Source organism: Sturnus vulgaris, chromosome 31 (genome assembly GCF_052056855.1).
Source record: "Sturnus vulgaris isolate bStuVul1 chromosome 31, bStuVul1.hap1, whole genome shotgun sequence".
NCBI classification, from domain to species: domain Eukaryota; kingdom Metazoa; phylum Chordata; class Aves; order Passeriformes; family Sturnidae; genus Sturnus; species Sturnus vulgaris.
Genome location: NC_142273.1, coordinates 1,998,371 through 2,106,465, shown reverse-complemented (window position 1 = coordinate 2,106,465; position 108,095 = coordinate 1,998,371). Strand labels below are relative to the sequence as shown.

The window sequence follows — 108,095 nt, the reverse complement described above, 5'->3', positions numbered from 1 at the left end:
TCCTGTCCAACCTGGCCTTGGACACTTCCAGGGATCCAAGGGCAGCCACAGCTTCTCTGGGCACCCTGTGCCAGGGCCTGACCACCCTCACTGGGAACAATTTCTAACCTAACCCTGCTCTCTCTCAGTTTGAAGCCATTCCTCCTTGTCCTGCTGCTCCAGTTCCCGATGAACCCCGGTGGATCCTGTTGGGCTTGATGTGGGACAATGAAGGTCCCTGCTCCCACTGGTGGGTCCAGCTGGGCTCTGCAGGGCCTGCACAGGCATTGTTCTCCTTCCCAGGCTTTGCTGGCTTTCTGGGACCCCTGCTCCCTCCCAAAGTACTCAGGGGCTCTGCAGAACTTCCCATGGAATTGCACAGACCCCTGCTCCTTCCCAGTGGGATCTGATGGAGTTTCCACAGGACAGTGTGGACCCTGTTCCCTCCCAGGAGCACGATGGGTTCTGCTGGGCTTTGCCATGTCCACACAAGCCTCTGCTCAATTCTGAGCCAGCTGCAGATCTCTCCATGCTCTGCCCGGCCCACAGGAGCATCTGCTCCCCACAAAAGCCTCAATCAGCCTTTGGCAGATCTCTGGGGTCTCTGCTCCCTCCCATGGCTCTGCCAGCCTTTCTGCATGCCAGATGACCCCTTCTTCCTCCTGGGGCACTTCAGAGCTTCTCCCTTCCCTGGGAAGCCCACAGGTGACCCCACTGTGGGCTCTATCAGCCTTTTCCTGTTCTGCAGGTGCTCTGTTCCTTGCCAATGGGCACTGCCACACTTTGATAGAACCCAAAAGCTTTTGGGTTCCCACCTCATGCACACCCTGGAGGGAGCAGTGACCCCACAGTGCGTTGGGACCCCACCAGTCTCCCCCTTCTCCCCACCATGGTTCCAGTGCCAGTGGTTCCCTGGCACAGACACTCAGTGGGGACTCAACGTGCTCACTCCACACCAAACACCCTTTATTCACACCTGCAGGCCCGTGTTCAGGGACAGCAACAGTCCCAGGGTACTCCAGTCCCCGCAGGGATCCTCTGTCCCCTCGTGGCTGGTCCCTGGTCCTCAGGGTCCCTCAGCGGTCCTTCCTGCGCAGCGGTGGGGACGGGGGGTAGTGGCGGGCAGGTGGCACGTCATAGTGACAGGGGATGTGGCTGTTCTTGGGGAGTCGTAGTGGCTGGGGGGTTCTCTGTGGGGTGGGCTTTCAGGACTACTCTCTGTGGGGACAAGAGAAGGCTGCAAGGGGACACATTTCCCCCAGGGTCATGAAGCCCCCATCACCAATGTCCCCCTGTCACACCAGGGTCATGTCCCCCCCTGTCACCAAGGCTGTTTCCTCCCCACAGGGGTTGTGTCCCCACTGCCCAGGGCCACCAAGCCCAGGGGATCCCCAGCCCTACCCTCTTGTGGCGGCTCCTCAAGGAGCCCGATCTCAGCGTAGGACATCTCCCTCTGGACAGGGGATTTCATCTCCATGTAGCTGCCCTCGTGGGCCTTGGTGATGGCAGGGGGCAGCTCCTTGATGGTGGCGTAGGGGTTCTCGCTGGCCAGGGAGTTGGTGCTGGCCCCCAGCCCCTCCCAGGGGTGCTCTGGGAGAGAAGCAGTTGGGGATACCCCCATGGCAGGGAGCACAGGGAGAAGGAACAGCTGTGTCCAGATGTGTCTCCCAGCCCCATCACTTTCCTATCTCATCCCTGTCCCTTCTCCATCTCCATCCTAACCCAGTCCTGTTCCAACCCATCCCCAAACCACCCCTGCCTTTTCCCCATCCCAGCCCCGTCTCTTCCCCAGCCCAGGCCATTCCTGTCCCTTCCACATCCCAGCCAACTCTGTCACTTCCCCATCCCATCCCATCCCTAACTCAATCCCATCCCCAACCCTTTTCCCATACCTGCCCCAGACCCAGATTATCTCTTCCCCATCCCTATCCCTTCCCCACCCCATCTCCATCCTTTCCCCATCCTATCCCTGTCTCTTCCCTATCCATCCCACTCCTACCTTTGCTCTCACACTTCCTCAGGCCATGGCTGTAGGTGTAGCTCCGCTCCACTTGCCTGCCTGTTAAGAGAGCAGATTTGGGGTCCCCTCTGCTTCATCTTTCCTCTCAGCATGAAAGTTCTCCACACACCCCATCCCAGCCCCTTCCCAGGGGATCCTGAGCACTCTGGCCAAGATCCACACTGGTGCTGCCCACCCTCCTCCTTACCCCTGGGGCCCAGGGCTGATGCCCCGAGGTGTTTCCAGTCAGGAGGCAGCGTGGCATTGCCTTCAGAGCTGTAGGGTCTCTCCATGCTGGGGAAGAGCTGGGTGCCAGGCACCTGCAGCCCAAAAAGGGGAGAGGTTGGCCTCGAAGGTGATGGCAGCGGTGCCATGCTGCCCCATGCTGTCCTGTGCCACACCCTGCCATACCTTGAGGGAGCTGGCTCTGTCCTGGGGGCCGGGGGCTGGCAGTGGGCACTGGGACAGGGTGTGGTAGCTGGGGTTGGAGTAGTAGTGCGCATGGTGGCTTGGGGGTACATCTGCAGGGACAGCAGTCAGCCTGGTGTAAGAGGGCCACCGGGGCTGGGGCCACGTGTCCACCACGCCGGGCTGACCTGGCACCATGTAGTCAGAGGTGTCCGTCTGTCCTGCTCTGTAGGCCACAGCCAGGTGCCGCCGCTCCTTCCCCTTCTGCCAGTGATGGTAGCACAGGGCTGTGACCACCACAGCCAGCAGCAATACCACCCAGGGCCACCAGGCTCAGCACCATGCCCAGGGGGCTGTAGGCTGCAGGGGGGGCTGGCTCGATGGTGTAGGGCAGGTCAGGATTCCCTATGGGGTGAGGAGGAGTGTCAGTCCTTAGGGTGGGGGAGAGAACCCGGGGAGCCCCTGCTCTGCCCCCACTCACCAGCCTCACAGTGGGGCCCGGTCGTGCCCGGGGCACAGGGACACGTGCCATTGGTGGGGTCACAGGTGGCGTTGTGGGGACAGTGGCAGAGCTGCTCACACTGGAGCCCAAAGGTGCCGGGGGCACAGGCTGGGGACACAGTGGTACCATTTAGCTCCATACTGGTTCCATTCAGCCACAAGGACCATGGAGGTCCACAGGGGCCTCTATGGCTCCGTACTGCCCAGGCCAGGACTGCACAGGAGTCACCCAGGTGGCCACGGGCAGCTCTCTCTCTTGCTCCCTCCAGACCCCCCCATCTGAATCAGGGGCACCTTGCTGCCCACTCCTCGCTCCCCCCTGCTCCCCACTCACGCTGAGAGCAGCGGGGACCACGCCAGCCTGGGGAGCAGAGGCAGGAGCCATTGGTGGGGTGGCAGGAGGAGCCATTGTCGCAGGAGCAGCTCAGCGAGCAGCGTTTGCCATAGCGGCCAGCAGGACAGGCTGGGGGGACAGGAACGAGCCTGGGCTCAGCTCAGGGCTTAAGGATCAGGCTGGGAGCAACCCGGAGTTTTGGGGGGTGTTCACTCACGGCGCTGGCAGGTGGGGCCGCGGTACCCCGGGGTGCAGGTGCAGGATCCATCCTGGGGGGAGCAGGAGGCTCCGTTCCGGCAGGAGCAGGACATGAGGCAGTCCCGGCCCCAGGAGCCGTGCGGACAGCCCTGCTTGCACTGCGGCCCTGCAGGGACGGTGAGGGATGAAGGCCATGGCTGAGGGCACAGTGGGGTGCTCCCAACACCTGGAGTCGCCTTTACCTGTCCAGCCGGGCAGGCAGTGGCACTCTCCTGTCCCTGGGTCACAGCCATCAGCGTGGGCGCAGACACAGCGCTCGCCACAGCCTGCCCCAAATGTCCCGTTCTGGAGCATGGGGACAGGCTGGGCAGTCAGCGCAGGGTGGTGGCACCGAACCCCAGTGCCAGCAGCACCAGCACAGCCAGAAGGACTCACCGGGCAGGGCTGCAGGCAGCGAGGGCCCTGCCAGCCTGGGGGGCAGTGGCAAGTCCCACTCTGGGGGTCACAGGATGCCCCATGGGCACAGTCACAGCTCCGGTTGCAGCTGGGACCCCAAGTACCAGCAGGACATGGCATTGAGCAGTCAGGTCCGTGCCAGCCTGTGGGATGAGAGGACAGTGGGGTGGGTGCGGGGGTGGGGATAGGGACCCCCCAGACCCTGGTGTGCACCCACCTTCCTTGCAGAAGCAGGAGCCGTCGAGTGGGGAGCAGGCGAGGGCGTGCTGGCAGGAGCAGCGCCCTGAGCAGTTCATCCCAAAGGTGTTGGAGGGACACAGGGAGGAGCAGTGCTCATCCTGGGTGTGGGGACCAAGAATTCAGGACAGACGGGACCCCTGCCCAGGGCCGGGGAAAGGACCCACGTGTCTGGACACCACCCACCTTCTCTTGGTAACTGTAGGGAAAGGGGACAACCCCAAAACCCCACGGGAACCCCAAGATATCCGCAGGGTTGCCCTGATCCCCAAGTTGCCCCCTAAGGATGCCCACATACTCTGTCCCCCCAAAGGATGCCCAGATCTTCAGAGATAACCAGACCCCCATCCCATCCCTGAGGATGCCCAGACTCCCATGTTTCCCTCAGGGATGCCCAGGCCCCATGTTTGCCCAGCCACCAAACCATCCAGACACCTCCATTTCCCCCAGAACCATCCAGAGCCCCACGATCCCTCCAGCACCACCCAGACCTCCACTCTCCCCGCCATGCCCCTCACCGTGTAGCCAGGGGGGCAGTGGCAGTGGCCAGTGGTCCCATCACAGACCCCCCCATGGAGGCAGAGGCAGCTCTGCAGGCACCCGGGCCCAAAGTAGCCATGGGGGCAGCTCTCATTGCAGTAGAGCCCAGCCCAGCCAGGGAGGCAAACACATTCCCCAAGCATCGGGTGACAGCTGGGGGTGCATGCTCAGAACCCCAGTGCTCCCAGTGCAGGGCACTGGCTGTGCTGGGAAGGGGCTTTGCAAACAGAGGAGCACAAAGCACCTGCCCCAGGTGGGGATTAAATGTTCCTCGCCATGCAGCCAGTACCTGGCTGGCTGGGTGAGGGTGCAGGGGGACAGTGTGGTGGGGAAGGAATTAGGGGAGGGTGAGATTGGTGCAGAGGGAGATGAGGACGATGGGAGATGAATATGGTGGAGGAGGCAAGGATGGTGGGAGGAGCTGGGTGGGATGGGGGAGCTGGGGTGAAATTGGGGTGCCAGGATGGGATGGGGATGCTGAGGTGGAATTGGGGTGCCAGGATAAGATGGGGGTGTTGGGGTGGAATTGAGGTGCCAGGATGGGATGGGGATGCTGGGGTGGGATGGGGATGCTGGGGTGGGATAGGGGTGTTGGGATGGGGATGCTGGGGTGGGATGGGGATGTTGGGGTGGGATGGGGATGCTGGGGTGGGATGGGGATGCTGGGGTGGGATAGGGGTGTTGGGGTGGGATGGGGATGCTGGGGTGGGATGGGGATGCTGGGGTGGGATGGGGATGTTGGGGTGGGATGGGGGTGTTGGGATGGGATAGGGGTGCTGGGTGCTGGGATGGGATGGGGATGCTGGGATGGGATGGAGATGATGGGGTAGGATGGAGATGATGGGGTGGGATAGGGGTGTTGGGGTGGGATGGGGATGCTGGAGTAGGATGGAGATGATGGGGTGGGATAGGGGTGTTGGGGTGGGATAGGGGTGTTGGGGTGGGATGGGGATGCTGGGGTGGGATAGGGGTGTTGGGGTGGGATGGGGATGCTGGGGTGGGATAGGGGTGTTGGGGTGGGATGGGGATGCTGGGGTGGGATGAGGATGTTGGGATGGGATGGGGATGCTGGGGTGGGATAGGGGTGTTGGGATGGGATAGGGGTGTTGGGATGGGATGGGGATGTTGGGATGGGATGGGGATGTTGGGGTGGGATGGGGGTGTTGGGATGGGGATGTTGGGGTGGGATGGGGGTGTTGGGACGGGGATGCTGGGGTGGGATGGGGATGCTGGGGTGGGATAGGGGTGTTGGGGTGGGATGGGGCTCGTACCTCTGGCTGTGCTGGGGGTGGCAGAGGCAGCGGCTCTCGCAGTGGAGGCCGTAGAGGCCGGGCAGGCAGTGCCGCTCCTCGCAGCGGCTGCCCTGGAAGCCGGCCTCGCACAGGCAGCCCCCATCCACATGGAAGCACTGGCCCCCGTTGGCACAGTCACAGCTCTCCTGGCAGTCCTGCCCGTACCGCCCCACTGGGCACCGCTCCTGGCACCTGCACGGGGGGCAGAGGTGGTGACACAGCCCCACCAAGAGCTGAGGTGGCTCCTGGGATCCCCCCTAGCCCCAAGCTGAGGCCATCCAGCTCATTGCATGCCAGACTGGGGAAGCTGGGGGTGCCTGGCCTGGATGGAGCAGCAGTGGGTTGTGGTGGCCTTGTCCCCATGTGCCACATCCTCATGTATCCCCTATCATCCGTGGTACCCCTGTGCCCTGTCCCTGGATGCCCCCTCCCTGTCCACCTTCTACCAGACAATGGAACCCCACTCCAAAGTGCCTTGTCCCCAAGTGTCCCCTCCCATTGCCCTCATCCCCTTGGCCTTCCAATCCCCTGTATCCCCATTTCCCCGTGCCCCTCATACCCCTCCCCTCCACCCCTTCGTATCTCCAGTCCTCAGCCCCTCCCAGCCCCCAGTGCCCCCACATCCCTGCCCCCACGATCCAGGTGACACTCATCTCCTTCCCCTCCATCCCCCCAACACCTCAGACCCCCTCCCCACATTCCTTTTCCCCCACCCCGTGCCCAGTTCCCCCCTCACTTCTCTCCAGTGAAGCCAGGGGCACACTGGCACTGTCCCCCGTGGGGGTCACAGTGGCCCCCGTTGTGGCAGTGACACTCGCCCTGGCAGCCAGGGCCAAAGCGCCCGGGGGGGCACGGCACGGAGCAGATCTCCCCCTGCAAAGGAGCACCAGGGTCAGCAGGGGAAGCTGAGGCAGAGACCACGTTTGGAGGGGGGCACAGTTCACCTACCATCCATCCGTGAGGGCAGACGCAGGTGCTGGTGCTGGAGGGGTGGCAGATGCCCCCGTTCTGGCAGGGACAGGGGGTGGTACAGGACATCCCCTCAGGGCAGGGCACCTCGCAGCTGTGGGGGGTGAGGGGTGAGCAGGACCCTGCCTGGGGCTGGCAGAGGACGGGAGGGCACAGAGTGAGGGGTCCCTACTCACAGGGGGCCGCTCAGCCCCGGTGGGCAGAGGCAGGCACCAGTGGAGGCATCACAGGGGGCCTGGTGGTGGCAGGGGCAGGACAGGTGACAGCCCTGCCCGTAGGTGCCAGGTGGGCATGGCTGGCGGCACAGGGGGTCGGTGAAGCCAGGGGGACAGGAGCAGACCCCGGTCAGGGGGTCACAAGGGGCCCCATGGTGGCAGTGGCAGCGCTGTCCACAGTCCGGCCCCCACGACTGCTCATCACATTCTGCATAGGGGAGACCAGTGGTACTTCCCTTCCCATCCCATCCCATCCCATCCCATCCCATCCCATCCCATCCCATCCCATCCCGTCCCATCCCATCCCATCCTCATCCTATGTTCATTCCCATCATGTCCACTTCCTATCTTCATCCACATTCCAATCCCATCTCTATCCCCACCCCATTCCAATCCATCCATCCATCCCCTATCCCTGATCCCATCCCCTCTTCATCCCCATCTTACCTCTGTCCAAACCTCCATCCCCATTCTGACCCATCCCATTCTCCACCCCCATCCCACAGATATCCCGTTCTCTCCCCATCCAACGCCATTCCCAGCTCACCCCTATCTTCATCCCATCTCCATTCCCATTCCATGCATGGGAATGGCGAGATCCCAGCCCCATCTCCATCCCCAAACCCATTAATCTCTGGGGTGTCCCACCGTGGCTCTCCAGGGGAACCCATTGCCCCATCTGCCACCCCTGGCTGGGGGTCCCCAGCCCCAGCTCTGCCCAGCTCCCCCCATCTGCCACCCCTGGCTGGGGGTCCCCAGCCCCAGCTCTGCCCAGCTCCCCCCATCTGCCACCCCTGGCTGGGGGTCCCCAGCCCCAGCTCTGCCCAGCTCCCCCCATCCCTCACCGCTGGAGCAGCTGGGGCCGCGCCAGCCCGGCTCGCACTGGCACAGCTCGGGAGCGACGCAGCGGCCGTGGACACACTCCTGGCTGCAGTGAGCTGGGGGGACACGGCCAAGCAGAGAGTGTCCTCAGGGACCTCTGGGGACACCTGTGGTGGGACACAGCCCCCTGACCCCCGGCCCCACTCACGGACACAGGAGTCCCGGCTCTCGTAGTAGCCCTGGCAGCACTGGTAGCGCCGCCGGTAGTCGGTGCGGATGGCCTGGCGGTACTCGGTGCGGTACACGACCCTGGGCCATCAAAGCGGACAGTGACTGTCCTGTTCCCCTCGGCCCCTGCACCGGGACAGCCCTCCCAGTCCCCCTGGCCTTGGGCACAGCCCCCCTCCAGTCCTCCCAGGGCCTTGGGGACACCCTGTGCTGGGATAATCTCCCTTCAGCTCCCCATGGCCCCTTGGCACAACCCTGCTCCAGCCCCCCCGGCCTTGGGGCAACCCCCCTCCAGCCCCTCCCCAGCCCTGGGCACAGCCCCCTCCCGCCCCCTCACTGTCCTTGCCACATCCTGGGCTGGGACATTCCCCCTCCAGCCCCTCATAGCCTTGGGAACACCCTGCAGTGGGATATGTCCCTCCAGCCCCCCACGACCCTGAGGACACCCTGCGGTGTCCGAGGGGCTCTGGAGAGCTGGGGGTGCTCCCACCTCTGCTGTGGGCAGGGCAGGGAGAGGCCCAGCCCCCCTGGACAGGGCTCGCTGGAGGTCACGACGTGGGGTTTGGTGTACGATTCCTTCACTGGCGCCGTGAAGCTGAGGGTGGGGGGAATGTGGGGTGACTGCAGGTCCTGGGAGACCCCACCGCTGTCACCGTCCCCCTCCCCTGTCACCCCAGTCCTACCTCTCCCAGTAGCTGCAGACATTGGGGTCTCCGGGGCGGAGGGCAGCCAGGAGCCCGGCATGCACCGCCAGCACCGCGGCCCGCAGCAGCATCCTGCACGGAGAGACCACAGCTTCACTCCGTGCCTCCGCACATTCCCGCTCCCCACCCACCGCCCCCGGCCCCAGCTCCAGCTCCGACCTCCCTGCAGGGCTGGCTTTGCATTCCTCTATCCAGAGAAACAGCCCCGGCCCCGGCCCCGCTGCTCCCCAAGCGCTGACCTGTGCCAAGGGGAAACTGAGGCACGGCCGCTCAGCAGCCTGGGTGGCCCCACGGAGCCTCATCCCAGCACCCTGAAACACCCCGGGGCATCACCCCGACCTGTCCTGCCAGACCCCATCCTAAGGGGGGGAGCTGCCTGAGGTGGGAACGCGGGGTGCCAGGGTGCCGGGGTGGGGCTGGGCACGGCGCCTCCAGCCCCTGGCACGGCGCCGCGTGGCCCCACTTCAACCCGCTCTGTGTTTATTCCCAGTTGTGTTTCCTGGATCCAGCAGCTTCTTGCTCAACCCAGAGAGGGTCCGGCTCTGCCGGGGCGGCTCTGGGAGAGCTGCCAGCCGGAGGCCAGGGTGGGAGGGCTGGAGACCCCCGAGCCCCTCGTGCCGGGCGTGCTGTTTACCGGGATGAGTGTTTCAGGGCAGCACTGCCGAGTGCCAAGGAGGAAACAGAGGTTTCCTGGTCAGCACAGCTGGATTTACCGGGGCTTCCTTGCTGCTCCAGCCATAGGACACCCCAAAGGTGCTGCCCCAGCAGCTCCCTGGGTTCATCCTCCCCCTCACCAGAGCCTGCGCTGCGTTTTGGGGCCAGAGCATCCGGTTTTGGGTGGAAAAACTGTTAGTGGGAAAGTTTCCCCCCATTTCCCTTCAACTCCCGGCAGTGAGGAATTAATTGCTTATCCGCTGCCAAAATTCCCTCCCGTGGACCCTGCTGAGGGGGAGAGAGCCAAGGGAACCCCAAGCTCTCCCCTGTGCCCCACTTATCCACAGCCTCATCCCCTGTTCCAGCAATGTGGAGGGACCGGGGGGTCCCAGCATTGCCGGGAAAAACAGGAACCACGGGGAGATACTGACAGGAAAAGCAAGGAGCCATCAAAACGTGCCGGCATGTCCCATCTGCTCGTCACTGTGAGGCTCAGCGGCGGGAAAGGCCCCCCTCAAGGCTGCAATAATGTCAAGAGAAACCCCAAGACCCGGCGCTCCTCTCCCCACTGGTGTCCCTAAGAGCTCCCTGGGTGGGATGAGAAGCATCCCACTGGTGATGGGGCTGAAAGGAGTTTGTGGGGTGAGTGTAGGAGACCAGGGCGCAGTCCTGCCCTGTCCCTGCGGGGGACACGGTGCTGGGGCCGCCCCACAGCCGCTATCTCTGCCCCGGCGCTTCCTCTGCCACAGCCCGGGGTCTGACGCGTTTCCTCTGCGGACCCACAAGGATGGGGCTGGGTGAGGGCGATGGGGGCACGGGTACAAGTCAGGGACAGGGGAAGAGTCCGGGTCAGCACTGGGGTCACCGCGGGGTGTCGCAGCACCGTCCCTCGCCCCATCCGCTGTCCCCTCACCTTGGAACCTGCCCCATCCCCTGTCCCCCACGGCGCTGGGGACCGTCCCCTCCGATAGCACCCAGCAGGGGACGGTGCAGCCCGTCCGACCCAGCCCTCGCCCCAGGGTGGCCCGGGCGGGGGACAGTGGCACTCACCTGGCCGGGGGCCGCGGTGGCCGGCAGGGTCAGGGCGCAGCGGCCCCGACACGGGGCTGGCCTGGCCGGCCGGGATGGCGCAGCACGGCCGTCGGAAGCGGAGGGAGGGCTGGAGCTGCTCTCAGGAAGTTTGGACGTGGAGTCAACTACGGAAAAGGGAAAAAAATAAAAAAAAGTAATTATTTTTTTTCTTTTTTTTTTTTTTTTTTTTTTCTCTTCTGTCCAGAAACCAGAGGGTTTTGGCACAGCAGCACTGCCGGGGCTGCTCACACAGAGCACTGAATGGGGAGGGGTCTTTGGGGACATCCTGGTGCAGCCTCTCAGCAGGGTCCTGGTGCTGCAGGGTGTCCCCTCCCCGAGAGCTCTGTGGCACCCGTGGGTGCAAGGCCTGACCCGAGTTGTCCCACAGGGGTGGGGCAAGCAAAGGGATCTCCTGACCAAGGGACAGCTGCTCTGTGGTGAGGGGATGTGGGGACCAGGGAAATGTGGGGACAGGCAGGGGCCACCCCAAAGAGCCACCGAGCCTTTTCTTTGCTGGGGTCACACTGGAGGGGACAGGGATGGGATGGGATGAGATGGAATGGGATTCGGATGGTGTGGAGATGGAGATGATGGAGATGGGAATGAGAATGGCAGGGGGATGAGGACAGGGAGGAGGATGGTGATGGGATTCAGATAGGAATGAGAATGGGATGAAGATCAAGATGAGGATAGGAGTGGGATGGAGATGGGGACGGGGACAGGGACTAGGATGGTGACAACATGGAGATGAGGATGGGATGAAGATGGGGTTGGTTACAGTGATGGGGTTGGGGTGATCCCCACTCACCCACAGTGTACATGCCTGATGAGTGGGAGGGGTCCCGGGAGAAGATCACAGTGATCCGGGAGCTGGGACAGGGCTCTTTGGGATGGTGTATGAGGGGGTGGTCACGGAGCAGCAGCTGCTGGCAGCAGAGCAGAGCCCAGGGGTGGTGCCCAACATCCCAGGCACGGCATTGTTCCTGCATCCTGGGCACACATTATCCCTGCATCCCAGGGACTCATCATTCCTGCGTCCCCAAATCTCAGGTAGCCATTCCCCCCCCCCATCCTGGGCACACAGGATCCTCACATCTCGGGATCCTGGGCACATCCCAGGCATGAGTGACCCTCGCATCCCAGACAGCCCAGCCCTACACTGCAGGATCCCTGGCCATGTGTGCCCCTGCATCCCAGGGTCTCTGGCCATACATCACCCCCATATCCTGGGATCCCTGGCCTTGCATCACCCCCATATCCCTGGATTCTCATCTGCATCCCTGGATCCAGACTATATATCACAATTATATCCCGGACTCTTGACCATATCCTCGCATCCCGAGATTCCAATGTCACCACGTGTTCTCCCGAACCCGGGACCCCCGGCCAGGCAGCTCAGCACCACGGACCCCCCTTGCCCAGCTGCCCCCCACCCCCAGCACACATTAGCGGCCTCCGCGGCTCCCGAGGCGCCGTTAATTGCTCTGCTCGTTACAGGAACAGCTCTAATCACTCACAACGATTTTCACATCCCAGGGAGACTCAGCTGCCCGCCCCCTCCCCGTTCCTCTACCCGGGTCTCCATTAGGATCAAGCCCACCCGCAGCTGGGGCTCCGCTGTGGCCACCAAAAACGGCGCTTCCCGGAGCAGGGGTGGGCATCGGGAACGTGGGGGCTGCGGCGTCCCGGTGTAGGAAAGGATATTGGAGATGGGACAGGTTGGGGACATCCGGAGCTGAGGATCCGGTGGGGAAGTGACCCCTCCCTCCAATGCTTTTTAAGGTGTCCCCAGGGCGGTGGGGAAATATTGCTCGGGGACACTCCAGTGGTACTTCAGTGCTGAGATGCCTTTGCAGCCCCCTCGGGACCCTTAGGGAGGATGGAGACCCCCAAGTGCACTTTGGTGTGGTTGGGGCTGTGCGGGGCTGTTCTCTCTCAGTGCCAGGATCCAGCTGTATTCCCCTAAACATCCACCCCATCAGGAGGGGAAACCCCGAACACGACTGATCCTCTTAGAGGGGATCTAGGGAGCTTCTGGGAGGGAGTGGGACCCTCTAAAGAGCAGACCCAGCCCTGCCATGGCGTGAACAGGTGGCACAGCCGGGATGGGCAGGATGTGGCTGGGGACCACCAGCAGCTGTGTTGGCTGCACGAGGCAGAATCGGGCCCGGGACCCCCCAGCCCTGGTGAAGCCGGGTTAGCGGGGCCAGGCCCCGGTGCCGCTGGGGCGGCAGCTCCGCCAGGGAGCGGAGCCGTTAATTACCTCATTGCCAGAGTCCATTACCGCTCCCCCCGGAGCACTGAAATGGAGAAACTTCGGCAGCAGCCAGGGGGGCAGAAAATCGATCGCGGGGTGAACCTTAACTCTTCCCTGACCACTCTAAGGGGGGAAACTGAGGCATTGCCACCCCACGAAGGAATCTGAGGCACAGACGCAGGAAAGCTCACCCTGTTTGGAGAGGGGGTGTCACCACTGCACACGGTCCCTTTTGGGGCATTGGTCTGCGGCAATCTCCAGCATGGGGCTGGAAAAGCTCAAGGTTGTAATCTAGTTCCTTCCTCAAATTAGATAAGAGGGAAAAAGGCCATAAATCAGCGTGGGCAGCGATTAGAGACCCCAAGGAAGCAGGTGGGGGGCTCTGCCAGCCAGGCTGAGCTCCAACAGAGCCGGACCTTGCCCATGCCAGCTCCCCATTTCCTGGGGCAGGACCCTCTGCAAAGATCCAGGGCCAGCCAGAGGGGCTTGACCCCTCTGCAGGGTTTTGGGATGCATTACAGGCTGGGAGCTGCGGGGTGCTGGTGATGGTTCCCATTTCCTCCAGTTGTTGTGCCACATGAAGCCACTGGGCACAGCCAGGTGCTGTGCCAGCCCCTGGCCCCTCAGCACCTGCCACAGACCCCCCTGACTACTCCCACCTTGGGCTATGCCTCAGTTTCCCCCGTGACCCCGCTTTCCTCCTGCTTATCTTGGGTCACAGGGGGTAACAAAGGAGCTGCCAGGGCTCTGCCTGTGCTGCCTAATTATCCAGATGAAATCAATTCAGCTCCATTATGGTCAAATCCAGGTCTCAACCATTACCAAGGCGGCTGGAGAGCCTGAGGAAGGATGATGGAGTGGATGCTACAGGGCATGTGATAACCCCGTGGTTCCGATGAGAGGACACAGGCAAGGAGGGATGTCGCTCTTTTAGGGGGGATGGGTGTTGGCTTTGTGCTGCAAAGTCCTATCCTCCGCCTGGAGCCCTTGGAGGAGAATCAGGCTCCCCAGGCCAGGGTGTGGCACAAGAACCCCTGGAGTGCTGCCCACGGTGGTCCTCATGGCACAGCCAAAACCATCCCTTTCTGGGCTGGGGATGAGGACCCCACCCCTGCTCTGGTTCCTGGGTACAAAGCACAGGCTCCTGGGCATGTGTGACAGGACAGGGTCTTGGGCACACAGCATTGTCCCCATATCCTGGGGTCCCTGGGACAGCACCTTCCCTCCAGCTCCTCACTCCCAGACAGGGCAGCTTCCCTGATGGGAAAAGCCCCTCTTTCTCCCCAAAACCCCCCCATCCCACCTGCCCAGCTGACACCCTGGAGCACGCAGGGGCCAGTGCGGGGGAGACACAGTTTATTATCGACTGGTTTTGCTGTAGAATGGGAGAGCATGGGGCATCCCAACTTCTCCAGGAGAGCTGAGCCCCCCAGCTCCTGCACTGGCACGGACCCCATGCTGGGGTATCCCAGTTCTGCCCCCCTGAGCCAACCCACATCAGCCAAGAGCCTCCATCCTGGCACTGTGGGAATGCCAAGGAGCCAGACAGCAGGGCCACGACCCGGGGGCCACAGCCCTGGGAGTCCTCCAGCCCAGCCCTCCAGCCCCCCCCCCCGGGAGCGGGCTGGCATTTTGCACTATAAATAAGGTTTCAGGCTTCTGCTGCCTTGGGGCATCAGTCCAGGGCTGTGTGGGGTAAAGCCGTGGCCCTGGGCAGCAGGGCAGGCAGGGGAACTGCAGGGAGCAGAGGGTGGGTGGGGGTCCCCACTCAGCCCAGGATGTCCAGGTAGACAGGGGGTGTCTTGACGAGGGCCTGGAGGCGGCTGTGGATCTCCTTGATGGGCTGGCGCTGCTGGGGCTCCCGGTGCCAGCAGCTCTGCATGATGGCATAGACCTCGGAGGGACACGTGCGGGGCCGCTCCAGCTCCCGGCCCTGAGTGATGCACTCGATGGCCTGCAGGAACAGGGATGGAGATGGGGTCCCCCACTCTGGGCACCCCTGGGGGGGCTGTTACCATCCTCCTTCCCTCCCTTGCTCACCTCGGTGTTGGAGAGCTGGTACCAGGGCTGCTTCCCGTAGGTGAAGATCTCCCAGAGCACCACGCCGAAGCTCCAGATATCGCTCTCGGTGGTGAATTTACGATACAGGATGCTCTCGGGAGGCATCCAGCGGATGGGCAGCATGGTCCTGCCCCCCACCTACCCACAGCAGGGCTGTCAGCAAAGCAGGGACCCTCCTGTTCCCCTTCCCCCATCCCTGGCCCCACTAATGAGTCCCCAGGTTAGATGTAAGGAAGATATTTTTACTCTGAGGGTGAGTGGTGATGCCCTGGCACAGGTTGCCCAGAGAAGCTGTGGCTGCCCCATCCCTGGAGATATTCAAGGTCAGGATTTGGAGCAAGCAACCTGTTCTATTGGAAAGCGTCCCTGCAGGTTGAGCTGGATGGTTTCCAAACATCCTTTCCAACCCAACTCATTCTGCGGTTAAATATGGATGGAGAAGGGGTGGGAGGCAGCAACCATGAGGGAAAATTGAGTGTGGCCTCCCAGCCCATCACAGAGCAGAGAGGAGAGAGGGAACAGCTCACCCGGTAGTAGTCAGTGCTGTAGATGTCCCGGGACATGCCAAAATCCCCGATCTTCACCACCAGGTCATTGCCCACCAGGCAGTTGCGGGTGGCCAAGTCCCGGTGGACGAAGTGGAGGGAGGCGAGGTAGACCATGCCCGAGGCGATCTGCGTGGCGATGTGCAGCATGTGGCCCAGGGCCAGCGGCCCCCGGGGCTGGCCCGGACCCTGCTCCAGGATCTTGGCATCCGGGCCATGGGACCTGCGGGTAGGAGGGGCTGCTTGGAATGCAGGACGTGTGTGGGAGAGGCAGGGGAAAGGGGTAAATCTAGAGAAGGGTTTACACGTGGGGAAAGGTGCTCAGATACCAGGCACAGGCAAGAACTTGTGTTCACACACACCAGAGAAGGGCGTGCATGTGTGTGTGCATGCACATGGGGCAAAAATATGCACACACACACACGTGTGCATCCTGCCCTGCCACACAAAGAAAAGGCATGGACATGTGTGCCAGAGAAGGGAGTGCACACACACACACACACCTGCACAGATGTGCTCACATACACGTGTGTGCACAGGAGAAGAGCTGTGTGCATGTGAGGAAGGGTTACACACAGGGGAGAGGTGTGCATGTGCTCACCTGTGCGTGCACACAGGGAGGGCACACACGCAGGTGCACGCACATGGGCTGTCCCCCTGTGGAAGGGAGGGTGTCGGGGTGGAAGGGAGGGTGTCGGGGCGGGTGTGAAAGCAGCAGCCTGTGTGAAGTGGGGCGTGCGAGCCCGGCCCGGGGCCAGCGCGGCTCCGGCCGCCTGCAGCCTCTCGGTGCCTTTGATGCCGAGCACGGCTGACAGCCCGGCCAGGGCGGCCGCGGCCGGGGGCTGGGGGAGCTCTGCTCGGCAGAACCATTAATGCCAACTCCCATAACAATAATCATAAAAGCCACGTCTCAGAGCTCCTCGCGCGGCCACTAAAGCGATGCCTCTGGCAGCCCCCCCCGTCTAGCAGCAATACCTGGGGGGGCAATCGAAAAGTCTCTGCTTATTCCAGCTGATGGCCAATCTCTCTCTATTTAAGCCTCTCAGACAGCTAATCTAATCAATATTGCAAGGAGGGCTGCATTAGCAGGGAGCAGGCTGGCTGCGCTGATGGAGCAGCAGATGGGGGGCTCCTGTCCCCCCCGTCCCACCTGAGGAAGCGGTTGAGGTCTCCATGTTTCATGTACTCGAAGACCATGATGAGGGGCTCGCCCTCCGTGCAGACACCGTAGAACTTGACGATGTGCTCGTGCTGCAGCACCGTCAGCAGCTCGGCTTCCCGTTGGAAATCCAAGCGGGCGCTTTCCGTCACCTCCTTCAGCGCCTGCAGGGACACGGCATCAGTGCCACCCCCACAGACCCCCGCATCCCCCATGGTATCCCCTCCTCACCTTCACAGCCACCAGCATCTTCTCCTGCTCTGGGAGGAGGTTGTAGCACTCGGCCAAGAAAACCTTCCCGAAGGCGCCCTCGCCCAGCTCCCACTTCAGCACAATGTCCCGTCGCTGCACGTGGTGCACGCCTGGAGGGACCCCCACCCGTCAGTGCCCCCCGGCTCGGGTATGAGCATGGGGAGATGCTCGGGGACCGCAGTCCCCAACACAACCCTTACAGGCGTTGCAGAAATACTGGGGGTTCTCGATGAAGTTGCTCTTCAGCCCCTCCAGTTTGCTCTCAGCCGAGGAAAGGGGGCTGCTGCCCAGATTCATGAAGTGCAGGGACATGGCCAGGTCATCCTCTTGGGCCAGCACCGCTGAGCCTTGTGAGGACAAGGACAAGGCCATCAGGGGGTCCCCCAGCCCCCCCAGCCTGTGCAGCCAGTGCCAGGCTCTGCCGAGCAACCCCCTGCTCGTCCGGCCCCTGGGGGCCAGGCAGCCTGATCAAAACCATTTAGAGGCTGAATCCATTCCAGGAGTGAATTAGCAGCTGCTGCCCACGCTCCCGGGGGAGCCAGCACCCCTCCACGGGTGTCCCCCCCACCCACAGTCCCTCTTCCCACACCTGTGACCCAGCCCAGGTGCCCAGAGCCCCGCCTGCCCCAGGGAGGTGGGGACCGGGCTGTCCCCATGTCACAGCCAGAATATTGAGTCACCAGGCTGGGGGGACTCACGGTTAATGCCAAACTTGGACCGGCGCCCACACTTGTTGAGCAGGATGAGCATGACAGAGAGGGAGAGGCAGGCGAACACAGCCAGCGCCACGGCCACTGAGACCTGGTGGCAGCAAGGACAGGGCTCAGGTCGAGGTCCCACCAGGTGCCTTTTCTCAGCCCATGGGATCGGAACAAACCCATGAGATGGTTACAAGCCCCAAGAGATGCCACAGGGAAAACCGAGGCACTGAGACGCTGTCCTTCATCCCCATCGTACACCCCCATCCCACTTGGTGCTGGTTTGGCTGTGCCCTAGGGATTTGTCCCATCCTCTTGTAGGTGTCCTGGCCCTCCCATCCCAGACTGCAGAGCATTTCCTCACCCCAAACGTGTGCTCATCTGTTGTTTCCACAGGCCCCTCCAGCGAGCTGTTCCTGGTGCCTGGGGCAGGGAGAAGGTGTAGGGTGAGTGTGGGGTCCCCATCCCCTGAAGTGGCCCTGGACAAGGACCTGGACATCCCAGAATCAGCCCTAGGGGGTGGGCGGAATGCCCAGTTTAGAGGGGCTGGGGCAGCAATCCTGGCCACTCACCCAGTGGGGACAGAGACACTAGAGCAGCCCAAAGGGAGAGAAAACAAAAACACTTATTATTCCTCAGGTGGGAGTACCCCATCCTTCCCCCTCTCTGGGGAAACTGAGGCACACCAGGGCTTGAGCAAACAGGCGGAGCCCAGTACAGCCCATTCTGCACACCAGGTGTGACACAGCTCCTCTGTAAGACAGGGGAGACCCCAGGCAGCCCCCATCTGGCACCTACCGGGGATGGGCTCCTCGGGGCTGAAGCTGAAGGGATTGTCCATGAACCGGCCCTGGACGCTGCGGGAGGCCGAGCCCAGGGGGTTGCGGACCACGAGGGTGTAGTTGCCGTTGTTGACGTGGGTGGGACGGTTGAGCTGGAGGCAGCCATGGAGGATGGTGGAGTTGTGCTCGTACTCCATGATGAGGGTGTGGATGTAGAGCCCCTCAACCAGGGTCGTGCCGTTGAAGAGCCACTGGATACTGGGGACGGGGTTGCCATCCACGGAGAAGGGGATGCACCAGGAATGCTGGGGGATGGCTTGGTCCAGGAGGATGATCATGGGGGGAACTGGGAGAGAGAGAGAGAGCTGGGTGGGTTCCTGAGCCAGACCCCCTACCCAGCCCCCATCCCAGCCCCTTCTGGACTGCTCACAGGTAACGTTCAGTATCACACTGTCCTCTGCCAGCCCTGCCACGTTCTCTGCCCGGCACGTCAAGTCCTTGTGGTTGAGGTTGGAGGAGATGTTTTTGATCTCCAGGATGATCTCCCAGTCTGAGAGCTGCAGGGAGTACCGGGCCAGGATGACCAGATGACACCCACCAAGCCTGGCCAGCTCCTGCATCCCCCCGTGCCCACCCCACCAGTGAGAGGATGCTGGGGGGGGGGGGTCAGTGCCGCTGGGAGGGTTCCTGGCCATACCCCTGGAAGGCTGAGCTTGCCTTGGTGACGATGAACAGCTCGGGTCCCACCCTGGGGAGCACCCAGTCTGCGGTGGCCGGTGGGTCGGCACTGATGTGGCAGGTGAGGTTGACGCTGTCCCCTTGGCGCAGCACCACCTCGGGGGGCTCGATGTGCACGGTCGGGGGGTCTGCAGGGGCAGGAAGGATGAGCCACACGTATCCCTGTGTCCCACGCTATCCTCAGCCAAATGGCTCAGGACAGGGGACAAACCTAGGAGCCAAACACATCGGGGTCCCCAGCCACGTACCACAGGTGTGGAGAACCTGGTTGCCCAGGGGCACCAGCACGTTGCCCTCCCAGCACTCCAGAGATTGGTTCCCCAGCTGGGCCCGGCTGCTGTTCTGCCACAGCTGCAGCCAGCGGAGGCCACAGGAGCAGTTGAAGGGATTTCCCACCAAGATGCTGAGATGGAGCAGGGAAGAGAGCACGGGCTCAGAAGGGCTCCAGGCCCCACGCATTCGTGTGTCCCAGCAGTCAGCCAAGGCTGCACCTGGGTGCCCCCAGCTTTGTGTCACACATGCCCCATGTGCCACCCCTGTCCCTGTCCCCACACCCATGGATTTGAGGGCCACCATCTCCCTGCATCCTCAGCTCTGCCCCTGCCTCTGTGTCACTTGATGGGGGACATCCCCAGTGGGAGATACTGTGCACCCACCTCCCCCGTCTCCCCCATCACTCACAGCTCTTGCAGCGGCAGATGTTGGAAGGTTTTCCAGGAAAGGCTTTGCAGTGCATTGGAGGAGAGATTCCTATTGGGACAAACCCTATCAGTCACCCCTTCCCACTCGAACTCCCATCCAACATGGCCCTGCTCCACAGAGGGTCTGGCACGGGGCAGCACCGGGGCCACTGCTGTCACACCGTGACCAAGCAAAACCAGCTCTGCCAGGCGTGCCACCACCCTGCAGGCACCTCCCTGCAAGGGGGGGAGCCTCGTGCACCCCAGGACAGGGTCCCCCCCGCTGTCAGGGGCAGCACGGGGCTCTCGGGGGGGCTAGCAGCTGCTCACACTCCCCCCAGATCGATGGTTTCCCACTCAGCAGCAGAGCCCCGCGTGGCCCCCCCGGCCAGGCTGATGTGCCCGTGGGCAGCAGGACACCATCGATCCTGCCCGGGTGTGGGGACCGGCCACCCTGCACCGCGGCCAGCGCCCGCGGGGACGGGGGGGCTGATCCCCAAACAGGGGGAGGGGAGTGGGGAAGGGGAGACTCACACGTGGCTCAGCCTGGGGGTGTCCAGGAAGGCATCGGCAGAGATGTGCTGCAGCCCCGACCTGGAGATGGTGCTGAAAGGAGGGAAGAGCTGAGCACCTGCACCGTGCATCCTGAATCTCCATTCTGGGAGCATCTCCCGTGCCTCCTTGCAGTGGCATTAAGCTCTGTGCGGATTCCCCCTCCACCAACCCTTCCCTTTCCCCGTTTCCCTGGGCAGGGACCCCTCCCCGGGGTGCTCACAGGTTCCTGAGGTCCCGCAGCATCCTGGTGTCAGCTCGGGTCAAGGTCGTCAGCGCCTGCTGGTTCTCAATGATGCTGGAAGGCAAAGAAGGGGGGTCAGGGTAGCAACCCAGGACCCCTCATGGGGCGAAGGGAGTGACAGGGACACAGTTCTCCCACTCCCCAGGCTGTGCCCGCAGTACAGTCCACAGCCGGGAACTGGGACAAGGATGAGTCTGAGCTGACCCACTGTGCCTCAGTTTCCCCGGAGATGAGCTGGGAAGACGGGGGGATGGCAGCAGGTGATCCTGATGGTGCTGAGCCCCCGGTCAGTGCGAACTGTGTGGGGTCAGGGCAGAGCCACGGCTCGGAGTCCGTGGTCTCACCCACAGAACGAGTTTGCTGGGTCTCAGTCCCATTCACCCTTTGGGTCCCCACCTTTCATCGCAGCCCATGGTGACAGGGGCACCACTGTCAGGTGGTGCCCCCACCCTTTTCTCCAGGCAGGAGATGAAGAAAAGCCCCTCTGGGAGCAGGTGCAGGGTTTTTCCCTGCCCCACCCCACAGGCTGCTCCTGTGAACCCCAAATCACAGGGGTTGGGTAATTGGGGTTCAGATCCACACCAAGGGGTTTTGGTCCCACTGACCCCCATGAGGATGGGACGAGAGAGCAGCTGGGGCAGTGAGATGTCTGGGGGGGTCTCGGGGACCACCATCCCCACACCACCCACCCCACCCCACCAGCCAGCGAACAAAGAGCTGGCAGCGCCTGTGGCGCAGCATCCCCGGGCACGTGGGGAAACTGAGGCACGGAGACACCAGAGCCAGTCCCCAGCAATGCGGCACAGGCAGGGCTGTGGTGGGGAAACCCCAGGAACTGGGGCACTTCGGTATCCTGCAGCATCCCGTCCCCCTGTCCCCCCAGCACCCTCCTCATCTCTGCTCGCTTCAGCCCTTGTCTCCCCACCACACATCCTGGAGCAGGGGAAGCAGTGGGAACACAGTAGATGCCCCAAACCAGCAAATTTGGGGTGTGTCTCGCCACCCCACAGGCCCCAGGGCACAGTGACAGCCCCAACAGGATGGGGACAAGCGGCTCCCCACACCCCTGCCCTGCCCGGCTCGGTATGGGTGCTCCCTGCCCAGGGTGCCCGCTGCACCCTCAGCGTTGCCGTGGTTGGCATCGCCGCAGGAGGGGGTGAGGAGCTGTCCCCAGCCCCTCGCTTGCTCCCTGGGGGGATGCTGCAGCCCCCCCACCCCATCTTCGCAGCCCCCGATGCCTCCCACCAAGCAGGCGCTCTCCCCACAGCCGTCCCAGCCCATCCAGTGATCCCTGCTCCATCCTAGCTCGCCATCCTGTTCCCGAGCTAACCACCTCCATCCCCATCACCCCACTGCCCAGTCCCTCAGCTCTGCTGCCCCAGCCTCCTCATCTTATCCCTCAGCCGCAATCAGCATCAGCCCCATCACTCCCAGCCTCTCTGCCTGGTCCCCAAAACCCGTCACTCCCAATCCCATTATCTCCATCTCCGAGCTCTGTCACCGCCAACTCCATCCCTGCCCCAGCCCCACCACTGCCTCCCTCAATCCCGCCACCCCCAGCTCCTCTGCCTGGTCCCTGAGCTCTGTCACCCCCATCGCTCCCAGCCCCTCTGCTCGATGTCTGAGCTCCATCACCCGACCCTCGGCCCCATCGCCCCCGGCCCCACTCACACGTCGGTGAAGCTGCCGGTTCCCAGCAGCGGAGCCAGGCTGCCCACGGTGTCGGGCTCCCGGCAGAGCAGGATCCCGGCCCGGGGGCAGCGGCAGGACCGGGGGCAGGGACCGGCAGCGCCCGGGGCTGGCAGGGACAGGAGCAAGAGCAGCGCGACCAGGCAGAGCCAGGCGGGCAGCGGCGGCATCGCGGGGCCGGTCCCGGGGCCGGTGCCAGTCCTGGACCCGGTGCCGGTGCCGCTGCTGCCGGTGCCGCCCTCCCTCGCACTTGCCCGGCAGCCCGAGCACGGGGCCGTGCGGGGCTTAAAAGCAACGCAGGGACCGGCCTCCCGGGAGGGGCCGGCGGCTCCCCCCGCCCCGGCACCGCCCCCGGCCCGGCCCGAGACACCCCCGGCCGTGATTCACCGGCACCGGGATGACTCCGACCCGGGAGAGGGGGATTCGGCACAAGGACACCGACCGCGGAGCCCGCCTGTGCCCTGCCTGTGCCCTGCCCGGACCCCTGTGCCCTGCCTGTGCCCTGCCTGTGCCCTGCCTGTGCCCTGCCGCCACCCTACCTGCACGCTGGCACCCTACACCTGCACCCCCAGTCCCACCAAGTGGATTCTTCCCACCGCTGGAACCCCCAAAATTCCTGGGGCACACCCATGCACACGCATGTACACACAGACACACACTCGCTTCAGAACCCGGCTCAGAGCAAGCTGCAGAATAAAGGGACAGGGCTTATCACCATCCTGGGGACCACCTACAGCCCCCCCAAGCTGTCACAGCCCCCCGACAGCGCCTCGAAATCTCGAGGCGTGATGGGCTCTCCCGGCTCAGGCTCTTCCCCAGCACCCCGTTATGTTGGACTGCAGAGACGCTGCAGACAAGGGGACGTTTGGTGTCACAGTGGCCCTGTCCCTAACTGTCACCTCCGACCAGGACCCACCTCGTCCTCCTCCCCGAGGTGGGGAAGGACAGGACTGGTTTGCCCCCAGCGCCCTCCGCACAGGGTTCCCCATCCCCACCCGGATGCTGTTTGTCCCCGAGCCTGCTCGGAATCACGTCGGGGGTGGCTCATCTGTGCCCTGAGTTCAGCACGTCCTCAGCCCGCACCCTTCCCCCATGGCTTAGCCCTCGGCTCATCTTCACCGCCAGTCCCCAGTGGCACCCATGGGGCCACGGTTCCTTTGGGGTAACCTTCCCTGGGGCCTCACTGGACACCCCAGCAGGCCCCCCCGGCAGAGCGGGCCAGTGGCAGCCGCCACATCCTCTCGAATTCCACTGCTTTGACGTTTTTCTCAAGAAACGCCCCCGGTTTGGGCACCGCAGGGCAAAGCCACAGGACGCAGATAGGGCTGGCGGGGTGGGGAGTGGAAGGCCCCGTGTGCCGCCCTCCCTGCCCCTCGACCCCCCAAAGCCAGGCACTGCCACAGCTGAGCTCCATCCCCTTTATTCGCGCTCGGATTAGACGGTGACACCCCTTCCGTGGACCAGCACGGCCTCGGCACTGGTGCCAGAGGAGGGGACTGGGGAGAGACATCAGGACAACCCCAGCTTCTCCTGCTGCAGGGCTGCCCCGTGGCTCAGTTTCCTCACCTGTGAAAGGCGTGGGGATCACAGGGGAGCCGAGGGGCCGTGACAGAGGCAGCTTGATGGGGCACCCCGAATGCCAAACCCTGCTGCCCATTCCCATACCCACATTATCCCACCCTCCCGCCCCCCCCCCAAAAAATAAGGAAACACTGGGGTGTTCTCCTCCCAGCCAGCAGCCCCCCCACTCCCTCCCCCCGATTTGGAGCACCTCCAATTTATTTTCAGCGAAAATGCATCCCATGGAACATCCTTGCCTTGCTGCCACCCTCTTCCCAAAGCACCCACTCCTTGGCTGAGCCCTTGGAAGCAATAAATAATGCAAGGGGGTCCCAGCAGTGGGGGGTGGCCGGAGAAGGGCGTGGGGTGCAGAGTCCAGCGGGGGTCCGAGGACAGCCCAGGGTCAGAGTGAGGCGGTCCCATTGGGGAGCTGGCCCGGGCTGTGGTCCTTGCGTGTGGGCAGGGGGGATGCGGGGGGCTCATCCTCCTCGGAGGATGGATCCGTCTCGGTGTTGGAGGGCTCTCCTGAGCCGTGATGGCCGTTCTCGGGGCTGTAGAAGAAGGAGAGGGTGCGGAAAGCAGGCGCCATGTGGTCCTTGATGCGCTCCAGCAGCTGGACGAAGGAGGGACGCTGGCGTGGGTTCTGCTGCCAGCACAGGCACATCAGCTCGTGGCTGCAGAGAGAGGGTACCTGCTGGGTTTGGGGGACTCCAGTCCTCAAGAACCCTCCCAGCACCGTAGAGACCAGGATTTCCCCTGCCAGCCTTTCCCACAACAGGGTGGGGGTGTGACGTGGTGTCCCCCCAGCACTCACAGTTTGTCAGGGCAGTTCTCGGGCCGCTCCAGGACGCCGTTGTCCATGACAAAGCGCAGGACCTGCTCGTTGGACATGCCCTGGTAGGGCTGCTCGGCCAGCGTGGCGATCTCCCACAGCACCACGCCGAAGGACCTGCCGGAGCAGCGCTGCTCAGCCCGAGGTCCCCAAATCCCCCCGGCTCCACCCACCTCAGCACCTACCAGACGTCAGACTGCGTGTTGAAGATGCCATCCTTGAGCGCCTCGGGGGACATCCAGCGCACCGGCAGCAGCCCCTTGCCCCCTTTCCGGTAATAATCCGTCTCATAGATATCCCGGGTCATGCCAAAATCTGGCGGAGGAGGAAGGTGTGAGCAGACAGAGACACAGGGCTGGCACAGCCTGGGGCTGCCCACCCACCTCCAATCTTGACGGTGAAATCCTCGGACACCATGCAGTTGCGGGCAGCCAGGTCCCGGTGCACAAACTTGTTGGCGCTGAGGTAAGCCATGCCATCGGCGATCTCCCCCGCCATCTGGATCATGTCCTTGAGGGACGGCGGTGGCAGCCCAGGGTTGTTCTGCACCGTGCACAGAGTCAGGGCTGGGGTAAGGGCACACCAGGATAACCCCTGGAACAGGGTGGGTGTTCCTTTTCCTGGCACCTGACCAGCCCCTCACCTCAGCTTCAGGCCTGAGTGAACGCAGGTAGCTCTTCAGGTCCCCACGTGTCATCAGCTCCATGATGACCAAAGCTGGCTGGCCCTGGGATACAACGCCGAGCAGACGGACCTGCAGGGACAAAGAGGGCTGGCATGTGAGTGGCCAGCCCCCCCGTGTCCCCTCCCTCCCCCACCGCTGCCCACCTACCACGTGGTGGCACTTGAAGGCTTTCATGACAGAGGCCTCGTTGAGGAACTCGATGCGCTCCCGCATGGTGGCCAACTCGTTGACTGTCTTCAGGGCCACCTTGGTCTCCTCTCCCTCCGTGACCAGCCCCAGGGCCACCCCCTCATACACCATCCCAAAGGAGCCCTGTCCCAGCTCCCGGATCACTGTGATCTTCTCCCGGGACACCTCCCACTCATCAGGCATGTACACTGTGGGTGAGTGGGGATCACCCCAACCCCATCACTGTAACCAACCCCATCTTCATCCCATCCTCATCTCCATGTTGTCACCATCCTAGTCCCTGTCCCCGTCCCCATCTCCATCCCACTCCCATAGTCATCTTGATCATCCCATTCTCATTCCTATCTGAATCCCATCACCATCCTCCTCCCTGTCCTCATCCCCCTGCCATTCCCATTCCCATTCCCATTCCCATTCCCATTCCCATTCCCATTCCCATTCCCATTCCCATTCCCATTCATCTCCATCTCCATCCCCATAGTCATCTCCATCTCCATCCCCATAGTCATCTCCATCCCATCCCATCCCATCCCATCCCATCCCATCCCATCCCATCCCATCCCATCCCATCCCATCCCATCCCATCCCATCCCATCCCATCCCATCCCATCCCATCCCTGTCCCCTCCAGTGTGACCCCAGCAAAGAGAGGGCTCGGTGGCCCTTTGGGGTGGCCCCTGTCTGTCCCCATGTCCCCACGTACTGTCCGAGGCGCTGAAGTACTCGGGGTTGACGGAGGCGTAGAGAGTCCCGCTGGGGTACCCGTCATTGTTCCTGTCAGGGGTGGGCAGTGCTCGGAGCTGCTGCCTCCCCCCAGCCCTTCCCAGCCCTGCTTCGGCCAGACCCGGTCCCAGTCCAGCCCTGGGGGTGCAGGGGGGTCGTTACCTCTTCTTGTTGTAGAAGAAGACAAAGACGGCCAGGCAGGAGATGAGCACCATGAGCACCACAGGTGTGACAGTGAGCAGGACGTAGAAGCTGCTGGACTCTTCCTCGGCTGCCAGGAGCAGGTGGCCGTGGGTCAGGTTCCAGGCACTCATCCCACCTCACATGGGGCACCTGTCCCACCACTGGGGACCACTCCAGCTCCCCAGACCAGCAGCACATTCTGATCCCTGTGTGCCCCTGTCCCAGAGCGTCCCTCAGTCCTCCAGATCCCCCAGTCTATCAGCAGACACTTTAGTCCCAGTGACCAACTCCAGCAGCACCCCCCAACCCCCCAAGTCCTCAATCCAGCAGTATCCTTGGATGAAGGATGGGAAGAAGGCTGGCCTGGCTGAACAGAGGTCTTTGGCTGGAGCTCAGGGAGAAAGGAGAGGTTCTGACCTTTGAGAGAGGGGACAGGAATTTCAGGAGGATCTGAAGGAGCTCAGGACAAGAATGACTAGAACTGAATCTGCCATAAGAGACAATAAAAAGTGTTTCTATAAATCCATCACTACCCAAGGGAGAGCTAAGAAGAAAGTGAGTGCTGGGCACCACTGAGGGTCTTCAAATCCTGGGGTCAGTTTTGGACCCCTCATGACAAGAAAGACATTGAAGGGCTGGAATGTGAACAGACAAGGGAACAGAGCTGGGAAGAGCTCTGGAGCACCAGAGGCGCCTGAGGGAGGTGGGAGGGCTCATCCTTGAGAAAAGGAGGCTCAGGGGGAACCTCTGGCTCTGCACAACTCCCTGACAGGAGGGGGGAGCCAGGTGTGGGTCGGGCTCTGCTCCCAGGGAACAGGGACAAGACCAGAGGAAGTGGCCTCACGTTGCACCAGGGGAGGTTTAGATTGGATACTGGGGAAAACTGGAAAGCATTGGAGCAGGCTGCCCAGGGCACTGGTGAAGTCTCCATCCCTGGGGGGGATTTAACAGATATGTGGATGTGGCATTTGGGGACATCAGTTAGTGATAGCCTCGGCAGTGCTGAGAGAACAGTTGGACTCATTGGTCCTGGAGGCCTTTTCCAACCCAAATGATTCTGTGATGCTCCAATGTCTGAGGCCAAGATCATCCCTCAACCTCTCAGCTTCCCAGTCCAGCAACAACTCCCATCTTCAACAGCCTGGCCCAGCATCATCCCCTGACCCCAATGTCCCATCCCAGCAGCACAGCCCAATTCCCCAGTGCCCTGATCCAGCAGCACCCTCTGAGCCCCAGCTCCCCAACCCTCCCTGCCCACCAAGATCCCTGTTGATGTTCCCCTGCCTCCCTGCAGGTACCTGGCCCTAGGATGTAAAACTTGATGAGCCCTGTCCATGAGCCGTTGCCAGCCAGTGAGGTGGCCCGGACCTTGGCTGAGTAGTTCCCTGGCTGGAGCAGAGCCAGGTGGACACCCCCCATACTTGGAGTAGCGGTGGCGTGAAACACAGACAACGGTGGTGACCTCCTGGAGGGGACAATGTGGCAGTGGCAAAGGGGCTTCATGACCACATGTAAGCCACGTGTAAGCCTTGGGAGAGGGATGGGATGAGATGGGATGGGATGGGATGGGATGGGATGGGATGGGATGGGATGGGATGGGATGGGATGGGATGGGATGGGATGGGATGGGATGGGATGGGATGGGATGGATGCTGTGCCCCTGTAACCAGACCTGGCCGGGCTGAGCAGGGCATGCCACTGGGGGTTCTCACCTCACTCTCTCGGTTGTACTTAATCTCATACTTGAGGATGAGCCCGTTGGGGTTCCTGGGCTCTTCCCAGCGCAGCAGGACACTGTTCTTGCCAGCCGGCTCCCAGGTGACATTGCCAGGAATGTTGTCAGCTTGCACTGGAGAGGGGCACAGAGGGAATTATCTCCTGGGGGCATCACCCGGACCCCAACCCACTGCCAATCACCCATCTCAACAACATCCCAGCGCCTCCCAGTATGGCCAGGGTGGGGTTTGGAGGGGAGGAGGCTGGGGACGCACGCTCGGGCATGGTCCTGGCGAAGACGAAGGTGGCGGCGCTGCAGCCCACGGTGTGCGCGGCGTGGTTGCAGGCGTGGATGTCGATGCGGTACTCGGTGAAGTGGCGCAGCCGCGACAGCACCGCCCGGTCACGCACCACCTTGTCCTCGAAGATCTGGAAGTCAGGCTTGGGCTCGCCTCCGGGGCGGCTCGGGGCCAGCGGCTCCGCTGAGGAGGCGTTGGCCGCGGATGTGACGGCCAGCACGTCCCTGCGCTGCTTTTGGGACCTGCAGGACACGGGGACGTCAAGACCCCCAAAACTGATCAAGGTGGGGGAGATCACCCAGGCTGGTGTGGTCCCAGCTCACCTCTGTGGGTTCTTATTAATGGATGTCACCTTCCAGGGTGGCCTGAGACAGCGGGAAATCAGTTAAAGGGTCTGCCAGGAGGAGCCACTGGACCCCCCACCCAGGCAGACCCACGCACCCAGCTTGAGGGAGCCCCCCAAAGCAGGGACCCCCCCAGATGGCACCTGGGGATGGTGATGGAATTGTGGAGGAAGTTCTCAAACTTCTTCTGGAAGGATTCGCCCTCCATGCGGAGCTGCCCGTCAGTGGGGCGGCAGGGGCAGCACCTCTCCTCCGCATCCTGCTCCCCCTCGGGACCATCCCCAAACCCAAAGCGCGTGTCTGCGCTGCTGGTGGGCAGCTTCAGGCCTGTGGGCAGCAACGGGCAGGGCTGGCAGAGCCTGGCTCAGTGGCACAATCCTCGTTCCCCTGCCGTCCTCGGCCGCTGTGCTGCCCCTGCCCTGCCTGGCCTCACCTTTGTGGCAGTAGTCGTTGATGTAGAGCTCCATGTCCTCGGCCAGCTGCTGCCACAGCACCAGGTAGTAGATGATGTTGCCATTGCGTTGCGTGGGCGGCTTCCAACGCACCACAATGTGGGAGGAAGAATTGGACATGGAGATGACGTCCCGGGGCACCGTGGGGGCTGGGATGACACAGGGGTGGTCAGTTTTATCTGGGGGGTTCACCAAGGGCATCCCCGGCCCCCCAGCAGCCCCTTACCCGCCGGCATGGTGCGGATGTAAACCACCTCGCTCTGTGCCCCGTAGTTGCGTCCTTCCTCGGCCGTGGTGAGGGTGATGGCACGCACGAAGATGGCGTATTGGGTCCAGGGACGGAGGTTGAGCAGCGTCACCCCTGGCTCCTGCTCGCTGCTCAGGGGCAGATCCACATCCAGCACGTTCCAGCTCTGAGCCCCACAGGCATCCTGCCCCACATACTCTGACACATTCTGGAAGGGTCTGTCCCACACCAGGCATCAGGGAGGGAGACCCCCGGGTGTCCAGCAGGAACAAAGGACCTCACGGGCTAGGATTCCCATGCCCTCCACAATGGGGACAAGAGGGTGACAGGGACCACTTACGACTCCTTGTAGTAGACAATGAAGCTGAGGAGGTCCCGGTACTCGGGGGGCCGGTACCGCTCCCACTTGAGGAAGATGCGATCGGACTCGGTGACGTTGGAGATGAAGCGCAGGGTCTGGGTCTTACCTGTGGGGAGGAAGCAGGGCTCAGGCAGAGGCTCATGGCACTGCTGCTTGTCCCCATCCCTGTACTCACAGGATGCCCGGTCCCCGTTGGTGCGGGGGTTGATCTCTGCCTTGTTCTGCCGCCCCTTGGTGCCTGTCACCTCCTCCATGCGATAGATCTCGGCCAGGCACAGCTTGGGATTGAATGCAAAGTACATCTTGCCCACGGGGATGGAGAGGATGTGGTGGCTCCAGTCCCAGAGCTGCTGCAGGTTCTGGTTGTCTAGGACATATAGGGTGTAATTCCTGGGGAGGAGATGTGGATAGAGGCAGTGGGCATGGGTACTTTCAGAGCCACATGCTCCCCCAAACCCACACCATCCTCACCCGTCCACCATGGAGTCACCACGGATCAGTTTGAGGTTCTTGAAGAACGACAAGGAGACGAGGGCGAAGGAGTGTTTGATCTTCAGGAAGCCTGTGATGGTCTCAATGAGCCCCAGGCTGCTCTGCAGCTCCGAGGCCAGGTTATCTGGGAATGACACACTGCATGAGGTCAGGGAGAGGGGCACCTCCCCATTAATTCACTCTGCAAGGGAAAAGACCCCCTTCCTCCACCCCCTGCCCTCCACAGCAGCTCTCCCACCCGGGGTGGGTTTGGCAGGGCCAGGTCTGGCACTCACAGCCCCGGCGGATGTTGAGAATGAGGTTCCCCTCGATGAGGGTGCAGCCCCCCAGCTCCTGTGCTGCCTGCATCGAATCAATGGTCTTGGTGCCCACCTTGCACTCCTTGGGACACAGCCCCTCACATTTGTGGCAGAACATGCTGTGGGCAGGGAGACGGGGACAGGATGTGAGCTGGCCAGTGTGCCACCACCGCGCGTGTGCCGGGGCTCTGGGGACACCCCCACCTGCTCTCACTCCGGGTGTACCCCGAGGGACACTCGGACAGGCACTGCCGCTGGTGGATGACGAACTTGGAGGCGTCGCGGGGGTTGTCGGAGACCTTGCGGAGGCTGGCGCAGTACTCGGCGGTGACACAGCGCCAGCCCTCGTACTCGTAGGTGCGGGGCGGGCACGAGGGCAGGCAGTGCCCGTTGAAGTGGAAGTGGCGGCAGGCGACACAGGCCCGTCGGTCGTGGGGGCGGCCGCAGCCCCCCAGGCACTCGGCGTGGCAGCACTCGCCCGCTGCCGTGCACGCCGAGCCCGCGCCGCACGGGCACACTGAGAGGGGAGACACAGCAAGTGGGAGGGAGCGACAGGCACAGACCCCAGCCTCGGGCAGCACAGCTGGGATTGGGGTCAGGTGTACACAGAGAGAGGAGAGAGAAGGGAAGGGGTCGGGGGGCTGCTGACATCCCCCAGGGCTGGGGGAAAACAGGAGTGAAGGGTGGGATAGAGAGACAGCTCGAGTGATGCAGGGATGGAGGATGGATGAACGAAGGGATGCAGGGAGGGAGGAACATGGGGATGGATGCGGTGATGGAGGAATGCAGGGATGGAGGGAGGGATGGATGGTGGGATGGAGGGAGGAATGTGATGCAGGGATAGAAGGAGGGATGCTGGGATGTGGGGATACAAGAATGGCAGGAGAAAGGGAAGGATACAGGTTTGCAGGGAGGGATACAAGGAGGTAGGGATGGACTGATGGAGGAGTGGATGGAGGCATGGCAGCACTGATGGAGGGGTGCACAGAGGGATGGAGGAACGCATGGATGGCTGTGTGATGAGTGGCTGGCCAGGAAGGTGGATTGATGGGTGGCTGGGTGAGCAGCTGCATTGGTGGATGAGGGGCTGCATGGAGGGACAGCAGGACAGATGCATGGACAAGGTGGGGTTCAGCCCATACTGAACCCCATCTGCCCAGTGCAGCCAGGCCAGGGCCACAGCGAGGTTGCAGCCCTGATAAGGATCTGTGTTTATAGTACATATTTCATTACCAGGTCTCCTGTTTACAGCAAACGAGCTCAGGAGGGGCCTGTATTTACCTCGCCACTGGGAAAACACAGCAGCTGGGAGCTGGCCTCTCCTCGGAGAATGATACAGCACAGATCTGGTTACCCCACCGTGCTGCCAGAACAGCACACTCCCAGCAGCAGGGGAGCCGCTGCCACCCGCTGGGGCCACCATTCCCAGCTGGCTCCACCAGCCTCCTCCAGTGCCCTCCCAGTTTGCCCCACGGTGCAAACCAGCACCATCCCAGAAAAGCAGCCAGCACGACTGGGCCCTGTGCCACCGGCACCCACCTTTCTGGCAGTAGCTGGAGGTCCAGCAGCGATAATCCAGCTGTCCATTGACGCTGGTCTGCACACACGGCTTCTCCACATCCAGGATGCCCGGGCAGACGTCGGCACACTCTTCAGCCAGCTTATTGCCAACGATGTAGGTGCTGTCGCCGCTGTCGGGCAGCAGCAGCCCCCAGTCGATGGTGGAGAGGTGGCAGAGCTCCTGGTTGCGCTCGATGCGCACCGAACCGCGGAGGATGTGGCCCAGGCTGTGCAGCCCCACGTCCCGCAGGTGCGGCATCTCGAAGATGACCAAGGCGTAGCTGAAGAAGAGGTTGGTGCCGCGGATGACGGAGAGGTTGGGGAAGAGATCCCGCAGGCTCTCCAGCCCGTAGACACGGAAAAGGAGCAGGTACTCCGTGATCATAAGCAGGCGAGGGAAGCTGAGCCCCCGAAAGTCCTCGGCGCCCGTGGTGAACATCAGCAGGATCTGCAGGTTGCCTTCGATGATGGAGCAGTTTTCCAGCTTCCGGAGCTGGGAGACGTCATTGCGGATGTCCATGCTGCCGCAGACTGGGGTGGCGAGAGGGGGACCCCGTGGGCAGCAGGGACGGGGCAGCTGACCCCCACCCCCACCCAGGGATCCCCCAGGTGATGCTCGCAGGGGTTCAATATCCTGGTGCTGCCTGTCAAGCGTGGCTGGAATTGGTTTGGGCAGCCAGGGAGACGCGAGCGGCTCTGACAGCAGCCGGCACGCTGCGGCTCTCCGGGGCACGGCGCGTCCGTCAGCCCTGATGCTAATGAGGCCTGGCAGGCCGGGCGCCTGCCCTGCCCCATGTCAGCCCCACAACCACGTCCCAGCCCTGCTGTCCGCTCTAGGGGAAGCTGTCTGGGGTGGAGATGGTTTTTCCCTTTCCCTAAGTTGTGGGGCAGCTGTGGGGGCTCATGGATCTCCCCACTCATGGACACGCAGTTATCCAGTGAGTGGCAGCTCCAGCAAGGTCATCCCCCTTGTGCCCAGACAGGTAATGGGGCATGCAAGGCTACCACAGATGTCCATGTGGCACTGCCCCAGCCCCACATTGGCTGTCTTGGGGCTTTTCCACCCAGAAATTGGCAGCATGATCCCCAGCACCTCCTGCTTCCTGATCCCAGCAGGGATGCAAGAGCTAGAATAAGCAAAGAGCTTCCCACTGACAGCATCCCCAGCCAGAAACCAGGTCCAGGTCCTGGAGGGGATTGAGTGCATGGGTCACCCCTCATCTGTCCACTGCCAGCCTGGACCAGTGGCTCATGGCCATGTCCTTGTGACTTCATGCCCGGTGGCATTTTTCCCCTCTTGGTGTGACCCATGAACCGTGGGCACTGTGGCCCCATGGGCACTGCGGCTCTGGCAGCTGCCCGTAGCCCCTCACCCCCGCACTGCACCAGGTTCAGCCACTCACTGAGAGCCCTGTCCCCTCCCCGTGAGGACTGGAGGGTCCCTCTGTCCTCCTGCGGGACCGGCCATGAGTGCACACCCCGAGTGTTACAGCCCCCACTGCCACCATCACCTCCCTGACCATCACCATGAGCTCCCTGATCTTGCAGAGTCACTCTATAAGGGGCGAGGGTCCCCCGTGCCCCTGGGAGGACAGACAGAGCACAGAGGTCCCAGGTGGGAGCAGGCACAGTGACGTGTGTCCCTTGGGCAGCTCTCGGATGCTTCATCCTCTTCCTCCATTGCTCCCATCCCCCAGCACAACCCCTCGGTGACTGGGGCAGGGAGAGGGGAAGGCAGGACAAATGACAGACCCTCCTCGTACCCCTAGCTGTCCCCTGTTGTGGCCATGAGACCCAGGACCCACAGCTGCCCCCTCCCCACCATGGCACCCCCTCCCCAACCTTTCCCACCCCAGCAGCTGCGCAGAGAGCAGCGCTCCTGACTCCTGTGACAATTTCCCACCATCCCGGTGGGGCTGAGGGACCGACGCCCCCATCTCTGGCCAAGCCCCCCACTACACTCCCCTCATCCCAGCCCAGCAATGAGGGGGTCCCACGCTGTGCCCTTCCTGCCCGAAAGGATTGGGGGTATTTCCATGGGGGCAAACTGAGACAGGGAACACCCAAAGAGCTTTCCCTCAGGGTTTGTCTCTTGCAGACCCCCAAGCACAGGCATCACCAGACATCCCCCGCCCCACAACTGCCCTCCCCCCGCTCCCAAGCACTTACTTTCGGAGGGAGCCCACACTGGGGGCAGCGGGAGGTGGCCAAGGACCAGCAGCATCACCCCCAGCCGCGGGGCACGCAGCGCCCTCGGCCCCATCCTCGACAGGGACCCCCAGGGCCCCGTCCCTGTCCCACCTCGGGCTCTGCTGCTCCGTGTCGGGTCCCGCTCGCCGTGGCCGGACGGAACGCCGGGATAAGGGGGGGCCCCCACGGACCCTGCCCGGACCCTGCGGCCCCTTCACTTCTGTTTTCGGCTGCCGCACACAAAATATTTAGCCTGACAACTGTCAGGGCCAGGACCAGGGCATGTTTGGGAAATAGAGAGGGGGAAAACACGGCGGCCCCCCCGCGCCGGAGTGGGTGGGAAGGAAGTGCTGCCTCCTGCCTCAGTTTCCCCAGCCAGAGCAGGACGATCCAAGTTGCTCCGGCAGGGGGATGCCAGGAAAGCAGCCAGCAACCCATGGACACCCCCTGGAGCAGCACGGAAGGGACAACTAAAGAGTCACTCGGCCTCCCAGGGTGAAATCTGGGGTGTCAGGAGCCCCAGATTTGGGGTTCCCACAGATCAGCAGCCCCAGTGAGGGAGGAAGCTGCGGGCACTCAGCACCTGCCTGGCTGTGACGAGCCGTCCTTAAGGGGAAGGAGTAGCAGGAGAAGAGGATAGAGGAGGAGGTGACATTTATTTTTCTCATTAGGACAAAGCAGAGAGGAGGGTCCCAGCCCTGGGGCAGCACGAGCTCCACTGCAGCAAAACCTGGGGGCAGGAGTGGGGTGCTGATGCCCCAGTGACCCTCCAACACCATGGACTGGGAGCTCTGGGGCTGGACAGCGTCCCTGCCCCCTTGGATGGGGCGATGGGGGGACCCCAAAGGCTCCCCTTGCAGGGGTCCTGTCTTTTTTTGGAGGAGCTCAGGAGCAGCTGCTTCTCCGCCGGCGCAGCAGAGCGATGTGGGGGCTCCTCTCCTCCTCCTGGTCGCTCTCACAGCAGCGCTGGGGGCACAGGGGGGCTGCAGGGCAGGGACAGAACTTCCCCCGCAGAGGAAAGGGCCGTGGACACAACCCTCACTGCACAGCACCCTACCCTATTCGATGCCCCTATCTCTGGCCAAGACCCCCACCAAACTTCCCTCATCTCATCCCAGCAATGGGGGGGGGGTCCCACGTTCTGCCCCTCCTGCCCAAAACAGGGCATAGAGGGGGCGTGCAGCATAGAGCGTACTGCCATGGGGAGAAACTGAGACAGACGCCCCCCAAATCCCTTCTCCCCGCTTCCCAGCCCATGCTGGGTGGGATCTGGGGGGCTCACCAGCTCCTCATCCTCCTTGCCGAGGTGGCAGAGCAGCCGCGTGCGGCACAGCCGGTTGCAGGCGGACACGGCGTTGTAGGAAAGCTGGGGGACAAGAAGGGAAAGGGTCTGAGCTGGGGGTCCCTCCCACAGCACTACAGCCAGCTCTGAGATGGAGCCAGCCTTGGCTGGAGCCCAGCCCGAGCTCCCCGGGGGACTCAGGGGTGATGGGACCCCACAGCCAGGCACTCGTTCACCTTCCACTTCCTCAGAGCGTTGAACTTGCGGAAGTTTCTCATGTTGATGGAGGAACGGCTCCGGCTCAGTGCCTGCTTCCTGCTCAGGGGCTGCAGGGACAAGGACATGGCACTGTCACCGTGTCCCCACCCTGCTCCCAGGGGGTCTGGCAGCCACCCCCTGCCAGCCCCTCTCACCTTGATCCAGGGGTGCACCAGGCACTCGGCTGCTGTCATGCGGTGCCTGCGGCACAAAGGGACACGGTGGGGTTGGGGGTCCCGGCCCCACACATCCACCGTGGGGACGGGGAGATGGGGATGGTGGGGACAGAGAAGGGAACCAGATGGAAGTGAGGATGATGGGGATGGAGATGTGGATGAGATGAAGATGGAAATAGAGATGGGATGGAGATAAGGATGGGTTGGAGATGGGGATGGGATGGGGATGGAGACAGGGATGGAGATGGGGATGGGATGGGGATGGAGATGAGGATGGGATGGGGATGGAGATAGGGATGGAGATGGGGATGGGGATGTTGGAGGTGGAGATAACGGAGGTGGAGGTGGGGCACAGATTGGAAGGGATGGGGATGGGGCCTCACTGTGGCTCCTTCACCAGCAGCTGGCGGATGAAGTCCTTGGCCAGCTCGGAGGTCTGGCTGAAGCAGCGCTCCTCGAACTCGTAGGCACCAGCCACGACATTGGAGAGGGTCTCAGCATCCGTCTCACCCTGGAAGGGGGACAGGCCACTGAGCCTGTGGGGACACAACAGAGCTACTGAATGCCAGGAAAACACTGGCTTGGCCACCCACAGTGTCCTTGTGCCTCAGTTTCCCCCAGCTACAGGGAGCATTGCCCCATACTCACAGAATGTAGGTGATGACTCCAATGCTCCTGAAGGGAGGAGATGGGGGTCAGGCACTGCCCTCCCTGGGGCCCCCCCGTGCCCTGTGGCACCCAGGGGTGTCCCTCCCCACCCACCAGCTCAGCCTGCTGCCCCCAGATCTTGACTCCTCACCACATGTCGGTCGCGGGGCTCAGTGGCTCATAATTGATCACTTCAGGAGCTGGGGGCAAACACAGAGCCAGGATGGGACATTAGAGGGGCAGCACCCTCCTGCCACCTCCCTCTCTGCATGCCTGGGGGTGCCATCCCCACCCCTTGCTGTGGCCCCCCAGAGCAGAGCAGTGCAGGGACCCCCAGCCCTGTACCGATGTACTGCGGGGTCCCACAGAGGCTCTTGAAGGTGATGCCATCCTCCAGCTGCTGGGCCAGCCCAAAGTCGATGATCTTGATCCAGGGCTTGGGGACATCCTTCTGCTGCAGCATGATGTTCTCAGGCTGTGGGAACAAGGCCAGGCACAGTGGGGTGATGAAGGGGTGATAGGGGTTACAGCAGCAGCCTGGGAAGCTGAGAAAAATGGGACCAGGGCTCTGGAGGTGCCTGGCAGTCCTTGGATCCTCAGGGAGTGAGGATGGGGGGTCCCCATGGGCACCTTGAGGTCGAAGTGAGCGATGAGGCGAGAATGCAGATATTCCACCCCACTCAGGATCTGCTCCAGGAACTCGATGGCCTCCTCCTCTGACAGCATCTCCTTCTCCGCAATGAAGTCGAAGAGTTCTCCACCACTGATCCTGAACAGGGTGGGGACAGCAGAGCTCGGCCACCTCCAACACGTGGCACAAAAGGGGGGGTTCCCCCCCACCCCAAGACCCCACTCACAGCTCCAGGACGAGCACCACTTCAGCTCTGCTGGTGAAGAGGTCGTGGAGCTGCATGATGTTGGGATGGTCGAGCTGGCGGAGGATGGCGACCTCCCGCTCCACCTGTGCCCGCTCCAGCCCCAGGCGGCTGCCCCAGCACCGCTGGGTCTTCACAAATTTGGCAGCGTAGAAGGTGCCGGTGCTGCGCTCACGGCAGAGCCTCACCACGCCAAAGTGGCCACTGCAGCAAGAGTTGGGATGGGGAGTGGCTGGGCTGACCCCACCCTGGGGAAACCCCAGAAATCCGGGCACTCCTGGGGCTCTGGGATCCCCCACTGAACCTGCCTGGATCCCTGCCTGCCCTGTGTTCACCTGCCTGCAACCTGCTCACCTGTGGGGGGTCCCACTCACCTGCCCAGATCCCACTCACCTGCCCAGATCCTACTCACCTGCCTGGATTCCAGATCCCACTCACCTGCCCAAGATCCCACTCACCTGCCTGGATTCCTGCTCACCTGCCCAGCTTCTCCAGTAGCTCATACACGTCCTCCACATTGCCTGGGCTTGGACTGGCTGCCAGGCCCTCACTCCCCACATCCTCCCTGGGCTCAGCCACATCCTGTAGGGCAGCACCAGGACCTGGCTCAGCCCCTGCTCAGGGCTGTGCCAGACTTGGAAGTGCAGGGACCCCCATCCCCTGGAGCACCAGAACCCCTCAGCACACTTGGGGGTGCAGGGACCCCCATCCCCTGGAGCATCAGGGCCACCCAGCACATTAGAAGGGAATTCCCCAGTGCCCAGTACTGCATCTGAGCTCAGGCCCTGCCCAGTTCCTCCAGTTCACACTAAACTCTTCAGCACATGGAAACTTGGAGAGTTTGACCCCTTGAAAGGACCTGCAGGAGATGCTCAGGGGGCTTGGTAATGGGGAAGGGGCAGGAAGAGGAGTGACAGCAGCCTCCTTCACCTTCACTGTGCTAGGGGTGTAAAAGGCAGAGAAAGCACAACCTTTGGGGTTTGATTTTTTTTTTTTTTAAAGCAGATTAGTAGCAGATGAAACCAGCACTGTGAGCTCAGCCACGAGAACCCTGCCCAGTCACACCCAGCCCCCTGGCAGTGCGCCCCACACACCCCCACAGCCGTGGCTCACCTGGGTGCTGTCAGGGGCACCCCTCAGCCCCCCCTCAGCTGGGACCCCTGCCTGGCTGCCCTCAGACATCCCTGCAAAAACAAACAGCCCAGGGTGAGGGGGTGAGGGGCTGCACTGGGTCTGCCAGCAGGTCCTGGTAGTGGGGGGAGCAGGGGGGGGCTTTTGTGAGAAGCTGCCAGGAGCCTCCCCCATGTCCGAGAGAGCCAATGGCACTGGCTCTGGGATGGACCTGCTGCTGGCCAAGGGCAGCGGTGACAGTGGCAGTGACTTGGGATAACAGAGTTAAAAAGGGAAAAGGTGATTGTGCAGAATCAGTTGTGGTAGGAGAGGAGAGGAGAGGAGAGGAGAGGAGAGGAGAGGAGAGGAGAGGAGAGGAGAGGAGAGGAGAGGAGAGGAGAGGAGAGGAGAGGAGAGGAGAAGAGAAGAGAAGAGAAGAGAAGAGAAGAGAAGAGAAGAGAAGAGAAGAGAAGAGAAGAGAAGAGAAGAGAAGAGAAGAGAAGAGAAGAGAAGAGAAGAGAAGAGAAGAGAAGAGAAGAGAAGAGAAGAGAAGAGAAGAGAAGAGAAGAGAAGAGAAGAGAAGAGAAGAGAGAAGAGAAGAGAAGAGAAAGAAGAGAAGAGGAAGAGAAGAGAAATGTGTGAGAGCAACAGCCCTATAGAGACCAAGGTCAGGGAGGAAGGAGAGGCATGAGGGGCTCTGGGCACCAGAGGGGAGATTCTCTGGCAGCCCACGGGGTCCTTGGGGAGCAGACACCCCCTGCAGCCCTGCAGGAGCCCCCAGGAGAGCAGGGGGTGCCCGAAGGGGCTGTGAGCCCGTGGGAAGCCCCTGCTGGAGCACTTGGGACAGAGCTGCAGCCTGGGGAAAGGACTCCCGCTGGAGAAGTCCCTGGAGAAGGGTCTCCCGTGGAAGGCAGGGACCCCACCTTGGCTGAGCAGCAGCTGAAACAACCTGAAATAACTGCCCGGGGCCCATTGCCATCTCTTGTGCCGCTGGGGGGAGGAGGGAGAGCCTGAAGAGGGAGGGATGGTGAGGAAGATGTTTCTAAGATTTTACTTTTCATTATCCTGCTCTGATTTGATTAGTAATAAATGCAATTAATTTCCCCAAGCAGAGTGTGTTTTGCTCATGACATTAATGGGTGAATGATCCCTTCCTGCCCTTACCCTCACCCAGGAGCCCTTTGTTCTATCCCCGTGCCCTGTCCAGGTGAGGAGGGCAGTGACAGAATGGCACCTGGCAGAGGGGAGAGGGGTTTTGGAGGGGACAGGCACCTGCTTACATCTGGCAGAGTCCTCCAGCTCGTTGCACTGAGGTGAGGACGTGTCTCATACTTGACAACTACAAACCACAAACCTGCCTCTCTCAGCTCACACAGAGCAGGCCAACACCAGGACCCAACCCCCCCCGTGCCTCAGTTTCCCCAGCTGCACAATGGGGTGATGCTCCAGAGCAGGGGCAGTGGGACCAGCAGCCCTGCAGGGATGCAGAGAACTGCAGGGAATTTTGCTCTGAGCCCCAGTGTTGGGGCCACCTCAATGTCCCCAGTTCTGTGTCCCCAGGAGTAGAAGGTGTCCTGGGCTGGGATGGGCTGCGGGGTCTAAGGCCACCAGAAAAGAGATGGGGATGGCAAAACTGGCCCCTCCCCAGGAAAAGCCAGGGGCATTCTGGAGGGATTGGAGCCCCTCAGGGACAGCCCTGAGGACACATCGTGCTGGCTGGACACAGTTCCCAGCCCCACGGGGCCGTGCTGCAGCACTGCCTGCACCAAACAGGGGCTGGGGCCCTTTCCATCCCCCCACCAGGACCCTAAAGGACAATCAGTGGTCCCCAAGCCCAATTCCCCTTCAGTCCCTCCCACTCCCAACCCAGTTGTGCCCCCTTACCCTCCCCGAGCCTTCCTCCACATCCAGCAGTGCTTCTTCCTCACTCCCCAGCTGGCCAGCACAGGGAACAGTCACTGGCCACTCTGACTGTCCCCTGGCCCCCGGGCTGGCACTGCTGGCCCCTGGCACAGCGTGGAGCTGGGTACGTGCACGGGGGCGGCTGCAGCTGAAGCTGGGCCAACATCCCCGGGCATGTGACACGTCCGTGGGGGGACAGTGAGTCTGTTTGTCCCCTGGGGATGGACACAAGCAGCTGATTCCCCCATGCCTTGCCAGACACCCCCTAGCACCTTTTGAAAGGAAGGAAACTGAGGCAAGGGTGACCCCAGGTCCTGGCAGAAACCGCTGGACTCCTGTGCAGAACTGGACCCACAGGGGCTGTGCAGGGCAGTGTCCTGTCCCACCATGTCCTGCATCCCCTCACCAGGAAAACCAGCCCGGCCTCGGCACTGGCTGCCAGAAAATGAGCTCCCAGGTGAGCATCCAACTTCCAAAAAGCCCCCAAAACCCCCCAGCCGAGACAGCCCCTGAGCCTGGCATGTCATGGGGACCTGGGACCCCTCACCTCCAGCTCCAGCGTTCCTCCAGCACCCCTGGCAGTGCCAGGCTCTGCCTCACAGTCGCAGCATTCCCGGGGAGCTGGGGCAGGATCCGGCCACAGCAGCTCAGGACAAGAAAAGCTCTTTGCGTTCCTCCTCCCGCGGGCTCTTGATAACACCCCCAGCTGTGAAGAGGAGACAAAAAAAGCCTTTTGGGAACAGTGGAACCACAGCTGGTGGTTCCAGCCTCAGCTCCTTGAGGAGGGGCTGAGACCCAGCGGGATGAGATGTTCCTCTCACCGACCTTCCCCTTTCCGTGGTGCCGGTGAGGATCGCAAACAGGAAGCCTGGCGGACACGGCGAGGGGAAACGTCTGAGGCTGTGCAGGTTTTGGGGAGGGACGGGTTTCTTTAGGTGGAGGGAGCCGGGGCTGGCACCGCTCCACGTGCCGGGGGCTGCTGGGGGGCACCGGGCACTGTCACCACCCCACAGCATCCAGCCCTGCTGCCGGTGCCGTGGATGAGCCGGACCCCGCCCTAATCCCTGTCCTAATTCCCAATCCATGCAAACCCGGGGTTGGCACCGCTCTCGCCCTGGGTCCAACTGGAGCCTGGCACCACCCGGAGCAAGAGTGGCAGGGGACACTTGGCAGAGCTGCAGCGTTGGCAGCTCGGCTGCTGCTCCCCACAGCAGCGTTTGAGGCGCTCATGGCCCTGGAACAGCCCAGGAATGTGCCTGGCTCTGGCACCCAGAGCCTGAGGAAGGGGAATGGCTCTGGATTTCACCATGCCAGGACTGAATCCTGGCTCAGGGTGTGAGCCTGGGCCCACCGAGCTTTGCTGTCCCCACCGAGCCCTGCTGAGTGCCAGGTCCTGGTATGCAGACAGGAGGGACAAAGACACAAAGACAGGAGGGACAAAGACACCTTTGCAGGCTTGGATGTGCTGGTGCAGGTGGGCAGAGTCCTCTCCTCACCACAGCCCAGCCTGTCCCGAGGTTGCCGGTGTCACCTGGATGTCACCCCACGGCCACCATGCTACCTTCCTGTGACGTCTCCCCATCACATGAAGGTTCTTGCAGCTTTGGTTGCAGCTTCCTGCCTGTGGCACGCAGCAGAGGCAGAGCACAGGCAGGACAGTCGTGCTGCCACACCCTGCGTGTCCCCCTGCCCACGGCCACTGACACCCAGGGCCCTGCGTGGCCGAGCAGAGGTAGGAGCTGGGATCGGGGCTTGGGGCTGGAGCCTGGGGTTGGATTTGCAGCAAGGCCAAGGAGTGACCCCTGAGCAGGGGTCACGGACAGAGCAGCACCAGGAGGTGCAGGGATGTTCCCCCTGCCCAAAGGCAGGACAAAGTGCAAAGGATGAAAGGGGTGAAGAGAGAGGGATTGGGATCCCGTGCTCACACAGCCCTTCCAGCCAGATTTTACCCTCTCCAAAGGGGGAAGTTCATCCCGGAAATGTCTCACAGAGCAACGCTTTCAGCTCGTTTCAAAACTTTCGTTCCCACCTCAGGGGGGCAGGGTTTCAGAGGCACATCCTGCCCCAGGGAGCAAATCCCCCCGAGCTGCCCCACCGAGGCCAAGGTGCTGGGATGGGGGAGTAGGGATGAGCCCACCACCCCTGCCCAGCACCCCACCCAGCTGGGGGATGCACGGTGAGCTCGGGGCTTTGTCCCCAGCAGCCTGGCCATGCCTGGGCAGGACCTGACCCGAATTCTCCTCCCCAGCACTCCCCGAGTTAGGTTACTGCAGTTTGAGGTGTTTTGTTTCTCTTTGTCAACACCTTCCTCACCTTCTCCTGCCTTCCCCTGCCTGCTGGGGTGCAGGGCCAGGCTGGGCAGTGCCGTGGGTTAAAGGTGGAGCTGGGTGCCTTTCCTGGTGGCTGGATCCCCTTGCTCTCAGACAAGCCTCGACCAACTCCTGTGACTCAGCTTTGCCTCCCAGATCCAACCAGCCCCAGCATCTTCCACCCCCTCAAGCATCTGCTGGGGATTAACGTTGTTTTGCTGGGTGTTGGCAGCTCAGGGTCAAGCTCAAGGTCCCTCAGGAGCTGCTCAGCCTCTCCCTCCCCATGGCTGACCTGACACACTGGGGATTTCAGAGGGGCTGGAGGATTCCAATGCTTTCTCCTCAGCTCCCCCCCCACCTACATCACTGTCCCCAGGGCTTTTCTCCTCTGGGGTCCCAAGGTCACTGTCCCTTCTCATCATGCAGGTGCAGGGTGGTCTCCCTGGGGAGGGTCAGGGTGATGAGCCTGAGCTTGGGGAGCACAAGGTGAAGGTGATGCTCACCCAGGTTGTTGGTGGGCCTGTGGGTGATCTCTTGGAGCCCCCAGACTCCCCAGGGGCCCCAAAGGAGGCCTCCCTGCCCTGAGCCTTTTTCTCCTCATTCCCTGGGACAGGGGACCTCATGGATGACGACCGTCCCCTCTTCATCACCTTCAAGCCCCTTGGTGAGGACAACACAGCCAGAGCCAAGCCAGCACTCAACACAACCCCCATCCATCCCCAAGGGGCAGAGCAGCCGCCAGGACACCACAACAGACATGGCAGGGTAGGACACGGGGCCATGGGGGTGAGCCCAGCTCAGCATCCCAGCACTCACACGCTCTCAGGGGCTGTGTCCTCACGGGCTGCACTGGGAGCCTCGTGCAGGGAGCAGAACATCCTTGGTGCATGTCCCACCTGAGCTCCAGGTGCTGTCCCCTTCCCTCCAGGTCCCTCCAGACTCCTGGTCACCTCCCCCAGCCCGGAGCCTGCCTGAGGAGGACCAGTGGCCAGAGCGGGTGGCCCTGCGTGCCCAGACCAGGCTGTGGTTTGAGCAGACACAAGCCCAGAGGTTGGGGCCCAAGGGGGAGCTCCCAGTGTGGTTCCACGGCTTCATCAGCCGGAGGTGAGTGAGGGGGAGGCCGAGGCAGGGAACAGGGTCAGTGTGCCCACCCCTGGGCTCCTAAACAGGGAGCTGGATCCCTGGATCACGTGAAGGGCATGAGGTTGAATGGCTCAGTGTCCCTTCCCACAGGGAGGCAGAGGAGCTGCTGCAGGATCAGCCCCTGGGCTGCTTCCTGGTCCGCTTCAGCGAGAGCACCATCGGCTTTGTCCTCTCCTACAGGTGAGACAGGAGCCAGCCCCTCCCTGTCTGAGGGAGGGCCCAATGAGCTCGATCCCCTCCCAGCCACTACGCCCTGCCCATGCCATGCCACGCCCTGCCATTGATCCTATCCCACTGATCCCATCCCACGCCATCGATCCCATCCCATCCCATCCCATCCCATCCCATCCCATCCCATCCCATCCCATCCCATCCCATCCCATCCCATCCCATCCCATCCCATCCCATCCCATCCCATCCCATCCCATCCCATCCCATCCCATCCCATCCCATCCCATCCCATCCCATCGATCCCATCCCATCGATCCCATCCCCTCTCCTCTCTCTCCAGGGGCAGGGATCGCTGCCGTCACTTTGTCCTGGACCAGCAGCCGGACGGGCGCTATGTGATCCTGGGGGAGCGCAGCGCCCACGCCGAGCTGGCTCAGCTGCTGCAGCACCACAGCACGGCCCCGGTGACTCCGTACCTCGAGTTCCTGACCGTGCCCCTGCCCTGTGAGCGGGTGAGGATCCAGCCCCGACAGCCCCTGCAGCGGGATTGGAACCGCAGCCGATCTGGCTACCAGGAAAAAATCCGAGGGTGGGAAAAATCCAACTTAAAATGGCCAAAAAACCTCAAAAATCACATTAAAAATGGCCGCAAAAGTCCTCAAATCTGCACTAAAACACCCCAAAGCTGCCAAAATTCCAAGGATGTCTGGGAAAAATATATCGGGAAAGAACTCCTAAAAAATCCACATTAAAAAACACCCCCCAAATCCCTCCCAAAAAGTTCTAAAATCAGTCGCTGGACACCCAAAATCTGCACTGAAACACCCCAAACGTGCCAAAATTCTGAGGATTTCTGGGAGAAGCATCGGAAAAATTCCAGGAAAAAAATCAGCCTAAAGAAACAGAAACATCCCCCCAAAAACCGCAGTAAGAAATGCAAAAATGCCCCAAAAATCGCACTATAAAAATGGCCCAAAAAGTCCTCAAATCTGCACTAAAAAACCCAAAAATGTTCCCAAAACTGATTCCAGGGGTTCCGTGGTTGGTCGGGGCTGCGTCTGCCCTGACCGCGCGCCCCTCCCGACATCTCTGCTGTCCCTGCAGAAGGACAAACAGCCAGGACGGACGGATCCCGCAGCCCGCACTGATGTCGCACGGTCCCCGCCGAGCGAAGCACCGGCAAAGCTCCCGGAGCTCAGCCCCGTGTCCCTGGAGCCCCCCCGAGCCCCGGGCGGCTCCGGCAGGGAGGTAACCGGGAAAAGGGAATGGAGCCACTTCCTCGCGGTGTCACCATCAGGCGTGGGGGACTCGGTCACAGCCACGTTCCCAGCCCTCACTTCCATCCTGTCCCGTCTCTCCCGCAGGCTCCGCCGGCGCTCCCGGCCAAGAGCAGCTCCCGGGTTGCGGCTCGGGGGTCGCGCAGCCCCCCCGGCCCCGAGGCTCCTCCCTATGCCCAGGTGCACAAAGAAGCCGCTCGGCCCGAGCCCCCCGAGGCCAAATACCAGCAGCTCATGCCTTTCCACGTCTACGCCGAGCCCCGCGAGGAGATCCCCGCCGAGCCCGAGGAGCGCACCCCGGCAGAACCCATCCCCTTCTACGCCATGGCCCGCGGCTGGAGCCCCCGCGCCGGCCCCGAGGAGAACATCTACTCCGAGGTGGCACTGACCCGGCAGGATGTGCCTGCTCGGCTCCCCGCAGCACCCCAAAACGCCTTCTCCACGCTGTGCCCCAAACCCCGGGCCCACCGCCGGCTCTTCCGCAGCGTTTCCAGCCAGGACTGCAGGAGGAGGCAGCTCTCGGTGGCTCCCAGCACGGACAGGAAGGACAGAGGAGCTCCCAACACAGGCGCAGAGGTGGGTACTCAAGGCAGGTCATTGCTCTGGAGCTCAGTCCCAGCACGAGTGAGGCCTCCCAGAGTCTGAGAGATCAGGATTTGCTCCACACCAGGAGCACAGGGAGAAACATGGAAACCTGGAGTGGTTCAGGATGGAAAGAAGCCCATCCTGTCCCACCCCCTGCCATGGGCAGGGACACCTTCCACGACCCCAGGTTTCTCCAAGCCCTGTCCAACCTGGCCTTGGACACCTGAAGGGATGGGGCATCCACAGCTTCTCTGGGCACCCTGTGCCAGGGCCTTACCATCCTCAGGGTGAAGAATTCCTTCCCAATATCCCATCTAACCCTGCCCTCTGGCAGTGGGAAACCACAGCCCTTGTTCTGTCACTCCAGGTCCTTGCAAAAACTGGGTCCCTGGCCTGAGCAAAGCCAAGGGCTGGGAGGGTGAAAGACCGACTTTGTGTTTTTCCTGGCTCTCAAATCGACTCTCTCTGAAAATTCCCTAGGTCACTCAGAACCCTGCACTGGAGTTGGACGACCCCATGTATGGCGAGAGCACACACAGGGACCAGCAAACCACGGCCATGGCTGAGAACGTGTACGAGCAGCTGCCTGGGGACTGCCCCTGAGCCACCTGCACAGGTGGGCTTAGGACACGCCCTGGCTCCCAGGCAGGAGGAACCTCAGCCTTCATCTCACTGCAGGAAGCCCTGGGAGGAGAGGTCCAAGGCTGCTGTGATGCCAATCTGCTCCACAGGGAGCCCCTGCTCTTCTGCTTCCCAGCCTGATGGACAGCACAGAGGGGAGCACGGTTACCTCAACCATGAACACATTCCAAGAGACTTCTGATAATAAAATGAGGGGGGAAAAGGCTGTTACAGGAAAAACATGGATGAGTTTGGCACAGTTGCTGCATCCAGTTGGATATTAAATAGGACAGAAATTGAAGTGATGCCACAGCCAGGGCTGAACCTCCCCAGCCTGGAGACAAAACTCCAAGCCCTACATGCTTCCTCAGCCACAAAACTTGGGATGACACCACTGTCCCAGAGCTGCCCAGTGGGGCACAAACCTGGCTGGAACTGCCACAGTGGTGCTGGCAGTGTCAGTGATGCTCCCAGCTCAGCAGGAGCAGGGAGCCAGGACAGCCAAAGCCCCGGCTCAGAGGGAAGAGGAAGGCTGGGGCATTGTAGGTGCTTCATCTCTGGGAAAATTCACTTCTGACTTTTCAGAAACCCAAATTTTGTTGCTCTTAGAAGGCTGAAAGTGGAACACGACCCTTGCAACTTCCCTTGGTGCTAAACCTGAGCCATTACACCAATGAGAAATGGAAAGGGGAACCTGGGAGCCCCAGCTCCCACACAGGCTGTGCTCCACACTGCAAACTCCCTGGGCCAAGAGGGTACCTGGATAAGGATCCAAGCCCCTTGTGATGGAAACAGGGCTGGGTGGGTTCACTTAGAAGTGTATTCCTTTACCAAATCTCTTCTGGGAGGATTTCACTGTACATACAAGATATGAATAAATTACTCAACAGTAACTTTATTCTGATCATTCAAATACTCAAAACAGGCTCTGCAAAGTACTAAACATACAGGGAGCTAAACTAAAAATGAGATTAGTTTAAAATGTTCTAAGAAAAGACTTCAGTCATGGGGGTTTGCCTGTTTTTAAGAGGTAACATGGGAGAAAAACCACCTCTTGGGAGTTCTTCTTACCGGAATAACAAATATTGGCCATTTGAGCTGTGGTTACTACAAATAAAACCAGGAGTGGTGGGAATATAAGTTAAATAATCAGGCCAGCTCTCTGCTCCCTTCAGCATCACATGCTTTGGTGAACAACAAAGTGATGCCACAGAGATTTGGATCCATGGATTGGGCCAGCAGAGCTGCACAGGATTTGCAGTCACATCACCTTGACAGAATTCCTTAAATAAAAAAAATGGTTTAATTTGAAGAAGTTAGGGCTGAGCAGTCTCCTCTTCCCAGCCAGGAGGGTAAAGTCAACACTTAATTGAAAGAGAACTGATACAAACAAGCTGGGGGAAAAAAAGTACAGTTGGCAGCTCTCCTGTGTGTCTGCCCAGAGGAAACTGCAGAGCTCAGTCCCAGCCAGCCACACGTGGGACACTGGGATACTCAGACTGATGAGTCTGAGAACAGTCTGGAGCAGGACAGCAGGCCTTGGGTTGGGGGAGAAGGAAAGAGGGGGGGAAAAAGGAAGGACAATATACATGCACACATGGCTCAGGGTATCCTAAAGCCCCGAGTGTGCCAGGCAGGAGACTCTCCCCTCCACGTGTGGTACCTCCCCTGGCACAGGGTCTGACCTGCACGGGGGTGTCCCCTCAGAGCAGCTCAGGCTGTGGAGCCCAGAGCAAAAACACCAACCTAAAAACCAGGATATCAAAATGATCAGCATGAGAGGAGTGCTGGAGCAGCCCAGACACAAGGAAACAGCTGTAAGGACATCTTAAAGGTAAGGACAAAATAAAAATTCCAAAGCCAGGCTTGCTCTTGGAACTCACCGTGTTTTAGAAAGGGAAATGACACTCTCAATGCACAGCAAGTCCAAGAGAGGAGCAAAGTGGGAACTGGGAGTTTATTGAGCCTCTGCTGAAGGGTCTGGTGTCAGGAGGCCCAGCCTGTTCCCTCAGGGCAGGAGCTGGAGCCTCACACCCAGCACATTCCCTGCGGTGCCTTGGGACCGTCCTTGCCTGATCAGAACTTCCACGTTATCGTTTACAAGGAGGGGGGGAAGGATTACAGGTGGAGCTTCAGGACCAGCTTGCAATGACCCTTCCTGCCAGGCCAGGGAGTGCAGTGTCCTCCCTCGCAGCGAGCAGCCCCGTGCTGGGGCCTGGCTGATCTCCTAGAGCCAGGAGACACCGGACACAGCAGGGACAGCAGCCAGCAAAGCAGGACACATGTGTCAGAACCCGTACTTGGCTTGAGTCTGCCGTCTGCTGAGCTTGTTCTCAGACCATGTGTTTTTCAGTTCCAGTTCCCTCTCCTTGGCCTGCAGAGATGGAGAGGATGCTGTTACCCTCAGTGTTTCAGTGACTCAGCAACATTCTGGCCCAGCTCATGTGGATTACAGAGCCCTCCAGCCAGAAGCCTCGTTACAGGAGTTAGCACAATCATCCTGACAGAGGCCTGGATTAATTGGGATGCACAGGCATTTCATTCATGTTGAAAAGCAGCTTCTCGTGGGGACGGGCTCAGCAGCTGCTTGCCAGCCCCGGGGTGGAATCCAGGACAGGATCCCAGGGCCTCGGAACATGCAGGAGGGGCAAAGCTGAAAGCTCGGGGACCCCCTCAGGGCCAGGACTCACCTCTGGCCCCACTGGGTCTCACCAGGACTCAGGGGGTTCTCAGGAACAGCCCCTGCTGCTGGAGGAGCACCTCCACCACCCCAGCCTTGTGCTGCCAAGACCAAACCCTGCAATTCTGCCTAGATTGGCAGAGGGAGGCCACTCACCTGATGGATCAGGTACGTGATCTGGTGCTTTCTCCTTTGTTGTCCTGTGGGCTGATCTCCTTTTTTCTGGAAAGCAGAAAGAGGTGAAGTGTTCAGCCTGGAGAGGTGCTTCCTTGGACAGCAAACCAAGACAAGGGCCTGCACACAGCCATCCCAAGCACCATTTGTTCCCTATTAAACTGCAGATTCCTTGGGCTGAAACACTTCCTGGCTGGCCCTCCCCACCCACACACCATGTTCTGAGGAACTCTACTGGTCTCCCACATGTCATTATTTACCAGCACCCTGTTCCCCACCCTGGTGACTACCAAGAATCCAACACAGCTCCAGCTGGGGCTGACTTGGGCACTGAGCAGAGGCTCCAAGCACAGCCCTCACCCTCCACCCCACCTTGCTGAATGACTTCATGGTCTTCTCCTCTGTCAAGGATTTGGTCAGCCACTGCTGGGCCCCGCTCAGCTGGTCGTCACCTTTGATGTCCACAAAGTTGATCTCTTCCCTCCCACGATTCCGCTTGCCTTGCAGACGCTTGAACTGAAGGAAGAACAGAAGAGCTGGAATTACACCCAACACTGACCTGACACAAGGCACAAGCAACAGTTTCATAGCCAGGGTTTTGATCTTTTGGAGAATTTCAGCTTGCTGTACATCGGAGTATCTAAAACTACTTAGCATGAAGGTTATCATCTTATTTTCCTATGCAGAAAACAGCATTTATTCCTGCTTCCAGGCTTGCTCAGGAGACCCTTGGAGTCCTGAATCACTCATTTTAAGGGCCACAGAAGAACCTCAAGTTTTGCCAACACATTCACCTGGTCTGCACCAGCCACAGTGTGGCCACAGGACAAGGGCAGTGCCCATCCCCTGTGCTGGCACTGCTGAGGCACCTCCAACCCTGGGGTCAGTTTGGAGCTCTCATGACAAGAAAGAGATTGAGGAGCTAGATCATGTCCAGAGAATCAAACAGAGCTGGGGAAAGGGCTGAAGCACCAGGAGAGGCTGAGGGGGCTCAGCCTGGAGAAAAGGAGGCTCAGGGGAGATCTTCTGGGTCTGCACAACTCCTTGACAGGAAGATGCAGGAAGAAGAGGGTTGGGCTCTGCTCCCAGGGAACGGGAACAGGACAAGAGAAAATGGCCTCAAGTTGTGCCGGGGAGGATTAGGTTTGATAAAGGGAAAATTCCTACACCCAGAGGGTTGTCCAGCCCTGACACAGGCTGCACAGGGCTTCACTTTGGGTGAAGTCCCCATCCCCAGTAGGATTTAAAAGCCATGTGGATGTTGCACTTGGGGACACGGTTTAGAGGCAGCCTTGGCAGTGCTGGGGAATGGCTGCACCTGATGGTCTTGGAGGCCTTTTCCAACCTCAACAATTGATTCTATTCTGTACTTATCAGGCCTGCAGACTCAGCAGACTGTGGGAAGGACTCCACACGTGTCCACAACACAGCATGAGGCCCCCCAGAAAAAAAAAACCCAGCCCAAGCCACTGGAAACACAGGCTGTGCTGGGGGACAGGACCGTGGCTGCCAAGCAGGTCCTGTGCTCTGGCAGAGCTCAAAGCCAAATTCCACAGGGGGACAGACAGACAGACAGACAGTGAAGTGCCAACCGCTTCGTCGTCGATGAAGGAGGAGTCAGTGCTCGTGTCCTGCGGCGGGGCCTGGGCTGGTTCCACCTCGGGGTAGTAGCCACTGCTGTAGTAATCCTGGCAGGGAAAGGGAAACCAGTTTGTCCTGAGAGCAATCCTGGAGGGCCATCAAGCCATGGACTGCCCCATGGGCTGATTCCATCACAGGGACAAACCAACAAATGCCCTGAGGGACTTTCCACAAGGGTCCGGAGTGACAGGACAAGGGGAATGGCTTCCCACTGCCAGAGGACAGGGTTAGATGGGATATTGGGAAGGAATTCCTTCCTCTGAGGGCAGTGAGGCCCGGAGAAGCTGTGGCTGCTCCATCACTTCAAGTGCTCAATGCCAGGTTGGACAAGGCCTGGAGTGATCTAGGATAGTGGAAGGTGTCCCTGCCCATGGTAGAGGCTGAGACTGGATGGGTTTTAAGGTTCTTTAAAGCTCCTTCCAACCCAAACCAGTCTAAGATTCTAAGAATTATTAGAAACAACCTGGGCTCAGACACCAGCTTCAGTGAGCCCTGACTCTGCACCCTCACATCCAGGGCATTTTCACAGGATTGCAGCTGTCAAACATCTGTCCAGCAAAGAACATCTGGAGCTCTCACGCTCTAGGAAATCCCTTGTGCCCAGTGCTGTGGCTCCCTGACCTGGATATCTCAGGATTCCCTGACTCGTGTGCCAGGTGTGTCACACAGGCTTGCATGCCCCGCCCCGTGTGCCAGGTGTGTCACACAGGCTTACATTCCCTGCCCTGTGTGCCAGGTGTGTCACACAGGCTTGCATTCCCTGCCCCGTGTGCCAGGTATGTCACACAGGCTTGCATGCCCCACCCCGTGTGCCAGGTGTGTCACACAGGCCTGCATTCCCTGTCCTGTGTCCCAGGCAGCTCACAAAAGCTGGATTCCCAGGAGCAGCCAGTAACTAACTTGAGCCACTCACTCAAGCACCTGTCCAGGGCCCCTCACTTCACCCCTGGCCAGTGAACCCACCTGGTAGTAGCCCCCAGGCTCGCTGTAGGCAGGGGGGAACTGGCTGTAGGGGTGGCTGCCATAGTCCTCGCCGGGTTTGGGTGCCCAGCTGTGCTGAACTCCGCTGGAGCCCACACCCGTCTTGAACTCCAGAGGGGCGTTAGCGGCCGCGTCCTGGAACTGGGGCTCCGGCTCTGTCCCGGGAGGAGGGTCCTCCGACCCCCCCGTGCTGGGGTACAGGTAGGGCTCTGCACCCACGGCACTGGGCTCGCTCCTGTCGGACAAGGAGAAGTAGTTCTCTGGCTGCACCTCCTCGTCGCTGTCCTCCTCCTCCTGGGTGATCTGTTTGGTTACCTGCAGCGCCGCGCTCTTGGCCGCGGCTTTGATGGCCGACGGGGACGGAGTCGTGGGCACGGCCGGCTTGGCCACGGGTTTGGCTTTGGAGGAAGAGCTCGGGGCCTTGGCAGGCTTGGAGTCAGAGGTGTTTTCTCCTCCTGCTTTCCTCGAGAAGGCGTAGGGCAGGAGGAGCCGATTGGTCTCTTTCACTGTCATGTTTTTGGGCTGAGGAAGCAAAGCGGACAAGCCGGAGCCCTCGCTGCGTCCCTGGTGACATCCAGACATCACAGAAAGAAAAGAGTGAGATTATTCACTTTTCCTGTCTTCCTGCCAATTATCCCCCCCAATTCTAACACTTCTTGTGGGTTTCCCATCACTTGGCCACTCTGAATGCACTGCACATAAGGCCAGGGGGATTTTGAAGGGAAATGTGGTACTTGCAAATATCTGCCCAATTCCCAAATTAATGCCTCTTTCACCAACATTTAAATTGGTGAAATTGCCCAAAAAAAGGCCTTGAAAATCCATGGGCTATCAAGAATATCCCTAAAGCCACAAGGTGATCAGAGTGCATGATTTACACAAGTGGAAACCCAAGACTGTCACAGTCAAACACTTTTTCCCGTGACATTTTTTTAATCAAGTGCCCTTATTATTTACCTGAAGAGTATTTTTTTTCTTTGCTGGTTCATCTTCCTCTGAATCTGACTGAGAGAGAAAACCAGAGCTCAGCACAACCTGAGACGACAAACTAAAAAAGTTATGTTAATAAATCCCAGGAAAATAAACCCAAAGGGAGGGAAGAACTGCAGGTGCACAGGAACAGGTCAGGGCTCTCCTCCAGAGGGACAGACAAGAGAGTTACTGGAGGGGGAGCACAAACCACACAAAGGATGTAAAGTTCACTGCAGAGATACAGGGAAATGTTCCCAATAATGCTGAAACTGCTAAATATCCAGTTAAAATTTGAGTGGAAATCTTGGTTGGCACCAGAAAAGACGCTAAGTATAATTTCATGGCTCCTCAGAGAACTTGGAAGAGACAACAGGGATTGAGGGTTTGTGCCAGTTTAACTCCAAATCATAAACCAGGGAAAGACAAGGAATGTGTGTAAATAAAGAGAGCTGGGAGTGATTGTAAACCCACATGTTGGCTTGGGAGAGAGGAGACACTGCAACTGCCCTGGAGCATCGCCAGGGGACGATCTACGGCGACGGGAGGGATTTTAAGGAGAAAGAGGAAACAACTGAGGACACGAGCCACAGGCCAAGGGACCTCCAGGAATCTCAAGTGGGAACTGCTCAGACCAGCTCTAGTTTAAGGTACTTTTTGTCCCTTTAACATTCATTTGCTCAACACTGCAGAATGTGTGGTCAGAGCTCACACAGCAGAGCACAGAGAGGGGTAAAGCAGAAACAAATCCCTGTTCATTCCAGCTGTCTGGAATCACAGCACACTGCTGCAAGGAGGTAAGCAAGGTGGCTGTGAGGGACTGGGATTTCCCTCATCCCCCTGTCCCAAAGGCTGAACCTCCAGAGCTCTGGCTCTGGAATTGGCCAGACTGGGGTGGTTATCAGGAGCAGGGTGGTTCAGGAAGGGATGGGGAACCTGTGTCCTCTCCTCCTCTTCCCGTGGCCCCCCCAGACTCTTCCAGCAAAGCAACAGCACTGACTTCATCTGGGCTCCCCAAAGTGGCTGCCAGGCCACTGTTAAAGGACACTATTTATAAATTCTTCCTCAAGCCACCTGTCTCCATGGAAATGACCCCAAGCTTCCAGTTCAGCTCTTCCTACAGCCACAGGCACTCTGTCACACCAAAAACAGTGACACGACCATCACCTCCACATGACAACAGGCCAGGCTGGGGCAACCTGGTCTACTCTGTCTGTGGGCAGTGTGGAACAGGATGAGTTTTAAAGGTCTCTTCCAATCCAAACCACTCCAGGATTCCAGGTGCCGGTTTAGATGAGATATTAGGAAAAAAGTTCTTCTGTGAGGGTGGTGAGGCCCTTGCACGGGGTGCCCAGAGAAGCTGTGGCTGCATCATCCCTGGAAGTGTCCAAGACCAGGTTGGATGGGGCGTGGAGCACACTGGGGTACTGGAAAGTGTCCGTGCCCATGGCAGGGGAGTGGAACAAGATGGGCTATGAGGTCCTCTCCAACCCAAACCATTCCATGATTCTATGACAGTGCTGTCCCAGAGAAAATGAGCAGTGGGTAGAGGATGAAACCTGATCAGTAGGGATCTCAACTCAAAAAACGGGTGGATAGGGACCTGTCTTTTCCTGCTCTCACTGTCTGGGTTCACAAGCCCTGCAAGGCACAGTAATTACAAAAAACCCCCACAAAATGAGAGAGAAATGGTCACCTAAAAGTTTGGAAAACGCCTGAAGCCTTTAGACAAATAAGCAATAAACTGACTGAAAAATCTATTACCTGCAGAGCAAACAAAAGACTTTTTTGGGCTACAACGCCCTGCAGCTCCACATCATCAACTCATTAACTCCAGGAATAAAGAAGGGTGCAGATAATCTGGGTTTGACTGCATTATGATTATAAATAAGGTTTCTATACCAGTTTAATTCTGCAAAGCGCTTTAGGATTAGGGCAGGCATCCAGGACAAATCTCCCCATGGATGACACAACAATAGATCCCGGTACCTCGGTGTGAGAGAGAGAGAGGAAGAGACCCGCGGGGCTCGAGCAGGGGGTTCGTTCCATACTCACATCCCCCTTGTGCAGCTCGGGCGCTGCGATCCGCACCGGCTCCGTCCTCTTCTTTGGCTTGGGGAGGCCCAAACCCGCCCCGGGGGAGGCAGCGGGGGGCGGGCTGAGGGGGGAGGCGGCGGTGGCCGCATTCCTGGGGGGCGGCAGGAGGAGCCCCCTCGGCCGGGGGGACTCTGCGGCCCCGTCCCCGCCGGCGGCTGGCTCGGGGGGGCTCTCGGCCCCGGCCCGGCCCGGTGGGGCGCTGCCGAAGCCGCTCACAGTGGGCGGGGGGCCCATGAGGAACGACGGGGGCACGGCGGGGGCTCTGGGCGGGGGCAGCGCGGCGAAAAGCCCCCGGGACGAAGGCTGCTCCGCTGCGGCTGGGGGAGAATCGGCGGCTTCCTCCTCCTCGCCCGCAGGCTCCTCCGCATCGCTGTCCTCCTCGCTGCTGGCGTAGGCCACGAGGGACATGGCCCCGGGGAGGGCGGCCCTTCGCGGGCAGCAGCCGCTACGCGAGGCCGGGGATCCACCCTCCGCGCTAGGCCGCACCGCCGCCGCGCCTTCAGCGCCCGCAGCGGGGAGGAAGAGGCGGGCAGGGGCGAGGCTACGCCGCCATGGCGGCCCCTCCCCGAGTAGCGGCGGGGCCGCGGAGCGAGGCAAGGCGACGGCGGCGGCTCCGCGCTCCCGGTAATGGCTGCCGCCAGCGCCCCGCTGCCCGCGCTGCAGCGACGCCGGACTACAACTCCCGGCGCACCCCGCGAGCAGCGCTGTGCCCGCCTCCCGACGTGCTTAGCCGCGAGGCACCACGGGAAATGTAGTCTGTGGTGCCACGCGGTGGAACTCCCGGGTGGGACCGGGACAAGGCCCGGGCACGGGGGGGATGCGGGAAGGTCCCTGGGGACGGAACGGGACGGGTATGGGAACAAGGATGAAGAAGAGGACGAGGAGGCAGGAGGGCGCAACCTATCCCCGCCAGGCCCCTTGATTTATTGCTGGGATTGAGCTGGGACTGTGGCTCCTGGTGTGTGCCCCACGCCTGGTGCAGTGTCACTGTGCGACACGGACTGGGGGCCTCGGGGTTCACCCTGCTCTCCATCCTTTAATCCCGGGTAGTTTGGGGTAGGATCGGTGCTGTGAGCCCCAGCAGAAGCTGCTGGACTGGGATGCAGGAGGCCTGGCCGGGAGCCGCTTTATCCCTCCGCGCTTTGCTGATTTTCAGTTTGATGCATTTGACCTCCTTCTGGGTCATTCTGGCCTTAATAAGCAGCGAGCTGGGCTCGAATTTGGGTCCCCAACACCCAGGAAAGCGATTTGCAGGGCTGCTGTGAAGTACCAGCACAAGTAATTAAAGCAAAATGGAGATAAATGAGGAGCGTATCCTGACCCCTCTGTCACTTGGAATGGTGTGAAATCCAGCCAACGTGCTCCGTCCCACCCCTCCTGGCCTGTTCTGGAGGGCTGAGGAGTGTTAAAAATACAGTATTAAAAATAGGCATTGAGGCCTTGGGGAGCGAGAGGCGCGGGAGGATTCCAGGAGCTGGGACACACGAGTTACGTTTTCCCCCACTCCTTACACGGCTGTGACCTGTGAGGACAAAGCCAAGCAATCCCACCACAAGGACACTGGGGAGGATGACGAGGAGAAGGAAGGTGTCCTTGTGGCCACAGGGTCAGTGTGGCTCACAGAAAATTCCATCTGTACCAGCCTCTCTTCGGGACCCCCTTTCCCTGAGAATGTGGGTTCCGTATCCACCAGAAACAGCAAAACTTTGTTGGGACACACACGAGTGCAAACCACTGCAAGAGCGAACCCCCATCATAGGGGCTGAGCCCCAAACTGTGTCAAAGCCCTCTGCTTTCACAGCTTCACCAAACCGCTCTACAAATCCAAAGGAAACCAAAATGGAGATGGAAATTTTTGTGGGTCAGGCCCAGTGTTGCTGTCACTTCCCCAGCAAAACACCCCTTGTGCTCAGAGTCATAGTTTGGGGCTGGAAGTGACCACAAAGATCATCCTGGGGATTAGGTAGGATCTTCCTGGCAGATTTTTTACACTTCTTCCTAAGTGTGCAAGTTTGTAAACTTTTAGGATTTAGGAAAGGGAAATGGGGGATTCCTTGAGAAGCACAGAGTGGTTCAACCACCCCAAGCTTTAATATGAAGCAGCCCTCATCCTCTGCCGAGGAAAATCAGCACGGACTCTGGTAGGGAGAGGAGGGACCCAGCTTGAACAAGGTCTGGCTCCTGCTGTGGAGAAAGAGGGAGGAATCCTTGTTTCCCTCGGCCTTTGTCCATTTTTCCATTGCAGGTGGAGATTCCTTGAGACTGGTCTCACCCCTGGGCAGTAGGATCCTGCTGTCAGCTGTGACCCTGTGGATTATTTATTTGTGTTACTTTGCAGCTTGTTAGGAGAAATTAAGCCAAAGAAAGCACACGGGAATGGAAAGAAAAGAGCCCAGCCCAGGAACCCTGACTGCCAGGTCAGTGTGGAGGTTCTGGTCTTGCAAATTACTTAATCTCTGTTTAATTTAATCCCAAGTGTTTGGTTGGGCCCAATAGGGATAGCAGCACCCAGGTTCGGTCTGGAGCAGGGACTAAGGTTACAATTTATTTACTCTCCTGGTGACTTTGTCACCCTGTAACCCCATGCCAAGGCTGGCCAGGGCCCAAACCTCCTCCCCAGGCATCTAGAAATTCCCCATGTGCCCTGAGCAATCCCAGCAGCTCCAGCCCTGCAGACAGGGGGCTTGTGAGGAAAAATTCTGTGTTCTGCTGAGGAGACCCTGGGTGGGCACCAAATGCTCACAATCCTTGATTTTCTCTCTTCTATTACATATTCAGCTGCAGCCAGGATATGGGATTTGAGGGATGTTGCTACACTGGATTTACATCATTTTACACTGGGTTTAGATGGGTTTTGTACTGGCTTGCACATTTTGCACTGTTTCATATTGTTTCACCATGTATGATGTTTTAACAGCAATTTTGCACCGTTTTAACATAGGTCTACACAGGTTTTGTACTGTCTCACGCAGCTTTTGCACTGTTTTGCAAAACTGGTTTAAATCCAGTTTTTCACTGTTTTACATAGCTTTATGCCAATTTTGCACTGTGTTTACATAATTTTATGTCAATTTTGCACGGTTTTACGCAATTTTATGCCAGTTTTGCACTGTTTTACAGGGGCTAACACCATTTTGGTGCTGTTTTATACTGGTTATGCACTTACACTTGTTTTTCATGGTTTCGCATTATAGTTTTGCACCGTTTTACATGTTTTTTACACCATTTTTGTGCTCTTTTACACTGCTTTTGCACCGTCTTTGCACTAGTCCTGCATGGGTTTACGCCCGTTTCACATCGATTTTGCACGCTGCCACACCGAATTTGCACCGGTTCTACACCGAACCCCTCAACTTCCACGCCGAGCCCACGGCAGGGCGTCGCTCCGGCGCCACCCCGCGCCTCGTCCCCGCTCCCTCGTGACACTGGAAGCATCCACACCCCCTCCAGGGCCACCTGCAGCCGGGCACATTTTGGGGGCCGGGTCCGCGCAGGGCGCACGTGGGCGGGCGGTGGGTGTGCGCGCCCAGGCAGCGCTGCCGAGCCGGCGAGCTCCGAGCGCATCCACCGGGAGGAGGAGGAGGAGGAGGAGGAGAGGAGGAGGAAGGGGAAGGGTGGGGGGGGAGGGGGGGGTGGCGGAGGGAGGGAGCAATTGAATTTCAAACACAAACAACCGCATGGGGCTTGGGCCCTCCGTCGCTGCGCCGAGCCGCCGCTGACCCCGGGGCCGCCGCCGCCCCCCGCCCGGGCTGGGCGCCGGGGGGCAGAGCAGCCGCTGCCTCCGCGCCTCCCCCCTCGGATTAGGGAGGGTTTTTTTTTTTTTTTTCTTTTTGGGTTGGTTTTTTTTTTTGGTTTTTTTTTTTTTTTTTTTTTTTTTTTGGCTAATCCCTGCCTCGCCGGGTTTTGCCTCCCAAACTTCATCCCTAACCCCCTCCTCCCCTCCCCCCCACCCCCCCGCCCGCTCCCCCGGTCCCGGGAGGAGTCGCCAGCCAAGATGTCCCGGTCCAACCGGCAGAAGGAATACAAATGCGGGGACCTGGTCTTCGCCAAGATGAAGGGTTACCCGCACTGGCCTGCCCGGGTAAGGAGCTGGGGAAGGGGTGGGGGGCGATGGGACCCGCCGGTGCCCCCCCGGTGCTCCCTCCGGTGCTCCCCGTTGCATAACGCGGGCGGCCGCCGTGCCCGGGGAATGGGGGGAGGGCGCGCACCGGGGTCAGGCTGCCCCGGTGTAACGGAGGGGGGGGTGTGTCCACATTGGGGTCAGGCTTCAGTCCCCCCCGTTCCCCTTCCACCGGGGCCGGGGTCCAACTTTGCCGGCACCTTATGTAAGGCCGGGCCCGGCGGACTTGGGGGTTACTCGGTGCCGAGGCTTGGGGAGGCGCTTTCGGGACATTTCGTTGGGTTTCGGGGGGGATTTCATGTGTCGGAAACAACGTCCCGAGCTCCCCAGGGCCCCTTTTGTGCTGTTTATTCATTTCTCTCCCGGGAGGGGTCACGGGTGGAGACCGCGTGGCTTCTGCCACCGCGTGGGAGTGGGGACCCCCCTCGGGCCGGCCGGTGACCGGAGCCGCATCCAGCAGCGGAGCACGAGGCTGGGCCAGCCCGGGCTGAGCCCCTCCCCGGGGTGACCCCCACCCTCCCCCGGTACCGGGGGGGGTCCTTTTCTCCACGTCGGGCCGCACCACGATGCCCTTCCCGCTCCATTGCGAGACCCCGGGGAGGGGCCAGGTCGCTCCCCCTGCGCTTCAGTGATGATCTGGGGGGGACCCCAAGGGGGGGTTCAGCTAAACCCCCCCAGCCCTGACCTCGCCGGCAGCTCCCAGAGCCTGTGTCCCCCGGGCTCTTCGTGGCCTTACCTCTCGCCACGGGTGCCTGAGAGGTGCCAGCGCTCGCCGGGAGTTTGGCTTTAGAAAATCGATAGAATTATTGAGGACTTAGGACGGGGAAAAGCGGGGGGGGGGGGGGTGCCGTGCATACGGGGAGGGTGCGTGGGGGGTCCAGGCCCCACCATGTGCCGGCCTGGCCGCTGTGCCCCGGCTCCCTCCCACCCGAGAGGGTCCTGGGGGGGCCGTGCCAGGAGCCCGGGACCCCTGGGATGAACTCAAAGCCATCAGGGCCGGATCCCCGGCCGGGGCCCGTGGGCAGCTCTGGCTGCACAACACGGCGCTGGTTATTTTTAAGCGGTTGATGATGCAGTTTAAAATTTCCTTGGAGTGTTTCCCCCCCCCCACACACACACACTCCCCTCCCGGCCTTGCTGCAAAGGGCACTGGGGCTGCCTGGAAACCCCAAATTGAGCGGAAAAGGGGAGGAATGGGGCGGTGGGCTTTAAAGGCCTAGGATCCCCTCGTCCCCCCCATCCCCTCCTCCTTCCCCTCCCGGATTTGAATAACTTTTGTTTGGTTTGTCGGGTTCTGGCGGGGAGGCCGGGAGGGGGTTGGGAGCCGTTCGGATTTGGCACTGGCCTCCCAACGCGCATTTGAAAGCGGCTTTGCGAGGAGGAGCCACAGGGATCCCTGGGAGCCCGGCGCCTGCTCCCACCGCCGCCTGCTTTTCCACCGCAGCTTCTCTCCGCGTGGAAAGCGATGCTCCCCTGGTCCCCAGCACAGCCCCATCTTCCTCCTCTCCCACCCATCTCGTGGCAGCGGGGTTCGGCCCGGTTCCCGAACAGCCGCTGGGTCGGAGGTGACGCCGGGTCGGGGCTCTCAGAGCCTCGTGCCGGGCTCGGCTCCCGGGGACCGAATTAGCGCCTGAGTGCGCCCAGGCCCGCTCGGGTTTCACGCCCCACTCATCTCCCGGAGCCTGCTTTCACCATCACATCATGGCAGGAGCGTTTCGGGGTGCTGGGGCAGGCAGGGAACAGGTTTTCCCCCCTCTGGAAACAGCAGGAGGCTGGGGTCCCCGAGCCCAGGGGTACTGGTTCGTCGGGGATTTGGGGTGCAGCCGTCCCCACCGTGACTAATCGGTCAGGGTGAAGCAGGCAGGGCTTGCCCGTGACTAATCAGCTGCTGTGATGAAACGTTACCCGGCCACGCGTGGCGTGTGCTGGGATATTTGTTTCCAGCCAGGTGTGGCTGGAGCAGGGAGATAGGGGAAGGAATGGAGGAGAGAGTGGCAGCACTGCGGGGGAAGGGTTGTTCCCCTGAGCCTTTCCCTGGGGATGGCACCTGGCTCTGTTCCCCAACATCAGCAGCTCAGCCCCCGCCTCCAGTGGAAACCTCTCCCTGAGAAGGGCAGCATTAAACAGAGGGGAAACTGAGGCATGAGAGTGGGGAGATGAGTCGCTGCACCTGGAAGATGATGCTTGCCTCCCTCTTCCCCTCTCCCCTTCTCTGCAGGGTCCCTTAGGCCAGACCCTCATTGTCACCTGCCCGTTGGTGCTTCCCTGCTGCTGCGGGCAGATCTGCAGCCCCTCTTCCGTACAGGGTTCTGGGACAGCACAGGAGCACCAGCACCATGCTGGGGAATCCCGGCACCACTGACATCTCCCTTCCTGAGCATCTCCTATTCCCGTGGCTGGGTGTGTGGTGGCATCAGGATCCTGCTAGCCATACCCTCTGGAGCAGACTCTGGGTAATTTGCTGCCCACTGCCCGCCTGGTGGTGGGATGGGGGCCAGTGATGGCCTAAGGGCTTAGAAGAGCCCTGGGGACTGCAAGGGTGCACCCAAAGGACTCAGGAGTGCCACAGGCCCCCCACCTGGTGCGTGTGCCCCCCACCATGGGCTTCATCAACCATGTGTGACCCACACGAATTAATTCCCCTTCCTGACAGCCAGCTGCTCACTGCCAGCCTTGTCCTGCAGTGGGGAAACTGAGGCAGGGAGGGGGCTACTCCCAGCCCCCACGGCCCCAGGGCAGGCTGCATCCAGCCATGCTCCATGGACCAGTTGCAAAGGTGAAGAGCAGAGGTTGGGGGCAGAGTCCAGAGCAGGGGTACGTGCCTGTCCCTCCCCTGCCACGCTCCAGAGCTTCCCCTCCCGGGGCACCTGTCCCAGCCCATTTCCAGATCCCCCCAGCCCCTGAATGCAGGTCCCTGGGCAAGGCTGGGCTGTGACACCAGTGCCATTCGCCAGAGCTGGCAAGGGGGGACAGAAATGGGCACTGTGGACTTTACCCTGGCACTGTAGCCCTGTTTCCCCTCACTGCCACTGTCCAGTGAGTGACAGGGACAGACAAACAGACATGGGGCGTGACAGTGCCACAAGCCTTGGGCCCCTTTCATGGGGCAGTTTGGGCAGCCCAGGGTTTTTGGGTGGGTTTGCACCCGCCTGCACTATCGGTGTCCCTGGCGGGGTGTCACCCGCCTGCCCCATGTCCCCACACCCCTGTCCCCGCCTGCCCATGCAGATAGAGCCACCGCATCCCCTTGGGGTGCAGGAGGGGCTGATAAAAGGCTGGTGCTGCAGGAATGGGCTGGGCAGGGAATCCCACTGTCAGGGGGGTCCCAGCTTTCCCCTGTCCCATGGAGCCCCTCCGTTCATGGGCTGGGGACAGGCAGCAGTTGGCTCGGGGACACAGTGCCACAGGGCAGCCATCCCTGGACCTGCTGCCCGTGCCTCTGCATGTGCTGCCTTTCCTTGGGGAAGGAGATTTGGAAAATTGCTTGGGGAATGGCACAGCTGGGGGATCTCCATCAGGGTCCTGGCACTGCAAGGGGCTATGGGGTCTCTGTCCAGCCTGGCGGTGGAAGAGTCTGGATTCCATGTCCTTGCCTGAGGGGCTCCAGGGCTGATGGGGCCTTTGTTGCTTTGTCCCAGGAGTGTGACCTGCAGGAATGTGGCCTGTGGGAAGCACCATCCGCGGCTGGGCTGGGCTGGGCCGGGCTGGTGGCCACCCCTCTGAGTCACATCATCCCCTCCTCCACCTTCGGTGCCACGCAGGGATGGAGCTGCTGCTCCCAGCTGCCACCATGGGCCAGGGTCCTGCTGGGGACTGGTGCAAGGGCCAGACTGACCTTTGCTCTGCTAGGGACTGTCCCTGCTCCTGGAATGTCCCCGTGCCTCTGAGGAGTGGGCAGCACTGGGGCATGACAGTGCCAGTAGTCCCAGGGTGCTGGGTGGGAGCACTTCACCAATCCTGAAACACCCCCTGGATCCTGATGCAGGACAGCCTGGGTGCCCCCAAACCACATTTGGGCAGTGGGGATGGCACAAAGGCACATCCCACCCTGGAGTGGGACATCACACCGACCATCCACCACATTCTGGTGCCTGTACAGAGCCCCTCCCAGTGTCCCATCCCCTCCATCTGCCCCTGGGACATTGCCCCTAAGCACAGGGGCAAGTGTTAATTCCATTCCTAGCTCTGAGAAGGAAATCAGGAGAAACTCTTGGCCAGGTCCACCCTGTCACAACACCCCAGCCCTGCTTGTCTGGGGAAACTGAGGCTTGGCAAGCTGCAGGGTGGTTTAGGAAAGGTTGTGCCATGAGTCAGCAGAGCTGGGAATGAGACCCAGCATCCCTGTGCTGGCACCTTCCAGCCCGGTGACGTACCAGTGTCTGCCCCAAGACCCCCACCCGCATCCTCCTTCAGCTCCTTCCACCTCCCTTTGAGGTTTTCTCAGGGAATTTATGGCTGCTGGCTGCAGGGGGGGTTATTTTTAGATGCTATAAAAAGCAGCCGGAGTTGCTTTCGCTCCGTTCCCGCTTGGCGCCTCGGGATTATTCACGCTCGGTGGAGCAGCACCTGCCTGTGGGCTTGGCACCGGCTGCTGCTTGACCCCACAGCCCTCGCCAGGCCGTCCCCTTGTCTGGTGACCCCGTTTTGGCCAGGGTGTCCCAGCAGCAGGACGGTATCCCCCCAGGCACCCTGATCCCCATTCCTGGCCCAGGCTGGAGGCGACGCCTGTGGCTCCACTGGCAGTGCCTGAATTTGCTGAGTGTGTCTGAGCTGGTCTAGACAAGAGCTTAAGGGGGGAGGGGGTGGGAGAAGGGGAGTCCTGCTGGCCCCCACACCGGTGGGCACAACCATTTGTTCTACTGACCACTTCTTGCCAGCACTGTCTCTGGACGGTGGGTGAATTCCCAAGGAATCACATTTTCCTTTCCTGAGCTGTGCCCATCGGTAGGACACTGAAGGGGGGTGATATCCTGGGGTGTGAGGAGCGCCAGGTTTTCTGCCCTCTCCTCTAAGCCTGTCCTTTGTGTCACACAGATTGATGAGATGCCAGAAGCTGCAGTCAAATCCTCCTCCAATAAGTACCAAGTCTTCTTCTTCGGGACCCATGAAACGTGAGTGGGAGCTGGGGCTTACGAGATGGGCAGTTCCAGTGAGTTTGGGAAAGGTGAGATCCCCCCCTGCTCCCACTCCTCACTGTTTTCCTCTGGCACAGGGCATTCCTGGGGCCCAAAGATCTCTTCCCCTATGAGGAATGCAAGGAGAAGTTTGGAAAACCCAACAAGCGGAAAGGGTTCAGCGAAGGTTTGTGGGAGATTGAGAACACCCCCACGGTCAAAGCCTCCGGTTACCAGGTGTGTGATGAGCTGGGGGGCCTCCATCCCACCCCCCACCCCATTCCTCCTTCCTGGGTGCCCTCTGTGACTCCCCCTGTTCCCACAGCCCACCCAGAAGAAGAGCTGCCCTGAGGCGGCTGAGCGGGAGCCGGAGGGAGATGGGGAGAAGAAGGGCAATGCAGAGGGCAGCAGTGATGAGGAGGGGAAGCTGGTGATCGACGAGCAGTCCAAGGAGAAGAACGAGAAAGCCGGGATCAAGAGAAAAGCAGAAGATGCTTTGGAGGTACTGGGTAGGCTGCTGGGAATGGGGATGTGGGTGACAGGGGGCTGGGCTGACCTGAGCTGCCCCCACCCAGGACTCCCCCAAACGCCCCAAGGATGCAGAGGGGCAGGAAGGGGACAAGAAGGTGGATAACGAAGAGGCCCCCAAGGAGGAGCCCAAAGCCAACCCAGGTGACGGGGAGAAGAACAGTGACGCCGCCGACGCACCAGACGCCAACGAAGCCAAGCAGGAGGGCAAGGAGGAGATCAGAGACCACAAGGAGAGGTGAGGGTGGTGCGGTGACCCCTGTCCCCACAGCCTCCAGCCTTGGGGGCATCCCTGGCACCCCAGGGTCTGACCAAGAACCTGGGTCTCTTCTTGGCCCCCACAGCCTGTAGTGGCTTCCCCGGCGAGCTGATCCTTCCCTGCCGGGTCCTGGGTGCTGCCCCGCGTCGCCCACGCCGGCTCGTCGTGTCCGGAGCTCCGGACGAGAGAAACCACCCCAAAATGAAATTTCAAAAGGAAAAAAAAAGAAAAAAAAAACTACAAAAAAAAAGAAAGGAATGCAGAGCAGCCCGGTACTGACCCCGAGCGCTCCGTGCCTGCCCTGCTGTGGGCGCACGCTTTGTATTAGTGATTCCTTGGGGCTGAGCAGTTGATTTGAAATAAAAGCAAATCTTGCCTTTTTAAAGCACCTGTGGGCCCTGGGTTAGCCCCTGGACCCCCCTGCACGGGTGGTTTTGGGACCCTTTGGGCTGCCCAGAGAGGTGGGGCTGCCAGAGCCCCTCTGGCAGCTCTGGGGTGGGGGGAGTGAGCACATGAATCAGAGGGAGAGATGGGGCTGGGGCAGGGAACGAACCAGGGGAAGGTTTTGGAGGGGAGCTAAAATAGTAACTACAGAATCATAGAATGCCCTGGAAGGGACACAGAAGGAACAAATCCTACTCCTGACCCTGCACACAACACCTCAAAATTCCAGCATCCACGAGCATTGTCTAAACTCTCCTTGACCTTTAGGATCATGAAATCATGGAATATCCTGAGCTGGAAGGGACCCACAGGGATCATCGAGCCCTGGCCTTGCACAGGACACCCCAAAATGCCCCCCAATTCCAACATCCTAGGGTTTCCAAGCACTCCTATGCTGAAATAGTGGAATATCCTGAGCAGGGAGGAACCCGTCAGGATAAGCGAGTCCAGCTCCAGGGCCCTGCACAGAATCATATCCTGTACCTGAGGGCCTTGTCCAAATGCTGCTTGAGCTGTGGCAGGCTTGGGGCCGTGTCCATTCTCTGGGCACGCCGTTCCAAACACACAACCCAGCGAGGAGAGGCCAAACCGGGGGAATTTGGCCGTGCCTGGCTCCCTGCAGCGGGGACAGCGGACACCCTCCCCTGCCCCTGGACCAGCCCCGGGGACAGAGAGGGCGGCAGCAGAAAATGGAGCCGTGGCCGGGCGCCAGCCCCGTCAGGACTACAGCTCCCGGCAGCCGCTCACCGTGGGCCGGAGCGCCGCGGGAGCTGCGGCGGGGCTGAGGGAACGGAGGGGCGGGGGATACCGGGGGCGGCGGGACTACGGCCCCCAGCGTGCCCCGCGGCGGGACTACACCTCCCGGCGTGCCCCGCGGGAGGACTACGCCTCCCGGCGGGCCTTGCGCCGGGCGCTGCCTCAGCAGCGCTCCCAGGCGGAGCAGCGCGCCACGGCAGCGCCGCGTCCGGGCCTGCGCTGCGCCGGGCCACGCCCACCCCGCGCTTGGCGGGTGCCCCTCAGGTGAGCCGGGTCGGGGTCTGGGATTGCTGTGGGCGCCAGGGGGTTCAGCGGGGTCCTTTCGGGGATATTGGAGGGGTTTTCCGGGGTTTGGGGCTCTTTGGGGGCGGCCGGAGCTCTGCCGGACTGCCTGGGTGTCGTTTCCGACGGCGTGGAGGGGTTGTGCTCTGCAGGACCCCTGGGTTCCCTTTGGCTAGTGGTGGGGCTCTGCGGGTTCTCTTTGGGAGTGAGGGAGGCCTTTGCGATATCCATGGGACCCTTCGGGGGTGGAGGAGGCTTTGCCGATGTCCGTATATGCTCTTCAGGGGAATGGAGTCTATGGGACCTCTGGGTTCTCTTTGGCGAGGTGGTCTCCGGGTCTGTGGGACGCCCGTGTTCCCCTTTGGGGAAAGGGAAGATGTCTGTGTGACTCCTTGGTTCTCTTCGGGGAGTGAGGGACTCTGCGGGTCCCCGTTGGGAGTGGAGGGTGCTTTGCAGGATACCTGGGTTCCCTTTGGGTGGGGGGTTATCCCGTGGGAGCCCTGGGTCCCTTCATGGCTGAGGGATGGCTCTGCCAGTACCTGCATCCCCTTTTTGGGGGTGTGGGGATCTGCTGGGGACTGGGTCCCCTTTAAGGTGGTGAGGGTCTGCGGGATCCCTGGGTGCCTTTTGCGGGGGGCTGCTCTGCCAGACGCTTTGATACCTCTCGGGGGGGCTCTTTCAGGGCCTGGATGGGTGGGGGTGACTCCCCTTTGGTGGTGGGTGGGCTCTGCCGGACCCCTGCATCTCGCCCAGCCCCGAACACACATGACCCTGGGGAGCATGAGGGGTGTCCGCAGGGGACTCAGTGGCCCCCCTGGGCTCCCAGTCCCCAGCACCATGCGGCTCTCGGCCCTGCTGAGCGCGGCACGGCCGCGGCTGCCCCCGGGCTACCGGCACGGCATGTGGCCCCCCGAGTCCATGGCCGCCCGGCTCCGCAACCCCCCGGGGCAGCGCCGCCGCAAGGTCTTCGTGGAACCCATCGCCAAGGACGACTGGAAGGTGTTCAAGGGTGACACGGTGAGGCTCCTTCTCCCCAGGTTCCCCCCTGCCTGGCAGCTGGGCTGGGGGGGGTCCCACCTCTGCCCCTCTCTCCACCGCAGGTCCAGGTCCTGGTCGGGAAGGACGCGGGGAAGCAGGGAATGGTCACCCAGGTGGTGCAAGCTCGCAACTGGGTGGCGGTGGAAGGACTGAACACGGTGAGGCTGGAGCAGGGAGGGCTGGAGGAGGCTGTGGGGAGCCCGTGGCCTCCCCAGCCTTTCAGTGACCCCCGTGCCCTTGCAGCACTATCGCTACGTCAACCGCACAGCCAAGTACTCCGGGACCTACATCGCCAGCGAGGCACCCCTGCTGCTCAGCCAGATCTCCCTGGTGGACCCTGAGGACCGGTAATGGCCTGGGTGGTGCTGAGGGGACTCCAGCGCTGCTCCCCACCTCAGTCCTGCCCCCTGCCAACGCCGTGTGCCCGCAGGAAGCCGACAGAGGTGGAGTGGCGGTACACGGAGGAGGGCGAGCGTGTCCGCGTGTCACTGCGCAGCGGCCGCATCCTGCCCGTGCCCCCGCAGCCACGCGAGGATGGCATCGTCCCTGAGCAGTGGATCGGTGAGTGGGATGGCAGCAGAGGCTGGGGGGATGTGGCAGGGGACACAGAGGGTCATTGCTGTCCCCTCACCCACGCAGATGGCCCCAAGGACACGTCGGAGGAGGATGCGCTGGCCAAGACGTACCGGCCATCCCTGAAGACCTTTGAGGAGGAGATCATGGATGCCATGGGGATCGTGGAGACACGCCGGGCCAAGAAATCCTACTGGTATTAACTGGGGGAGCCAGAAGCCCCCTGAGCCGGGCTCTGCAATAAACACCCCCCCTTGATTTTCTGTTTGTAACATGCAGTGCTTTTGGTGCATCACTGGCTCACTCACAGCCAGTCTTGGACCATAAAAATCCTGAGTTTATTGTGGTCTGTGCCCAGGGCTGTGGGGGCTCTGCCCTTCCCTGGGGGACTCTGCTTCCCCCAGATCCTCATCCTCATTGCTGTGCCTGTCCTCACTGCTGTCCCTGTCTTCTCTGTCCTTGTCTAGCACGGCCAGCACTGTGGCCAGTGGTGTCCGTGCAGCAACCAGCACCAGGTTCCGTGGGGAGAACTGGGGGTTGAAGAGGGGCACAAGGGCACAGTGGAAACCTGGGAAAAAGGGAAAGGAGAGTCAGGGGAGAGCGGAGAGAGGGGTCCAGGGAGAGAGGAAACAGAGGAGGGGGTGGCACCTCCACCCACACCCACCTTGCTCCCGGAGGTAGAGCAGACGGTCGAGCAGGATGAGGGTCTCCACGACAGGTGCCAGAAGCTGCCCCAGGGTGCAGAATGCCACCACCTTGTGCTGCTGCTCCAGCATGGCCCCCACAGCCTCCGAGTCCAGTGGGATCCTCGCTGGGTCCAGTCCCGCAAGGGGCAGCCCCAGGTGGGCGTATCTGTCATGAAAGGAGGCAGGAGAGTCCCAGATAGGACTCCCCCATCCCCAAACTCATGAGAAGGATCCCAGAAGGGAGTCCTCCCCCTCTCCCCAATCTCAATGCAGGACCAGGAGGGAACACAGGAGGTTGACCCGACTGCCCACACTCATGAACAGGGTCCCAAAAGGAGGCTCCCCCTCCCCAAACTCACTGCAGGGCCAGAAGGGGACACAATGGTGTCCCTACCCCCTAAACTCACACGGGGAGTTCCATAAAAGGGTCCTCCCTCCCCAAACTCATAGAGGGCTAGGAGACATCCCAGAATGGGTTCCTCTGTCCCCAAACTCAGAGCCAGCAGATGTCCCAGAAAAGGGTCCCACCTCCTTAGACTCACTGGGGACCACCAGGGGATGCAGAAGGGGGTCCCACTGCCCAAACTCACTGGGGGAAGCTGAGGGCATGTGCCTTCCTGCCTGGCTGCAGGCCCAGGTGCCTCTTGCTGGGGTCGGCGGTGCAGATGAGGCTCTCGAGCACGGCACGGTAGCAGTGGGCCCGCAGGTGGGGGCTGCCCCCCCGCAGCCGCCCCTCAAACTCCTCCAGTGCATGGCACGCGGCCTCCCGTGCCCGGTAGGACAGCTGGTGGCCCGGCAGTGCAGCCACTGAGGCACTCAGGGGGTAGCCCAGGGGGCATCCGGGGGGCTGCGGGGCGGTTGACAGCTTCATGTAGCAGCAGCCCACCAAGGCCACGGCAGCCACAGCAGGGCTGCGGGTGAAGTGGCACAGCAGGGCCGGGCTGAGGTCCCCGCAGGCGTGAAGCCCCGTGACCAGCACCTGCCCCCCGTCCTCAGAGCCTCCCGGGCCCCCCAGTGGGTTCCGGGCAGCGGGGCCGGGTGCTGGGGGGTTGGGGGGCAGCAGGAACTCCCCCCAGGGAGCTGCGGGGTCCAGGCGCCCAGCCACGTGCTGTGGGGCCCGGGGGGTGAGGGGGTGCTGGGGGGGCCTCTTGTGTCCCAGCCCCTTCGTTTTTCCCAGCTCCCGCAGCAGCTCCTGGTCAAAGCGCTCAGCCAGGCCCACCAGGCGGCCATCGCTGTCCACTGAAGTGACCGACAGGCCCAGGCCAAAGGCCAGGAACCGGGAAAGGTGGCCCTGTGGGGGGGACACAAGCTCAGCTCGGGTGCGGGGGATCCCCTGAGACCCCTCCGTGTCCCTCTGCTCTTACCTGGCCTGCTCCAATATCCACCACACGCTCGCAGCCGGTGGCCTGGCTCAGCCCCTGCAGCAGCTATGGGGAAGGGGGGCTGTCAGGGGGCTGGGGTGAGCTGGGAGGTCTCAGGGGGTTGGGAGGGGCACCCACCTTGCTCAGGCGCTGGATCTCGTGCTGCTTTTTGGGCTTGACGTGGCGGCGGAGCAGCGGGTGCAGGTGGGAGCTCTGGCATGGGGGGCGCGGGGACCCTCCTGGGCACCCCCGAGGGAAGGCAAGGGCCCGGGCAGCAGCGGCAAATGCCAGGAGGGACAGGGGCCAGGCAGCCCCTGGGCCCCCCTGGCCCCTCAGGAGCCCGGCCAGCTGCGCAGGAGTGGCACTGGCCAGGGCGGGCTGCCAGGCTGGGGGCAGCTGTGCCCACAGACCCTCGGTGAAGAAATCCTGCAGGGAGCGGGGTCAGCGTGAGGAACACAGCCCAGGGTCATAGCCCGGGGGTCACAGCCCGGGGACAGCTTTGGGACACTCACAATGATGAAGGCGTCGAGCAGGGGCCGGTACAGCGTCAGGAGGCGGATGATGTAGGCGGCTCGGCGCTGCTCCGGGGACTGCTCCAGGTGCTGCTGCAGGTGTGGGGCGGGATGGGGGGCGGCTGCCATGGCAGCTCCTGGGGCGGCACGGGGACATCAGCCCTGCCACTCTGACGTCACCTGGGACATGAGCTCTGGCACTCTCACATCACCCCCCAGGTCTCACCCCTTCCCCGGCTCTGCCCATCCCATTCAGCAGCCATACGACGTCATCAGGCAGTGACGTCAGTCGATGACGCGATAACCCCCTCTTGCTATGACGTCATGCAGCTGTGACACCACCACCCCCCACACCGAGACACCCCCCGGAGCCACGACATCACCCAGGGGCATCGCTCACCCTCGAGCACCCGTGACGTCACCGGGCCGTCCGGGACACCGGGCATGTCGCCGATGCCCCGTGACGTCGCTTTGACGTCACCAGTCATGGAGCCGCCGTGCCCCCGCGCGCGCGCCCCTCAGCGCCCGGCGCCGCCGAGTTCCCGCCACGGCGCGCGTAGATGACGTCACTGCCGGTACCGGGCCGACCGCGTGTCTCCCGGGCATTTCCGGTTCCGGGGCGCAGAGGTGCAGGGGGTGGGACTGAGGGTCTCCCGGGGCCGGTGCCGGTGCCGGGAGTCGTGGGTGTCGGGAATCCCCGGTACCGAGTGGCCCCTCCGCTGAGCCGCCTCTCCGCACCGTAGCGGGCCTGGCCTGCTCCCGCCATGGACGATTTGGTGCTCAACGTGGACTTCACCGCCCCCGAGCACCGCCCGAAGAAGGAGCCGGGGAACCTAAAGCACCAGCGCTTCGTGCGGCGGCGGCGAGAGTTGGAGCGCCGGGGGGTCCTGCGGCAGAAGCAGCTCCCGGCGACACTGGGCAGACCCCTGCGGGCTCCAGGACGGGGGACCGGGGGGACCGGGGGCGGCCCGAGGAAGCCACGCTCGGGCCAGCCCAGGTCGTGCCCCAAAGAGAACGGCCATGCCGCCGCCGCCTCCCGATGCCCCGCGGTCTCCCGGAACGGCCCCAGTAGGACTGATGCTTCCGCTAAGACCAAGGGGAAGAGTCGGGGGACGGCTCGGGGCTCTGCCAACGCTGTCGGAGACTCCCCAGCATCCCAGAACGACTCTAGTGGAACTGGTGATCCCGCTAAGACCAAAGGGAAGGGTCGGGGGGCACCTCGGGGCACCTCCAAGACCGACGGTGCCCCGCCGGCGCCCTCCAAGCTGGTGGCCCTGGACTGTGAGATGGTGGGCACGGGGCCCGGCGGGCGCACGAGCGCCCTGGCCCGGTGCAGCATCGTCACCTACGAGGGTGATGTCGTGTACGATCAGTACGTGCGGCCCGAGGCGCCCATCGTGGATTACCGGACCCGCTGGAGCGGGATCCGCCCGCGGCACATGGCCAACGCCGTGCCCTTCCGCAGGGCACAGCGGGAGGTGCGGGGATCTCCGGGAATGGGGTGGGGGCTGCAGCCGTGGGAGATGCAGAACCGGGGCTGGGGGATGTGAGGCTGGGCTCTGCAGCTCAGGGGCTGGGGCGGGGGGACATGAGGTGCAGTGCAGGGGTGGGAGGGAGTGGCTGCAGGGTGAGTAATGGAGGGTGAGGAGGTAGGTGGTGAGCTGCAGGGCTTGAATACGGGGCTCAGAGCTGGGTTTGTGGGCTGCAGGTGAGGGGCTGCAAGGCCTGGCTCTGCATCTCCTGGGCTGGGGATGCTGGGCCAGGGGAAGGGTTTGTGGGGCTGAGGGTGCAGGGCTGGATTCGTGGTCTGGAGCAGGGAGTGAACGGTTGCAGGGCCACGGGGTGGGGGCACAGGGTCGAGCTCTGCAGCTCAGTGGCTGTGTGGAGGTGCAGAGCTGCCATGTCCCCACCTGCCCTGTGGGGCAACAGGGATTGACCCCACGCTGCACTGCTCCCATTCAGCCCCACAGCTCTGCCTCATGGGGCTGCCCCATTCTTGGGGGGCAGAAACCTCCCATGGAGCATGGAAGGTGCTGCTGGGGGTCTCAACCTCCTCCTCTTTTGCAGGTGCTGCGGGTCCTTGCTGGGAAGGTCGTGGTCGGCCATGCCATCCACAACGACTTCAAGGCGCTCCATTACTCCCACCCCAAAGCTCTCACCCGGGACACGTCCCAGATCCCCCTGCTGAACCGCCGTGGTGGCTTCCCAGAGAACGTGTCCATCTCCCTGAAGCGCCTCACCAAAGCACTGCTGAACCAGGACATCCAGGTACCGTGGCCAGGATGTGGGAACCCCCTGTACCATGCCAGGGAGACAGAGAGGAGTGAAGGCCATCCCTGGGAGAAGATCCAAGGCACTCTGAGTTCAGCCATTGCTGCCAGTCCTGGAGCAATGCAGCCCCGTGCCTCAGTTTCCCTTTCCCTGGAAAGCAGCCTGGGGGAGGGGGGGAACCCTCAGCTCAACCTCTGCAGTCTTGAGGGGCTTTTTCCTGCTCTTTTCCCCTTAATATCTATGCACACCCCACAGCACTGCCTGCACCTCCCCAGGTTTTTCTGTATCCCTAAATCTGCCTATATTTCCCTAAGCTCCGTGCATCCCCCCAGAGCTTCCCATACCCGCAAATCTGCCTGCACTCTCTTACTTTCATGCATCCCTCTCATCCTGCCTGTATCCTCCCAAATCTGCCTGCATCCCCAGCTCTGCCTGTACCCCACCCACAGTTACTTGCACCCTCCCTCATCTCCCTGCATCTGCTCACCCAAGCTGCCTGCACCCTCCCAGGGCTGCTTACATCCCCTAATCTGCCTGCAGCCCCCTGTATATCCTGATTGTCACACCTTCCTCCACCTGCACCCCCAAATCTTCCTGCACTCCCTCATCTCCATGCATCCCCCCACCCTTGCTGCATGCATTGCCCCATAGCTACCTGCACTCCCTAATCTCTGTACATCCCCTCTCCCCTAGTTCTGGCTGCCCCCAAAATGGGAGCTGTGATGATTTCTGTCTGTCCCCACAGGTAGGGAAAAAAGGTCACTCCTCGGTGGAGGATGCCCGAGCCACCATGGAGCTCTACAAGGTGGTGGAGGAGGAATGGGAGCAGCACCTGCTACAGAACATGGAGCAGAAGTGACATCCTGGGGGGTCAGAGTGACACCCCCAGCCCGGTCCTGCCTCTGGGGTGGGCTCACAGTGACAGCCCCAGCCCGGTCCTGCCTCTGGGGGTGCTCACAGTGATGTCCCCAGGCCTAGTCCTGCCCCTCGAGGGTCCTGTGAGTGCTGAGGGGCTGCCTCAGTCCTTGGATGATGAGGAGCCAGGTGTGACGTCCCTCGTCCCCAAGCCTGATGTGCCTTGTTGTGCTCCTGCTGTTCCTCCCTGTTCTCCCCAGGATGTGGGGAGGGCCTGGGATGGTGCCTGCCCCAAGAGGGGTCTCTGGGACCCTGCACCCCCCAAACACTTCGGGGCTGCTCTTGGTCCTGATCCGGGAGAGACATTGGGGCATCCTGAGCACAGCCCCCATCACTGGGGCTTTGGGAATGGAGCGGGCTCCTTCCTCTTCCCAAAACTACCTCTGTCAGCGCCGGGAACTGCCGATATGCCCCGGGACGCGGGTAGAACTCAGATCCCTGTGGAAAGTCCCCACTCCGCTCTGGGAGCTGCTTTCGTTGGTGGTTAAGTTCCACCTTCCTCATTGTGCAAGGGGCGGGACAAACCCGGCCATGGGGAGCAGCATCGCCCCATTTGCCTGCCCGATCCCCCCCCGGGCTGCCCCAGGGACGACCCCGGCACCGGAGGGTGGCCGTAGCCTGAAGGCGCCCGAGCCCGACACGGGAAATGCTTTGAACTGAAAGGTTTATGTGCAAAATCCTAATTAAAAAGAAATTCTTAAAGAGCTCTTCCCTTTGGTGGCGGTGGGGAGGAGCCCCTTGCCGGCCCGAGGGCTCCGGGCGGGTCCCCGGGGCGCTGCCGTCACCCGGCACCCTCCGACATCTGCGTCCCGCGGGCTCTTCCTCCGCCTCCTCTTCATGCCAGGGACGAGCTGGCCCCTTCCCCGGCTCTGGGCACCCCCTTTTCCGCTTGAACCACCAGCGGTCCCTGGTGTTGCTGTGAGCGAGCAGCTCCGGGAGCGGTGCCGGTGCCGAGCCCGCAGCCGGCTTGGGGCATCCCCCCGCCCCCGCCGGGCTGGACGCGGCCCCGATCCCCCGACGTGCGTCACTTTTTCCAGTGTTTCCTCGTGTTTACGTGGCTGCGCTTGGCTCGGGGCGCTAGAGCCCGAGGGAGGGTTTTGGGGTGTACATAAAGGGGCCCTTCCCCCTTTATTCGGGATAAACGCGCAGATCCGGGTCCCCCGCAGTGCTGGGAGCGGACGGCCGAGCATCCCACGAGCCGGGAGCTTGAGGAGTTGTGGGGAGTTCATCCCTCCCGTTCCTGCCTTGCACACCCGTCCCTACGGCCCGGGTGGGGGTGGGAAAGCTGTCAGAGCCCCAAAATCCAGAGGAAGGTGGGAGGGCGGAGGAGCAGACGGGAGCCTTTGTGTCTGGGCTGGGTTTGGCGGTGATTAAGGGCTTTACAGCCGTTATAAATGGCCGGTCGTTAAAGGGGTTTATGGCCCTGGAAATGAGAAGCAGCCGGCCGGGCCCCAGCCCCCGGCGGGTGCGGGGTGCGGGTCAGGGTCCCGGGGGCTTCGCTTGGGTCCCTCCAGATGGGGCTGGGGACCTGGCGTGGGCTGGAACAGGGGTAGGTTCCCGTGGCTAGGGCAGAGTCCCGGGACTGAGAAAAGGTCCCAAGGCCAGGGCAGGGTCCTGGAGCCGAGTAAGGGTCCTGGGCTGATGCCTTGGGTTTTAGCTTTTACATTTATCAGAATCTCTGCTGCTTAGTGTGTAACTGAAGTTTCATATTAGGTGTTAGTGAGTTCTCCTCACAGGGGAGTGACAAAACAATTCCTTCCCAGCTGGAGAATCAAGGACACCCAGTACTCAAAAAGCAGAAACAAAGGAGAGGGAAAGGGGGCGAGCCAGGGGGCTGAGACTTCATAGCCTGGGGCTGTGCTTGGACAATTGACCCCAAGATGTAGATGAACCGAAACTTATAAAAGTGTAAAACTCGTGACTAGGATCCATCTTAGATTTGATTTGGGTGTAGCCCCGGCCGGGCTCTCACACTGCCCGAAGTAAATCCTTTCAATAAATCCCGATTTCATTCCTTTTGCTCTGTCTCTGCTCCAGCTCAGCCTTTCCAGCCATCAGGGCCAGGGCAGGGTCCCGCTGCGGCAGCACAGCAGAGGTCTTGGGGCACGTGGGTTCCCTCCTGCCCCACAGCCGGGGGTCCCATCGGCCACGGGGCCGGGGCCGGGCTCGGTCTCGCCGTCCAGCTGGGTTTCATTTCCGCAGCGGCCGTGGCCGTGGCCAGAGGCGGGGGGTGGGGGCTGCGTCCCGCCAGCTGGGAAGGATTTGTGGGGACATGGGGCGGAGACGATGAGTGACCTGCCCTTGCTCAGGCTTCATCCCCCCACAGTGGAGCCCCCCCATCCTCTCTCCCAACGAGCTGGGGAAATTGGGATGGCCCCCAACAGCTTTGGCTCTTGTGTGGGGGTACCCGACACCCCCTCCGGGGTGGATCCCGGGCACCGGGGAGGGAAGGAACATCCCCAAGCAGCCACATCCTCTCAAGAGGGGCTCTGGGGCACCGACAGCATTTGGGGGGGTGAGGGGGGAGCCCACGGGGCTACCGGGGCAGCGATGGAGCCTTGCCTAGGCCGGGGGAGCCCCCCCGACCACGGTTTGTGCTCAGGATTTCTGCGGTTTGTGAGGATTTTTGCCGGGAAGGGGGGTGCGGGCGGTGGATGGTGCCGGATGTTTCCAGAGGCTGAGCCAGCTGCTGTTGCCCTGGCACTGGGACACGGCTCCCCACCCGCCTCCCAGAGAATGTGTGTCCTTCCCGGGGGTGACCGGCGCTCCAGGCGGGTTATTTGGGGGGGCAATGGTTTCCCTGCTCACCCCAGGGCTTCACCGGCATGGGAGGGAGAGGAGGGTGGGGTGGGGTGCGAAGGCTTTATCCGCCCTTCCCGGCAGAATCCCTTCCAGATGTGGGGCTGCCGGTGGCGGCGTTCATAACCCCACTGGGTCATGGTACCCAGCACGGGACGAGGGGGACAGGGTGCCCCGAGGGGTTTGCAGCAGATCCCACCTCAGACCCCTCCACCCACTGATCCTGGAATGAAGATGCCTTTTTTTTTTTTTTTTTTTTTCTTTTTTTTTTTTCTCCCCCGTTTTCCCCAGATTTGGAGCAAACCGACAGCACCACCCCTCCTGTGACTCTGGGATGGGAGGATGCAGCTCCTGCGTCTCTGGGGTGAAGGGGTTCGGGTGACTCTTCACCAGCACCCCCTTCCCGAGCCCCTGCAGCTCTGCCTGTCCCTGTCCCCTCTGGCACGGCCTCGGCACTGCTGTAGGTGAGGTTATGCCAGTGCTCGGTGAGAAATCCTGTTCTTCAGGGGATTAGGGATGCGGCAAGCCGGGACTTGGCTCACCGGCCCGAGCCGGAGGTTCTGGGGGCACGGGGGGATGTGGCCCGGAGGAGGGGGGCGGCAGGGGCTCTGTGGGGCCTTTTCACCCCAAATCGGAGGAAAAAAACCTCTCTCCTTCCATTCCAGAGTTTCTGCTGAACCAGAAACGCCATCTCTTGCTTTTCTTGCCCAGAGCTGGCCCCGCCGCGCAGCCTGCCCTTCCGCGGCGGTTCCCAGCGCTGAGAAACCTCGAGAAATCCCTCGGCGCTTGTTACCTGCCCGGGACCAGGGTTTCACCTGCCCCTGGCAGCTCACCCCGAGCTCGGCCGAGCCCTGCACTCACACGAGTGTGCACAGACAGGTGTGAGTTTGTGCGTGAGTTTGTGCGTGAGTTTGTGCGTGAGTTTGTGCGTGAGTTTGTGCGTGAGTTTGTGTGTGAATTTGCGTGTAATCGTGTGGCTGGGAAAGGCGCTGGCGTGCCCACACCTACGTACGAGTGAGCACAAGCACCTGTGCACACTCACCACCCGTGCCGCTCGGGGGGTTCGGGTAGATTTGGGGGTGCACGCAGGTATGGGGGGACGCAGGGAGATCAGGGGGTGCAGGCAGCTTGGAGGGTTACAGACAGATTTGGGGGTGCAGCAGCTCCTGGGGGTGCAGCACATGTGGGGTACAGGCAGTTTCGGGGGGATGCTCGCGATTAGGGGGATACAGGCAGCTCAGGGGGATGCAGCCAATCTGAGGAGCTGCAGGGAGATTAGGAGGGTACAGGTCTCGGGGGGGATGGGGGGAGTTTTGGAGGGGGGGGACAAGCAGACCAGGTGGTGCCTCCAGTCTGCAACCCCCACGGCAAATCGGGGCGGGGGGCTCCCTCTGGGCTCTCACTCCGCAGGTGAGCGCGGAGCCCCCGGGCCGGGGCCGGGGCCGGGGGGTGGGACCAGCCCAGCGATAAAACGGCGGCGCGGGCGGGACGGGACGGACGGACGGAGAGAGCCAGCGGCGGGGCCGGTGCTGGTGCGGAGGGTGCAAGGATCCCTCGAACCGCTTATTCCCCCCTCGGTCCCCTCCCTGCGCCCCCCACGCCGGCAGCCGCGATGCCAAACTTCTCCGGGAACTGGAAGATGAAGAGCTCGGAAAACTTCGAGGAGCTACTGAAGGCGCTGGGTGAGTGAGCTCCACTCTCCCTCCGCTCCCTCCGGGACTCCCTCGGGCTGGGGGCGGCGCAGGGGAGGCGGGGGGCGGGGGGATTTCCCCCCATTTCCCCTCCAAATCCTCTTCCAGCCCGGGTGTCAGGGTGCCCGGAGCCGCCGTGTGCCGGGGGGATCCCTCTGCTCCCCCTTTTAACAACGCTCTCGTGGTTGGTGCCCCACTGAGGAATCAGAGGCACGAGGGGGCCGAACAGCGTGTCCCGCTCCCGAGGGATCCCACACGGCTCCTGCGCGTCCTCCTCTTTCCTGCCTCAGTTTCCCCACTCTGGTGGTCCCCCAGGCATGGACTCTGCCACCACCCCGGCCCCCTTCAGTCCCTCTGCCCCCCATCCCAAAAGCACCCGCGGGCTCACCTGTCCCAGGGACCCTGGGTACAGCTGGTGTCCCCAAAACCAGCCCAGGCAGGACGCCGCTGTTTTGGGGTCCCATCCTCACAGGCCTCATCTCGGGCCCCTCTGCCCCCCACCGCAGAGCTGTGTCCCCGGTGAGCGGGGGTGGGGAGGGCCAGGACTCATCGCAGGAGCTGGAACTGGGGGGCACAGGCCGGGGGGTCCCCGGGGCTTTGGGTAGGATCAAATCCAGCTCCCCCACTGCTCCCCTCCGCCTGACCCGCTCCTCGCCAGCCGGGGAGCTGCCGGAGCAGAATATTTTCCAGGTTAGGGGATACGTAACGAATATTTCAGGATAATTATCACTTTCTTGGGTTTCACTCCCGATCCCTCATCGCCCCTTTTCCCCGCCCTGGCCCCGCTGCTGGAACCGGCTTGGGGAAACCTCAGCAGGAAAATAAATCTGCCAGCCCCCCCCGGAGCCCTCTTCCTTTCCCACGGCGCAAGTGGGGGCTCCTGCTGGCTGTGCCCCCGGCCCTCCCGGGGGAGCTGAGGGATTTATGAACTTCAGCCCCCCAGACTGACTGCACCATGCCGCCCTAGCTTTGGTTTTGCTCTCTTTGGGTGTTGTTTCTTCTCCCCCAGCCCCGTCAGCATCATGCGGGGGGCGTGGGGGGCTGTGTCTGACCGCACAAGGTTTTGGGCATCCCCTCGGTGTGAATCAGGCCTCGGAGGGAGGGAAGAGACCTGGGAATGTTCGTGGGGACTTGGCGTGGCCATCGAGTGGACCCCTCAGGGATGTGTCCCTTCCCACTGCGAGGGAGTTCGGCTCCTGGAGCCCATCCGAGCACCCCCGTGTCTGCCCCGTCCCCGTGCGGGGGGACCTCCTTTGTGCAGGGACCCTCTCAGGGGGTGGCCAGTACCCACCCGGAGGGTGACATGGGAACAATGTCCCCAAAGAGCAGCTCCCCCTGTGACAGCCGGGGGCTCCAGGGCATGATGGATGAGTCGCCTCTGGAGCAGGGACAAAGCCCCAGCTGCCCCGCGGTTGGCGAGGGGGCTGCGGGGGGAGACGTGGGACCCCTCGGGGGGGTCACGCAGGTCACCTAGCACAGAGCTTGGACTGGGGCCCTTGTCCCCACTGTCACCCCGCTATGGGTGAGCCCTTGCCCCCGTCATCCCCGTCCCTTCCCCCGGGCGCATCCGGCGCCAACTCCGGCACTCCCCTCCCGCCCCCTCCACCAGGTAACGAGAGCCAGATGTGGCCCAGATGTGGCCGGGGGGGCTCGTCCGTCCCCCCATGGGTTGCCTTGAGCCACCTGCAGCACTCGGTGTACCCTGGGACGTGTCACTGCCAAGTGTGGGGGCTGCGGCCGCGGCTCCCTCCGTGCTCCCCCAGGCTCGGGGGTGGGGGCGGGGGGGGAACAGTGGGGTCCACATCGCCCCGAGGCTACTGAACCAGCTCGGGTCACCGCGGGACGCTGCGGATGCGGAGGGGGAGCTCGGTGCCACCGTCCCCTTCTCCAGGCGTGAACATGATGCTGCGGAAGATCGCGGTGGCGGCGGCAGCGAAGCCGGCGGTGGAGATCCGGCAGGACGGGGAGAGTTTCTACATCCGCACCTCGACCCCCGTGCGCACCACCGAGATCCGCTTCAGGGTGGGCGAGGAGTTCGAGGAGCAGACGGTGGACGGGCGGCCCTGCAAGGTGCGCGCGTGGGCACGCGTGGGCACCTGCACACGTTTGTGAGAGTGTGTGAGTATGTGCTGTGTATGAGTGTGTGAGTGTGTGCTGTGTGTGTGCTCTGTGTGACTGTGTGTGTGTCTGGGTGAGTGTGAGTGTGATGACAGCTCTGTGTGTGCTGTGTGTGTGTGAATGTCTGATTGTGAATGTGACTGTGATTGTGAATGTCTGTGTGAATGCGCGTGTGCTCTGTGTGTGTGCTGTGTGTGTGATTGTGTCTGTGTGATTTGTGTGTGTGCATGAGTGTGTCTGTGTGTGACTGTGTGAGTGTGTCTGTCTGAGTGTGACTCTGTGCATGTGCACACACTTTGCACCAGAGCAGGAGCTCTCCCTCACCTGTGTCACACACACACACACACCTGTGCACACCCGTGCCTGCACACACACGACACAGCACTCCGGTGTGCACACAAAGGTGTGCGTGTACACGTGTCTGTGCACACACGTGAGCTTGCACAGGCATGCTTGGCATGAGGCAGGAGCTCTCACCTGTGTGTGTCCACACGCTTCCCCTCCTCCTGCACCCCAACCTGTCCCTGTGCCCCCAGGTGACAGATGAGCCCGGACACCCGTCTGGCACAGGGACAGACGGCCCCGTTCCGCTCCCAGGGGTGCAGACAGATGCTCTGGTGTGGGCGGGAGGTGTCCCGGGGCTTTGCACATCCCCAGGCAGCGCTGCCCTCTGTCCCCCTGCAGAGCCTGGCCAGGTGGGAGAGCGAGAACAAGATGGTGTGTGAGCAGCGGCTGCTCAAGGGCGACGGGCCCAAGACGGGCTGGTCCCGGGAGATGACCAACGACGGGGAGCTCATCCTGGTGAGGGGCAATTCGGGGGCCTGGGGGCAGCGCTGGGAAACTCCCATGGAGTGGAGTGGAATGGGATGGGGAGGGGAAGGGGACACGGCCGTGCCTGTGACCCTGCTTCTCCTTGCAGACCATGACGGCCGACGACGTTGTGTGCACCAGGGTCTACGTCCGGGAGTGACCCCCCCCCCCAGCTCAGCTGCCCCCCCCCCCCCCCCGCGCTGGGGGTCCCATATTCCCCCCTTCCCCACCCAGTGTCCCCTCCGTCCCCTGCACTCATCCCCCGGCCACGGGGAGGGTGCTGCATCTCCCTACGGGGGTACATCAGCGAAACCCCATTTTTTGGGGGGACACACACACACGGCTTTCCCTCCCCCTGCAGGGCGGGGTCTCTCCGGGGGCAGCAGAATCTCCTGTTCTGGCCCCGCTCTGCCGCGGACGGAGCGCTCGGGGCCTGGCGAGGTGCCGGGGTGCGGCGGGGGGTAACGCGGCCCCTCCCTGCCCTTTGGGCTGGTTTGAGCTGGTTTGGGTTCGGGCTGCTGTTGGTTCCCGCAGCCCCCAGCCCTGCCCCGCGACCCCTCCCCAGTATTTATTTGTGCATATTGTACCAGATGGGAACACCAAACCCCCTCAGCCTGGGGCAGTGCCAGGTCCCAGCCCCCACAGGGTCCAACTTCCCTCTGTCACCTCTCTCCTTTTTCAATAAATGTCTTATGACCTAACTGTGGTATCCCTGTTTCTCCTCCTGGCCCCACGGGCACACGGATCCCACATCCCAGATTCTGCGCTCCAGATCCTGCACCCCGGATCCCACATCCAGCACCCCAAATCCTACAGTCTGAATCCCACACCTGGGATTCTGCACCCCAGATCCCACACTCCAAATCCCACACCCCGGATTCCACACCCCAGATCCTTCAGCCTGGATCCTGCACCCCACATCCACTCCCCGGTCATTGCGCAAGGGGCCGGGGGCGAAGGCGGCAGCTGGGTTGGCACATCCCAGCGTGGGAAGCGGGTGGTGGCTCTGAGGTGACCGTGGGGTGACTCTGGAGCAGGGAGGGCAGCGTGGGCTGGGGAGTTGTGCTCTGCCTCAGCTCCAGTGAGGGGGACATGAGAACCTATCCCAACTGGGATGGGGGGGCCGGGGGCACTTGTGGGATGCAGCTCCGGGGGTTTTCCAGGGATGTTCTTTGGGGGCTGCCCGATAATTGCCCTGCATGGGATGGCATTAATTACCCCAGGATAGCGGGGCTCAGCCCGCGTCCCTACCGGGGCTAAGCTGGGGAGGCGCAGAAAGGGTCAGGGTGCAGTGAGGGTCGGGGTGCAGGACTCTCCTGCCTCGAGGTTTGGGGACCTGCTGCCCCCCGTACCCTGCCCAGCTCGGCTCTCTCGGAATGGGCCAGGACCCTTCGGCCAGGGCAGCCCCCGAACCGCTGTGGGGCAGGTGGGGGGCACTGCCCCACCGAGCTGAGCCGTGCGGTGATGGGGGGCCCTGAGCGGGTGGATGCAGAAGGGAACCAGGGCTCAGGGTTGGCTTCACCCCCACGCCCGGGGTGTGATCCTGCACCCCGGGAGCGCGTCCAGGAGCAGGAAGGGTGGAATTACATCTTCCCTGGGGAGGAGGAGAAGGGGGAGGAAGGCTTCGGTATCTCCAGGTGGACACTTGGCAGGCGCCCATCACCCTTGTCGCCATTCCCAAAGCGCTGCCAGGCAGTGTCCTGGCTCTCCCGACGTCCCCGAGGGTGGGCTCAGGACCCGGCCCCCTCCCCACCTCACCCGACCGGCTGCTGCTGGCCCCGGAGACCCCGGGAAAGCCACGGCCGGGCGGGAGCAGCCGGTAATGGAATCCAGCCGTCCCCCCCGGCTCCGACGGCTTCCCCTCGTTGGAGGAATATCCGCTTTCCCCCCGCAAGCCCTGGGGACGGCTCCGGTTTGCCTCTGTTTGGGGGATCACTGGGGGGGGCTCTGGGACCCCGAGAGCTGGGGCGGCACATCTGGATGGGGAGTGGTCTGTGGCTGCCTGCGCTCCCCCCGCAGCGGCCCGGGGGTCCCATTCTGCTGCTCTGGGGTGCTAGGGGGGTTCCAGGAGGGGCAGCGGCGGGAGGTGCCCCCTCCCCGGAGCACGGCCGCGGCTCGGGGCGTTGGATGGCGGCTGCTCTCGAAACAAAAGCAAATTCCTCTGTGCGGAGCTGAGATGGGGGGCTGGGATGAAGGGGCTGTGAGTAACCCCAAAACTGCTCTGGAGGCTGTGCCCCCCTCCCATGGCTCCGCGTGGGTGGTGTCGAGGTCCCCGGCGCCTCTAATCCGGCACTAATCTTCCCCGGTGACCCCGGTGGCCCCCGGGCGGCCCCGCTGCCCCCCCGGGCTGGGGAGGGGGCCGGGCTGGCCCCTCGCCTTTCATCTCCGGAGACAAAGCGGGGCCCGGCTCCCTCCCCGTTCTGTGCGCGGGGAATGAATGCCCGACCCTGGGGGGCCGTGGCCCCTCACCCCGGAATTTTTCCATGCATTTTCTGGAAGCAGAGGCTGGGCTGGGTGTGGGGGAACAGCGGGGGGATGTGGCTGCATCTCATCCCCCCCCTGCCCCGTGCCGGAGCCATAGGGAGGGAGTGGGGGCTTCGATCTGCCTGAAGCCATGGGGGTGTGGTGGCTCTGTCCTGCCGGGGATGTCCCTGTGCAGGGAGGGGGACAGGTCTCGTTGGGCAGGCTTGGGGGGCCACCCCCCTCCGCTGGGCCGTGACGCTGGGGATGGGGATAGAGGAGGGAGGCTGAGCTGGAGGAACAACACCCCCCACACACCTCCCCAGCCCCACGGTCACGGCGTGACCCCACCAAACTGTGTCCCCCAAGGGCTGGTGTCGCCCCTCTGTCACCCCCACACCCTCCAGGCCGGTTGCTGCTCTAGTCTGGATGGTGTGGAGGGTCCAGGCTGACATCCTTCTCCCCCAGCCATACTGACTGGACTGAGGAGCTGGGGACAGGGAGGTGCCAGCCTCAGGGGGGTCTCGGCCCCTGCCTCTGCCCTGCTCCCCAGGGAAGGGTCTCTGGACGTAGAACAAGCTTGCTGGCCACGAGGCCTTGGCTCAGGGTGGGCTCAGTGCCTGGCAGGGCTGGGGCATCGTGCTGCCGCTGGGCCACGTGTCCAGGTGGGCTCTGGCACATGGCACAGGGGTCCCTGCCCCTCAGTGGGGGGCAGCTCCTTGCACCCAGCGCGCCCCCATCTAACTGGGGTGACAGGCTCGGCCCTGGGGGTGTCCCCAAGGCTCAGGGCAGCCAGGGACGCTGACGCCTGGGTGGCTCAGCAAGGCGTGGTCAGCCCCGGGGGAGGGTGACTGCCACCTCCTGCGCGGCTTCATCCCCTCCCTGTGCCCGCGGGCTGGGGGCTGTGCAGGAGCTCCCGCTTCCCCCCCACTCCCCTCGGCTGGCGGCCAGCCAGCATTGTTCTCCCCGCCGCCTCCTCCTCCTCCTCCTCCTCCTTCTCCTCCTCCTCCTCTCCCCCTGCAGCTGCATCTGGCGCCGGAGCTTTCCTGGGCTCCAGTGGAGGGGGAGCCTCCAGCCCCACAGAGCCCCCCGGCCAGGGCTCCTCTGGGCAGGGGGCTGGGGGGCTTCACCCCCCTTCCACTGTGGAGGGGAGTCTCGTCCAGCAGCTGCACGTGGAGGGGGCATGGGGCGGTTATGGGATCCAGCTCGGCCTCTAGTAGGGTGTATTTTTGAGGGAGTCCCCCTTAACTGCTTAGTAGCCCAGCACTGCCCCACGGCTGGAAGCTCCCATGCAGTGTGGAGTGCAGGGCTGAAAAAGAGGGGCTGAAGCTATCTGGGGCGAGTCCTCCTCCATTGTGGGGTCTCCATGGACGCTGAGATGGTGCAGAGGGTCCAGGAGGGAAACTGGGGGTGGGTCCTGGAAGTGGGAGAGGGGGCTCTAGGGGTGACAAAGCCAGGGTGAGGGACTGGGGGTACACACGGGGTCAAGACTGTTTAAAGATAGGGGGGAAAGGTAGAGGGACAAAGGGGGGATTGCAGGGCTAGTAAAGGGGGGACAGCAAGTGGGACAGACCCCTATCTAGGCTTGGGGTCTGTGCCCTCCCCTGCTGGAGAAGGAGGAGCTGGAAGGCAGCCACGGGCAGAATCTGGCACCTCCCAGTTGTGTAAGATGGGGAAACTGAGGCACACCCGAGATCAAAGCTGGGCAGTCACTACCCCCGGGCTCCTGCTGCCCCACGCTCAACCCCACACCCTGCCCCACGCTCAACCCTACACCCTGCCCCACGCTCAACCCCACACCCTGCCCCACACACTGCCCCAAGTTCAACCCCACACACCGAGTTGGGATTCGCGTTTAATGCCAAGTACAAAGTCACCAACCCACCCCCCCCAAAAAAAAAAAAAAAAAAAAAGAAAAACTTCTAAAATTCTTCCAAAAATAAATTAAAGGGAAGGGACGGGTCCCCCCCAACCCCTCCTGTCCTGTGCAAAGAGAAAAGAGCCACCCCCTCTGCATCCCAGGCCTGAGCCAGGCTCCAGTAAGGAAAGAAATGGGCAAAGCAAGGGGCTGGGGGCCCAGGCAGCACACCCCCGCAGTGTGGGGCCGGGAGGGGGGCATCCCCAAAAGGGGTGGGCAGTTCCCCTCCTCCCCACACTGGCTCTAGCACAAGCTTGGCCCCACCACAGCAGATGGGGAAACCGGGTACTCCCTCCTCGTCTCAGGCCAGAGCCTTCCCAGTGTGGGATGTGCCAGGTAGCTGGACCCGGCCCCACGCCCCCCAAGCCCCCCGCCCACGGCAGCGGCGGCTTCACTGCCCCGGGACTGGAGGCGAGGCGAGGCAGGGCAGGGCAGGGCAGGGCAGGGCAGGGCAGGGGGGCTTCACCCAGCTCACCCACCTCACTGGGGGGGCTCTGCCTGTTCACGGGGGAGCGAGGGAGGTGAAGTGCTGTCGGAAAGGCGACCTATGTACATCCCTGAACGTGGCGGCTCCGCCAGCCCCTCCCCGCCGCGCGGCCCCGGCCCTGCCCCGCCTGCGCCCGGGGGGCTCCGGCCCCCTCCCCCGCTATGAGGTCTGGCACTGGACATGCTGGCGCATCCCGTCCTCGAAGTCATCCTCGTGATACGCTTCTCCAGTGTAGGGCCGCCGGCCGGGCCCCCCGTGCGCTGTGTAATCACTGAGCTCCACCTCCTCCGTGTCCTCCGTGGCCATCACCTCCTCCTGCGGCGGGAAGAAGGCCTGGAGCTGGCGCAGGCGGTCAGCAGGGAGCCAGCCCGGCTCCGGAAACTTCACCTGTGACCAGAGAGCAAGCGTGAGGTGGGGGTGGCAACTCGGGAAGCCCAGAGGTGGGAGACGTCAACTCCCACTCTGCTCTAGCTCACCTCGAACTGCAGGATGAGCTTTCCCTTCTGAAAGGGGCTCCTGTAGACAGGCATCCCCTCGTTGGGGATGCACTTCAGGTCCCCAGGCCGGATCACGTCACCTGAGAGAGACGAGGGTCACCCTGCTGTGCTCCCGGGCCCCTGGCTGTGTCACAGGGGCAGCCCCGAGTCCCCTCTCACCTGGCGGGGAGGACACGAGCAGGGTGCGGTTGTCCAGGGTGCGAATCACCTGCCGGCACCCGCACAGGGCGTCTGCCAGGCTGATCTCCCTCTTGACAATGAGGTCATCGCCGCTGCGCCGGAAAACAGGATGCTCCTTCTGGTCCAGGACAATGATGATGTCCCCGGGCTCCAGGCCAGGCACCTGGTCCCCTTCCTCGTGGAAGGTGATTTTCTGCCCATCCTTCATGCCTGCGAGGAGTGTGGGGAAAGCTCAGGGCACGTGCACCACTCTGGGGTGACCCCTCCCCGCGTTCAGCCATATCTCACCTTTATCCAGGTGCACGCTGAGGATCTTCTTCTCCCGTACAACCTTGCGGCCGTTGCAGGTGAGGCAGCAGTCCCGGGGCCGGATCCACTCGCCCTGGCCCTGGCACTGGGAACACACCGTCTGGATCTGCTGGATCATGCTGGGCCCCAGCTGGTGGATGCGAACCTCCATGCCCGAGCCATGGCACTTGGGGCACCTTCTCTGGGCACCCTCCCGCACCCCACAGCCTGTGCCGAGGGGGGCAGGGGGTCAGACAGTGGGGTAGTGGGTGCTAGGGCGGCCCCCCAGCCCCTGCAGCCCCTCACTCACCTCCACACTTGCGGCAGATGATGTTTTTCTGCAAGGACAGCTTCCGTGTGGAGCCATTGTACAGGTCCTCCAGTGACACTGAGAGCTGGTGCACCACTGTCTTCCCTGGGCACAGGAGAAAGGTTGGCTCAGCACCAGCCACGTGCCACCTCCCGTGCCATGCCTGGACAGGCACTGGACACCACTCAGGGTCATCAGGTCCCCCCAGAGCCAGTCCCACTCCTTCCTCAAGGACGGAGGCAGGGACGTGGACAGTTTCACTCCAGGCCGGGCATGTCCAAGCCCGGATCCTGTTGGCTGCCCCGTGTCAGTGCTGGGTCCCCAACGTGGGCAGGGCACAGCTCCCACCCCAGGGCTCTCAGCCACCCTCCAGCTGCTGGGACACTCCCCTGGCATCCTAATTGCCCTGCTATTAACTCGTGCCATCTCAGCAAGAAGCGCCATGGCGAGTCACCCATCCCGAGTCACCCTGTCCCTGTGACCCAGGCCCAAGGCATCCAACAGTCACCCGGCCGGCCCTGCACACCGCGTCCTGCTGCCACCCCCGGGGCTGCACTGGTGACTCAGCTGCAGCCCCGGGGACTGCGGCGGGGGAAAGCCAGGACAAGGACAGGGAAGGGCCCTTTGAAGAGCGGCAGGTGGAGAAAGTAATGAGGATGGTGAGGAGCTGCACAGGGCTGTGCCGCAGGGGCAGAGACAGTCTGGGGAGTCCAGCTGGATCCCGGTGTCCCCAGAGCCAGTGCCGTGCTGGGCACCAGCCTCCTCTCACCCCAAAGTCCCAGCATGTCTGTCACCCCCCTGAGACAGTGCTGTGCTGAGCACCAGCCCACCGACACACAGGGGTCCCAGGAACTCTGTGAACCCCTGAGCCAATGTCACACTGCATTTGGGCACCAGCCCTCTCCCACATCATGGTTCCCAGTGATGCCTTGTCCCTCACCCCAGTGCTGTGCTGGGTACCAGCCCTCTCCCACCCTGGAGTCCAGGTGAGTCCCTTATCCCCGTACCTCTCCTGTCTGCCCGGCCACGCATCCGCACTCCCCCTCCAAAGAAGAGGTCGAAGATGTCCATGGGGGAGCCGAAGCCGCTGCCTCCCCCGCGGCCACCCAGGCCTCCTTCCTTCATGGCCCGCTCGCCACCACGGTCGTACAGCGCCCGTTTGTGGGCATCCGACAGCACCTCGTAGGCTTGGGAGATCTGCTTGAACTGGGGAGGGGGAGAGGTGGGTGAGGTGGGAGAGGGCCAGCTGAGGGGGGCCGGGGGGCTGCACGTACCCGCTCGCCCTCGCTGGGGTTCTTGTCGGGGTGGTAGCGCAGTGCCAGGCGCCGGTACGCCCGCTTGATCTCGTCCAAGCTGGCGCCCGGCCGCACGCCCAGCAAGTCGTAGTAGCCTGTCTCCTTCACCATCTTCCTCGCTGTGACGTGCTGGGACAGGACAGAGCTGTGAGCCTGTGACTGCGATGCAGCCTGGGACCTCTACGTGGCCCATGACCCCCTGACCTAGCCCAGGACATTCGCCCCAAAATCCCCACTGATCCCTGTTCTCCCCCTGCACAACCCTGCATCCCAGTGGGACAGGGGGTGATGGTCGGGGGGTGACGTGCACGTGTGGGGGTGGACCCCAAGGCTGGTCCCCATAGTGGGGAGGGGAACGCCCCAAAGTCCCATCCCACTGCGGGACCCCCAAAAGGCTTTGATCGCTGTTCTCCTCCGTGCACAGCCCTGCCTCAAGTGTCCCCCCCGCAGGAGCATCCCGCAGGTCACGGGGTGTCAGGGGACGGCTGAACAGGGTGACATCCTGCTCCACAGGTGTGGGGACCGCCAGACACCGCACGGGGGTCCGGGAAGAAGGGGCAGTGTCGAGGGGGGGTGTCCCTGTACCCCCCGGGCCATGTGTCGCAGCCGATAAGCCCCGCGTGGGGTGGGGACATATTTATCTTGCGACACGGGGGGACGCGGGGAAGCGCCCGTGACCCACGCACGAGTAAATAACCGGTTCCGACACCGGACCGGCTTTCCCGGCACTGGAGCCGGGTTCGGCCCCCGGGGACCCCCGGGGCGGGCCCGTCCCGTCGGGCCCAACGCAAGAACCCCGCGGCTGGAGCTGGGTCTGTCCCCCGGGACCCACAGGGCCGAGGCTGGGGCCGGGACCCTCGAGGCTGGGTCTGTCTAGACCCAGGCTAGGTCCGACCCGTCCGGTCCAACCCAGGACCCCCGGGAGAGGCGGCTCCGCCCGCCGAGGGTCGCGGGGCGGGGGTGTCGGGGGGTACCGGGAGGTGTCGGAAGGTACCGGGGCGGAGATGACACGGTGACATCCCGTTTACAGCCGCGCAGGTAGCCAGACCCCACACCGGGTGTGCAGGAGCGGACCCCGAGCCCGGTGCTCACGGGGAGGGTTCGCCCCAGAGCCCCCCCAGAGCCCCCCAGGCCCGCAGGTCATCACAAGCCACCTCAGCGGTGTCCGGGCCGGGACCGCCGCTGACACCGCCGGGGCGGGGCGGACCGGTTCCTGCTGGGGGGTCCCGGGGAGGTTTGGGAGGTGCTGAGGGGGTCCGGGGGTTCGCAGCGGGGTCCCAGGGGCCGCCCCCCCCACTCACCGCCGCCGCCGCTCCGCCGCCGTCTCCGAACTCTCTGGAAGCCGCGGGCACGGCCCCCGCGCTGTCCCCGCCCCCTCCGCGCCGCACGCCGCGCCCATTGGTGGAAACGCCCTCTTCCGCCCGCCCATCACCCCTCCGCCCCGGCGCTGATTGGCTGTGAGGGCGGTTCTTGCCGGTCGGGAGGCGGGGCGCCGTGTAGCGTTGTGATTGGCTAAGACAGCTGCCGGGCCCGCCTACAGTATAGAGCGCTTCTCGCTCATTGGCTGGGAGCGGGTGGCCAATCAGAGGGAAGAGTGGGAAATGCGGAGGCTGCGGGAGTCCGGCAGGGGGCGCGCAGGGCGCGCGGAGCGGGGCGGGGCCGGGAGGGGGCGTGGCAGTGGGCGGGATCGTTGTGTCAGGGGCGTGGCCATGGGTGTGGTCAGTGGGTGGGGTTACGCGGTCAGGGGCGTGGCCGTGGCTGGAGGGGAGGGACATGGCCGGGAGTGTCGCTGGGGTGGGGACACGGGGTATTTTGGGTGGGTCCGAGGGGTCACGGAGGAGACTCGAGGTGGTCCCGGAGGTTTCAGGGAGCCCTGCGGGAGTCACGGGGCGTGTTCCCGAGGTTCTGGGATGGTCACAGGGGGGTCCTGAGTGGGCTTGGGGAGTCCCGGAGAGGAGGGAGGCCACCCTGGGTTCTCGTGGCGGTCACGGAGGGGTCCCGAGGAAGATTTTGGGCGTCCCGGGGGGGGCGACAGGTAGCCAGGGGAATCAGGGGAACTCCTTGAAGGGTCACAGAGGGTTCCCCTGGGAGTCACAGGCTCCTTCTGCAGGAAGGAGTGAGTGAGGAGCCAGGGGGGTCACGGGATGGTCCCCAGAGGTCTGGGGGATCCTAGGAATGGTGATGGGAAACCTGAGGAGCTGACAGCGAGGGCAAGGGGCCCGGGGTGTCCTCGGCTCTCCCCTCCCTTGTGCAATGGGGGTGCCCACAGACAGCCCAGCAGAGCCTTTCTGGGAGAGCCTGTTTGTGTTCCCCCTCCCCAGGCAGGCTTTTTTTTTGCAGGAGGGATGCCAAGAGCAGGGAGCTGAACTGGGGGATCTGATCTGATTTGGAACCAGTGTCTGTCTTGAGGGCCATGGGCCTGAACTAGTGGTCTGATCCTGGGATCTGGGATCTCTCCAGGGGTCAGAACCGAGGGGCTGGGGTCTGAACCACGGGGCTGGGATCTTCCAGTTGTCTTTGTCCCCTCTCAGGGCAGTGTAAGGGGTGAGGGCCTCTCCTCCCAGGCCCCATCTAGGGCTGCTCAGGCATTTCTGTGGCCCCTTCAGACTCTGGTGTTCACCTGTGCCCTCCACAATGGCCCCAGTCCTGCTGGGGGTCTGGCTGGGGTCACTGGCCAGTGAAGCCCTAGGAGAGGAGAAGGAGGAGGAGGAGGAGGAGGAGAAAAGGGAGGAGGTTGACAGAGGTTATGGTGGGGTTTGGGGGGTGCTGTCATGACCCCTGTCATGACCTCCCCTCCCCCGTGCTCCAGCCCTGCTGTCCCCCCTGGCCATGTTTGGCCACGCTGAGCCCCTCTGCATCTCCCGGGGGGTTGCAGGGCAGGATCGAAGGGTCCTGGAGGTGATAAATCTCCCCCACCCGAAACCCAACCCTGTCTGGCAGCTGCTGCCCCACCGGGGGCAGAGACCCCCGGCCCACCTGCCCCAGGAATCTGGTCGGAATTGCTGTGAGAAGCTGCTGCTGTTGGGTGACTGATGGCAACGGGCAGGTCTGACATGGTCCCCAAACTGGGAATGGGGTCTCTAAACTGGGAATAGGGATTCTAAACTCAGCACGTGGTTCCCAAATTGGGAATAGGGTTCCTAAGCTGGGAATGGGGTTTCTAAATCGGGCATATGGTTCCCAAGTGGGAACAGGGATCCCCAAACTTGGCACAGGGTTCACAAACTGGGAGCAGAGTCTCCAAACAGAGAATGGAGTCCCATACAGTTCCCAAACCCGAATGGGGTCCCAAATTGGACACAGAGTCCCCAAACTGAAACTGGGAAAAGGGTACCCAAAGTGGAAATGGGATCTCCAAACTGGGAAAGAGGTCCTCGAACTGGGAAAATGGTACTGAAACTGGGAATAGAGTCCCCAAAGTGGGCACATGGTTCCCAAACTGGGAATGGGGTCCTTAAACTGGGAATGCAGTCCCCAAAGTGGGCACACAGTCTCCAGGCTCAGAATGGAGTCCTCAGCCACCCTGTGGAAGTTGTCTGGGACAAGGAGTGCTGGAGCCAAGTGCCCTTCCTGTCCCTTCCCGGGCTGGATCCGGTGACTGGTGGTGACTCAGGACTGGCCACGGTCACATCCTGTCCCTACCACGTGTCCCTGGCCTGGCACTGCGCCCCAAACCTCCCGTGGGCACTGGGGCTGGATCCTGGGGGCTCAGCCCATGGCAGGTTTGGCCATAGGGGTCAGGTGTGGCCTTGGGGCGGGGGACACAGCCTGATTGTCCCAGTGCCACCTGCACTGGGGTCAGCTGTGCTGGAGCCATTTCTGTGGCTGAGTCACCTCCATCACTCGCTGTGCCCATCCCTGATGTCCCACAGCATAGTGGGGGTGCAGATGGATGTCCCAAAATCGGATGAGTGCTCTGGGGGGACTTCTCCTCTCCCCATTATTGGCTCATCCCCTTCCTGCCTGTGGCTGACCCTTGGCAGGCTGGACGAGAAGGGAAACTGAGGCAGGATGCTGGCACGTGTGGGGGGGAGCTATGGGGGTTTTTCCCAGCCACAGCCCTTTCCCATCTGCTCCTGTCCCTGTGCCACATCCCTGTGGCTGGGATTGCCAGGGCCAGGGAAGGGCTGGGGCTCTCAGGGTGTCTGGGGGAAGAAATGTTCCCTGTTCTCACCAGCTATCTGGGGGAAGTAAAGGTGCAGGGATGGGGGTCAGGGATAGGACCAGCAGGACCTCGCTCCAAGGATGAGGGGGGATCACCCCAGGAATGGGGAAGCATCTCCCCAGGGATCAGGGAGCATTGATCCAGGGAGAATCATCAGTCTGGGAATGGGGAAACATTGCCCCAGGGAGAATTTATGCCCCCAGGAAGAGAAAAGCGCCGCCCCGGGGAGATGAATCACCCTAGAACGGGAAGGCATCGCCCCAGGAATTGGGAGTGCATCACTCTGGGGGGCTGCATCACCCCAGGGATCAGGGGTGCATTGTCCCAGGGGGATTCATCACCGCCGGGACCCCACCATCCTCCCTGCTCCTGACGGACGGCTCCAGGCGCGCATTCTCGGCGGGGTTGCCCCCGGGCTCGGCCCCAGGCATCCGCACCGCCCCGGGCTGGCAGCTGCTGTCGCCGAGCTGGGGCACGGGCGCTGCTGCGGGGTCACGACCCAGCAGCTGGGCGAGCCCCCCAAGCCGGGGCAGAGCTGATTTTAGCCGGCGGGAGCTATTCCCGGGGTCTGACCCGGGTGAAGGGCGGGCGAGAGGGTGACCGAGCCACCTCCCCCCTCCTGGCATGTCCCTGGAGGTGTCACGGGAGGGGACGGTGCTGGGGGGAGAGTGGTGATGCCTCCCTGGGCATCCAAAACCCACAGCCCGCAGCCCTCCTCTGCTGTGCCGTGGGGATTTTGGGGTCCCTATCGATTGTCCCCACCGTGCATCCATCCCTCTTGGGAACAGCCCTGGCGCTCTGGTGGCCCCAGTGTGGCTCCTGCTCGCCTGCATGCAGCATCCCCAAGGGCTCCTTTTGGGGAGGGGGAGCGGGGGCTGCCCGCGCCCCTCCCGCTGTATTTTTAGTCCTTTCCTTAAAAGGTTCCCATGAATTTTGGGAGCTGAGAGCGGAATGAAGTCATCGCTGAGGTCATCCCGCCTCATCCCCCCTCCCCGTCCCGGCGCGGGCTCACCCCACAGGGAGTTTTTGTGTGGGCTCCATTGAAACTCCCCTCGCCCAGCCTGGGAGGAAACAAAACCCTTCCCTGGCTGGCGGGGGGCCAGGCTGCGGGGGGTGCGGGGGACTCCAGGGGCTCTAAAAGCTCCAGCCCAGGCAACAATTGGCAGCTCCCCCAGAGCTGCAGCCCCCGAGACCCCCTACCCCCTTGCACACTCCTGTGCCTCCCCGGTGCTCCTGCCCTGGTGTGAGCAGGGTTTGAGTGTAGGACACCTCCATTTCCAGCCCCTCAAAGCAGTGTGGTCCCCAAAATCAGCCTGTGTGCACTCGGCTGGGGGTGGGAGAGTGGGGCCTGGAACACTCTGGTTGGGTCTGAGGAAATCTGGGGACAAGGGAGATGTGCCCAGTGGGTGCCCGAGCTGCAGCCCCAGCCAGGGTGGTCAGGGGGTAACTCAGGCACCCCTGTCCCCCCCAGTGTTGTAGTCACACTGTGCTGAGGGACAGTCCAGGTCTCACTGGGAACACTCTTGATCCCACTGAGGGCATGCTTTGTCCCACGAGGGACATCCTTCATCTCACTGGGAACTTGCTCAGTCCCACTGGGGACACACTCAGTCCTGTTGGGGTCACACTGTATCCCATCAGGGACACATTTGATCTTGTGGGGACACACTCAGTGCCTTTGGGGACACACTCAGTCCTGTTGGGGTCACACTGTATCCCATCAGGGACACATTTGATCTTGTGGGGACACACTCACTCCCTCTGGGGACACACTCAGTGCTGTTGGGGTCACACTTGTTGCTGGCAGGAGCACTCTTGTCCCGTCACTGCACAGTCCCTTCGGGCACTCGCCACACCCAGACGAGTCTCCCCAGAGCTTCCTCTCCTGGCTGCAGCCCCCGCGGATTCCAAAGGCCCGGGCGATCTCCCCCATCCCCCCAGCCGACTCCCAGATTTCGGCACTTCGTCCCATCCTCCTCCTCCTCCTCCTCTGCCTCCTCCTCGCGGGGAGGAAGGGGCTCCCCCTCCCCCCGCCATCTGTCCCCCCTCATCACTCTGTCAGCACCGGCTGGAATGTGGATTAATTTCGGGAGGAATGTCACCCCCCGCATGGCGAAGCCTGGCCCTAGCCATCTCCGTCTCCTCCTCAACATCCCCCACCCCTCTCCTGGCCCGGGGACCCCCAGATCTGGGGACCCCTCGGGGTTCCTGGGGGGCACTGGGGGCTCAGGAGGTGCTGCTGGAGCTGTTGCCGGGCTGATACTGCCCAGACACCCCGAGGTGTGTTGGGCCAGAGGCTGATTGAACGCAGATTCGGCGCCTGATTAAACTCATCAGAGGGGGATTTTTTATTACGGTGTTTGGATCCGTTGGAGTTTCACCTTAAAAGGAATCTGTCGCCTTCGGGCAGGGGAGGGGACCGGGGGCTTCGCAGGGAGGAAGGCGCTAAATGTTGGGTTCTTATCGGTCCCTCCTGGCTCTCAGCATCCCTGGGCGCTGGCGCTGGAGCTAAATCGGGCGTGGACAAGCGCCGGGGCCAGCCAGGCTGCCAGGCCGGCCGGGACACTCGGGCAGCGATGCTGAGCACAGCCGTGGGTGCGAGGCTGGCGGGGCGCAGGGATGCCATGGCCACCCGAGTCACCGTGTCCCCTCGGCCGGGGTGACTCAGCCCTTTGCCCGCCATAAAGGAGCCCATTCTTCAGCTGGTGCCTGATTCATGCAGCTCTCCCCACGCCCGGCCTGCACAAGGGCGCGATTGAGCCCCGCCGGCTCCTCACAGCCCCCCAAAGCCTCTTGGGTGAGGGGGTCCCCACGGTGGTGCGGGGGTTCCGGCAGCTCCCGGGGCTGGGATCTGTTCCGCGGGCATCCTGCCCGGATCGGGCTGGTGCTGTTGGCTCCCTGCTCGGGGCGCTGGCACGGGCATTGGGTGGGGCTGGGCTGGCATCCCGGCTCGCTCCTGCCAGCAGCCCAGGAGGAAGCTGGGGAAGCTCCTGGCCAGCAGCGAGCCCTGAGTGGCATCTGCGGGTCCCTGGGGATGCGGGAGCATCACCTCGGGGGATGGAGGAGCATCTCACCAGGGATGAGGGTCCATAACCCCGGCGGGCTGCGGCCTGGGAATGGGGGAGCATCCTCCTGGGGGCATTGCCCTGGCGGGCTGCATCACCACAGGGCTGGACCAGCATCACCCCGGGGATTGCTCCGGGCATGTGCATTGTCTTAGAGATGGAGGAGCACCATCTCACGGATCCTGTCCCCAGCCCGTGCTGATGAAAGGGAACTTTCCCATCCAAGGGCAGCCTGGAAGTGCAACCCCCTCAGACAGTGCCCTCCCCTCCCTCCCCAGCCCTGCCCCAGGGCTGCTGCCCCCTGCTCCCAGAGTGAGGAGAGCCAGGTCCTGAGTGGGAGGATGAGGCTTTATTAAATTAATGTCGAGGCAGTGGAAACATCCAGCGTGGCTCAGCCCCCAGTGTCGGCGGGTTGGGGCTGGGGACCCCGGGGTGATGGAGCCCCAAAACACTGAGTCCCAGGGTACAGTTTGGGGGGGATCCCTAGCCTCCAGCTGGGCGTCCTGGGGCAAATACTGAGAGAGTTGGAGGGGGAAGATTGCAGGGAATGGAGAAACACAAAGTTTAAATTAAATACAGCCACGGCAACCCACCCAGAGGAAGGTCAAAATGAAGCAGGGGTCCCAGAGCAAGCATGCGAATTTGGGTGGGCTGTGGGGGGGAACAGAACTTGGTGGTTCTTCACTCTGAAAAGGGGTGCAAAAAAATCCACACAAACATGTTAAAAACCACAAGGAGATGGGGAAGCACTAGGAGGGGGGTGGGACAAGTAGGGGTACTGGGTTTTGGCAGGAAGGGGGCTACCAGAAGGCTCCCCCTGACTGTTGTCACTCATCCCCTGAGGACCAGGGCTCCTGCTCAGCTCTCAGCTGACACACTGCTGGCTGGTCGGGTGTGAGGCACAGGACATCCTCCCCCAGGGCAGGGGGCACAGGGCTGGGGTCGGCTCCACCATGCTTCCCCCTCAGGGTGGCATCCCCCAGCTTGGTGGCAGTGCCATCTCCAGGGGTGGGGACCTGCGGTGTCATCACCATGGAGGGCTCTGCGGTGTCTGTGGGGAGCTCCTGTTCTGGTGCTGTGCTGGTGATGCCGTTCAGCCCCTCGTCAGTGAATTCAGCCAGGTCTTCCAGGCTGGCCTCCCGGTGCAGCCCGTTCTCAGCCCGGACCACACCCTCCATCTCTGGGACTGCATCTGGTGCCTCCTGCACCGTCGGCTCCTCCTCACTGGATGAGGCAGGTGAGGAGTCTTCCCCTGCATCCTGGGAGAGCTCAATCCTTCCAGGACCCTGCTGCCCATCCTCTGCCACCCTCCCCCCCATCAGCTCCTGGTTGAATTCCAGAGCCTGCTCAACTATTTCCAAAATATCCGAGTCTTTCATGATATCCACTGGCACCTCTGCAGAGAGAGCAGCTGTGCCAGGGATATCTGGAATCGACTCTGGAAAACTTTCCTGCTCCAGTGCAGAGCCCAGCTGAGGAGGGCTGGCCTCGAGGAGCTGCTCGTTCCTGGGTGAAGGAGGGCTGTCACTGTCGGGTGTTTCCTCCTCTGTGGATGGCTGCTCTTCCAAAGGCTGCTCTGCTTCATCGGGCACTGCCTGGGCCTGGAGCCCTGCTGGAGGGGTAGCCTCGGCCATGTCATGGAGAGCCATGCTGGGCTCATCCTCATCTGCCCCCTCCTCCTCCTGCCCTGCCAGCCCCAGGCTGCAGCCTGGGAGGGTTGTTGCTCCACTGACATCCCTCTCCAGCTCTGTTGTGTTGTGGAGCTCCTCATCTGATTCAGCAGCCAAACCTTCCGAATGCTCTGGTCCCTCCCATGCTCCAGTGGCACCCTGGGCTGGCTCATCAGTACCTCCTGCTAAAGGTCCCATGGCCCCGAGACAGCTGGCATCTGCTTCAGGCACAGCTGGGCCTTCCTCCAGCTCAGCAGTGCTGTCCTCATCCTTTGGCATCTCGGGTTCTTCAGTGGGCACCTCCACATTTTCATCTGCTCCCCCAACAAGCCCCTCGAGGTGCGCTTTGCTCTCTGGCACTGGAGATGCTTCTCCAGGAGCATCCAGATCGTCTTGACTGCCTTCAGTTGCTTCTACTTTAATTTCTTCAAAGTCCTCAGAGATCTCGGCTTCCTCCAAGCTGGACACCTCTTGGTTGGGAGCAGAGACCATGAAATAACCTTCCTCCTCCTCAGCACCCTCTGCCACAGCAGCCACCCCTTCCCCTGCCTCCTCTTCAGGGCTCTCTGGCATGGTGGGAGTTGGTGGCTTGTCCCTGTCTTCCAGCCACCCTTCACCCTCCTGAGCTGTGTCAGACACAGGCGCTGTCTGTGTTGTCTCCTCGGTCTCTGGAGGGTTTGGGCTGGGTGCACCCACAGCCAGCATCTCCCCTTCATAGAGGTGCAAGGGCGTGCTGTCCGGCAGCGTGTCCTCCAGCTCCACCCTCCTGCCGGTGCCCAGTGTGGGCTCTGGGTCTCCTGGGACCTCCTCCAATGCCCACTCGCCACTCTCCACGCTGTCACCCGGCACCTGCTTCAGTGCTACAAGCTCTGAGCTCCCCAGCTTCCCCAGCTCCGAGCTGAGCCCATCATCACCATCATCATCATCATCCTGCCCCTCCCACGGCTCCTCTGGAGCCTCAGCCAGGTCCTGTCTGTCCCCTTGCTCAGGGGCACCTGGAGGGGCTGGGTCAGGCTCTGCCACGGTGCCCTGCTGCTCCTGCTGCTCCTGCTGCTCCTGCCTTGCCAGCTCCAGTGCTGGCTCAGCCTCTGGCAGTGGCTGCTGCTGGCTCATCTCCTGGCTCTTGGCATCTTCATCATCTTCCTGGGCTCCCTCCAGCTCTGCTGGCAATGTGCCCTCTCTCTCCTCACTTTTCAGCCTTCCTGCGCTGCTCGGGGTGTCATCTGCCCAGGCTGGCTCTTCTGGCCCCAAAACTCCCTCAGTGTCCTCTGCTGTCACCTCCCAGTCCTCTGGGCAGGGCTCTTGGCCATGGCCATCATCCCCCCCGTCCCAGGGTTCCTCTCCTGGTTCCTGCTCCTCCCGTTCCTCCCCCTCTTGCACAGAGCCGCTTTCCTGCACGTCCTCAGGCTCCTCTGGGGCTCTGCTCTCCCACTCCAGGGTGTCACCTCCCGCAGCCTCTGCTGCCCCGGGATCCTCTCCTGCCTCAGAGCCTTCTCCTGCCCCATGGTCTTCTTCTGACTCAGAGTCCTCTCCTGCCTCAGGGTCCTGTCCTGCCTCATGATCGTCTCCTCCCAGCACCTCCCTGCTGGCCTCTCCCTTTTCTCCCTCACCGTCTTTCACTCTGCCTGTGTCCTCCCCTCCCACAGCATCTTCTTCAGCTCCTAAGGAAGCCTCCTCTGCTGGGGTGGCCTCATGGACACTCGAGGGCTTCTGCTCTGGGCACAGCTCCTGTCCCCTTTCCTCCTCTGCAGCCAGATCCATCTCACACACGGGCATTTTCTGCTGCTCAGACCTTTCCTGCTCTGCATCAACAAAGTTCTCTCCCAGGTGACCTTCTGTGAGCAAAACCAGGTGGCTTTCTGCAAGGACAGCATGAGCAGCTTCCACTTCTCTGTGTGGACACTCCTCTTCTTGCACATCTGTTCCTTCTTCCTGGAAATCTCCATTCTCCTTGCAGGGGCTGCGGGGTCCCCTCTCCTCCTCCTCCTCATCCTCTGAGGGGTGTGATGGCTCTGTGCTTGGGGTCTGTGCCCTGTCCTCCTCTTGCTCTGGCTTTTCCCAGCTGGTCACTGTCTGTCCAGGGAGACCCTTGTCCTCTTCTCGTGCCTCCACTTCTGGATCCCTCGGGCTCAGCACAGCAGGTGCCCTCTCCTCCTCCCACGCTCCCAAATCTTCCTGGCTCCCTGAGGCACTCAGGGAAGTGGCTGTGCCTGGTGGGGACACGGCTCTGTCCTGCAGGATGCTGCTCTCCACACCCAGTCCCTGGAGCATGACCTCCCCAACCCTCTCCTCTGCCTCAGGGCTGTCACCATCCTCAGAGCCCTCGGAGGGGTCCTGCTCTTCCCCAGGCCCCTCTGACACAGCCTCTGCACAAGCCTCTGTGGGGAAAATGGGGCTGGGGACACAGGCATCCCGGGGGGCCCATGTGGGCTCTTCTTTGGGCTGAGCATCATCTTCCATGGCCTTGAGTGCATCCTCCAGCACCTCGCTGACCAGCTGGGCCGGGTACTGCAGCCTGAGGGTGGGCACGGCTCCCAGGGGCTGCACGCTGGCATTGGGACTGTCCCCCAAGGGACACTCTGTCCCTTGGCTCATCACTCCCCCTGGCCAGGCGGGACCCTCTCCCCCAGAGCTCTCCTGCTCTGGTGGTGAAGGGCTGGAGGGCTCTGGGGAGAGAGCAGGGGCAGCTTTGCCTGCCTGTGAGGGGCTGGGTGTGGGGCAGGCAGGGGCTCCCAGTCCCCCAGCCCTGCTGGGAGTCGGCATTGCCGTGGCATGGAGGACTGAGCTGATTTTCTGGAGCTCCCTGGCACTGGGGCTCTGGCTTTTGGGTGTCAGGGTGTCACTTTGGGGTTTTGCTAGCTGCCCCCTCCCCTCTGCCCTCGGGAAGATGGAGGGGCTGGTGCAGTGGTCTCGGGGCAGCAGCCTCCTGGTCTCAGGGCTCGCTGGTACCAGTTTGCTGCTGCTGCTGCTGCTCACCTCCAGTCTGAGATCTGCAAAGAGTGAGGTGGAGCCGTGAGCGGGCAAGGAGCCGCTCCCTGGCTCTCCCAGCCCTCCCCTGCTGCCTGGCTGCCTCTCACTGCCCCCTCTCCTATTTTTAAACAGCTCCTTCTTGGAAAGTGGGAAATTCCTCTCTCTTGAGTGCAGCGGATGCTGGCGGTCCCAGGGGATTCAGCATCAGGCTGGGACAATGCTCTGCCCAGCTGCAGCCACAGGCAGGTCCTGCTGCTGGGGAAAGTGTGCAGGTGACAAGCTTTCCTTGTTTTTTTTTTAGTTTTGAGGAAAAAGGAAATGCTCAGCTTGTTACCACAGCCCGCCGTCCTGCTGGGCAGATCCGCTCCTGCCCTTCCCATGAAAGGCAGGGAATTAAGAAACGAGGCGAAGGAGCAGATAAGCCTTATCTGGGCTCTGAGCCCCGTGCCAAGAGCCCCCGGCCGCAGTTCGCACCTTCCTATCGCGGCCGGGCAACCGCTGCCAGGAAAATGCAGGAAAAGGTGTCTAAAATCAGCCTCATTCCCCGAGCCCTCCCAGGGTGACACGGTGGCGGTGCCGGGGGTCGCACCGGGGGTCCCTTACCTCTCACACCATTGGCCAACCTGAATTCCCCAGCTGGCATCTGCAGGCGGGTGCTCTCTGCTTCCAGCAGCGTCCTGCAGGAGGAGAGGAGCACGGTGGGTGCTGCAGGAGGGGTGCTACAAGGGTGGGTGCTACAGGGTGCTGGGTGCTGCAAGGTGGGTGCTGCAGGGTGCTGGCTGCTCCCTGTGCACCCCAGCTCACCCCGCTGGGTAAACTGAGGCACGGAGAGGCTACAGATGGCTGTGCTGCCCTGCCACGGCTCGGGGAAGGGACGGGAGGACCGAAGAAGCCCCCCTTGCTCCCATCTCCCCTCCCATCCCCCCGTGCCCGGGATTTGTGTCCGCGCAGGGTGACATCATGCTCTGCCGGGGAGGCCCCTCGCCTGGGCTAGGACAGCCCCTATTCTCATGCTAATTGTCCCCCCAGTCCCTGGCAGGCGGCCTTTGTGTGGGGCCATCTGGAAGGGCTGCGCAAGGGGCACAGGGCTACCCCTGCCCAGACCTCCCTTGTGCCAAGACCTACCTGTGCCAGCCGCGGTGCCAGGCTCGGCCCCAGATCCCTGCACACCGTGTGCCGTTCCCCAGCTCCGTTCCCACCTGGAACCTCACCTGTAGGTCGCCACTTCCAGGCTGAGGGACATCTTGAGGTGCATGAGCTGCTGCCTGTCCTCCAACACGCGGGCGATCTGCACCCGCAGGCTCTGCTGCTCCTGCTCCAGGGCCTCCATCGCCAGCTGCGGGTAGCACAGAGGGGTCAGGGGCACCCCAGCCCTGCCTGAGCCCTGCTGGTCCCTGTGGAGCTCGGCTCATCCCCTCAGGATGCTGAGGGACAGGAGCCTGAGTGCTCATTTTAGCACGGGGCGAGCTGAGGATGGGGCAGGGAGAACAGCAGGGCTGAAAGGCGATGGGGAAAGGGTTGCTGGAGGAGGGAGGAAAGGCTGGGGTGATTCAGCGGGACGCCAGCGTGGGAAAGAAACAACTTTCGGGCGAGCAGCCGAGGCCGCGGCACCCCCAGGACACCCATGGCTGGTCCCAGGACGTGGAACAAAGGAAGACCCTTCCACGGGCAGTGTTCACACCATTCCCGATATTTCCAGCCCACCCCGCCTCCACCTCCCTCTGCTGAATCACTTCTGCAGCTGTTGAATGGCAGCTGCAGCAAAGTCGCTCGGAGTTTATGCTGGGGCAGCGGCGGGGGCTGTGGATATCCCGGGATCCTGACCCTGGAGCCCAGCAGGACACGGAGCAGCGGTCCCGGGCAGGGTGCTGGGGGAGGACCCGGTGCCTGGGTGCTGTTCCCCCGCTCTGGGGTGACCCCGGGTCTCTGTTGTGCTGGGGACAGAGATGTCCCCAAGCTGCTTTGCTCTTCCTCCTGCCCTCCCAAGCTGCATCTGCAGCTTATCCAGGACCACCGTCCATCCCTTCCCTGGGTTTTTCCCCTCTGTCTTGCCTCCTTCCATCCATCTCTCCCATCCCTTTGTCCTGGATCCCTCCCCAGGCACCCACAGCCCTCTGCTCTCCCCCTCCCCAGGGACTCAGCTCCTTCCTGGTGCCTTCACTCGCCTGGAACTTTTCTGCCTCCCCGCGCTGCTCTTGCCATTGCTGAGCCAGGCTCTCCTCCAGCATCTCCTTCCGTGCTTTGAGCCCCGCCAGGTCCTTCTCCAGGTGCTGCAGCTGCAGCTGGCTCTGCTGGTTGTCCTCCACCGCCTTCCACAGGTTCTCCTTGGCCTGGCAGAGGGAACCTTCCAGCTGAGATACCTCGGTCTTGTAGGTCTCCACCGCCCCTTTCCAGATCTCCGAGAGCCTTTTGGAGTAGTCCTCCACCTCCACCGGCTGGAAAGCCACCGGTGCACAGCGGAAGCTCTCCAGGCTGTGGGAGAAACTCGCGATCTCCTGGTCCAGCCCCGCTTTCTCCTCCTCGTGCACCTCCAGCAAGGTTTCCACCTCCTTCTCCAGCTGCACAGCTCTCTCCTTCAGCCAGATCTGTGCTCTCCTCTCCTCCTCCAGCTCCTTCCTGCTCAAGGACAGCTGCTTCTTCGCTTCTTCTCGGGCTGCCTGCTCCTTCTGGCACCTGCTTTTCACCTGCTGGACCTCCTCGTAGAGATTGTCCCTGGCCAGCTCGGCCGTGCACTTCTCCCTGAAGGCGTGATCCAGCGCATCCCGCAGGGCTCGCAGCTCCTCCTCGTACTTCACCCGCCACGAGTCCCCGGCCGGGCTGCTCTTGGTGTTCTGGATTTCAGCTCGCAGCACCTCGTTCTCCTCCTCCAGGAACTTCACGCGGGCCAGGTACGCCTCCAGCCGCTTGTTGAGGTCCCACATCTGCAGCGATTCCTCTCCCAGGGCTCTCGCCCCTGCGAAACTTTCCGTGCTCAGCATCGGCGCTGCCGGAGGATGCCGGGGCTCTGGAGCCGGCACTGCCAGAGGAAGACGCCGGGTGAGGAGGATGCCGGGGAGAACGCCGAGGCAGAGTGGGAAGGCGGGGAGGGAAGCGAGTGGCTGGGAGCAGAAAGGAGCGCAGCTATTCATACTCTGCGATGGCGAGTGGGAGGCCCCCGAGACCCGGACGAGCAGCCGGGTTTAACCCTTGCACAGCCGGGCCGACTCCAGCCCACGTGGGCTCGACGCTGAGCTCTGATCTGGCAGCCCTGAGGAGCAGCAAGGTGTTCCTTCCCGCTTTGGAAGGGTGACTCGAAGGCTTGGATCCTTTCCCGGCGTGGCTCGGCTGGGAATACCCTCCCTAAATCCTGAGTGCCATGCCAGGGAGCTGGAGGGCCGCCGTGGGGCTCAGCGTGGAGCTTGGGAGTTGTCCAAGGGCAGTTGGCAGATGCCCATCCTGAGGGTTTGGCTGCAGCATCCCTCGGTGGGAGCTTGTCTGCCCCGTGCTGCTCCAAAGCCTCGGGGCAAGGGAGCCCCAAAGGAGCCCACCGAGGGTGTCACAGTCCCGGGGAGGTGATGGCTGCACCGAGGCCATGGGTGCCTCTTGGTGCCCGGGGCTGTTTTGGGCTCAGCACAAGGCGCGGCAGGTCCGGTGCCCCGGATCCATCCGTACGGAAATCCCTCTGCAGAGGCAGAAGAGCCTCGGGGAGCAAAGCCCATCATCCCAGCTTGGGGCGCTGCATCCAGCTGTGTCCAGCTGCAATCTTGCCTCTTTCCAGATGTCCGCGGCGGGATGTGCTGAGCGGATCCGGGAGCCCAACGGGGGCTGCTCCTCCGGCAGCCTCCGAAATTCGGCTCTGCCTTTGGCTTCCGTCAGAGCTTTCACCCGCGCGGTCAAGAAGTCACGATCGAGATTGGAATCGCTTCACGGGGAGCATTTGGGAATGAGGATTTTTGATTTTCTCTTTTTATTTACCCCAGATGACTTATTTGGGGGAAGGGCAGTGCGCTGGCAAGGGGCGGAGATTCAAAAATTCAAACTCGGGAAGTTTCTGTGAACAAAAGAAGCAGGAAAATGTCATTTGGGGAGAGACTTGTTGCCAGCGTTTTCTCCCGGGAGACGGTGTTTTTTTTCCCACGGGAGGGTCCCTGCTATGTCCTCACCAGGGCAAGGAGGACAGGAATGTCTCCTCCCGAGCTGTCCCACGGGGCAGGCTCTAGGCGATCGCTTCTGGAAAGACAAGCAACAGTCCCCTCTGCTGGCAAAGGCCACCCAGAGCCGTCCCCGAGCTCCTTCCAGCCTCGCACATTCGGGAGCTGCTGGGGGTCTCACGCTCCCCATGTGGGGGAGCAGCAATGGGGGGGGGGGTTCCAGCACCCCCTCGGGGTTTTCCCCTCGTGCCTGGATGATGGGACGGCGGGGGGGATGACCCGGCGCGGGGGTCCCCAAAGGCATCATCTTTCCGGCTCATCTCCGGCCAGACATCCTGTCTGGCTCCTTGGCCCGGCTCTGGTTTGCCTCTCACAGCCAAGATTGAAATGCCATTAAGGAGCACAGGGAGTGCTGAGGTTGAATAATTGATCTGGTGTCCCCAGAGCCCTGGACAGTGGGGTGATGAAGCCCTGCTGCATATCTTTATCCTCCTCCTCCTCCTCCTTATTTCCATAACACGGCTGCTCCAAAGCTGGCCTTCCCTGCTGCCTGGCTGCTCCCACTTTCATCCTTTCCACCTCCTCTTGGGTGTCCCTGGGATGTCCAGGTGCCCCCAAAAGTGGTGGCTGCTGCAAAAAGACCCCCAGTGCTCGTGGCTACACTGGGAGGTGCCGTGGGAGAGAGCCTTTCCTTCCTCTCTGGCCTTGTCCCCCTCTTCTTCCTCCTGCCTTTTGGGGTTCTCCATTGTGCCTGGTCCCCTCTCTGTCAGCCAACAGCAGGGCTCAGCAGGATGGTCCAAATCCTGCAGCCCAGGGAGGACTCAGGATCCCCAGGGGTGTTGAGGAGTCCCAGTGCTTCCCTGCCTGGGTGGGCAGAGCTGGGGGGCACCCTGGAGTGTACAGATCTGTGTATCCCTCCCTTCTGGGGTGTGCTTGGGGTTGGGAGTGACTTAGGATGGGGACATCTGTGTTCCTGGGGGATGCCTGGGGCCAGGGGACTCTCAGACTCTCAGAAGGGGGATGTTCATTGCCCTGAGGGATGCTCATGGTCAGGAGTCTCTCAGGAGGGGGATGCCCATATCCCTGGGGGATGCTTGAGTTCAGGACACCCTAGGATGGAGATGTCAGTGTCACTGGGGATGCTGGGGATCAGGACACCCTAGGATGGGGATGTCAGTGTCACTGGGTGACGCTCAGGGTCAGGAGCCTCTCAGGAGGGAGATATCTCGACCTCTGGGGAGTGCTTGGGGGTCAGAACCCCCTGGGAATGGGTTGTCTGTGCCCCTGGGGAGTGCTTGGAGTCAGGACTCCCTGAGATGGCACCTCTGAGGGGTTCTCAGGGTCAGGACCCCCCGGGAATGGGAGGTCTGTGCCCTCTGTCCCCATGGGGAGCTCGGAGTGGCCGTTCAGCAGTGGCAGAGGTTTGTGGGGTGACAGTTTGAGGGTGTCCCAGCCCCGCAGCCCAAGGGTGGGAGCTGGCACGTGCTTGGCACGGGGTGCATGGCACGGGGTGCATGGCACGGGCTGGTACGTGACTTTGAGCAGGGCAGGAGGAGGAGGGGGAGGAGGAGGAAGCACAGCTGGGCACTGGGGCCCTTCCAGCCTGAACACAGCTGGGGCTGGAGGGCTGTGCTGGTTGGGGGTTCCTGTGGGGCCAGACCCCTTTCCATGCCCTTGGCTACGGGACCTGGGCTAATGCAAAGGGCTGAGCCCCAGCATCTCTGCAGCTGCAGGCAGGGCTGGGGATTCTCTGGTGTCTAACAAAGGTTGTGCCCTGCTCCTGCCTTACTCCCCTCTCTTCTCTCCTGCCCCTTCCAGGAGCTGGATGTCCCAAAGACTTCGCCCCATCGATGCCAACAGTCAGGAAGGACCAGGAGCAGCCCTGGGAAGGAGCTGGCAGAGCAGCAGCCCTGGAGAGTTCCCTCCGAGCCAGCAAGGAAACCCCAGGCTTCCCGGAACATTTGCTCCCAATTAGGATGGGGGACGCTCCTTGCTGAGCAGGCACTTCGCGGTTCCCCCAGCCGCGAGCCCTTTCCCACAAAGTGCATTTTTTGCATGGATTTCCCATTCGGGTGCAGGATGTGACCTCATGGGTTGGGTTTAGGGGGCAGCCCTGGGGTTTCACCTCTGTGCAGAGCAGAGCAGAGCACTGTGGTGTGAGTGTCCGAGCATCACCCTCTGGACTCTCACCCCCCCGAACCGCTCCGCCACCGATTCTCACTCTGCCGCCTGCAATTATTTCCCAGGGCGACAAATGATTAATTCTGCTCAGGAGCTGCGGCTTTCTGCAAACTCACCCGAGCAATTCCCTGGCAGGCTCCGCGCCGCCCCCCCGGGCAGGGAATGCTCCGTGCCAGGGAAAGTTTGAGCGAGATCTGGTTAAAAAAAATCCCTGATGCCAGCTCCTGGGTGCTGCCCTTCGTCAAGGGGCTTGAATCTGCAAATGAGGCGTCCCAGACCTCGCTGGGTGCCCAGGTCCCCACACATTCCTCCAGGAGCAAGCATTCCAACCTAAAGATGTATAAATTATCCTGACCCTGACGCAGATGCAGGTGGGTAAACTGAGGCACGGCATCTCTCTGCTGTACCAAACTCGGCTGTGAGTGCTGTGCTGGGGGCTCGGGTCTGGCTGCTCCCACCACCCTTTCGGGGCTGGCAAAGCCCTTGGGTTCCTTCAGCCCTCGGACGGTGCCTCCACCGACCTCGGCCTCGCAGCAAAAGGGCTTTTGCATGACAAAGCCTCTGCTGGCTACCGGGACCCCTGCCCGTGGCCCCCTCCCCATCGATATGAAGCTGCCAAATTGGAGGAATAACCATTCCAAGGGCATTCCCATGCCATGGCGGGGTCTGTGGTGGGGACACCCCCCATTCTCTGGCGGGGTCCAGGGCAGCCAGCGCCGGCTGCTCCCCCAATTCTGCTGCATTGGGTTAACAGCGTGCCCGGGCTGAGCATCCTCCTCTCGTGCTGGGTTTGCCAGCTGCCAGGAGGGAGGGACGGGGAGGGACAAGGAGCCTGCCAACACCGTAATATCTTTTTTTTTCCCCCCCTTCTTAATTAGGGGAAGGAATAAATATAAAAGGAGGAGGGA

General features: G+C 62.1%; 13 protein-coding genes across 20 annotated transcripts; 5 read left to right on the top strand and 8 right to left on the bottom strand.

Annotated features, from left to right (window-relative positions):
* Positions 1–902: 902 nt before the first annotated feature.
* PEAR1 (platelet endothelial aggregation receptor 1) lies at positions 903–10,737 on the bottom strand. Its single transcript, XM_088181083.1, is given in 23 exon segments — positions 903–1,147; positions 1,150–1,197; positions 1,381–1,569; positions 1,979–2,038; positions 2,187–2,298; positions 2,390–2,499; positions 2,575–2,704; positions 2,706–2,791; positions 2,868–2,996; positions 3,222–3,350; positions 3,439–3,585; positions 3,662–3,764; positions 3,855–4,018; positions 4,093–4,213; positions 4,631–4,805; positions 5,924–6,136; positions 6,681–7,007; positions 7,090–7,336; positions 7,974–8,066; positions 8,159–8,259; positions 8,669–8,773; positions 8,862–8,954; positions 10,587–10,737. Coding segments are annotated over 22 exon segments (2,973 nt in total). The 5' UTR covers position 8,954; positions 10,587–10,737; the 3' UTR covers positions 903–1,055.
* Positions 10,738–14,214: 3,477 nt separating this feature from the next.
* On the bottom strand, positions 14,215–22,502 carry NTRK1 (neurotrophic receptor tyrosine kinase 1). The gene is made up of 17 exons (XM_014889321.2): positions 22,247–22,502; positions 20,555–20,629; positions 20,314–20,385; positions 19,781–19,849; positions 19,348–19,502; positions 19,079–19,227; positions 18,792–18,918; positions 18,378–18,707; positions 18,152–18,169; positions 17,944–18,002; positions 17,580–17,682; positions 17,082–17,228; positions 16,861–16,991; positions 16,621–16,793; positions 15,453–15,693; positions 14,905–15,063; positions 14,215–14,818 (listed from the first exon to the last, which is right to left on the bottom strand). The coding sequence occupies exons 1-17, from the start codon at positions 22,432–22,434 to the stop codon at positions 14,633–14,635; spliced, it is 2,382 nt and encodes a 793-aa protein (XP_014744807.2). The 5' UTR covers positions 22,435–22,502; the 3' UTR covers positions 14,215–14,632.
* Positions 22,503–23,997: 1,495 nt separating this feature from the next.
* On the bottom strand, positions 23,998–34,468 carry INSRR (insulin receptor related receptor). Its single transcript, XM_014889323.2, is given in 24 exon segments — positions 23,998–24,498; positions 24,639–24,773; positions 24,842–24,971; positions 25,040–25,199; positions 25,300–25,410; positions 25,489–25,718; positions 26,233–26,303; positions 26,415–26,523; positions 27,734–27,857; positions 27,859–27,900; positions 28,148–28,284; positions 28,427–28,692; positions 28,774–28,815; positions 28,938–29,121; positions 29,228–29,395; positions 29,473–29,711; positions 29,834–29,960; positions 30,030–30,244; positions 30,326–30,470; positions 30,622–30,764; positions 30,850–31,162; positions 32,185–32,991; positions 33,579–33,788; positions 34,375–34,468. Coding segments are annotated over 24 exon segments (4,473 nt in total). The 3' UTR covers positions 23,998–24,227.
* Positions 34,469–35,032: 564 nt separating this feature from the next.
* On the bottom strand, positions 35,033–41,713 carry LOC106861110 (death-associated protein kinase 2-like). 6 transcript variants are annotated; one of them, XM_088154718.1, is made up of 14 exons: positions 41,472–41,713; positions 41,194–41,352; positions 38,748–38,818; positions 38,113–38,216; positions 37,617–37,838; positions 37,390–37,528; positions 37,105–37,234; positions 36,911–36,959; positions 36,760–36,786; positions 36,495–36,647; positions 36,091–36,136; positions 35,914–36,003; positions 35,678–35,761; positions 35,033–35,361 (listed from the first exon to the last, which is right to left on the bottom strand). In XM_088154718.1, exons 3-14 carry the CDS (start codon positions 38,814–38,816, stop codon positions 35,281–35,283), a joined length of 1,194 nt encoding a protein of 397 aa, XP_088010844.1. In that variant the 5' UTR covers positions 38,817–38,818; positions 41,194–41,352; positions 41,472–41,713; the 3' UTR covers positions 35,033–35,280. The 6 variants fall into 6 exon arrangements, with proteins under 6 accessions (XP_088010844.1, XP_088010841.1, XP_088010845.1 ...); XM_088154715.1 differs by having other exon boundaries at positions 35,033–35,761; XM_088154719.1 differs by lacking the exon at positions 36,760–36,786 and having other exon boundaries at positions 41,472–41,710.
* Positions 41,293–47,629, top strand: SH2D2A (SH2 domain containing 2A). Of its 2 annotated transcripts, none has more exons than XM_088154714.1 (8): positions 41,293–41,492; positions 43,569–43,720; positions 43,884–44,059; positions 44,189–44,278; positions 44,610–44,781; positions 45,374–45,517; positions 45,634–46,122; positions 46,612–47,629. In XM_088154714.1, exons 1-8 carry the CDS (start codon positions 41,450–41,452, stop codon positions 46,732–46,734), a joined length of 1,389 nt encoding a protein of 462 aa, XP_088010840.1. In that variant the 5' UTR covers positions 41,293–41,449; the 3' UTR covers positions 46,735–47,629. The 2 variants fall into 2 exon arrangements, with proteins under 2 accessions (XP_088010840.1, XP_088010839.1); XM_088154713.1 differs by lacking the exon at positions 41,293–41,492 and adding an exon at positions 41,756–42,378.
* PRCC (proline rich mitotic checkpoint control factor) lies at positions 47,628–55,969 on the bottom strand. The gene is made up of 7 exons (XM_014889374.2): positions 55,253–55,969; positions 53,186–53,233; positions 52,211–52,792; positions 51,199–51,294; positions 49,979–50,122; positions 49,589–49,654; positions 47,628–49,126 (listed from the first exon to the last, which is right to left on the bottom strand). The coding sequence occupies exons 1-7, from the start codon at positions 55,700–55,702 to the stop codon at positions 49,040–49,042; spliced, it is 1,473 nt and encodes a 490-aa protein (XP_014744860.1). The 5' UTR covers positions 55,703–55,969; the 3' UTR covers positions 47,628–49,039.
* Positions 55,970–58,940: 2,971 nt separating this feature from the next.
* On the top strand, positions 58,941–65,700 carry HDGF (heparin binding growth factor). Its single transcript, XM_014889371.2, has 6 exons — positions 58,941–59,375; positions 64,449–64,525; positions 64,627–64,765; positions 64,854–65,030; positions 65,104–65,294; positions 65,401–65,700. The coding sequence occupies exons 1-6, from the start codon at positions 59,289–59,291 to the stop codon at positions 65,405–65,407; spliced, it is 678 nt and encodes a 225-aa protein (XP_014744857.1). The 5' UTR covers positions 58,941–59,288; the 3' UTR covers positions 65,408–65,700.
* A 964-nt stretch (positions 65,701–66,664) lies between these two features.
* On the top strand, positions 66,665–68,680 carry MRPL24 (mitochondrial ribosomal protein L24). 2 transcript variants are annotated; one of them, XM_088154720.1, is made up of 6 exons: positions 66,665–66,779; positions 67,624–67,814; positions 67,898–67,993; positions 68,079–68,182; positions 68,266–68,396; positions 68,475–68,680. In XM_088154720.1, the coding sequence occupies exons 2-6, from the start codon at positions 67,635–67,637 to the stop codon at positions 68,609–68,611; spliced, it is 648 nt and encodes a 215-aa protein (XP_088010846.1). In that variant the 5' UTR covers positions 66,665–66,779; positions 67,624–67,634; the 3' UTR covers positions 68,612–68,680. The 2 variants fall into 2 exon arrangements, with proteins under 2 accessions (XP_088010846.1, XP_014744858.2); XM_014889372.2 differs by lacking the exon at positions 66,665–66,779 and having other exon boundaries at positions 66,864–67,814.
* Positions 68,681–68,722: 42 nt separating this feature from the next.
* Positions 68,723–71,524, bottom strand: METTL25B (methyltransferase like 25B). The gene is made up of 7 exons (XM_014889325.2): positions 71,368–71,524; positions 70,968–71,104; positions 70,594–70,881; positions 70,459–70,521; positions 69,685–70,385; positions 69,073–69,260; positions 68,723–68,976 (listed from the first exon to the last, which is right to left on the bottom strand). Exons 1-7 carry the CDS (start codon positions 71,453–71,455, stop codon positions 68,747–68,749), a joined length of 1,695 nt encoding a protein of 564 aa, XP_014744811.2. The 5' UTR covers positions 71,456–71,524; the 3' UTR covers positions 68,723–68,746.
* Positions 71,525–71,591: 67 nt separating this feature from the next.
* On the top strand, positions 71,592–74,857 carry ISG20L2 (interferon stimulated exonuclease gene 20 like 2). The gene is made up of 3 exons (XM_014889326.2): positions 71,592–72,445; positions 73,035–73,235; positions 73,984–74,857. The coding sequence occupies exons 1-3, from the start codon at positions 71,732–71,734 to the stop codon at positions 74,095–74,097; spliced, it is 1,029 nt and encodes a 342-aa protein (XP_014744812.2). The 5' UTR covers positions 71,592–71,731; the 3' UTR covers positions 74,098–74,857.
* A 1,832-nt stretch (positions 74,858–76,689) lies between these two features.
* On the top strand, positions 76,690–82,272 carry CRABP2 (cellular retinoic acid binding protein 2). Its single transcript, XM_014889334.2, has 6 exons — positions 76,690–77,416; positions 77,618–77,831; positions 78,560–78,634; positions 80,535–80,713; positions 81,446–81,562; positions 81,681–82,272. Exons 3-6 carry the CDS (start codon positions 78,565–78,567, stop codon positions 81,729–81,731), a joined length of 417 nt encoding a protein of 138 aa, XP_014744820.1. The 5' UTR covers positions 76,690–77,416; positions 77,618–77,831; positions 78,560–78,564; the 3' UTR covers positions 81,732–82,272.
* A 3,601-nt stretch (positions 82,273–85,873) lies between these two features.
* On the bottom strand, positions 85,874–90,431 carry LOC106861156 (dnaJ homolog subfamily A member 1-like). The gene is made up of 8 exons (XM_014889381.2): positions 90,308–90,431; positions 88,986–89,135; positions 88,719–88,917; positions 87,712–87,816; positions 87,402–87,629; positions 87,093–87,323; positions 86,913–87,013; positions 85,874–86,823 (listed from the first exon to the last, which is right to left on the bottom strand). Exons 2-8 carry the CDS (start codon positions 89,115–89,117, stop codon positions 86,596–86,598), a joined length of 1,224 nt encoding a protein of 407 aa, XP_014744867.1. The 5' UTR covers positions 89,118–89,135; positions 90,308–90,431; the 3' UTR covers positions 85,874–86,595.
* Positions 90,432–96,570: 6,139 nt separating this feature from the next.
* NES (nestin) lies at positions 96,571–103,936 on the bottom strand. Its single transcript, XM_088181085.1, has 4 exons — positions 103,042–103,936; positions 102,088–102,212; positions 101,480–101,553; positions 96,571–100,896 (listed from the first exon to the last, which is right to left on the bottom strand). The coding sequence occupies exons 1-4, from the start codon at positions 103,852–103,854 to the stop codon at positions 97,064–97,066; spliced, it is 4,845 nt and encodes a 1,614-aa protein (XP_088037211.1). The 5' UTR covers positions 103,855–103,936; the 3' UTR covers positions 96,571–97,063.
* Positions 103,937–108,095: the final 4,159 nt, after the last annotated feature.

Coding starts and splice junctions, on each gene's coding strand:
- NTRK1 (XM_014889321.2), bottom strand. CDS start 22,434: ATGCCGCCGCTGCCCGCCTGGCTCTGCCTGGTCGCGCTGCTCTTGCTC. Junction 18,919..19,078: donor AGCTGTTCATCGTCACCAAG/GCAAGCTCAGCC, acceptor TACTCCCTGCAG/CTCTCAGACTGGGAGATCAT. Junction 17,229..17,579: donor GTCCAAGTTTGGCATTAACC/GTGAGTCCCCCC, acceptor TGTCCTCACAAG/GCTCAGCGGTGCTGGCCCAA.
- LOC106861110 (XM_088154715.1), bottom strand. CDS start 38,816: ATGTCTGAGGGCAGCCAGGCAGGGGTCCCAGCTGAGGGGGGGCTGAGG. Junction 36,137..36,494: donor CTGCTGGTGAAGGAGCCACA/GTGAGGCCCCAT, acceptor TTTGTGCCGCAG/GCACCGCATGACAGCAGCCG. Junction 36,004..36,090: donor TGGTGCACCCCTGGATCAAG/GTGAGAGGGGCT, acceptor TTGTCCCTGCAG/CCCCTGAGCAGGAAGCAGGC.
- SH2D2A (XM_088154713.1), top strand. CDS start 42,045: ATGCAGACAGGAGGGACAAAGACACAAAGACAGGAGGGACAAAGACAC. Junction 45,518..45,633: donor CGGGCGGCTCCGGCAGGGAG/GTAACCGGGAAA, acceptor TCTCTCCCGCAG/GCTCCGCCGGCGCTCCCGGC. Junction 46,123..46,611: donor CTCCCAACACAGGCGCAGAG/GTGGGTACTCAA, acceptor AAAATTCCCTAG/GTCACTCAGAACCCTGCACT.
- PRCC (XM_014889374.2), bottom strand. CDS start 55,702: ATGTCCCTCGTGGCCTACGCCAGCAGCGAGGAGGACAGCGATGCGGAG. Junction 52,793..53,185: donor AGAAAAAAAATACTCTTCAG/GTAAATAATAAG, acceptor GGATGTCACCAG/GGACGCAGCGAGGGCTCCGG. Junction 49,655..49,978: donor CCATGAAGTCATTCAGCAAG/GTGGGGTGGAGG, acceptor TCTGCTTTCCAG/AAAAAAGGAGATCAGCCCAC.
- HDGF (XM_014889371.2), top strand. CDS start 59,289: ATGTCCCGGTCCAACCGGCAGAAGGAATACAAATGCGGGGACCTGGTC. Junction 64,526..64,626: donor TTCTTCGGGACCCATGAAAC/GTGAGTGGGAGC, acceptor CCTCTGGCACAG/GGCATTCCTGGGGCCCAAAG. Junction 64,766..64,853: donor TCAAAGCCTCCGGTTACCAG/GTGTGTGATGAG, acceptor CTGTTCCCACAG/CCCACCCAGAAGAAGAGCTG.
- MRPL24 (XM_014889372.2), top strand. CDS start 67,071: ATGCTCTTCAGGGGAATGGAGTCTATGGGACCTCTGGGTTCTCTTTGG. Junction 67,815..67,897: donor AGGTGTTCAAGGGTGACACG/GTGAGGCTCCTT, acceptor TCTCCACCGCAG/GTCCAGGTCCTGGTCGGGAA. Junction 67,994..68,078: donor CGGTGGAAGGACTGAACACG/GTGAGGCTGGAG, acceptor GTGCCCTTGCAG/CACTATCGCTACGTCAACCG.
- METTL25B (XM_014889325.2), bottom strand. CDS start 71,455: ATGACTGGTGACGTCAAAGCGACGTCACGGGGCATCGGCGACATGCCC. Junction 71,105..71,367: donor GACGTCACGGGTGCTCGAGG/GTGAGCGATGCC, acceptor GTGCCGCCCCAG/GAGCTGCCATGGCAGCCGCC. Junction 70,882..70,967: donor TGCTCGACGCCTTCATCATT/GTGAGTGTCCCA, acceptor CGCTCCCTGCAG/GATTTCTTCACCGAGGGTCT.
- ISG20L2 (XM_014889326.2), top strand. CDS start 71,732: ATGGACGATTTGGTGCTCAACGTGGACTTCACCGCCCCCGAGCACCGC. Junction 72,446..73,034: donor TCCGCAGGGCACAGCGGGAG/GTGCGGGGATCT, acceptor CCTCTTTTGCAG/GTGCTGCGGGTCCTTGCTGG. Junction 73,236..73,983: donor TGCTGAACCAGGACATCCAG/GTACCGTGGCCA, acceptor CTGTCCCCACAG/GTAGGGAAAAAAGGTCACTC.
- CRABP2 (XM_014889334.2), top strand. CDS start 78,565: ATGCCAAACTTCTCCGGGAACTGGAAGATGAAGAGCTCGGAAAACTTC. Junction 80,714..81,445: donor TGGACGGGCGGCCCTGCAAG/GTGCGCGCGTGG, acceptor GTCCCCCTGCAG/AGCCTGGCCAGGTGGGAGAG. Junction 81,563..81,680: donor ACGACGGGGAGCTCATCCTG/GTGAGGGGCAAT, acceptor TTCTCCTTGCAG/ACCATGACGGCCGACGACGT.
- LOC106861156 (XM_014889381.2), bottom strand. CDS start 89,117: ATGGTGAAGGAGACAGGCTACTACGACTTGCTGGGCGTGCGGCCGGGC. Junction 87,324..87,401: donor CAGCGTGCACCTGGATAAAG/GTGAGATATGGC, acceptor CACTCCTCGCAG/GCATGAAGGATGGGCAGAAA. Junction 86,824..86,912: donor AGCTCATCCTGCAGTTCGAG/GTGAGCTAGAGC, acceptor CTCTGGTCACAG/GTGAAGTTTCCGGAGCCGGG.
- NES (XM_088181085.1), bottom strand. CDS start 103,854: ATGCTGAGCACGGAAAGTTTCGCAGGGGCGAGAGCCCTGGGAGAGGAA. Junction 102,213..103,041: donor GGGAGGCAGAAAAGTTCCAG/GCGAGTGAAGGC, acceptor TGCTACCCGCAG/CTGGCGATGGAGGCCCTGGA. Junction 100,897..101,479: donor GTTGGCCAATGGTGTGAGAG/GTAAGGGACCCC, acceptor CACTCTTTGCAG/ATCTCAGACTGGAGGTGAGC.